The following is a 144179-nucleotide window of genomic DNA, read 5'->3' on the forward strand; positions in this document are numbered from 1 at the left end:
TTACTGGCAGGAGGCACAGACTATTCCTGGTCTTTAATAAAGGCGTATGCTGTTGGACTGCACAGTTAGCATGGCCCATTGTCACAAATGGTGAGAGTTGGAGCCCAACAACGTCTGGCAGCCCAATTGTTGAAAGCCTTGCTTTCATAGATGCGTTGCATCAACACACAGGTACAGCTTCTTTCATCACAATACAGCACTGTAAGTAGCTTATGAACTCCCTTCAAAAGCCACAAAGGGAAGATCAAGCTGCACTCATTTTCATATACAGAAATGGTCTGTTCCTTTAGCACTCTGAAACAACAAACCAATGACACTCACATAAGAGATTTTACAGTAATCTCTACCTCTTTGCAGTTATAAATCTTGCTCTTCCCCTCAGTACATGATAGATGAGCACAAGTAGATAATAATAGGTATGCCCTAGTTACATCTGCCCAAGGAGTAAGCCACCATAAAAAAGCCCCACTAGTACAGTCAGTCACCTTTGGCAGTCTTTGACTTTTAAATGTTGTGATGTTATTTTGTTTCATTACTTTAATCTCTTAGAGCATCTCAGTCAATTCAGGGATGCTTTTATCTTAATCACTCACCCGTCATATTTATAAAGGCATTAAACAGTCCCTGAATCAGTGCACATTATTTCCCCCTAAAATGTTTAGCTAAACATTTCCTACTAAAATTGTTACTAAAGAATAAAAAAACATAAGAATGTAGTCAGTTGTAACAAAATACCAGAGGGAGAGAAAGAGAAATATCATTACTGTATTATTACTTAAAAGCTTCATGTTGATCATCCCTGTCAATGACTTTTTCCCTATATCGCCCTGAAAAAAAGTTTCCCTGTGACACATATAACATTAACGTCTGTTAATGTTATGATTCCCACTTAGCAGGATGGAGCAGCTCACCATTTCCAGCAAGCATCTTGGGACTGGCAGGATGGAAGAGTTGTACTGGTTGAGGGCCATTATACCTTGGTCCTGTTATGCCACATTCTGCAGGCCTTGTTGCCCTATAGCAGGCATGGCCAAACTTGGCCCTCCAGCTGTCTTGGGACTACAACTCCCATCATCCCTAGCTAACAGAACCAGTGGTCAGGGATGATGGGAACTGTAGTCCCAAAACAGCTGGAGGGCCAGGTTTGGCCATGCCTGCCCTATAGGAACTAAACAAAGATGCACCAATGGATCTGAAAGTAAAGGGGAACAAAAATGTTTTTTGGGTTTTTTTGAAAACCTCATCCAGACAGTCAGGTGCACCCTGGGTGCAGAACTCGCCCAGGACAACACGAGAAATGATAAATTGGTGGGAATAATGAAACTGATCCTGGAAGCTGCGATTCAGATTGCAGGTGACAGTGGAAAAGGGAGGGAATACCAAAAACAAATATCTGCACATAGTATGTCATGCAGGCAAGGCTAAACACTTTCCCAGTATTTAATGTTTACTATATGTGAAGTTTCCTATAAGAGAAAGCATTCAGTCATGTGAACCACATTTGCACTCTGATGTGGTACAGTCCAGGAACAATTTCACCACCTCATCTGTTGTTTGTGTAGAGCAGGCCTCTCGCTTTAGCTGTACCAGCACAAATTCATTATTAAGTCAATCCATCACATTTGGGAGACTGTCTTGCCTTAGGCAACAGTGATATTAAGGCAGTTTTGAAACTCTAAATTTCTGCTTCCCTTTACTACTGATTCTTCTTCTGATTTGTCTTCCCTTCCCCTTCATTCCTACTGATGTTTGCGGAACATAATGGTGTTGGTGCTTTTAAAAAATCAGGTCCAGGTAGAATAAAACAACATTTTATAGTTACACAACATGAACTCTGCTTTAACTTATGTGCCGCTACGTTTAGCCTGTGGAACAGAATTTTGCGGCAGAGATCCAGGGTCCAATTGACAGAATAAACAGAAAGCCATCCACTTGCTAGCCATATTTTGAAGTAAGTCAGGTGGAGGAATAATCCCATGTAAAAAGCCATATTCCCTGTCAAGACTATTAAATCCAGAGTCTAAATTTACCTAACTACAATGTTGATGTGGCCATTTTTAGGGTTTTGTATGCATATTCATCATCAGTGTGGTTTGAGCCATGCATTCCAATAACCTTGTCAATCTGCTGCCGATTAAACAGTCTCAAATGCCAATTTTTTTGTCTCTCTTCTTTTTTCTAGCAAATTGTTTATACTACAGTACAGCCCGCGCGCGCAAACACACACACAGGTTTTGGATTTAGGGGAATGCAGGGTAACTACTAAGATAGGATGCTTAATCGTTAGGATAGCGTGTTGGAAAGCTTCTCAGGATATCATGTCCATGAGCAGAATATTATAACAGTTGGGAGACTAGCAGCTAAATGTGTGAATAGCCTTCACTGGAAAACATTATGTTTGAGGTGATGTCAGGTAATCTAGCACCTCAGTCTGTGATGCTTGAATTGTGATACCTGATTTACTCAAGTCATCACTTGATGTTGCCACCACTGAAGAATAAACATGTGAACTTGCCCTGATCTGGAGCCCAGCCAGTTATGGATTCGCAGCTTTGTTTTCTTGTAACTACCAATTTATAACGTCGTGAAATCTATGATCCTCTAAGCAGTGCCTGCTAAAACCTTTTCAGGTACATTTGTATCTAGTATGCTTTCATCCCCTGTCCTGCCCTGCTCCCCACAGCCAGTTCCCTGGAGAATTCACAGATCAGAAGGGCAGCAATGATGTTCTCCCTTGGAAGCTCTATTTGGAAGCAGGCAACATTATCTAGGAATACTGAGAATTTAAGAAAGGGTAATTATATGTGCCATGTGGATCTGAATCAAATATAAATATATTCATGGTATACATTAAAAGTAGTGCACGTCCTCTGTGTCCGCGTGTTTATGACTATACAGGCTCTCCATACCGAACCGCCAAAATGTGCCACAATAATTACTGTCGATTTAACGGAGAGAACATAGCCATTGAGGATTCTGTCAGCCTTGAGCTTCTGAGCAAGACATGTTTATTGCCTGATTAAATATTAATATGATGAGAGGTCATGCTCTTTTGCGAAATCCCATTAGTAAACTGCACACCAGTAGGAAAAAACATCTACGTTCAGCGCTATTTGTAATATGCCCTGTTTAGAACTGCATGACTAACCGCCAGCAAATAAAACAGTCTGAGTTCTCTCTAGTCTTGAAGGTACAATCTGTTGTCTGCCTCATACAAGATGTTTTAGGCATCAGCTAGGTGGATTTAAGAAGGCCTTGTGCAACCAACTTGGTGTCTTCCAGATCTCTTGAACTACAATTCCCATCAGCACCGTATGGTCATAAGACAGGATTGCAAACAATGCATTACTTTATTGTTACAACCATGATAAAAATGTTATAGTCTGGTAGCCAGTATCAGAGCTTGAAAAGCTAATTTGTTTCATAGTTAACCTAGCCATTATTATTTCCCCTTTGCTGCCTCTGTGAGGAGTATGGATCTGAATTTATAACTTGCTGCCCTACATTCACATTACATTTTATATTAAAGACTGGTGACCTTCTGACTTGGCATGCACTCTCACCTAAATACAGAAATTTCTAGTGGAAAAGCATATAGGATACTGAAAGTTGGAGCCCACATCATGTTATGTATAAGATGTGTCTGTATTTTTAATCGAAGTTTGTGGAAGAGATATTTTAATTTATTCTAGCTGCTCTTGTCAAGGCTATTGACCCATTATGGGAAACAGAAGACTAAAAAAGGGGGGATCTTTCTTGGAAAACCACTGAACCATATTGCCATCGATAGGATTAATCAACATCAAGAATAACCACATCAATAATATATTAGGCATGCACAGTCAATTTTATATGGACTGAATGTCCAAGTCTGTCTATCTCATAATTTCAATAGCCTTTCCTAAAATCTCCCATTGAGATCAATTCTTAGCACCACATAATCAACTCATGTGTCCCCTATGTTTCAGCCCTACAGCAGAAGTAGGCAATATTTTTTGAAGCCAAGGACTGCACTCCCTCAAGAGTTATCAGCCCTAGGTCACATACCGACCATGAGAGAAGCCAGAGTCAATAATGGGTGGAGCCAGAGGGGGAAATAGGTTCTGGGTTAATTAATCTGGAAAAAGACTGTCCCTGCTTCAATTTTCACCTTAGTGACTACTTCTATGGTAAAAGTGATGTCCAGGGGGAATTTCCGAAAAGGGGCAACATAAATGAAAAATTGTTGGGGAGGGGGTTGGGGTTTTTTTCTTTAAAAAAGCTCAACAAATGAGCTATTTACCCCAAAGAATTCAACAACTTTGGGAATTTTCTAAAGAAAGGTCAACAATTTGTTTGTCTTTGGATTTTCACTTCTTGAAATATGGCAACCCTAGGCTACCTCAGATGAGAATTCCCCGTTTTAACTGCTGCAACACACGCCCCACACTGTTAGAGGAATGTGCTTCTATTCATACAAGGTCTTAGGAGCTATTATAGAGGATGGAATGGTTCTTTCGGAAGAAATTGAGGAAGAGTTCAGAGATATTCTGAGCAGCATTCGTTGAAAAGATTCAGAAAGGGAAAGCTAATGAGAGAAATTCGGGGGGGGGGGGAGAGAAAGGAAACTGAGGAGACTGCTGTGATTGTGAATGAAAGGAACCATCCTGAGAACTGGGCGAGTAGGAAAAGGCTGCCTTCTTCCATCACCCAGCGGCAGCTCTAGCACCAGGGAATAACAGAGACTGCGGCTACAACTACATCCCAGCCCAGGGCTGTATAGTCAGACATAGACAGGTCTGAGAGACTCTAATTGCTCTCCTGCGGATAATTATTTTTATCAGCCTCAATTCTCTTCTATTTTTTTGTATAGAGATTTATCACAACAGTATTTTTAAAATCTGTGTTACTCAACTTGTTCTCCTCCCCTTGTTAAATCAATCCTAGTTGTTTACCTGTTCTGTTAAGTTGCCCACTGTTCCCAACCCCCTAAATCCCTGCAAGAAATGTGGGAATTGTTGCGTCAGAGGCACGACAGGCTATTTTGCCGTTCTTCCACTTAATCTGTCACACAACTCTTTGAACCCAGGTCCACAACAAAGTGTGAAAAGTGTGGGTTATAGGGAGGCCACTGTTCCTGTTGTAGTATTTAATCAATACTTAATGCTAAAGAGACAGTGGGCACTGTGTTATACAGTAAATGACAGAACATTAAATTTGTGGATTTAGAGTTCACAGCACTGAGGGGTTAATGTGTTGAATAGTGAATGCTTTGGGATGAAAATAGAAGTAGGTTTTCATTCTTCTTATTAAAACTAATTTATTTTCCCAAAGAACTGTTCTTCCCCTCTTCCTCCCCACAGTAAATTTCAGTGCAAGAAAGCAGAAGTCAAAGTAATTGTTACACTCATTTCTTTCTCCGTATTTCTCACTGTGGAATATTTCAGAATTGCAGGATGTACTAAAGCAGAAATAAAATCAGTTATTAAAAATCTGACTGCCTATGTGATTCTGCGAGTGGAATAAACAATCCTTACCAGCAACCCTAACAGAGCAGTAAGCTTTGAAATGCTTCATATCATTTTCCCCATTCTTTTCTAAGAAGAAGCATGGGAACTATTTCGGGTTGAAAGAGCCTTCAGAGAAGACAATCTTCATGATAAATAATTTCAGTGAAACATCTTCACCTGGTTTCTAGAAACCCTAGTACCTCCATCCAGCACAATATTCTTAATTCCCATGCAGAAGTGCCCATCAAGAGTTCTATTCCAGGCATGGTTTAACACCAGTTTGCCCTTACATCTTGGTCTTATCCTGTCTTCTTATGGCATCACATTGCCTGCCAATATGATTGAAATGGAAAGCAAGAAAAAGATGAGATAATGATGAAAGGAAACAGAAGGTGCCCCCTCCTCACTTAAGTCTTGGAGGTGTCTGTGTATATGTGTGTCTGAAGTCATACCCAATTCTATTTATTTGGTTACATTATTTCTTACCCCATAAGGTCACCAAGTGGTTTACAGAGTTATAATCATACGGGCAAAAGAAATAAAACAATTTATATACAATTATAAAAAACAACTTAAACAATTCCAAATAAATTGCAGCAGAGTATAGATTCAACAAAGCAGAAGGTCCCACAAAAATACATTACTGCCAAAGGCAAAATAAGAGTACGTCTTCAGCATACAATGGAAGCTGTTTAATGAAGATGCTAGGTGCACCTCTGTAAAGAGAACGTTCCAAAAATTAAAGGTAAAGGTACCCCTGGCCATTAGGTCCAGTCGCAGACGACTCTGGGGTTGCGGCGCTCATCTTGCTCTATAGGCTGAGGGAGCTGGCGTTTGTCTGCAGACAGCTTCCGGGTCATGTGCCCAGCATGAAAGGTATTTCCTAGTTAGCTTTTCCTCGCACTTCTGAGAGTGACAGAACTACCAAGAGAACACCCTCTCAACTACCAAGAGTCTGTAGGTTTGGAGGTGGTTTTGCAATGCTTGGGGCCTAAGTCATTAGAGCTTTAAACAGCAATATGGGTGCCTTGAATTGGCCTCCAAAGCAAAGTACAACCTGTAACCCCTTATGTGAAGTATTTCTTGAATATCCAGCTGATCATTCCATTTTCCAGTACCTCATATCTTTATATTTCTAGGCTTAATACCAGGACTTTTTTTTAAAAGGCCTTGTGAATTCTGTCACCTTCAAGTCAGTGGGAAAGTTTCAAAAATTGGGTGCAGTATGTTCTTTGGTAAATATATTCGAAAGATAATTCTGATTCCTAAAAAAGGATGTTGGTTTGAGAATAGCTTTCTTTGAAACATACGAGTGCCCAGCTATGACTCCTATTTTAGCAGTCATTGGTTTTAATCAAAGCTCTTAATCCTCAGCAATTCTGAAGCTTGGGTACAATTTATCTTAACCTGGACACTCAGAAATAATGAGCTCATCAGAAAATTGGACAGTATAGTCCCTTATCCAGTTCTTGCTAGCAATATTTCTCCATATACATTGCAACATATGCTACTTGTTAAGCACAAATGCTGGTCTAAGCTTTTCTACACTGTGAATTGTCTGAGAAATAATATTACTAGCACTGTATATTATCTTTCTTCATGAAGAAAGAGAAACCTGAAATCCCAGCTCAGAGAATTTTAAGCTTCTTCTTCGTAGCAAGATAGCTAATGATGTTGAGAAAGAGCACCCATGCCCCCTGGTGGTAATATGCATTCTTTGTTAAAGGGATTTTGAATTTCCTTTCCTTTATTATTTTTTAATGGCTATTGTTTATTTTTGCTTTTGTTTAGAGGCATGTAATTTAATAATTTAATATACAGTACAATCATCTGAAACTTTTCTTCTACATAGGTTCAAGATTTTGCCATACTAGTGGCATAAAAAATGACATTCTTTCTGACTATCCTAATGAAACAATGAGATGTATCCAACTAAATTCTAATCCATGGGTAGGCAAACTAAGGCCTGGGGCCCGGATCTGGCCCAATCACCTTCTAAATCTGGCCCATGGATGGTCTGGGAATCAGTGTGTTTTTACATTAGTAGAATGTGTCCTTTTATTTAAAATGCATCTCTGGCTTATTTGTGGGGCCTGCCTGGTGTTTTTACATGAGTAGAATGTGTGCTTTTATTTAAAATGCATCTCTGGGTTATTTGTGGGGCATAGGAATTCGTTCACCCCCCCAAAAAAAAAAACTAGTCCGGCCCCCCACAAGGTCTGAGGGACAGTGGACCGGCCCCCTGCTGAAAAAAATTGCTGACCCCTGTCTAAATAGAGTAGTCCCATTGGAATTGATGTACCTTTGCTAGTCATGTCCATTAATTTCAATAGGTCTACTCTGAATATCACTTAACTTTGGATACAACCATATCACTTTTATACCCTCCCAACATTTCTCCGATGAAAATAGGGACGTCCCATTCCATAATGATAATTTTACTATTTATACATCTTACTGGGTTGCCCCAGCCACCCTGGGCAGCTTCCAACATATATAAAAACACAATAAAACTTTAAAGATAAAAAAACCCTTCCCTATACAGGATTGCCTTCAGATGGCTCAGGGGTCAGAAAACAGTATCAAAATTGACAACAAGAACTCTTTTGACACATGCCAGTGCTTCTGCATCTTTATCCCAGTTGTTTTTGTGTTTCTTTGTCATCCCAACTAAGGCAAAGGTAGAGGGACCCCTGACCATTAGGTCCAGTCGTGACCGACTCTGGGGTTGCGGTGCTCATCTCGCTTTATTGGCCGAGGGAGCCGGCGTATAGCTTCCGGGTCATGTGGCCAGCATAACTAAGCCGCTTCTGGCGAACCAGAGCAGCGCACGAAAACGCTGTTTACCTTCCCGCCGGAGCGGTACCTATTTATCTACTTGCACTTTTACTTGCTTTCGAATTGCTAGGTTGGCAGGGGCAGGGACCGAACAACGGGAGCTCACCCCATCACGGGGATTTGAACCGCCGACCTTCTGACCAGCAAGTCCTAGGCTCTGTGGTTTAATCCACAGCGCCACCCGCATCCCGTCATCCCAACTACTTGCAGTTAATTGAAGGCCACTCCCAAAGTTCCCTAGACTGAGAGTTTCAGAGAATCATAGAATTTCCTCCTGTAACCATGTACCTGGGAGTAAACCCAATTAAATTTGATGCAGCCGTCTAAGTAGACACTCTTACAGTATGTTCCACGTCTGTGTGAACTTACTCAGAAGTAACTGCCACAGCATTCAGAGGGGCAGTGATTCTACATTTATGTACAATTATGAGGAATATTTTTCATTGTCAGCAAGTCTGCTGTTGGTTAAGGATGTGCAATGCACTCAGATGGATCTATTCTCCTATTTGCTATCCTAAATCATACTGGGCACTGTGAGAAATAGGGTATGTTTGCAATCCCTGCTGCTTGCCAATATAATCACAGATTACAGTGTAGTGAGATAGATAAGAACCATGGTTTCATATAGGAGGAAATCAATTCTGGACAAAGTCCACAAATATCTTCCTTAAAGAGCAAACAGAAAGGAGGAAACATAATTGCTTTTATCTAAGTTTAAGATATATGAATTTTATCTAATTAATATGTTAGTCTTCTGCAAACATACTATTTAAAATAAATGAGAAGTAACCATAACACCTGTAATTCAAAATAGAAAATATTATGTGCATTGGCCACAGTAAGTTGCAAAAAGAGATAGCTATCAACGTAGGCAGCACCAATTTCTTATCTAACTTCCCAGGACGTTTAAGGAGGTCTGTTATATAACGTGTACCTATTAGTTAATGCTGGCAAAGGAAGGTTTGTTTAAAGGGTTGTATCAGCATCAATCCACAGTCCCACATAATCTAAAATCAATCTGCAGTTTCCCCACATTTCAGTATTCTCAGTTATGGCTACTGTTGTATTAAAGTGGAGAAAAATGGACATAAAGGTGTTGAATATGACAAGTGGTGTGAGCCTATGTATGTTTTCTCAGACACAAGTCCCATTGAGTTCAGTGGCAATTTCTCCCAGACAAGTGTTGCAGCCTAATTTACTTAATTGATTGATTTATAAATCAAGAAGTCTGTCCAAAAAAGGTTGGAGTGGAGATCCCCCGTAATGTGGGAAAACGTTGGGCAGATATGTAGCCAGGCCGATAGAAAGGCAGAAGGACTGGTTAGTGTGCATGTAGGATTGCAAATTGTTCATTGCCTGTAAATGCCCCCCCCCCTTTCAGGCCAGCTGTAATCATCATCATCATCATCATCATCATCATCATCATCATATTTCTTATATCCCGCAGATCTGACTGGGATGCCTCAGCAACTCTGGGTGGATTCCAACAAAAATACAGGAAAAACAACAACAATCTTTGAAAGCTTCCCAATAGGGTGTCTTCAGACACCTACAAAAAAATTAATAGTTGTTTAACTCTTTGACATTTGCTGGGAGGGCATTCCACAGAGCCAGTGTGACTACTGAAAGGGCCTTCTGGATCCCTATAGTCTCAATCTCTTAGTGAGGGAACTGCCGCAATGTCCTCAGAGCTGGACATCAGCGTCTGGGCTAAACAATGAGAGTGCCAATGCAGTTTCCCCTCTTCACCTGTTTTTCTTTGGGGGTTGGTAGACATATACGTTGGTTAAACAGACAACTTGTGTTCCATGGCTCCACGTGGGAACCATCAAAGACTGCTAAGGTCTGCCCCCATGATAATCAAAACTGAGTAAAGTCCACCCCAGGCTCTTCCTTTGTAGCTTGTCTGTGTTCTGTCCCACTACCAGAGTATCTGTATCACAGAGATCTGCACCTTATGTGCAAAGAGATCAAGGGGCAGGCAAGCAGGCAGGCAAGTAGGAAGAAGAGTATAGACAAAAACTGTAGAGCCACACTAAGAAGACTAACTTGGACCAAGACCTGATCCAGAAATGTTTATAGCCAGGTCAAGTCAAGTCAGTCCAGAGCAGTGAGGTTCTGGGCTGGAGTTCAAGAGTGGAATCACACTGGAGCTCTGGGAAAGGGAACATTGTTTTTCTCTCATTCTTTCCGAATGCTGGAATGGCACCATTGGACGCTACATTTTATAATTAGAAATATTGGATTGGTCCATAGGGGTGACTGTGAATCCTCTATCTTCTTACTGGTGGTTTTGTTTGGGCATCTGATATCATAGTAAGCCAGTAACACAGTGGGCTAGTGCATCAACCTATTAACCAGAAGGTTGGTGGTTCGAGCCCACCCAGGGACAGCTGTGGGCAGGATTCCTGCTTTGCAGGGTGTTGGACTCAGGGTCCCTTCCAACTCCACAATTCTATGATTCTATGATTTAGAAGTAAAAAAGGATGTCATGTTAGACCCAAGCTGGGAATGCCTTCAATAGGGACCCAATAATAAGCATTTCATTTTAAGCTTCTGAACAGTTCCATCCCCTAGGAATCCATGTTCAATTTCTTGCAAATTGGAAAGTACGTAAAGTTCATAGATCATGTTTCATTTGAACCACATATTTTCTAATTTGGCTGCTCAAACTTTCTATTCATAATGCAATAAGTATTAGTACCCATAAGAACATAATACGCAGGCACACACATATATGGAATTTGTATTGCATCAGAAAATCCATGACAATTTTTTTTTTTTTTGGTTGTTGGAAGAAATTCCCTCAAAAACTGACCTTTTGCTAATGAGGTGGTTAGTTGAAACAATTCTAAAGAAACATCCACATTAGCTGTATGATAGAGATGCATGGAAATATTTGAATCATTATGTCTAGCTTCAGGAGTGCCATTTCAGATTTGATGGGGTGAGCAGCGTTCATTAATGTCCGACATAGCTTGTATATACTGTAGATTCAAGATAAAGGGTGAAATCTTCTACACAAAGGATGAAATCCTCTACATTACCTTGGAGTAAGTGCCATTAAATTCATTGAGATTTTCCTTCAGAGTAAACATGCATAATACTATGCTGCACATTAATTTTTTAAAAATGCCTCTCTGTTTTAGCAGTGTTTTGTGTCATTTTAAAATTGTTGGGCATATGATAGAAAGAATTCTGATGAAGCAGAATTGATTTGATAACAAAATTGAAAATTTGTGGCCGACATTTCAACATATCATACTCCACTATGGATGACTTCACATATCCCTACTGTAAGTGTCCTTTTGTGCATAATCATGAGATTTTTAGTAACCTTGTGAAGGACGCCCATGTGACCATTTAATGTTAATTATTCTGCATATGGGAAGGGTGGTGCTGTGGGTTAAATCACAGAGCCTAGGACTTGCCGATCTGAAGGTCGGCGGTTTGAATCCCCGCAACGGGGTGAGCTCCCATTGCTCGGTCCCTGCTCCTGCCAACCTAGCAGTTCAAAAGCACGTCAAAGTGCAAGTAGATAAATAGGTAGATAAATACCTCCAGCAGGAAGGTAAATGGTTCTGGTTCGCCAGAAGCGGCTTAGTCATGCTGGCCACATGACCCAGAAGCTGTACGCCTGCTCCCTCGGCCAATAAAGTGAGATGAGCGCCGCAACCCCAGAGTCGGTCACAACTGGACCTAATGGTCAGGGGTCCCTTTACCTTTACCTGTATTCTGCATATGGACCTAGAGGTGACCAATATGAATTGTTCAAGCCCAAGGGCCATTTCATTTATTTTTCTTTTGAGACTGTGGATTTTCTTTAGCAAGAAGATCAATTCTTTCACCCAGCTTGCTCTGAGCTGAGATAATTTTGTGAAAGTGAAAACCACCCACCATGAGTTAAGTGCTAATAAGTCTTTTGCATGCATATCATCATACCTGTAGCTTTGGAGTACATAGTAAAAGCACATTAACTGCTCAGCACATATCAGGTGGTAGCCGGTGACTTTTATTTGACCAGCTTACCATTCGGCAGCAAGGGTTAAAATCCAGCATAAACCAGACAAAACACTGTTGCTGCCAACTGCTCATATTGCCATGCGAATGAGCCTTAGGTTTTGCCTTTTGTTTGTGAGACTTTAGCTATGCGTGCTGCATCTTCAGGATGAGAGATGACTAGAAGAGTTAGCCTGGTGAAGCCACAGCTCATCATGCACAGAGGTGAGTCTAGAAAATATGGGTCACCAGCAGTGTGTATGAGTGGGTGTTGGGTTCAGGTAGGTTGCGGAGAGGTGTACTCTGCAGAAAATCTCACGATCAGGGCCATATTAGACAAACTCTCTGATTGTGAAATAAAGGCACATTCTTTAAAAGGTAGCATAATTAAAGGAGAAGATATACGAGATGGAAATTTGACCTTCCAACAAACCAGCTTTGCTGTTTACAGAGGCAGATCAAGATCTCAACAACTCCAGAAACATTAAAGGAAAATAGAGAAAAATGTGAGTTTTGTGCCATTCAAAACATCTGCACATTTCTTTTTCCTCTAAATAAATTGAAATGATTGCTCCCTGCTTCCCCCAAAGGACACTGAAGTGGAATAAAGTATATTCATTTGTATGCAATAGAGCTTCGCCACCCAGGAATTTCAGTAAAAAAGAGCAGGCCACAAGAGCAAAGACTTTCAAACAGCACAGCAGCAGCAATTGCTTTTATCTTTTGCTTTTTTTTATTAAATGAGCTTAGGGACATGATTCTTCCCTAGGTGCATGCGCATAATTCTCATTAGCACTAATGGGAATTATGCATTCAAAGGAGAATATAACCCTAAATTGAGAGTTTATAATGCAACTGCTCCCCCCCCCCATTATATTTGAAAATGAGCCATAAAAGTAGGGCAGCCACAATGAAACAATGCTGGAAATCAAAACTGAAAATGAAAACTTTCTCTCTAAAGGGAAACTTCATTGTTCTAGTATGATTGCTGTTGCCATGCTTATTTGTAGCCCACGGTGTGCTAAGAGCCATTCCATTTGCAGTCGTGTTTCAGTTTTATCTAGTCAAATTACCTATGGCAGTCATTTTCGCACTCTATTCTGTGGGACCTTAGGGTTTTTTGGAAGCTTATTACTGAATCCTATAGATTAATAATGGCAGACAAACATCCTTTAAAAAAAAAAAGATTGTTCAATGTTATTGGTCTTTTGGAATACACAGCCATGTGTTGGGAATGTTCTCAATCCCAAGCTCAAGCACGGCTAGGATATGACATCTCTCATGCCTGTCTTGTGTCTATGTTAAATATGAGTGTGCTTTCGAATGCAGAATAATCTGCAGCCCATGGGAGCTCTGTGTGGCAAATATGTAGTGCGCTGCTACAAACAAGTCGAAAGTGGAAGTAAGTAAAGTTTGAAAACCTGCTACATAAATAGATAGGGTAGATCCACTATCCAACTACATAATTGATGATAATCTAGCCACACATCAACAGCAACTCCACTTATGGATGGATTGAAGGGGTGTATATGTGTGTGTACAATCAGTGGCGTAGCGTGGGTTGTCAGCGCCCGGGGCAAGGCAAGTAATTTGCGCCCCCTAACCCGTGGATTTGCGCCCCCTAACCCTAACCCCCAGATGTTGCGCCCGGTGCGGCTGGCCCCCCCTGCACCCCCCACGCTACGCCACTGTGTACAATGCTGTTTAAGGTAATATTGTTTGCGATATTTGAAAGAGTTTTTAGACTGTTCACAATTCTGGAAATAGTATTAGTTATGTCAAATATATGTTGCATTGGTTCCAGCACGAATCTTCAGGCTTTACCAGGATTTTAAATGCAAAGCAAAAAGTCAAACTTTCCCAACTATCCAAACGGCAAGTACTTACCGACTGAAAAGGATTGTTTGATCTGAGACTTTGAAGGTGCCCAGGGGTATAGAAGTGAAATGGCCAGTAAAACATTTATAGAACTCTGTGGGTTGTAGGTTTTTCTTTTCTAGGATATTTCCCAGTGCAACAGCAGCAATTTTCTGTGTGCTAAAATGAAACAAGAGCACTTGACTTACATTTTCTGCTGAACAAATATTCAAGCATATAGTATAGTCAGAATTATTGACCATAATTTATTATAATGAAAACAAACAATATCTTTTTGGGGGGAAATATGTTACATACGTAAATACTACCTGACCTCTGTGTACCTGCTTTAAAAGATCCTCATTTTATCAAAGGAACCTGTAAGCGAGTAGTTAAGCTAATACCATATACTGTTTTATATTGACATCTTGTAGGCTTGTGATTAAGATGTGCAAATAATATTGTTGTATCTGTTCCAACAGTTCTGATGCAGAAACGTAGCAAACTAAATCTAAGCTTGCAAAAATGAGAGAAACTATAATTGACAGCATTATTTTAAATACATAAATAATAGCACCAGTCCTGTCTCTGCTGCCATCACATCCACCAGCCCTATGCTCTACAGCTGGGAGAAGGGGCTCTTATGAATGTACTAACTCCTAGTGGGGATCATGAGGGTCTCTGTGTACCTATTCTGGTACAGCGGGTGGCGCTGTGGTCTAAACCACTGAACCTCTTGGGCTTGCCGATCAGAGGGTCAGCAGTTCGAATCCCCTCAACCAAGTGAGCTCCTATTTCTTTGTCCCAGCTCCTGCCAACCTAGCAGTTCGAAAGTATGCCAGTGCAAGTAGATAAATAGGTACCGCTGCAGCGGGAAAGTAAATGGCATTTCCGTGCGCTCTGGTTTCCATCACGGGGTTCCATTGCGCAAGAAGTGTTTTAGTCATGCTGGCCACATGACCCGGAAAGCTGTCTGTGGACAAACGCCTGCTCCTTTGGCCTGAAAGTGAGATGAGTGCTGCAACCCCATAGTCGCCTTTGACTGGGCTTAGCCATCCATGGGTCCTTTACATTTTTTTTACATGCATATAATCCTTTTTCATTATCGCAGAACACACAACTAGTGGTGAGGGTATGGCTAGCAGGTAAGGCAGACGGGGGACCCAGCATGCTTGTAACACTTGAGGAATATCATCTGAAGCCCTCTATTTAGAGAGCATATACCAATATGCTTTGGACTCTGAACACAGGTTTTAATGAATATGTGTTGGTCTGGGGCGGAACCTGCCGTGGCGATGCCACTTCCCTGATCCCCACATATGTTTGTTCAGCCTTTTTGAATGCATAAGGGGGCTTTTATCGCACATGGAAATAGCTTTAGATTTTTTTTTATAGAGTTGACTTCCTTTTTCCCCCTTAGAGTTTTGTTTACAACGTATACAACAGATGGTCTGCAAAGTGAGATTGAAGACTTGAAATGCTACTATAACATCAGCACAACTTCTGGACACCATTCTTCCTGAATCTTGAATAGTCTGCTGTTGTCTTCCCATTTGGCCAGTCCCTTAGAGGCACTTGCTAAACTTTTTGGGGCTTCCAGATGCTTTTTAATAAAGCTATAAAACTTCCATTTTAATATATATATATTACAACCACCTCTTTTATCAGGCAGGGTCGTGATGCAGCCCCCCTTCCTCGCCAAATAAAAAACAAAGAAATGCAAGCACTATTTATTACATAGCAGAAGCTGCATATCAAACAGAGATTTTAGTATGTAAATATGAAAGCCGGTTTTTCATTCTGCTTCTCTTTGCACTGTATTCTTTTCTTTAAAAACCCTTAACCAACACTACTTTGAGAAACTAGTAAATATTAGATTCCAGAGAGACCCCATTGATATTAGGGAATATTGCATATCACAGCCAATGTTGTTTATTGAAGCACTGCAGCACAGTCAGTCGGTAGAAACACTTGTCAGAATTTTTACTAATGTGCCCACATACAATCTGGAAAATCTAAAATCATCCATCATGCTGGCAGTTCAGTCCCTTCAGTTTAGGATCTGTCCATCATGTGATACAGATGTGATTTGAGGGGGGGGATCCTTCCAAAATAAAGAGCTACTCAGTCCCTACTTCTTTTAATATCAGTCAGGCAGACATTGTAGGAGCAGTCTGCCAAATTTAGTAATCCTGAGAGGTTATTAAAATGAATAAATAATGTACCTTTTAAGAAAAATTTGCAGTAGACTCAGGAGGCTGCATTTTCAGTGATCATAGTATAACCTCATTTAAATGAAAAATGTAAACTAATTAGAACCTACCTTTCTCTACTAAGGTTTTAAGCAGTTCAATGCCTTTACAGAGGAATCAAGAACAGGAATTCCTCCCTTCCCTTGAACAACTGCTGAATTCAATTAGGTAAAAAGGTAAAGGACCCCTGGGTGGTTAAGTCCAGTCAAAGGCAACTATGGGGTTGCAGCGCTCATCTCGCTTTCAGGCCAAGGGAGCCAACGTCTGTCTGCAGACATCTTTCAAGGTCATGTGGCCAGCATGACTAAAACACTTCTGGCACAACAGAACCCCGTGACGGAAGCCAGAGCGCACGGAAACGCTGTTTACCTTCCTGTCGCAGCGGTACCTGTTTAGCTACTCACTGGCATGCTTTTGAACTGTTGGGTTGGCAGGAGCTGAGACAGAGCAACGGGAGCTCACTCCGTCACAGAGATTTAAAGCACCAACCTTATGATCGGCAAGCCCAAGAGGTTCAGTGGTTTAGACCACAGTGCTACCCACGCTGAGAAGTGCCCGAAGAATGCCTCTTTGTGGGTTATTCTAACTGGAACTTGGTTTTATACTATGCATCATTGGTATTCCTTTTAGATTTCCTTAGCCAGTACAACTAAGATTAATAATAAGAGCACCAAACAGATGCACCTACTCAGCGGATTCTGTGTATGTTGCTGTATAAGCACAGAACTGGGATGTACTAGGGAGCGACAGATTGCACATTCCGATTCTATATTGCTTGGAGCTTAATTTTGTGCTTAGTCTTAAATGTTGTATGTATTTTGTTATTTCTTCTAGAAATTGTTTCTCATGTTTGCATTCTTATTATTTAATCAAATAGTGGTGTGGTATGGTATGTTTCACTAGGTATTCCTAAGCAAGAACAGGAAGCCTGCTATAATCAGTGCCAGCTTTGTGTTTCCTGCAGGATTTTCGTTTCATCCCAAGGCATTCCATCTTTAAAAAAATGGATAAAAAACATTTTGCAAAACGGTAGGCAAATATATAATAAGCGACCCCTGTTTTAAGAATTCCTGTGCATTTTTCACATAATCTGACCAAAAGAAAACCAGAAAGCCCACCATATTAGTTCTGTCATCATTTTATTTCTCAATCATCTTGTCAAGTGTCCACTGTGAAGTGCTAATTAGGAGCAAGGAGTTAATTGGATTACCACAGAGGTCTAACCTGAATGTCTTTCCTCATGAGGTGCTTAAAAGTGCATAAATTATCTCTCGTTCAGCATTCAGCTCCCCTGTTGATTGTGGACCCTGCAAGGAAGAGAAAGTAAGTGTGATTGAGCAAGCCTGATGATCCAGAAATGTACCTCTGTAATCTTATTACCACAATTAACAGGGGGTGGCAGATAGATCCCTCAGGCATTCCTATCTTCATCAATCTTCCAGTGATAAAACGAAGATAGAGGAAGGTTACACACAAAAGGCACAAAATATTCAAGAACACTTTAAGATGGCTTGATTTGTGGGTTTTTCTTTCATGTTGGTTATGTCAAATCATAAAATTATTATGCTTCTTTGTTTACTCAAATGATAGCAGTGCTGTCTTATGACTTAGGAATTTATGAGACTCATTCTAACACAGTTAGTTAGCATACTGCCAATATTAAATTATGTGAGGATTATGTATCTCAGGAAGCACACAAACAAGGTTTGGTTTCAGTAATAACTGCTGATTTGCACCATAAAGTTTCATAATCAAAGGTTCATATGGTTATGCAAAACATGCACTAAAACTAAAAGTGAGGCAGATCCTTCTTCTGGACATATTGGGTTGGATCCAGATTAAGTAAATTGAACTTCAGTCTCACTGAAATCAATGGGACAAGTTAGTCATAGTTTGCCTTAGATCCCATTGATTTTGAATGCAAAGTAAGTGCAACCAACCCAGTCTAGATCCAATCCATTATCATTTATTACCAAGCACAAAGATCAACACCTTCCACGCACCCAGGTGGCTAACAATTAAACTTTATGGCAAGCTCCGATGGAAAAATCCTCTGCTAAGGACCTGGACCCCCTGATGATCAAAAACCCAGCTGAGCAAAGAGAGCCCCTTGACTGAAGACCCAAGTCTATTACCAAAGGGGACTCTAGAAGGACCCTTGGGGTGAGGGTTCCGATCCACCTCTGACACAAGAGGCTTTGGCCAAGTCAGAGGGGAAGTTTGAGTCACACACAAACACCGTATCCTTCAGAACATTTGTTCCAGAAGATCCAAACCACCCAACAATGGTGTGTGCATGAGAGCCCAATGTTCACTGCACAAGTAAAGAGCTCCTTGAGAGTAATGATAATGCTCAAGAGATGAGGTTTTTAGAACAGACTCGGGCACTTGCAGCTGGTGTTGGCTGTGGCCTGGGCTATATCAGCCTTCAGTTGGAGTCTGCCAGATGTGGGACCAATGAAAGTACCAAGAAAAGAGCTGATTGTAAATCTCAGGGGAGATAGCTCTACAGCTGAGAAGGCCCTGCTTCTCAAGCCTGGCAGCCTCATCTCCCTTCCTGACATGCATGCAAGCAGGGTCTCTGTAGCTGATCTCAAATTTCCAGCAGGTTCATAGGTCTTTTAAGTTCCTTGGCCCCAAACCATTAACCCCTAAGTATATTGCAAGTGGAGCAGAATTCCCTTCCAAAGCTCCAAACTTCTATTTGTTCAGATTCCTAGGTTTGGGGAATGGGCTTGCATCATCTGTGGTGAGAACTTAACCTTGGTTGCTGCCTCAGCTATGGATGCAAAATGTAATATACTGTATGTTAAAATCACCTGTTGAAAGCTGAGCTAGAACTTTGCCCATTACCAAGTTATTATTAACTCATTCCGCTTTTCACTGACAAAAAACATTTTGGCGCCAGTGCTGCTGTGGCTTCTTTTTGTTCTTCCTGCTGTGCCTGTCTCTTGTGCTATTAGCATTATCAGTGGAGATAAGAAACTGTTTCTTTCTTAGTTATAGCACAGTGACTGGTGCCCTTACCTTTGGCAGAGAGGACTTTGACTCATCTGAATGTTTATTTATATAGTCCATGATGCCTCTTATCTTATAAATGCAGTTCTTGTATACCTCTCCCCCTCATCATTTCAGTGCTTTCCTTTTTTAGAGTGGTGCTAAGTACTCTGTGACCTGGAATTCTGTGCCTAGTGCATGAACTGAGTCATATATTTTCCTAGCAATGAACTGTTTCACATCCTAGGTGAACCTGACACAGAAAAGCCCTAATGAGCCCACAGCTTCCTTCTGCTTTGTGTAATGCTTTTAAACAATTGATTGCCCACAACCCACATGAAAACATAATAAGCCTTTTACTGGCACATGGCACAGTGAGCCAAAATATGACTGCACAAGCCTTTGAACTTCCAGAGAGAAGGTTGCAGCAAGGGATGTGGAGAAATGCAATTAAGTTTGATTTTAAAGGCAAACCTACAAAATATCACGCTTTCTGAAAGAATATGCAGACTGAAAGGCAGACATAATTCAAAATGCATGCTTCTCTGACTTTTGAAATGCAGGTCTCTAGCCAAGTAATGTGGGGGGAAATGCACATATTACGGTAAACTACATGTTAAAAGGGACACAGGTGGCGCTGTGGGTAAAACCTCAGTGCCTAGGACTTGCTGATCGTATGGTCAGCGGTTCGAATCCCCGCGGCGGAGTGAGCTCCCGTCTTTCGGTCCCAGCTCCTGCCCACCTAGCAGTTCAAAAGCACCCCTAAGTGCAAGTAGATATATAGGTACCGCTTTATAGCGGGAAGGTAAATGGCGTTTCTGTGTGCTGCGCTGGTGCCGGCTCACCAGAGCAGCTTCGTCACGCTGGCCACGTGACCCGGAAGTGTCTCCGGACAGCGCTGGCCCCGGCCTCTTAAGTGAGATGGGCGCACAACCCTAGAGTCGGACATGACTGGCCCGTACGGGCAGGGGTACCTTTACCTTTACTTTACATGTTAAAATACTCTTATTGGTAAAAATAACAGACAAAAATATTTTAAATTGGGGGAAAATGCTTTGCAGGGAAGCTAGTTGTGAAGTAGCTCCTGTACTCAATGGGACTGATGCCTCCGCATGATGGCTATTGAGTGAAAGCATTGATCCCACAGGCCTCAGGCAGGAAGGAGAGTCACAGCAATGGGTCTACCATCTCCAGGGAAGCTTCCAGGGTAGCTTCCAGTCAGGTAGGTCTGCAATTTCCTGTCCTGTGTATCTCTTCTTTCTGCCTGGTGATAGTGCCCCACGCTCTGGATGGTTTACTCTGGGTCATCCACCCCAATTTGCACTGATCCATGACTGACCTCCAAATTTTATTGATTTGGGTCAGGACTCAGCTGAATTCAGTGCAGAGCCCTATATGTTACTATGTGAATGGACCCCCTTAGTCCATAGTTACATCTTCTGTGGCATCCTTCATTCTTATCGCTCATAACCTGCTTCTGATGGCACAACCACAAGATTCTTACAGTTCTGGGCTCAGTATACTGCAGTGTGTGATGAGCTGTTATGCACACAATTTCTCATGCAATGTCCGAAGTAATCTTTTGGCCTTTTCTCAGATATGCGTGCTTCCTGTTAATTTACATGTATGGTTAAGGCCACAGCTCTCATGTGTCTGACACTCTGAATTAGGATAAAGATTGGAAACACTTACTGAAGTAGTACAGCTTACTGAATCAGAAAAGTCATGGTTTATTGCAAATATGATCTCAATTGAATCGGTAGATAACCCCATATAAAAGAGAAGTGGAGAAATGGGTGTGTTTATCGGTAGAGCAACACATATTGTTGCACAAAGCGTGTTCTCCCTAGCAGAGAGCACGTGTTGCGGTTGGGAACAGGCCACCCTCCAGTGACTAGGCAAATTTAGTTGAATCCCGACCATTTAAATGGTTAAACTGGGTTGCTGGGGTGTTTTGATTTTTGCCAATTCGGAGGAGGGGTCAGAGTCTATATATACAGGGGCCAGACGTTGGCACGGCCTCTTGGCCGTTTTGCATCGGATCACCCTCCCTCCCTTGTTTAAGGGGGGTATTGAAGGATTGCTTGACCTTGCTATGCCTGTCATGGGGTCGTTCGCCTTGGTGCGAGGGCCTGGTAGGAATTTTGCCATCTGGCTGATTGGCTGGTGCCATTTGGTTTTTGCCTACTGTGTAGCAAATCGTCACAACTTGTAAGGTTGGCGGTTAGGCATTGGTTAAATTGGTGCTTGGAGGGGTAAGTGCCTACCCCTCCAAATGATGCGAATGGGAATTCCGTTAAAGGAAATCCAGGGGCTTGCCATTCTTTCGTCCTTGTCCGTGGAGCCGGACTTGGGCCGTGCAAGCCCCAACGGAACATGAGGGTGAGAAGTGAGGGTCTGTTTCCCGACCTCACTTTCTCATCCAATACTTGTTTCCCACGCTGGCTTCCGGTGGAGTCCGGAAGGGCCAGCTCTGTCCCTGAGGGCAAGGACAGATAGTCATAACCAATGCCTAAGCAACCACTCACATTTTTGTATTGAATAAAGTTGTGGCCAAAATTATGCCAAAAACCTTAAACAAAAATTGATGTGTGAAGTGTGAATTATTGGGGGGCTACTGTGACTCAACACGCAAATCATAAAATACAAGCTAAACATCCACAACAAACAATTCCAGCAAATTTAACAATACAAAGGGAGAATAAAGACTAAAAATGAGCTATGCATGGCGTTGCACTTCAATCTATACTTTATAAGCAGTCTTCTGACTTGCCCCACAAAATGTAAACAATTCCTGGGTGCACCTAAGTTCTTAAAAGAAATAAAGGAAATACTTCTATGCTTATTATTATTTCCCGAGAGAAACTTTTTTTTAAGTGTATCATAGTACTTCCCATTTTCTAATTCCTCTGTTGCAGTATTTTATGTTGCTTTTCTGTTGTGTGAGAGCTCAAATAAAATACAGAAATTAACCATTAGGGAAATGTCAAAGAAATGGAATAAAGAGCCATGTGAATGCAGCCTAAAGCATCCATTGCAATCTTCAATTAAGCAAGGGCAATACTGGCTTTATATAGAATTTGTAATGTCTTAAGATGAGGTCACCAAACTTTTCCATTCTCCTGACTGGTGGCTTCAAAGACTGGCCAGTGGCCAAGATCATGGCTAATAAGCAAAGCCCACCACCCTTGCGATTGTACTTTCTCATGCTGTAAAAAGGGTAAAGGTAAAGGTACCCCTGCCCGTACGGGCCAGTCGTGTCCGACTCTAGGGTTGTGCGCCCATCTCGCTTAAGAGGCCGGGGGCCAGCGCTGTCTGGAGACACTTCCAGGTCACGTGGCCAGCATGACGAAGCTGCTCTGGCGAGCCAGAGCAGCACACGGAAACGCCGTTTACCTTCCCGCTATAAAGCAGTACCTATTTATCTACTTGCACTTAGGGGTGCTTTCAAACTGCTAGGTGGGCAGGAGCTGGGACCGAAAGACGGGAGCTTACCCTGCCGCGGGGATTCGAACTGCCGACCATGCGATCGGCAAGCCCTAGGCGCTGAGGTTTTACCCACAGCGCCACCCGCGTCCCACTTCTCATGCTGTAGTTTTACCAAAAGACCACAGTCCTTTCTCATGACATTATACATTCCTGCACACCATTAACTCCTTTAAGTCAGCCCCAAAAGAGTCTATAATTAGCCAAATAGTTTTGGGTTAATATAGAGGCCTTATATAAGGTCTGAGAGATAATCTGATGAAATGCCACACTTTTCTTGTGGTTGCAAGATATCTTCTGTGTATTGTTGTTGTTGCTATGTTATTTATTAGATTTCATCATAGGATCTTGTCTTTCCCATACAGTGACTTTCCCATAAAGTTAACAAAGTAAGAAAGGCACCTTAAGAACCAGCTAATTTTAGTGGTTGTTGTCATAATCGTATTAACTTTAATAAGCAGGAGGCTGATTCAGAGGCACAAAATGCATTTTTTTTTGTAACATAGTCACAATGAGAGTTATGCAGGGAAAGCATATGCGCTTAAATGTTTAACAGAAGTGTGTGACATAAAAATAACATATTGCAGAATTGGTGTTTTGCTAATACTCTTTTAAATTTGACTTTTAACAAGACAGTGTGCTAATTTGGATGTGTGTCAAATGGCCAACCCTCTTATATTTCAAATTTCTTACATTCCCCCAGCAGGCAAGGCTATCCATCTAAGAGTTCTTTTCATAAGCATAGGCTCTAAGTGTCAGCAAAAATAAGCAACTGGACTTTTCCCCAGGTTTTCATTGCAGATCCGTCGATGCAGTTTATTCACCTTTTTTCACAGCAGCTAGCACTGCAGAATGGATCGAATCATTTAACACACCTGCCACAGGAAAGCTGAGTCTGACTTCATCTTGCTAATGGAGGGCAATCCTGTGCATGTAACCAAATTATTTCCCCACAGATGGATTAACAATATGTCAGGCACTAGCTTCTTTTCACATAGATCTGGAATTAAAGGGATTCTTCTTCTTAAAACACACACACACAAAAAACCACTATGCTTTCCCATTCTGTGTCAGCAACTTCTTTTGCTTGTGTAGTCATGATTAAAAGGAGAAAATAAAAACAGCACAATGAGACTGTAAATCTCAAAGAAACTGCAGATACTGCTGAGCCAACATAAACTTCATCGAAACATGAATCTGTGGGGATTCAGATATGTAAAACATTTCTCAGAAAAGAAACCAGCAAGACTTCTGGCCAGTTTGACACTGACAAGGTTTATGAAAAGCACTTAACAAAACAGTGCTCGATGGCAGCCCGTCTGCATGTAACAGACATTTAACGGTACTTGACACAGAGGCTGGTTGTCTCCTATGAAACGCTAAAAAGAAATTACAAAATAAAAACAATGTTTTTTGTGGTTTTCAATTAATTCCTGACGAAACAGTGTGAAAAAACAAGAACATAAACATGCACATAACCTGGAAGATAAATTAATATAACCATTTATTTTGTAGCTGGCAACATGGAAGAAGACAGATATCATTGGAGAGGAGTCCATTCCCATGAAAGGTAAGTTCAGGTATTTATTCTGTCCCTTCACCAGGTATAGTTGCTTAGATAGCTTTTCTATCAAGGATATGTCCCATACTTTATTGTACCAACGATCCAGAGTAAGAACTTTTGAGCTTTTCAGTGTTGGGCTGTTAATATCCTAGCTACCATGAGAAGAAAACCAATTGGTTTCTTGTTAGCAAGCAACACTCGGTTTGTTTCCATATACACATTTAATAATGCCAATTCTGGTATTGCAGTTATTGCTGTTCTTGTTATTATTATTCTTTATTTCTGCAAAAATAGAATCCCAAAAATGTTTAACTTTTTTGCAGTCCCACCACATGCAAGAAAATGAACCCACCTCACCACAGACTGCTCAGCATTGAGCTGTGGATGTTTTGAACATATACAAAAAACTTATTGGTGTCAGGTACCATGTTTTGCATTATTTATTAAGTTGAGGTTGCTCTAAACAGTTAACAATATCACAATATTTCAAATCAGAAACTGGAAGCTTCTTAGGAAGAGTAATGAGGGACAAACATCGCCGAAATAAAGTGCTGCGCATTCCTGAACTTCCTGTTTGTGATCTGCACAGCACAGGAGACTGCAGAATGTATTCAAAGTTGCATTCTAAAATTTATTCATTCCAAGGAAGGGAAAGATTTAATGTGTCTAACCTGTAACTTGCATGAACTGATGGACGTAACCTTTCCAAAGTTATAATGACTGGGTTTTTTGGGGGGTAGGCTATATTTCCTTTTTGAGCACTGAAATGTGCTCTATGTCAGCCTGTTGTGTGAACTACTGAATTTAAGAGGGTGGTGATGCTGGGAAATTTCCCATAGTTTTCTGGATTGCCTTAATCAAAGCCTGCTCCTGTTGTGCATACCTGATGGAAGATTTATATGAATTAGTTCAACACCGATAAAAGCTGAACATTACCACTATTTTTATTTCTTAACTCAGGCATAGGCAAACTCCTGCCCTCCCGATGTTTGGGTCTACAATTCCCTTCCTCCCTAGCGAACAGGACCATTATGCTTATCTTAACTGAATTAGGATGGATTCCCTGTAACATGTTTCTACCATAATTGTCATTATTTTTGAAGTTACTGTAGGATGGAGATTCCCTTGACTTAGAATGGAACATTGGAAATGATTTTCTTTCAAAGCTGGGAAGCAAAGGAAAAAATATATACTGTGTTGTGTAAATATCTATCATTTATTAGGCAGAGGGCCTTCTCAGTAGTTGCGCCCGCCCTGTGGAATGCCCTCCCATCAGATGTCAAGGAAATAAACAACTATCTGGCTTTTAGAAGGCAGCCTTGTTTAGGGAATTTTTTAATGACTGATGTTTTATCGCATTATTATTATTATTATTATTATTATTATCATCATCATCATCATCATCATCATCATCATCATTAATTCTGTTGGGAGCCACCTAGAGTGGCTGGGGAAACCCACCCAGATGGGTGGGGTATAAATAAATTATTATTAGTAGTGTAGTAGTAGTAGTATTGCTGAATGGAGCAATATCAAAGATCAATATGAAAATAAAGATCTACAGTAAAAGTATTTTTTTTCCAGTGTGAGGAACTTTCTGCTTTCCCATTTAAAATAATGTGGGTGATAGAAGCTTGTGGGGTGTATTTTCATTATGTATAAGACCTCAGATAAGGTTTTTTACTCACCTTTCCTCAAGGCCTAATTCACCCTCACATGTCTCACCCCCTCCTGCATATTCTTTGCAGCTCCCAACATTTCATTGTGTAATGGTTCTGACAGTCTTATTGAACTAGATCGTACTGCTGAATTTCTGTAATAAAAAATAACAGCAACCCCTGCTAATGTAATTCTACAGAGGGCAGCATTCTTTTGCATACAAAATCTTGCCATTTGGGCAGTTTTCTAAAGCAAGAAAATTTTTGCCTCCAATATCCCCTTAAAAGATTAATTTATGTACCTGGCACAATTCCCTCTGATTTCTAACATGGCTCTTTCTTTGATTGCAGGAGCTCAAGAGTTTTGGAAAAGAAAAAAAGATGCAGTAGGCCGCCACACTTTCTTTAGTGGAAGAAAGACCATGCATAGGGTTTGGATTAGGAATTATAGCATTATAAAATGTGAGCTTTCCCTTTAAAAGCTATTTCTCTCCAACCTGGTGTTGATGGGAGTTTTGGTCCAGATACAGTAGTGTTAATACTGCGGGTTAATAAACTGAGCTTGGATCCCAGAAAAATGGAGGTCTGGAGGGTGGGTGGTTCCTGTGTCCAAGAGATGGGTCAATTACTTGTTCTGGGGTTATTCCTTAACCAATCTCTATGACTAAAGGCCCAAGTGACCTCTGTGGCCAGGAGTGCTTTTTAGTAATTCTGACTGGTACTCCAGCTGCAACAGTTCCTGCACCACAGCAATCTGACCACAGTGGAAACCTCATGACTTGATTACCGTAACAAGCTTTATGTGGGTCTGCCCTTTTATCTGGTCCAGAAGCTGCAGCAAGTGCCATAGAACTTCCCACATGACCATGGAGGGATCTCCCTATTTGATGTGTGTCATGGGGGGATTCTAAACCCTGATGAAGTAAAAATCAACCCTGCTGTAGTAATCAGCCAGCAGTTGGGCTCATTGATTCGGGGTGCATGCCCAACACCTCTGCCAAAGCCTGCTTACATCTGTAAACAATAAAGATGTGGCCATTTCAATCCCAATACAGTCATACCTTGGGTTGCAAATGTGATCCGTGTTGGAGGCGCGTTCACAACCCGCAGTGTTCACAGCCTGAAGGACCACGTCTGAGCATGCCCGTGATGCGATTTGGCACTTCTATGCATGCACAGAAGTCATTTTGTGTTTCCGCGCATTCACAAGTGCCAAAACCCGGAAGTAACCTGTTCCAGTACTTCCGGGTTTGGCGCAGTCTGCAACCCGAAAACACGCAACCCGCAGCATTTGTAACTTGAGGTATGACTGTTGTCATTTTTTATGCTTCCCACACCCAAGCCCCAGTGGCCTCAGGCTCACTCTGATGAACTAAATGGAAAGGAAATTGTTGTAAAGCTCCCAAAATGAAGGAGAAGGGGGGGGGAAGCTGCCTGCATTCCCTCCCCATTCAGATTTCTCTGCCCATGTGAACTTCACATGTGGAAATGGGATGGGATAGACTAATGGATGAACTCATACAAAAATAGCATAATCAGGGGGGAAATGATGCTTTTACTTATCCCTATCTTTATCCAGGAATGGAGGATCATTTAAAAACCTCGTGTTAGGTGACGGTATCTCTTCAGCAAACCCTGGGCAACTGTGTGTGTGGTTTGAAGATAAGTGGTTTGAATGTGAATGGACCTTTCCAAGCTGACTGCCACTGTTTCTAGCAGTTTAGAACTTTGATTTCATATCTTGTTGGTGCAAAGGTAAATTGACACAAGGCTTCCAATACCTCTAGCCTAGAAGCAATATAGAATGTCACATTAATTTCACTGGTGACAGATAAATGGTGGAATAATAATAATGTAAAGTTGACAATTAACATTTATAACCTTGGGTGTTTTGTTTACATACGTTACGTTGAAAAATATTATCTTTCTAAACAGGAGTTACATTTTCATACTATGTATATGTTCTTGAGGACATATCATTACACTGGATGACAGAGAAACCTGGGCTGAAATGACTGAGTGTAAATGAAGATTAAAGTTGCAATTAGTTTCTAATCACCATCGGTATATAAATATCTGCTCAAGCAGATCATTGTTCTTGTTATTCTTACATGCATCGGGTGGCAATCCTTAATTTGTCACCATTTTCCATCCTGAAATGAACCTGATAAATAGATCAAAGAAAAACTGCATTCCTCTTACCAGCTATGAAATTTTGTTTGCTGCTCTGTTTACAGTATCATTATGCATTTGCATTGGATTATTAACACTTTTGTGGTTCGAAAGTAAACCAGCTGAACAAGGTAAGGATTCAACATTGAGTTCTGAAGTCAACTGCTCATGTTACTTTAATTATTTGTCATGTTTGATGCTAGGCAGATGTACTGCTGCTTTGAAAAAGAATCATTATACATAAAAGTAGTGAACCCTTAGACCATAATTTAAATACTAAAGCATATGTTCACTGAGTTAATGACAGAATAGAACAGGGTGACTTTAAAGTTGATATGGAAGTTGCTTTTGTACTTAGCCTTTTGTGTGAATTCCTTTAATTTACAAGTTTGAGAATTGATTGTATGAGCTATAGGGCACTTGCTTAAATCAATGGAATGTTACAGTGCATTGAACAAAAAGATAGATGAAGGAAAAATAAGTTCTTTTGTTGAAGCATGTTTGGCACCACATTCTGCAAAGTGCTAAGTGTTTCTAATATGACAGTACCCCTGTGGTACATTTTACTAATAAGTAATTCAACACTTGGTTGGGACACATTGGTTCGAATCCCACAACGGGGTGAGCTCCCGTTGCTCTGCCCCAGCTCATGCCTACCTAGCAGTTTGAAAGCACGTCAAAGTGCAAGTAGATAAATAGGTAGGGAAGGTAAACGGCATTTCCATGCACTGCTCTGGTGTCGGGTGTTCTATTGCACCAGAAGCGGCTTAGTCATTCTGGCCACATAACCTGGAAAAACTGTCTGTGGACAAACGCTGGCTCCCTTGGCATGTAAAGTGAGATGAGCACCGCAACCCCAGAGTCGTCTGTGACTGGACTTAATTGTCAGGGGTCCTTTACCTTTACCTTTTAATTCAACAGTTTGAGTCCCAGTCTCATGTTACATTTGGAGATCATGTTAAATTTGCCACAGAACTGTCACCAGAAGTTATATTTTCATGGGAGATTGATCACTGTCATCATCATCACCATCATTTACTTGTATGCAACCTTTGAAAATAAACCATGCTTAGGGCAACTCACAACATCAAAAAGATAACATAGTTCACTAATGGTGTCGTGCCCAACCACATGATGTCAGTCTCTTTGCATCTGCTAGTGACAACCAGGAACATGAAGCAGAGGCATTGCTCCATGAACAAATTAAGCTGCATTTAAAGGGACAACACGAGGAACATTGGATTTATTTAAGAGATTGCTTTTCAAACCTTGCTGTTTTTCAGAACTGGAAAAAAAAATCTTAGGCTGGATTAAATAATTTTAATATTTAAGGTGCTATTTTTAGATCTCAAATGACTGAAATGAACTTTATTTTATAAGATTACCAATCTGAAAAATCAAAATGACTGTAGGAAGGTATTCTCTACATTCACCAAAGCAATACATGAGTTCTGACAGAAAAGGTCAGACATATCTGTGTCAAATCAAAGCAGCCTCTTTCAAAGTGGTACATCAGAGAATTGTATCTATTTCATGCCCAGAGGAAATAGCATTAATCCTTAGTTCTTATAATACCCTGAAAGTATTCAATTTCCTCAGCATGATTTCCTGTATGGGATAAAATTGGCTGCCTAGCCATTGTCCCTTCCTTAGACAGAAGTGACACAACTTCCATAGCTGATGCCAACCAGTGTGTGTGTGTGTGTGTGTGTGTGTGTGTGTGTGTGTGTGTGTTGCTACAGGAAATTTCCGCCATTCCTCTGCAGTAGAAGTGTAACTATATAAAAGAAAGCATTATGTCCAGGCTGCGGTTGCAGAGGTGGATTTAAGGGAGTTTGACTGCAGTGGTAGCTGAACCTCAGCAGAGCCACAGGGGACACTGCAACTATTATTTCGAACAGAAATTGACATGTGAAGGGTGTAGAATTTTGGCATTGGCCAAAAGCTGCTGAAATTTGAGATCCCAAGGTCTGCCACTGCAAGGTTGGGTATTTACACCAAACCCATTGTCAGAGATATACTTCAAAATTGTGAGGAAACTTATAAGCATAACATAAGGTTTGTCACTCATTCCTCCTTGATGTTGTGGTTCCATTTTGGAATTCACAGAAAGTGGAAAGGACAGCTCTAAATAAAATGAGAGAAATGTATCCTTGCTGGTATATATCTCCTTTAATTATATCAGATGTGAGCAGAACTACAGCCCAGGGCAAATTCACCATACTGTCAGGAGCATCTTTCAGTCCGGCTTTGCAAGATAAATCATCAACAGCCTTTAAAGCTCTTGCCTTTGATGTTCAGCAAATGGTAAGTATCAACCAATACATTCTTTACCAAATTACAATCAATTAGCTTTCACAGGTTCCTCTATATTGTCTTTCAGTTTTAAATCTATCTAAATTCTCTGCCATTTACATGCAGATATCAGTAGTGAGAGAGATCCAGTTGTGGTAGCCATTTGTGGAAATGAAATTTACCCTTCATCCTCTCCCCCCTGCAGCCCGCCTCTAATCTGCTTCAGAGAGTTTGGGACCCCCCAGAGTAGATTCATGGTTGAGGCCTGCAGGAAGGGGAGAAAAAGAAACTTAATTGGAATCGACTGATGTGATGTTTATTATCTACTGATGTACATGAACATGGCACTATGTGGCTGTTTTCTATCATTAAAGTAGCCACCATGGGCTTGTAGGGAGGGAGTTGATGCTATGGTCTGGACAAAAGCACCCCTATATCCTGAAAGATGCTATTTAGCACAGAATGAAAACTGCCATTGGCATCAATATCTGAATGCCTTCCAATGCCAAATAGTGGTGATGTTTAGTAGTGTGTCCTAGTTTAAGGCAGGGATAGGAAATCTCATGTCCAGGAATCAAATGCAGCCCGCCAGGTCTCCCTATCTATCCCACAGAATTCTCCCCATGCCACACCTCTCCCTGGTGCTGCATCTTCCTTGAGTGTTTTTACACTTTTTCTTCATTTAATCCAGATTTACCCTTTCTGTGGAAAATTTGATTTAAATAAAACTCTGTTCTCAGTCTTTCTCTCTCTCTCTCTCTCCACCCACAGAACCTTCCAGAGCTTTTTTTTTTTTTAACAGAGCTATACCTTGCTCGAAAGTTCATAAATTTGCATATAGGCACTGACTGAAATATTTTGTCATAATTGCCTGTCATCCTTCCCCCTCTAGATAGCTGAAACATTTTATGTCATCCTTTTCTATCTAGGTGGATGATATATTTCAGTCAAGTGAACTTCAAAATGACTACAAGGACTGTAAAATATTGCAATTCAGGTGAGGTGTGTTTTTTTCCCCCAAAAAGAGAGGGGGGATTGCAGTTTTATGTACATTAAATACTGCTAAAATCATACAGATTGAAATATATGCAAATGTGCAGGAATGGAGGCTAAATTATTTTGATAATAATACAGCATATTATATTCCTCTTCATGCTTCTCTTTAGCCACTAAAGACAATGTGGTATTAAACGTTTGAGGTGGGGTAGCAGAAACAAGCATCCTAGCTCCACCCTGCCTCATTTTTGTAACTCTCAACTTGTGGAAGTTCTTGTGTGAAGCAAGCAGTCTCCTGTATAATAACACTTCCAGCAAGGCCTAGGGAACTGTGCTGCCATAGAACGTCTGTTGCTTATTTCATCTGAGAGTTTCTTTGATTTTTCCGAGATTTTTGTTACTTCGTGCATTTCCTCATAGCGTATCTGACTGCCATTCTAATCAGTTCTCCAGAAGATCTGTCAAGAAATAAGACACATTTTCCCTTTGCTAAATACAGCAGCTGGCTGGTGCCTTTGACAATGTTAATGAAGCACAGAATCACCATTCCCAAGTTTAATAACATTTGCTGTCAAGTTATATTCAAATTAAGTAAAACCAGAACCTTTTGGCTTACAATCTGAGAAATAAAATGAAACCAAATACAACATAAATGTTTTTAATAACCAAAGCACTATCAATTAAGATCTTTTGAACATCTAACCCCACTGTGATTCAGATTGTCGATGAAGCTTTAGGCTGCACGAACACCTCCACATATCGATTACATTTGATAAAGTGCCAACATGTATACTCAAGCATACACAGACAATGGTTGCTCAACTCAACACTGAAAAATGATCCCTAATCAGCACTTCCTGAATGTTGATGAATCACTCTCCCCTTGACCTATAAGCCTTGGCTTTCTCTGGGATGTGGGGTTCAGTTTACCCACCCACTGTTTTCTTTTTCTCTGCCCCTCTGCCAAGGGTACCAGGACATGCTGGATAAAATGTAAAAATATTGGCTTGAATCCTATGAAGCACCAAGTAACCTTCCCAATAGCGCAAGGGTTTCTGCTTATGCAATGGGACTTCCGCCCGCCCACCCCTTCCCCCTGCCCACACATCTCTAAATCTGTTCTGGGATTTCCTCCAACCCTCTAGAGTAGCTTTGGAGAAGGTGCAGGGTACCTGATGGAGGAGGAGAGTTGGGAAAGTCCTGTTGTTCAGGCAAAAATCCTTGCACTCACAGGATAGCTACTATGTGCTGCATTAGATACAAGCCATAAAGTATTGTGCCTTAGAATCACAGTAAATATACAGTACAAGCAGCAAGCACATCAACACCACAGAGAAGGTGGAATTGGTTAAAACACTGGTTCTCAAACTGTGTGGTGGAGAGGATGGCAATTGTGGTTGGAAGATTCAAGGACAATCAGTATTATATTTTGAGAATGATTCATGTTCTTATGTAGCTGCAGTGTTTTACACTTTCTAGATGTGCCACAATCATATTACCAAGCAGCTGTGTTCTGTGTTATAAATCAAGCACCATTAGCAGTTGTTACTTATCAATGCTGTGTGGCACAAGAAAAAAAAAATATTCTGAAAGTGTGGCCCTGAGAAAAAAGTCAGAGAATCACTGAACTAAAAACATCACTTCACCACCCTGCTCCAAAAGCCTGAGCAAAAATTGTGTATCTTCACCTGCTTATGAAAGCTGGTGCAAGGTGCAACTGGAGAAATCCATTTCACAACTTAGAGGCTACTGCCAAGAAGCCCTACCTATATGCTTCATTTAGTGATGGTTCTGTGAATAGGTCCTCCCCAACCCCACAACCTTACAACTGGGCAGGGCAATAAAGGAGGAAGCACAACTTCAGAATTTCAGGGCCTAAACTTACCAGCATTGCCCTAAATTTTCCTAGACAACATTGTTTGCATGCCAACGAACTTCAATTGTTACTTTGATTCAAAGAGTGTGTCCTTGTGCAGCTTTCCTAAGAAAAGTGTTTGCCCTATCCTTCCGGGCAATCCGATTTCTTATTTCATCCCTGGAAATCAGATGAGTCACAAAGATAGCATCAAAAGCTTTTGTTTACTCAGCATGGCCTAGAGGTTGTTAGAATCATTTAAGAAATTAAAGGGAAGAATCTTTCACTACATTGCCGCAGCCTCTGCTTTGCTCCATGATAGGATTAATCACCTCTTACCCCAAAGCACAGCTGTATCAGTGACAGTCTGCTGGCAGGAATTCTTTGAAATAAGAAAGGTCACTGCTGATTTTTAACCACGAGAAAACTTTCTTCACTTCAGTAAGCATTATTATAGAGTCACACATCATCGCCAGTCCAAATATTGCTACAAGTAGAGACATCTATATTGAGAGTAAAGAAAATGAAGGAAACCAAGCAGAAACTTCCACTGGGTAAACTAATGTTGTCAAAAATCCCAATACTCAGATTAAACGGCAAAGGATGCAAGCCTTTTAGGTCATGTTCACTCTCCCCGCTTATGAAGGGTATATTCTAAAATATGCCACTAGTTTCTTTTAAATTTGTTTAGCCTGATTGAATGCACACCCACTTATTCACCAGATTCATTTACAAGCCTCTTTTCATCTCCCCCCCCTTTTGCTTTCAGAGTCAACACCCATGTATTTTGCAGTTTCTTACAAAGATATTTTTTTCAAGATCTCCTCTCCCTTATTTCAGATCTTGCATTTTCATTATAGCACAATATAAACAAGGATTATATGTAGTTTTGGTGTGGTGACATTTTAAGGGGGAGAGATGACTTTTTTTTACTATCTCCTGATCTGGAGTTTGAAATCTGCACCATTTCTGGCCTGCTGCCTAAACTTCCATGATCCCACTGATCATCAAAGCAGTGAGAAGAACAGTAGACAATAAAATTACAGTAGTACCTCAGGTTAAGAACTTAATTTGTTCTGGAGGTCCATTCTTAACCTGAAACTGTTCTTAGCCTGAGGTACCATTTTAGCTAATGGGGCCTCCCGTTGCTGCCACACCGCTGCCACGCGATTTCTGTTCTCATCCTGAGGTAAATTTCTTAACCCAAGGTACTATTTCTGGATTAGCGGAGTCTGTAACCTGAAGCATCTGTAACCTGAAGTGTCTGTAACCTGAAGCGTCTGTAACCTGAAGCATCTGTAACCCGAGGTACCACTGTATCAAAGTATCAATGAAATAAACAGTTTTCATATATTAAAAAAATAAATGTATGTATTACAATTTAATTTATCTAAACAAATTTTTTTTTTGCAGACTTTAATTTTGTTTTGTTGTTGATCTTTGGCAGAAATGGCAGCGTTATTGTACTATTCAACCTTTCCTTTATACAATGGGTGCCTGGTATAACAATAAAGAATGAACTTGCATTGGGCATTGAAAGAAATAAAAGTGATCTTCTGCAGACTCTCAGCATTGATGTGAACAGCATAGAAATAACAGGTAATCATTATTTCCTTTTGAAACATTGCATTGTGCTATTATTTCAACTACCATCCATTGATTCTTGATTCAACAGTGGCATCTTCTCCAAAGTACCCCTGCTCCTGCCAAGAAGTCTTTATGTGTCGATAAGAGTCAGCAGCACTCCTCATCCTAAAGTATTTACCTACAACAGCCACAACAAGGCTGACTTAAAACAAAGAAATGACTGAATTTGTGAGGTGCAGTAAGATGAGTAAGAAGTGAAATTCAGGCACTGTGTACATTGAAGATGTGAGAGAGGATGGGAAAGTTTCCAAATGGGGGTGAATATCCACAATATAATGTAATAGGGAAATTTGGTGTCCCAATTTATTTGCTTTCCCACCCCAAATTAACAACCCCAAAATCCATCCCCATAGTGACTGGACTAGAAAACTGTTCAGTATTTGGCATTTGTTTTTTGGGACTCAACATCTGGTATTCTGCCTTCAGTAGTATTTAATAGTTTGAATCTAATAATGTTAAAAAAAAAATAGTACAGGATATTACATATACAATATCAATTGTGGACCCACTTGCAGAACCCCCAACTTCGAAGGGTGAAGCGAATATCAGTGGTGTGATGGAACAAGCTTGACAACAGTCTAGAATTAAAAATTGGCCACAACTTTATTGATTACAGATATAGGTTAGGTTTTGACTCAGGCATTGGGGGTATATCTATTATCAGCCACCTGATGGGAGGGATGAAGCTTAAGCACAGTCGTGCCTGGGATTTGGACCATGACAAGATTCAGGCCCACTGATGGGGCCCATCATTGACTGCTGCTGGAAGCTCTATGGCCCATTTGCCCCACACGTGGCTTCTGGGCAGAGACTTGCACTAAGTCCCCTCTAATGGGGTGCCCTGAAATTACACCTGCTTTGCATTGGGGTGACTGAGATGAGTGAAATGCATGCATCATGCCTTTAAGTCTTGGCAGGCTATCCCGCCATCCAAAACAGCTAACCAGGGGAGGACTCAGCGGCTAGCTGCACCAAAAGGAATTTCACCCCCCAGGCATGGGGAGAGCCTGCAACAGGCTGCAAGTGCTGCCCACCCCTCAGCAGCCATTCTAAGTTTGGCACATAGTAAAACTATCATTTGAAAATAGCTTGCACTTGAGAGGTTATATTCTGTGTAAATATTTCATATGTAGTGTGTTTTAGATTCAGAAATTGAAGTCTAAACTGGAATTCATTGTTATGGAAACCACTAATTGAAAATGCAGCTGTTCGTTGCACAGTCATCTAATTAGCATCAGCCTTACTGGCTAGACCTTCTGTTTTAGTTGGTAGGGGTGAATCAGGGTAAAATCAGGGCAAATTCTCACATTCCCAAGTTGGGCCGTGCAATTAACAAGGCATGTTAAATTGGAGCAGGGAGTCTCCAACCCAACTCTTTCTCCTTGTTCTTTTCCAAAAAAATAATGGCACTTTATTTTTTTTGTTGTTTTTCCTTTCCTTTTCTGAAATAATATTCAGTTTTGTTTTGGCTTTGCAGATTCAGGAATGTTTAGCACAAACAGTCCATTGACAACATCAGGTTAGTAAATACAAGTACAAATCATATAGCATTTTCCGAGAAATGAAACCAAGCTGATTGGACAAACAACCAGAGCTTGAGAGGAGGTAAGATGCAGAAAAAAAGGAATTGGGTAGAGAGGTGGGGGATCTCTCATTTTGAAATCACAGCAAAGCTCTAGTAACAGTACTTTAGGGTAGGGGTATTGAAATAAAGAAACATAGTCCTTTATGAGAGTGGTCATTCTCTTCCAGTTTTAGCTGTGAGACTAGTGTGTAAGTGGCTGAATTGGACTGTTGGAGTGATTTTCTTATTTCCTACTTGTTATTTTTTCCTAATGGATGGTTAGGGGGAAAAATTCTCTCTCTCTCATGTACTATATTTGCATTAGTCCATCATCACACTCTTTTCATTGGCTGTTTCCCAAGGCTCTAAAGACGGGACATAGAAAGGAGGAAGGGGCAGGAAGGAAAAGGCATGCTCATGTCTGTAATAAATGACTTTGAGTGGTTAAGGGAAGGTATTGCTGAGGCAAGGAAGGGGAGAAGAGTTTCTCTCTGTGTGCTGTGTGAAAGTTTCTCCACTGAGAGGGGGAAAATAGTAGTTTTAAACAATGAAAGAAATTTGAGTAAAGCAAAGGTAAAGAGACACTGAGGGAAATGGAGATTTTAAACAATGACTGAGGTTTGAATAAAGCAGGGATAGATAGACACTGAGGAAATAGTTTATAAAACAACATCATTCAGTTTTAACAAGAATAAATAGCAGAGATGGGTCCAACACAGAAGCTAACACCAAAAAGCAAGCCAATGAAAACATAAACATAATTTCAATTCATTTAGTTAATATGTTCTAAAGGTTATATCAGCCTAATTAAAAGGAAAATCTGTGAAAAATAAATGATGATCTCCAATGGCTAAACAATATACTCCCACACTTTCCAATATCATTCTGATATGTATTATTATTATTATTATTATTATTATTATTATTATTATTATTATTATTCTCCAGCCACTCTGGGCAACTCCCAACAAATTCTTAAATACACAACGAAGCATAAAACATAAAAACTTCCATATACAGGGCTGCATTCAGATGCCTTCTAAAAGTTAAATAGTTGTTTATTTCCTTGACATCTGATGAGAGGGCGTTCCACAGGGTAAATTCCACTACTGAGAAGGTCCTCTGCCTGGTTCAACATCAGGTTAGTAAATACAAAGCATATAATCTAATATTAAAAGAAATCTAGACAAAGTCATTGATGAAGTGCAACAACCAAAATAATATACTGCTCACATCATTTTCTACATTTTTGCATAAGGCTACAATACTGTGCTCATTTACTTAGGAGTAAGTCTCATTGAACTCAGTGGGGATTACCGCTGAGTAGACATGCATAGGATTGCACTATCAAGCTTATAATATGAATCGAAGGAACATTTGCTTTATAAATAATTTTCTGCCTCCCCCCCATTTTCTTTGTTTTTTGGTTTGAAGACTTCAGAACATTTGGTACAAGTCCTTTGACAACACCAGGTTAGTAGAGAGAAAATGGCAAGATATAGTGTTTTTTGTATCAAAGATTCCAGGTATTTTTGTAATCAAGTAAATCATGTCCTTTTCCACACACAAGATCCACACTGAGCCTGTGCAGATAAGGCTTTAAAAGGTTGTGTTCAAATTATGAGCAGCACTTTCTGCCACATTACACTAATATACATCTATTTCAGTAGCCGGTGTCTGTGCCAATTAGTGGATATTAGGAACAAGTAAGGAACATTTGTGCTTTAAAAGGTTGATGATTGGATATGCTTGTTATTCTGACTTGGAAAGAAAATCAGTAATGGAAGAAAGCACATTTTCTTTCCCCAGTAGATGGCGTTGTGGTTTAGTTTTCTGAAGTTTGATTCCAAAAGGACTTAAACTTGTCCTTTATAAGCACAGTTTCTAACGTCAATAAAACTCAAGCTCTTTGAGTTTTTGCAGACTACTACGGGTGGCGTTGTTTTGCAGACAATGCGGGTGGCGCTGTGGGTAAAACCTCAGCGCCTAGGACTTGCCGATCGCATGGTCGGCGGTTCGAATCCCTACGGCGGGGTGCGCCCCCGTCGTTCGGTTCGAAAGCAGCCCCGGGTGCAAGTAGATAAATAGGGACCGCTTACCAGCGGGAAGGTAAACGGCATTCCGTGTGCTGCGCTGGCTCGCCAGATGCAGCTTGTCACGCTGGCCACGTGACCCGGAAGTGTCTGCGGACAGCGCTGGCTCCCGGCCTATAGAGTGAGATAAGCGCACAACCCTAGAGTCTGGCAAGACTGGCCCGTACGGGCAGGGGTACCTTTACCTTTACCTTTTTACTGATTATTTTCACAGGATTTATTATGCCTTTACTTGAAGTATCTCAGAACTTATAATCAGTCTCTGTCACTGGTAATATTGGGCTCACAGAATAGTATGAAGGCACAAAGTTCTCTTAAGTGGATGGAGGGCTTGTAACTCAGGGGTAAAACTGATGCAGTCCTAGGTTCAATCCTTCACAGCTAAACATTTTAACCTCCTGATTACTGCAGAACCAAACTGTTGTTAAAGGGCCAGTTAGCAATCTTATTGGAAAGTCTAGAGTAGCACTTCTGGGAGAAGAATGCATGTCTGCCTTTTGCTCCAGGTTTGTACACTGTAAAGTTTGCACTGGAAGTATAGAGAGCACTGTCAATACTGTATTTTGGATTGGGCATCCCAGACCACCCTTGCTATATTTATTTACTTATTTTAAAGCTTGATATGCAACTTAATATTTCAAAAATCTCTAATTGGTGCACAATCTAAACAACAAACTGTGTATGATCAAAGCAACATTCTGAATAATGCCGTCTTCCTTTTAAAAACTTATTTTAGTGAAATGCTTACCTCTTAATGAGCTTTGTGCTGATGGTGTAAGCTGCATAAGAAGAGAATCATTTTGTGATGGAATACCAAACTGCCCAGATGGTTCTGATGAAAATGAAAAAACATGTGGTAAGATTTTGAGTTCCTTCAATTAACCTCTGACCCTTTACAGAATCTCTCAACATCATGCAGTGTTGTGTGGAAGGTAATACAATATGTGGAAGGTAATAGAATATTATTTCTTTAACCCATCAGGGGAAAGAAATTCTTGCAACTTGAGTTACCAGTTTTTAAAATAAAAGAATAACGGGAAAATTTGGAAAAGATGATATATAGGTGGTACATCACTCCGGCAAAACTAGGGAAAATGTATAAAACAGGAAATAAGGTTTGCTGGAAGTGTAAAATCAAAGAGGGCAATTTTTTCCATATGTGGTGGACATGCGAAGAAATGAAGAAATATTGGGAACTTATTTATAATGAGCTAAAAAAAATATTTAAATATACTTTTCCCAAAAGACCAGAGGCCTTCCTAATAGGAATAATTGGGGACGAAATCAAAAAAGAAGATAAGACATTATTCCAGTATGCTACAGTTGCCGCTAGAATATTAATTGCCCAAAATTGGAAAAGTCCAAATACCCCAGCGATGAGAGATTGGCAAACAAAATTATTTGAATTTGTTGAATTAGCAAAAATGACACAAAAAATCAGAAACCAAAAAAAAATACAAAGTTTATTAGCGACTGGAACAAATTTATGATATACATTGAAGGGAATTATAGAAACTTAAAAACTATAGCAGGTTTGACATAGATCTTACGATGTGTAAACCATTAACAATTATCGGCTGCAGGAGAAAGAAATTACTTATACTAAGAAGCCTGAAATCGGGAGGGATGGAGGTCAATAGGTGTGTAGAGGAATGATTTAAGCATGTAAAGACATAAAGATTTAAGTGTGAAGACAAAGAACTGTAATGGAAATTGATGTTATGTTTATATCTGGTTTGTAATTGTTGATTTACAGGAAGTGCCTTAAGGAAGTATTCTAGTTACATGCGATCAAATATTATTCCCCAGTTCCAATATCATGTTTCTCTGTGGGTGCTTATGTTCAATATTTATATTTGTTTTGTTCTTTCAAATTTTAGGTTTCTGCTGTTGACAATATAGCAAGAGCATTGGTGTTAATATTAAGATGTTAAGAAGCTAGCATGTACACAAGCTGCTCATTTGACCCATTTCTTTTCCTGACATTTAAAACAAAACTTCACAAACCATCAAGGGAGCAACTATGAATACAGTCTCTTTCCTAGTATGTCAACAATGTAGATGCAAGATTAATATATCACAGCCTCAAGTGTAGGAACATTGAAAGATGTTAAGCCAATACACAAGGATATTTTTTTTTTTGTATTTCCTACCTATAGAATTCAGCTTTCAGCTTAGTGGGACTCTGTGAAAAATCCATATGCATAGAATTGAAAAATTAAGCTTAGCTCTCTATCCCTGTGGTATGCTTAGCATGTATGCAGTTCAGTGATAAACCTCTGAGCTTTCTAGTTCAATAAACCCAATAGCTCTGAGCCAGAGTGAGCTACTGCCAGTCGGAGACATTATTGGACTATTGCTATTACTCAGTGTACAAAAGCTTTTGATGTCTTCTTTTTATTTGTTGAAATGATGCATCACAATACATATACAGTATGTCCTATCTTATGCGGGGATTTGGTTCAAAGGGTTCTGCTTATACATGAAAATTAAAGGTAAAGGTAAAGGTACCCCTGCCCGTACGGGCCAGTCTTGCCAGACTCTAGGGTTGTGCGCTCATCTCACTCTATAGGCCGGGAGCCAGCGCTGTCCGCAGACACTTCCGGGTCACGTGGCCAGCGTGACAAGCTGCATCTGGCGAGCCAGCACAGCACACGGAATGCCGTTTACCTTCCCGCTGGTAAGCGGTCCCTATTTATCTACTTGCACCCGAAAGTGCTTTCGAACTGCTAGGTTGGCAGGCGCTAGGACCGAACGACGGGAGCGCACCCCGCCGCGGGGATTCGAACCGCCGACCTTTCGATTGGCAAGTCCTAGACACTGAGGCTTTAACCCACAGCGCCACCCACATCCCTCATACATGAAAATTACCTATAATCAAACACTTGGAGCCACCCTGCAGCTAGAGGGTGAGGGGGGTGGGGAGAGAGAGAATCCTCAGTACTGCCAAATCCTGTGTGCTGAGTGGGCCCTGCCCTGCAAGCAAGACAGAAAGTTTAAAAGTTGGGGGGGGTTGGGGGGACATTTGGTCCACTTGGGGATACCTGGTGCATAAGGAGCATTTAAGCTCTCTGCCCATTCAACATGCTGGATCTGGAAGGCAAGAGATGCTTTCAGAAGATCTCATGGGAGCTCAAATGACCCAGCGAGAGTTTTCAAGGACATATTGCAAGCTGAATGGGCTTGGGTGCCTTGCAAACCAGGCAAATAGCTTAAAAGCTATTTTTGTGCCTGGCCTGCTTGGTTTAACTGGCATGAATAGAGCTTTTAAAGCCTTGTTGGCCAGGCAAGGCCATCTCAGCACACTGGCTCTGGAAGCCTAATAATGTTCACATACTGGAACTCAGATTGCCCCTCAAGATCTCACAAGAGCATCCTAGAAGTGGGAGTCAGAGCGGGCCTTGTCCCCTAAGCTGGGTTTCCCAATGTGAAAATAGCTTTTAAGGTCATTCTGCAGCAGGTAACCCCAAGAGAATTTCAACCAGCCTGCCTTCAGCCACAGATAGTTGAAATGGCACAAGTTAAATGTGCATAAGATGCTAACATACTACGTAGCCAAAGTGTTTGTTTCAGCTCGTTGTTTCCCTAAATGAACCAGCATGGTGCAACAATTAGAATATTCAATTAGGACCTGGGAGAGCAGGATTAAAAGTCACACTTACCTGTGAAGTCCAGTGGGTGACCTTGTGCCATGCACTATCTCTCAACCTAAACTACTTTGCAGGATTGTTGTGATGATAAAATGAATAGAGAGAAAAATGGGTATATTACCTTTGGCTACATGGAGCAAAGGTGGTATATAAATGTGGTGATGATAATAATAAAAGTAGATAAAACCTGCCCTCCACAAAATTTAGGAGAATAGGTTTCTGTTGGGATAACAGTGTGACATTTTGACCATTATTTTTATGGTCTTATAGTTGGAAGTGAGGAAGAGTTCTGCCAGGCTTTAGTTCTTCTAGCAGAGATAGCAGAAAGACCATCAAGAGGTGAACCAAGCCACTTACACTGTTAGAATGCAAGCCAAGTTTTCCAGGTCTGTGATTTTTTCACTTGGTTCCCATTACCAAAGGGACATTACCTCTTCCATAATAGCTGCCTGCGAAGTTTGGAAAATTTTACAACAGGATTTATAGTCATTTTATAACTACTCTTGTCCACAAAAGAACCTATGTCCAACACCATCCGGTCCCCATTAAAATTCCCTTTAGTGCTACGGAGTTCAGCATATGCTAGAGGTATAAAATCACAGCACAGGAAGGGTGTAATTCTAACAGTTTCTTCCTGATGCTGTCAGAGTTCAGTGAAATCAATTAGCTTCTCAGCTGAAATGCAGACAACAGGTGACATTGCAACCCTCTGTCCCCTAGTTTTAATGATAAAATCGCCGTGAAATGAAGTGACTCCACCATTGTCCCCATTCCTTAATTCAGCTTTAGAAAGTGAGAACCATGTCCTATACAGAAATTCAGGTAGTAATCATAGTAGAAGTAGTCATGGTACTAAAAGATTTTTTTGTTAAAAGAGGACAGAGGTATATGGGAAATCTAAAGTGTGTTTTTGTTTATTAAGTTGTTACTTTATTTAAAAGAAGTGGTGGATTGTATGACTGTAAGGCAGAGATGTCAGCTAAGTCTAAACACAACAAATTTGAACAGCTATATACTGTTTATAGTAATCACCCTCTGCAGGCATTGTTGAACAGTGAATGTAGACACAAAATCAGGGTGGTAAAATGTTGGGGGAGCCCCCATGGATACCAAAGAGTGTCAGCTTCAAATTGTCATCTTCCATGAAGGCTATGAAAACAGTGAGGGGCGAAATGAGTAATGCTAGCACACTCATCCCCAATGCCTTCCCTTGCATGTTTACTGTCACCATTTACTAATGCCTGAAGAGGGCTAATATTGTATCTGAAACTACCTGTCAACAAAATATCTTGGTTAGCATGGATTGGCTGTGAAGACATGGACACCCTTCCTCATTATCCTAAGGACAAATTCAAGAAAATGTGCTTGGATTGCTGTAATGAGTCAGCAAAGAAGCGAAAACAAAATAGGCTCTGAGCATTTGAACTCATTTGGCCAGAGATTGGTCTCCCTTGCGGGAGAAAAGTGACCAGATTTGTATTTCTTCACATTCACAACACAAGGATTTACCTCACGGGCACAAGACTAGCACAAGGATTTTTGCTGTCTGAGGCAAAAGACAAGATGGCACTCTCCCCCATTCTATTAGATTAGTTGAATCTAAGGTGCCATCTGCACTATACATTCAAAGCATTATCAAATGCTTTAAATAGTCATGGCTTTCCCCAAGGAAGCCTGGGAAGTGTAGTTTGTTAAGGGTACTGAGAGCTATTATTTAGGAGACCCCATGCCCCTCACTGAACTACAGAGCTCAGAGTGCTTTGCCAGTCAGTTACCCTTCCCAGGGAACTCTGGGCATTGTGGCACCTTGAACAATATACAGTTTCCAGGGTTCTTTGAGGAAAGCTATGACTGTGTAAAGTGGTATGATACAGCTTTAAATGTATAGTGCAGATGGGGTGATCAACAGTAGTGATGGAATAGCATCTCCTACTGAATTTGAGGATAGAAAGCGAGAGCAGAGCAAGTGGCACAAAAACAGCTCTCTCGAATACCACACCACTTCCCACCATCTGCTGCCTGACGTGACTCTGTGACTGTGGCTAATGGTATGGCTGGCCCTTCATACGAATGAGCTCCATGTCTCTAGTATACCAAGTTCTATCTAACCAGACCTTGCAATGGTGCCAGTGATAGTTAAGGCATATCCAGAAAGGAGACTCTAACTGCAGCAGTGGGTGAATTACTATTGCTGTCTTAGAATAATGGTTGCAGCTGACTTGTGAGGTAATTTTTCATGCTCCAGAAATCAATTCAATGTATGAGGGGGAGCCCTGGAAACAAGAAACCTAGCCCCTTCAAGACAGTAAAAATAAAATGAGGAATACCAAATCTATATTCTGTCTGCTAATATAACCAAATTTATCTCAAACTGTGAAGCTTTGCCTCTTCCCATAATGTGTTACTGAGACAATATAGTTGGAAAACAAAGTACAATTGTTCTTTATAATCAAGGACTGGAGCAATCTCTTTCTGAATTTCTTGAAAAGATAATTATTATTTATTTACAGCTACATCCTGTGATGGAAAATTTATTTTGACTGGCTCCACTGGATCTTTCCACTCTATTCATTATCCAGAGCCTTATATTTCAAACCTTGCTTGCCGATGGATTATACAGTAAGTCACTTGACAACATTCTATCAACTAGACTGTATTTGCAGATAAAATGCAAACACTTTTTTCTCAACCATGTTTTTTATACACTCCAGTTAATGTGGGGCATAATATGCACCAATAAGTTATTTACATACATACGGTATATAATTTTATTTGGATGCCACCTTTCCATAGTACAAACCATGCTCAAGGCGACTTGCAACATAAAAAAAATAACTACAACATAAAAGTAGTCATAAACAATAAATAAAACATTAGGAAATATTCCCTCTCTGCTTTCACCTGGGGGCCTTTCTTCCCTCTGCATCTCTCACCCTGGAATATCTTCACTTCCCTGTCTTTTATTATTTTTTATTATTTATTGAATTTTTATACCAACCTATACCCGGAGGACTCTTTCACTCGGGATCATTCCGCCACCTATCTGCAAACTTCATGGGGGTGCAATTCTTGGCCCCCAATGGCATCACAGCAGGGGAAACCCCAGAGGGGCCATTTTCTGTGTTGTCTCCTCAAGGTGATTCCCAGAATCCACAGTGGCAACATATCTGGCCTCCAAGCGACGGTTGCAGTGCACTCCTTGGAGGCCAGATTTGCTTCTTCCTCAGCAGCCCTGCACCTGTAGTGAATAGGTGGATAGGAGGTGCTGCTGGTCTCCTCCCAACCGTGTTCCCAATGTAGACCACAACACACATGTACGCACTCACTCTCCCTGGTTCCTGGTGTAAATCTTCACTCACACCTTCTTCTCTGGCAGGAAGGTATCTTGTGGTTCACCTCAGGCATAGGCGCCGACTCCATGGGGCTTGAGGGGGCCCGAGCCCCCTCAAAAATTCATTTTGGGGGGCATCGCCCCCCCAATAATCTCCGGCGCCCCTCCAGCAGAGCGCCATCGCCGCCCCTCCCCCAGCCCAAAATGCACAGGGTCGGGCTGCATGCCTCCTGCCCTCCCTCCCGAGCAAAAGCTCCACCCAATTTCCTTCGGAGCTGATTAATAGGCGCAGCACGCTCTCCCCTATTCGCTCACGAGGAGGCGGTGCCACTTTATTTGCATATTCATGAGCTTATTTATTATTCATGAGCTTTCCCGGGCCCCCCCAATATTTTTTATAAGTCCGCGTCCCTGACCTCAGGTGTCAAAATGTCTTGGGCTGGCCCTGGTCTTGATACATAACCTCAGGGTGGGTTTCATCCAGTTTTCCTGCTTCTATGCATCAGTCAGTTAACATTGTCACATGCAACAAATTACTTCCTTTCCTTTCCTTAATAACCTAACTATCAACTATTGTCACCATCAGAGACTACTGACACATCTCTAGGAGCACCTCATAGGTCAGGGGGTGGGGAGGCTTACTGATGAACATAGATCTCCAAAGTACAGCTATTGCTTGTCTTGTTTGCAGAGAAGGAATATGTCCCCCCCCCCAATATAGGGCCAATATTGGCTGATGGATGAGAGCCCTTTAGCTCTCAATCTCCCAGCTAAATACCTGAGCGGTGGGGAAAATAAGCACAAGCTCAGGATATAGGATGAAATATCCTAGGTGTTTTCTTCCCCTTCCACCCCAGTCCTCTTCTCCAGCCAAACTGGAGGGGTATACAGTATTTTGAAGGAGCTGAGTGGCATGTGGGATATTTGTGGAAGGATTCAACAAGTTACTCAGACACTTCCTGTCCTTGAATGATGGTATAAACATGTTGAACTCCTGCACGTGCTGTTGTCAGTGATTCAAAAGTAAATTAGTAGCAGGACAAAGATGATCTGTTAGGGTTTTGTTTTGCTTTTTTGCTTTCTTCTGACTTAAGCTTTTATGAAGATTTTCCATTTCCTCATCCAATTTTGTGCTTCTTTCCTGAACAGAAATATATAATATTGTTATTCTTTTTAATAAATGTAGAAAAATAACTTGCTTGTTGTCAAATTACCCTATCATATTAAATTAGCCAAATATGCCTTGCTGAGTTACTTTTCCCAGCATTTTCCTTGAGCTTTTTTATTGTCAGATATAATTTTCTATGCTTCTTCTACCTACACAAGTGCTAACAAAAGAATAAATAGAAAGGATTACAGATTGCATTAAAAATGTGCTCTACTACACTTTCCAAATTGATTCTGACAAGCATGTTGAAATGGTTGTGGTCAAATACTTCAATTCCTTTTGGGAACTGCAACCAGGGGAAAAAAGGTAATTTAGTAAATTCAAAACAGTTTGCCAGTTTGAAGTTTGTATTCACATCCTGAATATTCCAGATTTTCTAGTTTCTAAAAGGAATTAAAAGGAGGAGGACATGACAATGGAAATGAGGACTGTTTCTGAGATTATGCTACTGTTTATTTAAAAAAATTACTATGCATTGTTTCCAGCACTGTTGTTCTGTTCATGCTACAGAGTTCCACTTGCATAACTGAATTTTCCCCTACGGCCCTCATACACCCCCAAAATCTGCTCCAGAAGATTGGGATACAGGACATCCTGGAGCAGATTTGTATCATTTTCTGAACATGCATGTCTCTAAAATAAAGGGGTTTGTGTGTATAGTTCCATTTCATGTTACATAATTAATGGATGTAGTGCAAGTTCCTAGGTATAATGATAAAATGTATCCTGTTTTAAAAACTCTGCGTACATTGTATATATACTTTGTATAAATCAGCTCCACCCAGGATGCAATAAATTTGCAATCTTCTCCCATTTTACAGGATACATTGTCAGCATATGTAGCACACTTTCTAACGTGGTAATGTGTGAGGTGGCCATAGTATTACCAGATATCTTAAATTCATTGCCTTAAATTCCAAGTTGACAAAATATAATCTAAACAATACTCTCCAACAAATAATTTTAAAATTGTCATGAACTTTCAGAGCAGATAGTGCACAATTAATGCTTATATTTATTTGTTATACAAATCAGCAACTTATACTTAGATTTGCACAAACTTGGGGGGGGGGCAGAGAATGTTTAGTTAAACAGGATTCAGATTCAGACTGCAATCCTAAATTAGGTGGCTCACAGAATTCGTTAGGACTTGCTTCAAAATGAGTCTGTTTAGAATGGGATGTCAACCACTTGTCTGCCATGCTACAGAGGCCCAGCTGGCCTCAATGAGAAGTTGAGCATTCAGTCTCCAGCCCCATGTTTTGAAACACTCTTCCAACAGAGATTCAGCAGACACTGACTTTCAAACAAGTTGAATATTGTTTTATCCCACCAGGCCTATGTGGTTGTTTAACATTTTCTTGAGTAGCCACTAGCCAGTCATTTCAATCATCATTTTGCACTGTTTTAAATGGTTTTTTTAATGTGCTCATATTGCTGTACAACACTCTGGTATTTTATGATTGGGCAGTATATAAATACTTTCCTAAATATAAATAAATGAAGTGTGTAATTTTCAAAATATAACTATCCCTGAATTGCTTCTCTTGGATACAATTCAAGGAGCACCTTTATAGGCTCCTTTGGGAGGAAAGGTGGGGTGGAAAGCAATAAAGCAAGTAAATAAAATGTGCAAGCAACTATTTGAACATCTGGATGGAGCTCCAATGCTCTTTACATGAGCAGCATATTTCCAGCACTTAGCTTGCAAAGCAAAGCAAAATTGCTGCTGGCTGGGTGGAGGGGATTTGATTCAATATATGTCCTCACATTTCTGTGTATTCTGTCTACTGCATTCAGCAACCACGCAGCTATTAACAGAATATTTTGCCCCTTTTAGTGTAAATCAAGAACTGTCTATTAAGCTGAATTTCAGTGCTTTTGATACACAACAGTATGCAGACACTCTAAGTATTTATGAAGGTGTAGGCCCAGGGAAGATTTTAAGAGGTAAGACACCTTTTTAATACTGTTTTAAATCTGTGATACTTACAGCAACCAGGCATCCTTTTCTTTTTACAATGCAATGTTTTATAATCCCATGTGGTGAGAATGATGCTCTTCATCCAGAGTTTTGTGTTTCAAGATAAGCAGGGATTTTTTTTCATGAACAGGCTTCTCCATTCACCTGAATGGAGGAAATAGCACCTTGTGTACATTCCTTTCAACAATTTCATTGTGGCAATTGCAAATGTGCTAGTCAGTTCAATAGGCTTTTAGTTGATCACAGCTTTGTTATGTGTCCCATTTGCATTTTCCAAAAGTTCTAAGAGAAGTAAGAATTGCTATTATAATAAATGCAATGTCCAACTTATACTTTTCCTGCGGATGAAAGCACAACACTTATTGCAGGATCTCTGCTTAAAAGCATTCCAGATTGCACTTCTAACCACATGCAAAGCCTCGGTTAGTTGAGGTTCTGATTATGCAGAAGTCAACCACTTCTATTTGCCCAAAGCCATGGGGAACCAGTGGCCACAATAATGCTGAACTCTTCATGTGTCAATGTCATATAAATGATTTGTTTGTTTTCCAAGAAGTTACGAGTCAATGGTGTTTCTAATTCTAATTATAAATTGCTGTCTATTTTCATCATGAGATTCTAGAGGATAATCTGATATATTCTAGGATAACACTTCGAACTCTTATGAGGGCAGAAACAATTCCAATGGCAAATTGTAATCTTGCTCACAGCTTGATGCTTAAATGCCATTCATTTTTAGGTATACAAATGGATAATAGTAGAAAAAGCATACGTGTTTGGGCTCACTTTTCTGTAAACTGAAGATAACTGATTTGGATTATTTGCGTGTATGTGGCATTATGCCCTTTAGATATCTTTGCCATCTCTTTCTTTGTAGGTTTCCTCTCAGGTTCTGATCCTGGTACAATTTACATATTTTCTAATAAAGCCACTGTAGAATTTGTTACAGACTACGCTGAAAATTATAATGGCTTTAATTCAACCTACACTGCATTTAACACAAGTGAACTGACAGGTAAGTAGTCTTTCTAACTTCTGTTTAAATATCACATTGTTAGTATATGTGGTGGGAGGAGATCTAGCCACAGCTAGCAAAACTGTGACATTGCTCTGATATGGAGACAAATGCACCTGATTTCACAGGTGACTTGCAGTGGATGTATTAAATCAGCTCCCATAAATGTTAGTCTTACATTGTGCCTATAGCCTTATGCTACAGACACTGTATTCTTTTATTAAATCCATTTTGAAGTGCTAATGTAACAATGTGTTGTATGGTTGCAAGTGATCCCTAAGATAACTGGGTTACAACCTGTTTAGGGCTTTAAAAGTCAGAGCTGGTAACAACTATGCCCAGCATGTTGTACAAAACAAAAGCAAAAACACAACTTCTATATTCATTAAGAAGACATTAAGTGCTTTCAGTTGAGTCTTCTTTCTTCATATAAATAGATACCCTGTTGGAACACACATGGTTCAAACTAAATATAGGCATTCATGCATAAGAACCACTGCTGAGTTGTAATATCATGTGTTATTTTGAAGCAAATACCCTCTGGCCCTGAAAACAAAGACCTGTATCTTTTATATTCATTTCTTCTGTGGATATTAACAAACCTTACAGTCATAAAAGATACAAGTTGCTGCACTGATCTTGAAGAGAGGGAGAGTTGTCCAGTTGCCTAGGCATTTCTGTCTTCCTTTGCAGAGGGGCCTAGGGCTTAGCCACACTTACCTTTCCCCCCACTCTTTTCCAACCCAGCTCTGTGTCTGAGCATGAGGGTATTTTTGCCCCTGAGCTTTCCCCACAAAAACCTGCTTTTTGAGCGCTCCATCAGAGCAAATATCAATTTGGCTTTTTCACGGATTGCCATTTGTTCCAACTGAGCTTTAAGAGTGGGAGTTTTGTGGTAAAAGGCTCTGGAGCAAAAAAGGGTGGGGTGCTCAGACATAGAGCTTTAAAGCGTGGAGCATGCCTAGAACAAGCAGAGGAAATGAAAGTGTGGATAAGTCCATGGTTGAATATTAGAATGGAGATGGGAGGGAGATTTGCATCTGCACTACAGGCTTACTGTATATTGAGAATCCTAGAATTGCAGAGTGAGAATGGACTCCAAGGGTCATCCAGTCGAACACCAATCCCCTAATGCCGGTTGAGGGAAATAGTACTCATGTTTAGTGCTTTGACAATGGGGAGAGGCCATTAAACCTACCATGAAACTAGTACAAAAAATAAGTGTGTGTGGATTATCTACAGAAAACCATGCCAAGGCTCATAGAAGCTAACATTTGGGTGATGTATTTTCAGGTTGGATAGGAAGCACTTTCAACACAGTCGCTTTGCTTGTGATATGAAAAGGATTAGGGTATAATAAATCAGTACATGGTGGAATGTCATTGTTCACAGTCCATTGAGTTAATTTATTAAATTTCGTTTCATTAATTTATTCACATTTCGCTTCAAGACAGTCAGAAACTTAGCTGCACTTTTGAAGATGGCTTTTGTTACTGGATTCAAGATTTAGATGACGACGATGAATGGGCAAGAATTAGTGGTCCCACATTCCCTATTACATCTGGCCCTAACTTTGATCATACATTTGGCAATTTATCAGGTAAGAATTAAGATATGAGCAAAACATGAATTGATTTGAATTTTCTTTTTTACCAATGTATTTTTGCAAAATAAAATAGAAATGTCTTTCAAGGCAGGAGGGATAATTTCCTCTCTTGAAGATCTCACTACTCTTTGTACACTTGACAATATATCTTATAATCATCAATCTCATTTGGATACCTATTTGGACCAATGGAATGCATATATTAATATCAATGTTTAGGTCAGAACTGATGGATTATATTTACTGTTCATGTGAGTTAGCAATGTTCCCCCCCCTTTTTTTTGTTATATCTGCAAAATAAAGAATGTTTGTTTGTATTTAGCAAAGGAAACAATGTCTGCTCTAAGAACTGAGAGTTTTAGCTTGTCAGACCTGGGGCTACAAAACATGGGCTCCTTGGACCTTTCCCCTCAGCCCAGTGATCCATCATGCTGAGACATCTGTATGAGAGCCAGTGGACTATGTGTGTCTCTTTTTATAAAACTACAGCAACTAATAATCGCATAAATTATTTTTTTATTATTTATTCAATGTATATTCCATTGTTCAGGGCAGCAAATTAGCAAGTGTACTTCCTTAGGTAGTTGGTGGAACAGGGAGTTAATAATTAACTAATATGTATTATTATCTGTCTTGCAGGCTATTACATTTCAACACCAATGATGTCTGGAGGCAGACTTGTGAGAGTTCGACTTTTAAGCTTATCCTTAGTCCCCTCTTCAGATGTGTTCTGCCTAAGTTTCTGGTATTGTGAACATACCATATGTACTAATAGCAAAGTCAGTTCTCTCTCCTCCCTCCACACATCCTCAAAATCTGTTCCAGAGAATCCCCCAACCCTCTGGAACAGATTTTGAGGGGCTGCAGAGGGGCTGCAGAGGGGAGGAAAAGCTCACTGCACAAGCTGAAGTCTGCTTTGCTAGTGGATACCAGGTGGATTTCAATTTAATATGCCAGAATAAATAATTACGTCTCATTTTCCAATTCAGGTATCACATGTATGGTATTAATGTGTATCGTTTGAGCATTACCATCACGTATGACCAGAACACTGAAAGGACAGTTTTCCAGAAAGAAGGAAATTATGGAAATAACTGGAACTATGGTCAAATAACACTAAATGAAACATCTAATTTTAAAGTATGTCAAGCTATTTATCATCCGTAAAGAATGTAGTCAGGTCACTGAGTTCAGCGGGCTTTTTTGACCATTCCCAATCTTCTATCCCAATCTTCGTATCTGCAAAAAGAATACTTTTATCATTACAGTCTGCCAAAAAATGGTTAGAGCACACAAGACTAGTTAATATGAGCAGACTGCATGCTTTTGACAGAGGAAATTATTATGATTATGTTGGAACACTGAAACTTCTCTCTGTCTTGGGCTAGCCAGCTTTGTCACCAGTTAAGAACTCTTGGCTAGAGTGATGAAATATATCTACAACTGAAATTTACCTGCTCTACTTGAAGTACTTCATATAGGAATGCAATATGAAGTCTCTCTCCCCCTCCCCAATTTCTTTTGGGACTCACACCAGGGACCTTTCGATTCCAAAACAGCAATTCTAGGACTTGGTTATGCTTACATTGTCAAACTTGGCTTCTAAAGAGAACGTGCTTAGATCTAGTTTAAAAATTATTGGCCTAACATGTCCAATAAATCAACAGAACCTTTCTATTGAAGAATTGTTCCTTCAGCTTTCCTGTACTGAAAAATGGATTCGGTCCATAAGTTCTACTGTATTCATATGTCATCTTTCCATCCACTAACACTGTCGCTAGCAAAAATGGCTAGAGATGTTTTGAGAATCTGAATGTGTAGTGATTCCTTTTAGGGGAGGTAGAATTCCTTGTAAAGCCATTAAAAGGTTCACATAGATGACTGCTCACATTTCTACTTATTAAAATTAGAAATGTAGAAAGATTTCTTCTATAACAGTGGAATCCCATACATGTCTAGGAAGCAAGCCCCATCACTGAATCCCATGGTTTTTACTCCCATGTGTGTCTGATTTTAAAAATGTGTCTGTGTCGTATGGTTTTATATATGATAGCTCTTATATATTTTTATGAATAGCGATACATAAATTATATGTAAATAAGTAGAATAAGTAAAATAAATAAGTAAAGTCTAAAATGAAACTGCATGCATAACATTTTATGTGATTTTTTTTTTAAAAGGTTGCTTTTGATGCCTTTAAAAGACCAGGATGGGATGGCATTGCCCTTGATGATATTGGTCTGACAAATGGAGGCTGCAATGAAACTGTTTATCCAGAGCCTACGTTGGTCCCCACAGTCCATACGACCCCTCAGCTGCCCAGTAAGTATTATTGTTTTCTGTGATCACAGAAGCATTTCATTATAGGTTGGGTTACTATGTTGTATTCTTGGAGGGGGCTATCAGTAGTAAGTGGAACAGCTGATGACAGAAAAACAAAGCAAAGCTAGAGGCATAATATCTGAAGAAGGAATAACACCCCTTCACCTGCCATTCCTATGTTATCTCTTTCTTTCCTACTGGCTGTTCTGCTTGCTGCAGCCAGTCAAGGTGGGAATTAAGGATTTAGCACTGCCAGGGCTGGACTCTTATCAGCATTGCTGCACTATAGCTCTCCTCTGCACTGTACAATTATGCGGTGCAAGGGGTTATAATGCTCTGCTGTTCTACTATTTTAAATTTTGAATGGCATGCCTGCCCAGGACTTTCTTTGGGGACTGGCTGTGCTAATTTAGCACATTTGAGCCCTTGATTCCAAACAACTAGCTAGTGCCATGCTAGCCCTCAACCCTCTGGCATGGCAGATGATGGGGAAAATAGTAGGGCTATTTGATTTACGCCACACAGAAGCCAGTTTTTGAGCAAGGAGGGATATTTCACTATGTGGTGCCAATGTACTGAACTGGAAGTTATCTGTAGGCCTTAAGACGAAAGTGTAATATTTCTAATGCATCCCCAAATTAACTGTATCCTATTAAAATCCAGACTTCCTACTAACGTCACACACTGATGCAAATTCATCCATGGCATCACTTTGCAGATCATCACTAATGTAAAATCCCATTAATTGCATTATGTGACAACATGATGTTCACTGGAAATCTCAGCAAAAGCATTGATATGATATGACTTTCGTGGGCAGGGGGGAAATAAGGATGTCTTAATTAAATTCACATATTTTCCAATTTTGCTGCTGTTGCTGTGTTAGATGCTGAAAGACAGAGTTGATGATGCACATGAGTAATTTCTGTCCATTTCAGAGAGAAACAGTAACCTATATCTCATGAACATTCAGTGAACTGACAAATAATAACAAGGGTGGAAAGGATAAAGGGTCAGCCATACATGCTTATGAAACTGTTAATGAGGTTCTGAGGCAGGATCAGATTGCTTCACATAATGAAATAATAGCATATTCTATACTAACTCCGGCCAGGGAAAGATGGCTAATACGTCTAGTTTTATTATATTCCTTCTTCTGCTAAAGCATGCTGAAAATTGCTTTCCCTCTAGACCTATCAGAAATCTTGAATACCATCAAATTCAATCTTTCAACTTGTCACATTTTTATAATGCTACTGATATTATTAAATCTGTTCTGCCAAAAACAACAGACAAAAAGGACCTGAGCCTACCTCAGCCTACTCCAATAAACATTAGCTGTAATTCAGCACTCAATGGAGACAATAGCAAAGCATCAGTGATTTTAAAGGAATTGGATCAGCCATCTTTTACACATTGTTGTAATATTCCCATTTCCAGATGTGAAATATATGGTTTTTTTAAAAGAATGGATATTAGTGAAATTTTAAAACAGGGCATGGTGTTTAAAATCATTGGAAGGGGACACCCTTGCCATCTTTTAGTATATCACTAATATCTATCGCTCTTTTTTCAGATTCTGTTCTACATGGGGACATGATAGGGATGGAAGTTCCATTGCACACAAAATGTCCTTGCAGTAACAAAACTATATAGTTGGACACCACCCATAATTATTTGCTGCTCTTTGCAGAAAAGAGTCCACTGCAAACTAATTTCCACAGCTAGTCTGCTTCAAAATGTTTCCCACAATGTTACTCTTGAGTGTGTCACTGAACCAATCAGAATTCCTTCAAAATGCTTTCAACCATTTGCATTGCTGCTGCTGCAGTTTCTTTCTGAGAAAGATGGGTATGGTTTACTAGATGGACCAGAATGAAGACTTCATGTGCTGGTCTTCACTCTGGTCCACCTACTGAACATAAAGGCAGGTCGTGCTTGCACTCTTCACCACACCCTTCCCAGACTTTTGCCTTGCTCTTTCTTCTTTTCCCATTGCTTAAACTCTTCCCATTGTGTAGATTTGTGTGTGAGAGAGAGAAGGTGGGGTTGCTCTACCTACTGTGACCTCTGGCTCTTCCTACCCCTGCTCTTAAATGCCCCATCCTTTGTCCAACCAGCCCCACTAGGCAGCATCTGTCATCTTTCTCTTATTCATTTTCATTTTACATAGTTCTATAAACCTCTAACATGTTCCATCTTCAGGTTTTTCCCCAGACTAAACGTTTAAGTGCCTTAGCCTTTTCCTCGAAAGGAAGCTGTTCCATTTACACAGTGTTCCAAATTTGACTGTGTGGCCTTGTCATTCTTGAGATTCTGTTTTCGTAATAATTCTTAACACTGAAGTCAGATGACATTTCCAGTGAGCTTCCATCTATAGATCCAATATGGCTTTTCTGGGTGGCCACAGACACTGAAGATCCATTCAGCATGCATCCGGTTGGGAATTTATTTTTGTCCCGAAGTAATTTACTATGCACATACAATGATACCTGACATTTTCTTACTCCTTTATTTAGTTTTGGATCACCTCACAATTTCAAAATAAACATAGAAAAGTGATGTATCTTCCAGTCTTATGGCTTGGAAGGTACTATGAACAATCTTGAAAGTACATTTCAAGATAAAAGCAGAAGTATTTTTCTACATTATTTTTGCCCATAGAACTATGTTTCCTATTCATGAATAGGAAATCTTGTGTACAGGAATCATACACAATCAAATTTTGGCCAAGCTCAAGTTTTGACTTTGCTTCTATGATTCTGTTTAAATCATCAGATCACACACTGAGAGACACTATTTTCCTCATCTTGTTATCCTGCCTTAAAAACCTGCTCCAAAACAAAATGCCAGTGATTTATATCTGTTGAGAATGGACTTCACTTCAGGTTTTCCCCTGACTCTAGTTCTATCAATATCTTCATTAAATTTATGTCACTTGCTGTGTAGCTTCATTCTATTGCACATCTTTTGCTATCTCTGGACGTGACAATTCAGTCAACTAGAAAACCATATAGATTGGCCAACACTGAAAAATGAAAACAAGTCTATTCTTTATTGTAGCACCCAGCAGTTCATAGAACAAAAAAAATGACAGCCAATCAAGGCGCAGTCTTCACAGGACCATGAAATTTCTTTAAACTTTCAGTAGATGTGAGAGAGCATTCTATTGAGACACGTTTGGGGCTGTTTGTATGAGTACACTTCACTTAACGCCATATGTCTCAATATGGGGAGACCAATCCATGTGTAAACAGTTCAAATAACCTTGGTCTCTATAGCCCTAGCCATGGAGGACATTAACCAAGAGCTGCTTAAATTATGCGTGATGTCAGGTTTCTTGAGGGTTTCCTATGTGGCTTATATATCCAGTTGTTCCGCCAAATTGAAATATGTGATACATGCAAATAGTGTTTAAACTCAATGTAAAACAAAGATTGATTCCATAGTGCTGCCATCTTTCAGCCTCAATGTGCCACAAATGCATAGAAAAAATTGTGGGATTTGTATAATTTTATTTTTATTTTTTTAAAAAATAAGGGTGTGTTCTATTTGGGATGCCATATATTAGAATCAAATGCACATACCTAGAATATCCCTTATTACTGTGTTATCCTCAGCAGTGATTAAACAGCAGTAGCAACAGTAGCTGGTAACAGTGGTAACTACAATATCTTTAGAACTTTAGCTTACTGCCCTTCACAAACATTTGACAGCCATAGATAGATCTACATGTCAAGAGTATGACACAGGTAGGTGAATGATGAGTCTGCTGTGCAAATGGTTATTAATATGTCACTCGGGAGCTGCAGTTTTTCTGTTTGGTGCCACATACAAGGGTGTGATCTTGTGCATTTGGCATATGAGAACAAAAAAAGAATGTACTGACACATATATTACTCTGTCCTAGAAAATGGGGGAGGAGGAGTAATTCAGTTAATAAACTGTGAGAACAATCCTTTGCTCCAAGGGAAGGTGGCTGAGGTACAGCAAGATGCTGCTGATCTATCTCTCCAGTGCCCAGAGGTCCATCACCAGAGGTCCCCTGGTGCAGCAATAGAAAACTCCACCTTGTGGTCATGTCCCATTGGGGGGTGGAAACAGGGCACTCCAGGTAGGGATACAGTGAATCTGCTGGATCCTAAGCCCCTTCATTCCCCCACCATAGTCCCAAATGGGTCCCCTAATTATACCAACTCAGAGCAGACATAATTAATCCCCTCCTATTGCAATCAATTTAGGAGTAGAGAGACCCAGAGGGGGGGATACAATTGTGTCGTCTGCTATGTTCACCCACAACTTAACACTCCTCCCACCCTGGCTGCAGCTAACCAGCAGGACATAGGGAGTAGTGGCAGCTTTGCCACTCACAGATTGTCCCCCTCCTACCCATACATATCCATTGTGTTGCTCTCTCTATGTGGTGACAGTTTTCCTAAGAACCCAGGTGACTGGATGTTCTTTGATGTTAAAGTCCACTAATCAGTAACATGAAATAGTCAACCAAGTTTATTTCTCTCTTTTTCCATGCCAAAAAGTTTTCTTATTTGGACCCCTTGCAATTATGGAATATTTAAACACATTCATTCACTGGTACACTTCTCAACTTCTCTTAGAGAAAATAAATTATTTTGAAACAGATACACAAGCTGCCTGTTGTACAGCTAAGCATGCTGGTCTTCAGCAGCAACCCCTGAAGTACTAAAAGCTGAGCTTTGCCCCACCACCTTGTGACTTGACATTTGAAGGTTATTAGGGCAGACAGTCCAGAGTGAGGCTTCTTTCTTTAAATATGTAGCTCTCAACCTTTCTCCATTGAATGCGTATTCTGCCGCTGTATGATTAGTATATCTAATAGCATAGTATAAGAGGATGCATGAAGCAATATTATAGAGGAAGATCTGTTCCACACAGAGTAGTCAAATTATCATTAGATTTAATGGTATCATTATAATTATAATAGCTGATCCTGTAAGTGCTTCTTTCAAGCCATCTGTACCTAGACAGCGGTTAATATATCTTGTTAGACAAAGAATAAAAGATACATTGCCTGGTGAGGTGTTCAGCGTAAAATTATACTTTATTCTAAAACTTGGGTCTTCATTATTTAAGAATACATCTTCTACTTAGTATGTATTATAGATATTAGAGAGGCTTAGTAATTTTGCCAGGCTCATTAATGCCCATGACATTTCTTTCCTTCTCCATATTTTTTCTGCAGGACCATAAAAACCATCTTAAGATAAACAGACTACTTTTTGAACTTCCCAAGTTCTTTCTGTGTAATTAAACATCTCCAGGGCCCTCGGCTGAGTGAAGAGATTTAAACCTCTCTGTCCAACCAGCTCTGTGTCTCTTTTAATTTCCCTTTTGCTGCCGCTGCCCCCAAACTCTGTGGTGTCTAGCAAGGACAGAAAAATTAGTGTGGAGACCTAATCCATTTTCCAGGGCAGGGGTTAGCAATCCCCAATTTTGATTTTAAATCAGTAGACAGGATTGTGACATTGCTGATTTTATTATAAAAACAATGTTGTGTTTCTTAGCCCCTTGAGAAATGTTTGTTTATTTTTTATTAGAATGTCTTAGGCAAAACGACTTATTGAGCCCAAAATAATATTTTGCCCTGTTTACTTGGGGTACATAAATCCAAAAATGCTTTCCTGTGTTCAGGAATAAGCCCTTCTCAAACACAAGAGGGAGGTTAGGTCTGGTGCAGTCCTTTTTCTACTGCATGCCTGGCATTATTCAGCTGGAAGAGAGGTCACTATCCATCTGGTAGAGCTGGGTTTGGAGACATTTACAAAAATGCACAGGTCAGTGTGTGTCAATTAAGGAATTAGTCTAGATACTGGGATGCCCTTGTAAGGTACTTGGAAAATTATACATTGAAGGCTTTCTCAGAGAAAAGAAAGGTAGAGGGAGGATAAGAACTGAGATGACTGCAATATCCAGAAGGCTGTGATGCTTTAGAGTTCAAGGGAAAGGAGGGGCATTGAAGTGGTGCAGTGGAAAGCTAACAACAGCAAGGTTCCTGTGCATCAGGGAAAGTTCAAAAGGGAGGCAGTTCTCCTCAGTCAAGACTTTGCCAGTCAAAGATCAGTAGATGAGGAGGAGCACAGAAAACCAAAGTGGGAGTTTACAAGTCATAAGGCTAAGCTTATCCCAGCAAGATATGTCCTGGGATTCAGAAAGCAGCCAGGTCAGCAACGCCACTCTCCAAAAATCTCTTTGTATTCAGTGTTTAAGAAGTGCAAGAATGGACGCCAAGCCAAGAGTTCCAAAAGCCAGTGAGGCTGTGTCTCTGTTAGCAACACTGCTCTTGAAATTCCACCACTTTGGAATATCTTAATCCAGTTATAGTTTTAGAAACCAAAGGCTCGCGAAAGCATGGGGCTTTTGTCATTTGAATGAATGAATGCAAGCATGTATCCTGTGCCTATGTGAATGCACACATTTGGAGCAAGTGCGCAGCAATGTATGGTGCATATACTCTTTCTAAGGATGAGATAAGGATATGTCCAAACAGCATTACATGGAAGAGGGAGCAAGGTTGGAGCACAGCTTCTAAATTTTCAGCCAAGTAAACAACTGTATTGATATACACTAGTCAATAAATAAACGGATTGTCATTTCTTTAGCATTTTTCCCCTTTCAGCTGACTGCGGTGGACCATTTGATCTGTGGGAACCAAACACTACATTTAGTTCCATGAATTATCCAAATAATTACCCCAACCTAGCCTCTTGTAAGTACTGTAACTTCAGAACTTAATGAATGTTTGTTTGTTTGACAACATTTATATACCACTTAATCAACAAAATTCTGTTAAGCAATTTACATCATAAGCTGTTATTAGACTGGATGGAATGTGGTATGTGGTCATGAACAGTGCTTATACATGAGGAAAATCTTGTGAACCTACTAGGAGCCTAGGCAGGTACACTGTGCTTAAACGCTGCACAAAAATGGTTGCATTCCCTCTTTTATTTGGTGTGGAATAGGGGTGGACTGGACTGTTATTTTCAGTTCTCTCAGTTTCTCATTCTTTCAGTGTTAAATTCCTCCCCACATTTCTGCAGTAATTTGCTATTTTAAAACTAATAATAATTATGAGCATTTATTTTTCTAATAAACACATTTTTGTATGCAGTTTTGACTGATGTACATATTTTTGCAAGCAGTTTCCCTAATAAAGTGCATTTTGTTTGTTATTTTCACCAAAATATTCATTTTTATGTATACTTACACAGGATATATGCATTTTTGTAGACACTGCTTGACTGGAGAACTGTATTGCACAATTAAGAAAAGTATGAATTTCAAGGATTCCTGTGTTTTGGTTCTCATTGTATCAAAAAGTATGAATTAGGCATGATTGCCTCTGAATGCAAACTGAATCAAATTTCTTCACTGTCCCTAGTGTGAAATAACATGGTTCTTTATTTATGGTTCCCTTTGCCCACAGCCTGCAGTAAAAGGTGCAATTTCCAAAAAAATCAAAATGCAGTTTTGATTGTGTCTCTCTGTATTACATAGAACACAGTCAGATAATTCCAAGTAAATGATTGTAGGATGTATTGATGTTCAAAGATGTTCATACTGAAAGGTAGAGCATAAATGGAAGAAGTGACATGCCAGAGTGACTTCACATGAGGCAGGAATTGGTTTTATATTCATTCTCAGACTGGAAGAGAATGTTGTTATGTCTGTCTCTTTGCTTAAGCTGCTACTCATATCTCTCTATGTGGAGATGTTGATAAATCAAAGCTCTAGTATATCTATAAAACAAAGGGACTGTTTTTCTCTGTCTTTTATTTCCCAGGTGTATGGTATTTAAATGCAGAGAAAGGAAAAAATATCCAACTTCATTTCCAGTACCTTGATCTGGAAAATATTAATGACGTTGTAGAAATCAGAGATGGCACAGGAACTGGTTCTTTATTTTTAGGCAAGTATAACCCACAAATTTATGCAAAATTAGAATACTGTATGTGGTTGAGCAGTATTTCATCCTTTCTGGAAAACACAGGCAACCTTAGTTAGTTTTTTTAAAAAAATACACAATGAAAGTTGCTTATAGTACATTGTGACAATTTCACTGAGCTGAGCATGAGATAATATTTTGATGGTTTATCCTTGCTAGACTTAAAAATATAACATCAATAACACTAGCTGCAACAATCCAGGTGAAACTAGAAGTGGGCAGGTTCTACTCTGGAAACAATTTGGTGGGCTTTTCACACGGATTTCACTGAAACTTCCAAATTGGCTGGTATAGTTTAAAAGAATTACAGAGAGGTCATTCTGGACTCTGAAATGCCATTTATCCCATGATGCTCCATAGGTTTCTGTGTAGTAAGGCTTTCAGTGTGTCAGGCATTGTTGTAGCACCATTGTAGCATGTTGTACCACAATGTGGTAGAGAGACTTCCATGCATATGTGGCAGATTCTAGTAGTGAACCCACAACTTGCTTGAACCAGAACTGCTAATAGATTACAGATGTTGGTCCTGTTTTAGGTACATTTCCTCACAAATTCCAGTTTGGGCAGAATTCACCAATATATGTGGATGAAACATATTGAAAGAATTCAGGATAATTTTTCTAGACTAGTCTTGAAAAACTGTGTCCCCTAGATATAGATGAAGGACAATGGCATTTTTTTGACTCATAAAGTTATGGGGTTGGGTTTTTTCTTCTTATTTTTATGTATAACAACACTTCACACAATTTCTAAGCAGAAAGCATTTGACCTATATCTAAAATATACATCTTTCTGTTTTCTCTATGGGTAGCTGTATATACAGGAAAGTCCTCAGTGCCAGATATATTCTCTACGACTCATCAGATGACTGTATTCTTTATTACTGACGATTCTGTAACTAATAAAGGATTTGCAGCCAATTTCACTACAGGATACCGTTTAGGCATGCCAGGTGAGATTCACACATTTTTAATCAAACATTTAAAAAGGGCACATGAATCTGTGAACAAAGATTTGTTTCTGTGAAATCCTATGCATGTCTACTTAGAAGTTAGTTTCATTGGGTTTAATGGAGCTTCCTCTATTACAGTGTATAAGGCTAAAGCCTTCAAATGTAATTCACATTTATCAGGACCTCTGTTGGGCTAATCTACATCTTACACACTAACTTTCAGTTATTCTGCCTAGCATTAGCCAAATGGCTAATTCTGTACTCCAAAGAAGCTCAGCAGGGATGATTTGCTGCAGAGAACCAGTGGGAAAAATTGCCCTCTTCTCACTTTCCCCTGAGATTCCGTGTCAACCCCATACACTTCTGTTTCCTGTGGGATGCCAGGCTGTGTTTCCCTTAAAAACATGGGTCTAAGAAAGCATGGGCTTTCAGAGAGGAAATGGTATGAAGAAAAGGGTTAAGCATCTCCCTGCTCTTTCCCCACTGCAAATCACCTTCCTCTGATGACAGATGGAGGAACGAAGAAGTGGCTGTTGGGCTAATGTTGGTTAGCAGGGTAACCTAGTATCTCTTCACAAGAAGAGGTTAACTAAGACCCATTTTGAATTGTAAGTCCTTCTTGCAGGAGTTGCAAGAATACCCTTACACATGAGAGACCAGAAAATTGCCTCAAGTTTCTAAAGATAAAATGGATTCAGATTGTGTTTATTAACATTATGTAGAATTCGAGTTCAGTACAATAATTAAAATGCTACATTTTTATGGCCAATGATACATATTTTTATTTTACAGATCCCTGTGGTCCCAATTATTATCAGTGTGGAAGTGGAGAATGCATCCTGCTGGTTTACCTTTGTGATCAATCACAGCACTGTAAAGATAATTCTGATGAATCAGACTGTGGTAAATCTTTATTTCAAAAACAAAAAACAAGCTACCCACTTCTAATACATGTGACATTCTTGAATAAGTAAAAAAAATCCTCAATAAGAAATTGTGAGGAATTCAGGGAGGAAAGTAGATGTTAAAAACTTTGCTTTGCTATCCCAGCTTGTTCACAAACCTTTCTTACCTAAGTGTAATGAACAACTTTATCTTGTTTGACGGTGACATCACCATGCCTTTCCTGTGCTAATCTCTCTCAAAAAATGTGAAGAACTAAGAACAGAGATCACTAGTTAGAAAACTAAGTCATCCTAACACTTCTTCATGGAATTTTTGCTTTCACTGGAGAAGTGCTATAACTCCTGAGCTCTTATACCTGTAGAGTGGATTATAGGATCAAGCAAAGGAATTATAACAACAACCAAACTGGATGGCACAAGTAGGCAAGAGTACATTTGGAAAGATGTACTGTTTCATAGTAGATATGCCCTGCTTGCACATCTACTTTTTTGGTAGGTGAAGGGCTTTTTGTGTGTGTGTGTGTGTGTGTGTGTGTGTGTGTGTGTGTGTGTGTGTGGCAGTACAAGCTGCTTTATCTCCATGGGAACATCCTACCCACTGATTTATATTTAATAGGCTTCATTCCACTGACCCTACTGAAACTTTCACACAGGCCAAGATTCTCGACCAAAATGTAAACCATGTTACATGCTGCTGTATCCATACATACACAATATTTAAAGCAGACTGAGGCCACAGAGTGAAGAGCCAAATGTACTCTGAGCTCTGTATGCTCAGTATCTATGCACATACCCTCTCTGAATTAGTATGCCCTGGGCCAGAGAATACACATGATGTTTTGTGAGCTCTGTTCATTTTAGTGGAAAAGGGACTTCAGTACATGATATCCCTTAGACTCCTTGTGCAGCTCGGTTTCCACTGAACTGAAAGAAGAAACTATTGAGGGCTGAGACTTGCAGCCTCATATCTTGAACCAGAATGGATTCATTCTGAGACAGGGCCTTCCTATACACGTAGGAGCTGTGGATTTACTGCCTCTGCAACGTCCTATTTATTCACTTCAATGTTTGTTTAAAAAGCATGCTTAGGACTAAATTCTCAAGCTCACTTTCAAGCAAACGAGTTTAGGATCAAGTGTAAGCCTGATAAAAGTGTTTGACAGGAGCATAAAACAGCTGCAGGGGAGCACCATTTCAACTCTTTTGCAACACATATGCGGGTTACTTTGACAACTATGACAGCTGTTGTCACAGTACCATCTGTGGAGGTAGTTATTTCCAAAATTAAATGTTCCATACATAGCTCTGTTTCTCATAAAACAGAAATAATGGTCTCTGTGCACCAATTTATATGCAGAACTGATGTTAAAATGATGCTAGGGTCTGGTTTTTTAAAAAAACGAAATTGCTCTCACAGACAAAGAGCTGTCTGACACAATCGTTTCTGTGGGTGGATGTTTAGATTTGGAGACACGTATTTCCTTGGCTTATGTTAGATAAATCATAACTGTTAGTAGTGAAACTCTTAGACATCTGTTGGCAGGTATCTTGGGCTATATCATTAGTGGTATATGTGTCCAAAGGCAAAATACAGCTCCTAATACATCTTATCTTGCTATATTTAAAGAAGACGACATTTTTATCAGTAGTCTACTTTTTGTAGCAGAAGCTTATTTTTTTAAAAAAACGATACTTCATTATTTTTTTAACAAATATGAACCTGCAAATGTTGGCAGTAATTTCTATAGAAGGTTTAAAATCTGAATAATACAAGTATTTATTTGCTCAATTTTACTCCCATAAAATTGTGGCTGTGGTTATGGTTAATTGAACGCCTATCCCTAAAGTGCAATATGAAATACTTTATTTGCATGTACTTTGCTACTGCAGTGACCTTTCTTGTTCCTCTTTTATTGGTCAAGGCATTCGTAAAATCTTCTGTCCATATGTTTCCTCTAACAGTATACTTATCATACAATCCACAGATGCACCTAAGGGATGCTAAGCAACATACAGTTGCAAGAAACTGATAGATGAAAGCTTTTTACTGGCCATTCAGGAGTTAACCATGGTACAGTGTCAGCCACCCTGTTTGTGTTACAGGTAATGGCTTCATGATGGCAATGGTGTTTGCTTCAGGACCCAAACGTACACACAAACACTATGGCTGGCTTCAGAGTAGCTTTCTAAACACCTAAATTAGGGAGAAGTCTTAGCACAAGTCTTAGTTCCCTTTTCCCATTCTTGGCTAGGATGCCTTAAGTTGAGCCCCTCTTCATGAGTGGAAATATCCTACAATCTATAGTGCACTGTTAGAAGTTTACTTCTGAGTCTATTTACTTTGTCAACAGTGCGCTTGGTCAATGGTTCTCTCAGCTTCAATGAATTGGTCCAGTTCAAGGTTGAGAATGAATGGTACACAGCTTGTGCAAATGAGTGGGATGAACAATTGTCAAGCAGTGTCTGTCACTGGTTGGGACTTGGGTAAGTAAGGCTGTTTAATACATTTTGTTTCAGACTGTATATGCTTCATAATAGCTATATCTGGTAGAAGACTGGCCAACTTTGCAAAGGACAGTATACATACATGTGTGATTAAGAAAAAGGTAGATGAAGAATAGGGAACCTATGGCTCTCCAAATGTTGTTCGGCTCCAGTTCCCATCAGCTCTAGCGGAATCATCAGGGATGACAATAGCTGAAGTCCAGTTATATCTGGAGGGCCATAGGTTTCCCATCCTTAATATAGAGCATCATTTTTAGTGGATCAATACTATGAGGTTATATATTTATATTTTTGTTCTTCCACTAAGGCACTTCTTGGAAAGGGCAGTGGGCAGCTTATGACACTGCTTTGAGAAAGAGCAGGGATGCAGGAAGGGCCCTAAGACTGGTACCCTCTCGAATGTGTTGTGGAGTATAGCTGATTTAGTTCCGCAAAGTCTATTACAAATAAATGAAACTTTCATAACAAATGCTGAATCGTTCAGAAAACCTGCATTGGCCAATGCACTCTGCCTTCTTTCTTTAGTTTTAGAAGACATCTTCTTAGAGGGAGTGTTACCAGCATCTATTAGTAGCACTATTTTAAAGAAAAGTACAGAATGCTATAACATACAATTGATAATATCATCACCATCATCATCTTTAATCTTAAGGATGCTATCAGCATGAAGGAGGCTGCCCGTCCATCCTGTAGCTGCCAGGCACTCAGAGGCCCAGCTCCCCCTCTATACACCTTCTCCTCTGCAGGGACATGCACCTGTTAGGAAATCCACCCCACAGATGGTTTTCATTTACAGAATTGGACTGAGGATCACCTCATTCTGAGACAGGCTTTGCACCATGGCCACCTGGGTGGGCAGCCTCAAATGTTCTTGTAGGTATCATTCCAGTCCTTGCCATTAAGCCAAGTAGGGTAGGCTGCTAAGGACAATGATTTTCACAGCAGCAGTAGCAGCAAGACACTTGCAACACCATTGCTTGGCAGGAGCACCTGCCAGGCACACAGCATTATCTTGGCATCAGCTGTGACCTGCTGGGAGAGGAGGGACCTCTTCTTAGGATACCAGTGGGGCTGCTGTGGCCAGAGAGGCTTTCCCTAAGAGGAGCAATGGCAACCATGAGTTGTTTGGTGAGATACACTAGCAGGCAACCCACCTCACTGGGAATGGGGGTGTTGCCTGGTCTTCTGTTGAAGATCCCCCTACCTGAACTGACTTTGCTTTCTGTGGCTGCTGCTCCTTGTGGGCAGTTGCTGCTGTTACTGGATCTCCAAATTACAGCTGCTACTGCTGGTGTATTCCTGTGGGGGAGAAAAAGCTTGGGAAAGAGATGTTAGCATGCCAATATTGTTTCTTCCCCATTTGCACTTCGTTGGAAATGTGTTCAGAGTGCCCAGTGTTTGTGAAGTATGTTCCCTGGAGTGTTCACATGGCCCCTGCTGCACCCCTACCCAAGTGCTCTTTCAGAGTGGTGTGGGACATTAGGGCGAGCTAGGACCAGATTTCTGAGGTTTGGGCCCTCTCTATTGACTTGTGTCCTCTCTATTGATTGTGTGGTTTGAATTACTCCATCCTTTTTGCTGGCCTCACTTCTGCCAGGGTGTCAGGCAATGTGATTGAGTAGAGTTAAGATGGATCCTAAGTCACATTGTGGCAGATCTTGGATCTGGCTTGCTCCCTAAGCCATTCTCATTCATTTCAATGGTTCTACTCTGAATAAAATATAGCTGAATACCACCCTAATATTTGAAAAACTGCATGGGCATGAGCAAAGGGAGTTGCCATTTGATGCCAGTGATGTCCTCCTGAGCATTGTCCAGTAGCTAATGAGACTTGCAAGCAATGCACTTTAGCTTTTTTCTCTCTTGCACTGAACTGGAGATAGCACTGAACTGAGCAGCTAAAACAGCTTGTGGAGCAGGCAGATCTTTTAAAGGAGTTCATTTTTTTCAGTTGAGATTTATGAGGAAATTCACTTTTTACTTAGCCTTTTCCTGAGGAAAAAGACTAACCGCTGATCAAATTGGAAATGTCTGGTCTTCCCATGGTGACAAGGAGAAGTAAATCAGAGGGGCTGGGCATGTGCTCAGCATCATCCTTCTTGATAATGACTTGAGGAACAGTGTGTAAAACTGACCAGCTTAACAGAAAGAGTGGTTTAGGGCTGTCTTTAGCACAGTGTGTGCGCTTCAGCTAACTGCCAACAGCATCCCCGTTGCTGGAAATTTTGGGGGAAGATGACTATGTTGTATTCTTTTTATAATGGATGTATTGTATTCCGTCAGACCCTCAAACCTCTGCACATATCCTGCTGCTTCCAAGCACTTTGGTAAAGTGGCAAGAGCAAAGTCAATCATAAAATCAAAGAAACTGCAGATAGAAAAGACCTGCTAGGTCACTTAGTCCATCTTCCTGCCAAGTGTGGGATTGTTCTCCAGCTGTATTTCCACACTAGTGTTAGCTAGCCTAGTTTTCAGCTTCCAGGATATTCTGCCAATCGCCCAATGACTTCTGCATGTTTAGCCTTGCATTCTAGAGCTCTGCTGATATTTGGCCTATATTTTCATTTCCTCAATATTTTATCGCAATGGGCATGAAGAGTCCTACAATACACAAGAGCAAATCATGTTTGAACCGTCATACAGATCTTCTAAAATTAAATGTTATTTTAGTCAATGGTAAGTAAAATGAAAGTCCTAAGGGTTAGACATTAACCTTCTCTCCTGCTCACCTAAATTAAAACATGCTAGGATTTATAAAATGGAATGGAGTTCAGGAAAAAATATTCTAGCTTTCATGGAGAAAATTTGCACTATACTTTCTTGTTCTAGTCCCCAAAGCCTGCTTTAGGTATAGAAGCTCAGGATTTCATGTGCAATGCTTACATCCACAGATTATGTAGCTGTTTACTACAATCAAGTACAGTAAAATAATAATAATAATACGTCATTTGATATGGTTGGAGTGAAACCAGGGAGTGCATTGGTCCATGTAGAGCATCCTTCCTAACTAACCATTTTCAGAATACGTAATGAATTTTACCATCATCACTGGTTGATGATGAAAACTGTACAATTTGGCACTGTGAGTATTTATGCCACTAATCTCTCATTTTGGGAAGGGAAAGGAAGAAGGTAAGTGGATTGATTCCCTTTACTCAAATGGGTTGTGTCTGGCAAGTTCATGTGTAGTCTCATTCCAGAAACAGTACAACACTGTGATAGGTACAGCACTTTTTGCCCTTGGCTGGCCAAAGTACCATTGTGATCACAGGAATTGTTGGCTGTCTTATTCTTACTGCTCAATTTACTGGCCACATTTCTCCATACATCACAGATGTTGTGTGACATGTATCTATAAAGGGAAGATTCCTTGAGGAAGAGGAAGAAAGAAATCCATCAGACCATTTCTTAAAGCCACTGCTATATTAATAAGACATTTGGCATAATTGTTTCTAGAAGGCTTATTATTATTATTTTAAAGAATATATTCCAAGCATTGTTTTCCTTTGTAGAAGTGTGAATAGATCGTATCCTGTCTTATTTGATCGGGCAGGACTTTTTGTGGAAGTTACAAAAGCAGTCAACAACAGTTTAATACTAACACCCAAGTAAGTATTCTAAACTTATTATGATGAACAATTGAAGTTGTGCTTAGGGCACATTGTTATTTACAATATATATTTTTTCTTTAAATTCAGCTTGTCATCTGATCCTTTCATCTTTTATAAAAAGGGATCATGCTAGTGGCATTAGGAGAGGGCAGAATCTGCAGGTCAGTCCCAATGGTATAGTGGGGGCTGGGTTTGCATCCATTTTTATTTTTATTTTTGCTTGCATCTCTTCTGTCAAAGTTAGTCTTCCTTTTTCTTCCCATGTGGTCAAGACTTCCATTTCCTGAAGGAAGCCTTCTTGCCTGTAACAGCTACCTTTGCTCTGCTTGTTAACTATGCTGGTATCTTCTTGGCTCTAATGGTACCTCTTGAATTGCAGTATACATTCTACCTGAGCTTATTGCGATTTTGAACAACCTCCAAGTCCTCTGGAGATTTGACCCTGTTGACTTTGCCTTTCATCTTCCTTTTCTACCACTCTCCTCACAAGCAGTGTGTGAAGCAAGGCCAGTGAGGGGTATGGCCTGGGTTGAAGGCATATGGTTGGGGATAGGGTGAGAGGGGAGTTCCCAGGGCCAATAGTACTAGTTACATCAGGTGGGAAGTTCTAGGGGATTACTATGGGTAAGCAGGGGGTTGGCAATAGAGTGAGGGGTTGGATGGAGGAGGCAGCCTTGGCAAGCAATGCAAGCAGGGGCAGAAGCCCCTAGTCCAGGGGTCAGCAACCTTTTTCAGCCATGGGCCGGTCCACCATACCTCGGACCATGCGGTGGGCCGGACTATATTTTTTTGGGGGAAATGAACAAATTCCTATGCCCCACAAATAACCCAGAGATGCATTTTAAATAAAAGCACACATTCTACTCATGTAAAAACATGCTGATTCCCGGACCATCCGCGGGTCGGCTTGAGAAGGTGATTGGGCCGCATCCGGCCCCTGGGCCTTAGGTTGCCTACCCCTGCCCTAGTCTCTCACTGTGTGTATTCTTGTGCAGTTGTCTTCTATTTGTCTGCAAATTTTTATCCATGATGCTTGTTGATATTTACTGGTTTGTGATGTGTTAACTAATGGCACAGTCACAGCCTCTGGGGCTCAGATGAATTGCAGGCTAATGAAATATTCTTCAAGCCCCTGGATCACAGAAATACTAGAGTCGGTTTGATCTGTGGTCTTTTACTGTTCTGGAATCTATCTTCTTTTTTTCTTGACCAAATATTTCTCAGTCTTCTGAGCAAAGCTAAGATAGTCCTGACAGAGCAGAGTTATATCTATGTAAGTATTACAACATTTTTAAATCTTTGGTCACACTGATCTCTAGTGGCAAATGACTGTGTAAACATATAAGAAAGCAATACTGTTTTCTTTCTAGAGTACTGAGAGTCTATAGACTATTTTAAAATGTGCATACATACTCCCTAATACTAATGATTAAGGAAGTACAGGGTTTGGGGTGGCTTTTTTTGTAGATTATCCAGCAGTGGAGAGTTTACATAATCCTTAAAGATACTTGCATATTTCAAACAAAAAATATTAAATGTATCTGGTGAGAAGCACCATGTCACAAACCTTATGGTGTTCCAACAGGTAATGAAAATCTGTTTTCGCTAAACAGCTTAAATACAATTACTGTGTTCTCATTCTAGGGCAAGTTGTCTCAATAATTTAGTGATTCACCTGCAATGCAACAATAAACGTGAGTGTATGAACATTCAAAAGTTTAATACATAGTGCCTGCACCATGTACATTTTCTCTTACCATATTATATGTAACAATATGGTTTTTTTATATTTAACATGTATAAAATAGATTTCACAGGAGCAAAATGTATTGTAAATCCTAGCTTAAGTTAGGACACCAAAAGGCAGCACAAATAAAATAATCTTTAAGTGTTTCCAGAAAATATCCATCTTCATGCTACGTGAAGGCTGTAAGAGAAAGCATTTTTACTATGGGCAGTTGCTCCAAGTATCTGTCTCTGACCTCTGTATGTATAGTAAACTCAAATAATGTAGCTCTGGGTAATCCTAGAGATCATGAACTGATCATAAAGAAGGCAATCTCAAATGAAATTCCAACACTTTGGAAAGACATTATACTTCATTCTAGATTTTGAGCCCCACAAATGACATGGATTTAACTTTAACCTTTTCTTTTACTGGTAGCATGTGGGGAAAGGCTGATTACTCAGGAACATGGAATGAAAATTATAGGTGGTTCTGATGCTCCAGAAGGTGCTTGGCCTTGGATGGTCTCGTTACGTTTCAATTCCAGGCCAGTTTGTGGAGCATCTCTTGTCAGCAATGAATGGCTGGTCTCTGCTGCACACTGTGTTTATGGGTAAGCTTGATTCTATCCTTAATTTGTAATAGGTACCTGGTTCTTTGTTGTCATAATATTTTTACTTCTGATAGCTTAAGCAGGAATTGGGAATTTAGGAAGTTGTTTTATACCAAGTCAGTCCATTGGTGCATCTTGCTTAGTATTCCTTGGCTTCTGTGTGACGCTGTTTCTTAATTTAGATTCTGTTTATGTTGTTGTTTTATTGTAATTTTAGCATGTTGTTTTATGTTGCTTTGTGATTTCAAATAAAAGGCGGTATAAAAATACTTTAAATAGATAAACACATTGTCAATGCTGACTGGCTGTGGTTCTCTAGGTTTCAAACAGGGGTCTTTCCCAACCCTATGGGGACATAGCAGGGCGTGAGCATGGGACCTTTTGCACATAGAGGTCAGTGCTCTACAACTGAGCTATGGTGCTTGATTTGCCATTTCAGGGAGAGCCATAAGCTAACATAAAATGAGGGTTGAGTGGATACATGAATCTGACCCATCTTTCAGGGGCCACTTTTGTCAGGTACATGCCTGATTCTTCATTCTTTGCAACCCCAGCTTTAATTTCATAGAAACATAGAATTATAGAGCTGAAAGGAATCACAAGGGACATCTAGTCCTACCCCCTGCAATGCATGAATCTTTTGCCCGATGTGGGGCTCAAACCCAGGACCCTGAGATTAAGAGTCTCCTGCTCTACCAGCTGAACTAAACTGGGCTTGCAAAGGATGGATCTTTGCAGCCATGGCTTGAATTCAAGCTGGGGCTGCAAATATTCCTGTCAAAACTCAGCACCACTTTATGCAGAAATCAACTGCAGAAGCTCAAATTGGGAGCTCCTGCATAAATCCAGCTGGGCTAGGTTTTTGGCACCAAAAACAGCCCTTCTTGCTGGGTAATATCAAGAATGCACTTTAAGGCTCCCCAAGATTTCTTTGCAGCCTTTGCTTTACTTGCCCCACACTTGATGTCATATGGCATCAGCTACAGAGCAGGTAGATGTGGCTTGGGGAAAATGGCCATGACGCAATGTATGACCCCATTACCTGTTTTAGCCCATGTCACTCTCATCTTAGATCATTGGGGGTGGGGTGGGGGTACCCTAGACCTTGAAACTGACAAATCTTCAAACTCAGCAACATGAATGATCAGGGTTAGGGATCATATCCAATTTCATGTTGTATCATTTCATTATATCAACATTTAATCCTAGTGCTGCAAAGGGCTCATTATCCTTGTTGCATGCTGTGTTTCCTGGGATTAATCTTAGCTCTAGTCAGAGCTGGCCCACTCATGCTGCTCCATCAACAATAGCTAAAGCACACTCCTTGGAGGCTGGATTCTCCACCTTGCTACCAGTGGCCTCTTGGTGTATAGGAGACACTACTGATTTCCTCCCTTCCCTAGGGAAGAAATGGTGGGGATCAGGAATCTTCACCTGCCTGGTGTGATTCAGTGGGCCCTTTCCCCACACCACAACAGCCTTGGGGTAAGGTTGATTGGATTCCCCACCTTGTTCCCAATGTAGATCTTTATTCTTCCCTTTTTCCTAATGCAGAAATTCATTCACCTCTTCATCCCTTGTGGGAAGGTGCCATTTTGTAGTTCGCCTCAGGTGCCAAAATGTCTTTCTAGTGAAAATGAATCATATACATTCAGCCCCCCTCTTTCAATCAGGTTTTATCAGGCATCTTGGTGTAATGCTCATTTAAGAACTACAAAAGCACTGTTGCACATAGAGACAATGAAGATTGTTCTGCTATATAGACAAAAGAAGTGTGTAAATTCTTCTGGCAGATTTCCCAAAGGTTAATTGAAAATAGCCATAATCAGTTATAATTCTTCATTTTTTCCATCTAGATTTATTAATGTTATGAAGATCTTCTGGGCAATTCAATGCCTTAGCAATTAAGGATATGCTGGCATATTGAATGATTTTTTTAAAAAAAACAAAAACTAGGCAAACTTACACAGCATACTTCCACAGCATCATGTGGGTCTGTCAATCTTTTAGATATTTTAGCTGCCTCTATCAAGGTTTTTGTTGCCTTTTATTTTCTTTAACAAAATGCTGCCTTTAATAGAGCTGACACAAAGCAATAGCTCTGTTTTACTGACAGTTACACTCTGGGGCCAAAATCACTATGAGCTGATGTGTTAATGAGGTGTTAATGGTTTTGGAGGAGATCAGACTGCTATGGTAGTATTAGAAGCAACTGCATTGTCATCTTGGTGTAAAGGAAAAGTGTGTGTGGAGTCAAAATTAGGTTCTTTGGATTGACTTCACCCAGTTTTTGGCATGACAAGCAGAAACTCAACACTATTCATTTAAAAATCACAATATTTCTTGGTTTCCAAAAATACTTGAGCAGTGCCAGGCATTTCCTTCTAGTATTTATATATTTGTGTGTGTGCATATGTAAATATATATAAATTATTAACATATATTTAACATTTTGCTGATTATTTTTCATTTCAGTTCATTTTTTATCAGTGTTGATCAGATTACATATTACTAAAACCTTCTACAGTATATCAGAATGTGAACATATTTATTGTAATGTATCTAATACAGTCAAAACTCTTCACTTCTAAAAATGGAATCCAGTTTGATTCTTCAATTTACTTGCAACCTTATATCTCATCAGTTACAATAGGGGATATAAGCAAGTAACGAGTGATTAATGTAAAGTTATCTACATGAAATATGCTATACCAGGCTAAGTGTTCCTACGTTATTTAGAATCACTTGAGTATCTGCATTACTCATCCAACATGTTGCCAGTGGTGTCATTAAGAAATGACCTCATATCTTCTAAAGGTAGATTCAGCTTCACAACCCATCCATGTAAGGCAAAATAAGCCAAGGTATTCATGTTTGACCACTCGAGCAATGAATTACACTCTGCAGTGTAAGTGGTATTAGCAAGCACCCCATTTGTCACTGACCAAGCTGTCATTTAGCCTTTGTCATAAAAGCACAATAATATACTCCTGAGCCCCCTTCCTTTGGCTGCTATAAAAAGACCCCTCTTTTCTCAAAGCTGCATAATAGATAGTACTGGGCTAGACGGTGATCATGTCTCTGCAGTGGAATAAGTACATCAGTTATCCTTACCTCTTTGATTACACCCCACTTCCCAGTGCTATGAGACACAAAATACAGGCAGTGGTAAGTCAGGTTAAATTAAAGTCTGTAACTATCAAAAATATTTTTCTTTATTCACAAATAACCTAAAAGCTGCTTAAATATGAAAGCAATGTACAAACATTTTGATGTATTCCATAATGGTGTCCCCAGGCACCATAGTTCCTTGGCAGAAGCTGAAGCCTTCCTGTTGGATCATCCCTCCCTATGTGGTAAAACCAGACATGGTGTCCTGTGCACACCCAGCCAAGGAAGACAAGCAGCCAATAGTAAATTCTTTATTGACAAAAGCACACAATTACAGCGCACCAGATAGAAATGCACACATGCTTCTAGCGTCTACGTAGCTAGCATTAACTTTCCCAGGTTTGTGCTGGGTAAAGCAATTGAAGCAACTGTGGGACCAAGCCACTCTGACCTCCACCACACAGTTTGTGTAGCCTTGTCTGACAGAGTGCGCAGACACAACCTGAGACATGAAAGTTGTCCCTGTGCTTTTTTTATACAAGCTTCCATTGGGGGCAGTGTGGCAGAAGAGACCCAAACTACTTCTACCTCCATTTCTGACATGCCCTGTCCCCCTCCTCCAATTCTGGCTGCTTCCACCCTGGCATCCCACAAAGTTTTGGGTGGTATGCAGGACACAATATTAGATTACCTTTCTCACAGTAGCAAACAGATTGCTTATTCAGTTTTCAGGCTGTGTGTTATTTTTGTGTTAAAATAATATGTCTCTCCAATTTTAATATGTGGGAATCTTGTAAAAATTTGGCATGCTCTGGTTTATATCAACAATACTGTCAGACCTCCATACCCATTTCAAATGATACAGTAAGAGCCCATTGCATGGTCCAGCTGCATTCAAATGATTGAGACATTGTGCAAAGTGGTGTAAAAGTAGAAAGTAACAGAAATTACATGTCACAAATTGCTCAGATTTGTTATTTGATCACAGTTGATTCTGACTCAGAATATTTCTTCTAATTCCTCAGGAGGAATTTAAAGCCATCTCAGTGGAAAGCCGTACTTGGTGCGCATAACAATCTGAATTTGTCATATCCTCAAATAGTCATTCAAGAGATCGATCAAATCATCATAAATCCCCATTACAATAAGCGAACGAAAGATAGTGACATTGCTTTGATGCATCTTCAAATCCAAGTGAATTACACAGGTGGGATCATTTTCTTTTCCTGGTTTCTTTCATATGGTGAAGTGATTTAGAGTCAAATCTGGAAGAACTTTGGAAAGTTAAGATACTACATGTTTCCAATAAAATAATAAAATAGACCTGAGTAATGGATGCATCCTGGACTCATTGCTGTGGAGGAGCTGCTTGTATAATGACATCACAAAATGGACATAATGGACACTGGAGTTGAAACTGATTGATCATTTATTTTTCACAGATTACATTCAGCCCATTTGCTTCCCAGAAAATACAAAACAATTTTTGCCAGGAACTAATTGCTCCATTGCTGGCTGGGGAAGAACTACAAATCAAGGTACGTCATCACACTGTTAAAAGGCCCTATTAAAATCCGGAGCAGAACTTTTTCTCTGTGTTTTTTTGTCTATGTGTTTTGGTATTTTCATGATGCAATCAATACAAGGTACTTGAAGTAAATATATGTTGCTATGCAGAAAATTTTTTTCCTTATAACTGTCATAGCACTAGCTGCAATAGAACAAATTATACCCCCCACCCAGGAGAGCTGTTGGACCAAAGTATGGGCCATAAGAAGAAAATATAAGCCCTTTTATTCCTCTGTGGGGCAAACAACAGATTGGGTGTAGAGATTTTTATCTGGAAAATGTTGTGCAAGGAATTAGTAATTTAGCCACCTGCTCCAATCAAATTAGCAGATCAAGGTGGCTGCTTTTCAATAATACATGGCATGTAGTTTAGCCCTGAATAAATAATGCACATTGCAACCAATATGCATAGATCTGCACCTGTTAAAAAGGACAGAATGCAGTCAAGGCCAGGGTTAAGGAAATCAGGAAACATCAATACATGATGCAAATACATAATGCCTCATTTCTCACAAATGCCTACCAATCCCATCAAGTTGCTCCATGGAGAAGAAAGTTATTTTTTCCATTCTGATATGTTAGTTTGCATGTTGGCCTCTGCTTCTAGACCATGGTTCACCGGCAGATGCACATGGGCCTACAAAGACCCTCCCTGTCATTCACAAGGTATCTCTCTCCACTGAGGTTCATCCTGAAAGAAGCATTTTATTGTAGACAATGGAAGAGGTTGTGCTGTGTGCTTGGTTGCAGGAGGGGTGCCCACAACACTTTCTCTGGTTTGCAAATGTGCCCACAGGCCTTCTGTTCTAGACTATGCTCTCAATTATATGTATAAACAAGGGGCTATATTTAAAGATACCAATAAATCAGAAACAGCAAAGAGTTTTCTCGCACTTAAAAAATACTAGCTGAGTTGTTGTCACATTAGCTTTTATGGACATGAGCCTATTTCATTTGATGTATCAAGTATCCTCTTCATTTGGCAAACACATAGATGTTTACAAACAATAAAAACCGTAAATCGAGGGCAGCTCTAGTCTACAAAAGCTCGTGCCACAATAAATCTGTTTTGAATGTGTCACACGTTTTCAAACAGATATTCAATTATCCTTTAGGAATTATTTGTGACTTGCAAGAAGTTAAAGATGATTTTCATTGTTCTATAGAGAAATATTTTGGCTAAATTTTTGTGCAGTATTAAATGGAATGCTTTTGGTAGTGCAACCAACATAAATCTTCCAGTTTTAAAATAGTTTAGTTTCAGTTAACAGCCTACAAATTTAAATGTGATTTCTCGCCCACCCCCCTTTCAATTTTCATAGATTCTTGTGGAAAACTAATCTTAGGATTCAGCTAGATTTAGTCTTAGCATTTCATTCTTACAATTTTATGGCTTTAAATATCTTGCTTATTTGTAGTTTAATAGAACATTAGTATTTCATCTAATACATTTGTATTCGATCATGGAACTCAAAGAGACATAGGTTCTCAGGCACTCTCCCATCTAGGTACTGACTACACCAAAACCTGCTTAGGTTGAGCAATCATGTAAGGACCCAAACATTTGGGGGGGGGTACCCTTTACCAAGGCTCAGAGATGCAGCTGGGACCAGCCAGCAACCTCATTTCCATGGAAGGTAAAATGGAAGCTAAAATGTAAACCAACAATGAATGCATTTCTTTTGACACCCCATTCAGTCCTAACATGTTAATTAATTTCAATGGGTCTAAGATTCTATGTGAATCAGAGAATCAGAGAACTGAAGAGTTGGGACGGATCTCGAGGGTCATTTAGTAGGATCCCCTGCAAGACAGGAATCACAGCATAGCTGAACACCACCCAAGTTGTGTGAACGTCAATAGTTGTGACAATCTTTGTTTTTAACAACTAAAAGGAGATGACTGAATAAGAAGACCACCTGGCTATGTTAGTCCAAACTTTAAGCCAGTCTGTGCATTATCACGGCTATGCTCATGTACACATCTGCTACAAGCTCATCTTGTTGACTTTCTAAGAGTCTTGCTGCAATCCCAAATGTACAGACATAAGTAATTATAAATGAATAATTCAGGTTTCCCAAATGTAGGTATTTAAAATAGGTGTGTGTGTGTGTGTGTGTGTGTGTGTGTGTGTGTGTGTGTGTGTATATATGCATGGATATTTTTCTTTCACTCTTCATGTGTTTGCAGCAGAAAATACCTGATATATGTTGTTTCCTGCAGCAGTTATGAAGCTTTCTACTCATTATGGAAAGCTAGCTGCTCATAGACTTCACTGGATTTATTAGCACGGTAACACAGGAAGTATAAGGCATCTATAAACTGTCCGTTGGAAATGAGCAATGTTAGAATGAATGAAAATATTGCTTGAAGAACTTGTTTTACATTATGCATCAGGCTCATTCAATGAATATGTTTAAACAGGTTCTGTGGCAAGCATATTGCAGGAAGCAGAAGTCCCTCTTATAACACATGAGAAATGCCAGCAATTGATGCCAGAGTACAATATTACTGAAAATATGATATGTGCAGGATATGATGAAGGAGGAACTGATTCCTGTCAGGTAAAATTGATAACATATGTCTTTTCTGCTACAATACAGCTGGGGAAACCCAGCCAGATGGGTGGGGTATAAATAATAAATTATTGTTATTATTATTATTATTATTATTATTATTATTATTATTAGGCACATTTTTTGATTCTGTGACCATTACTTATGGTGCTAAATGTTCTATATCATAATTTGATAACTGATAAATGGAAAAAGCATTACTTAAGTTGGGAGCTTTCTTTAAGGACAGCATCATTATCAACATCATCATTATCTTACTGCTTTCAATTCTTCTCATTTATGACCTTAGCATACTTGAATTTATTTAGAGAAACAACAACCTCTAGGCTCTGTCACCTCCAAGGGAATACAAAGCAACTACTGATAGCATTGCAGGCCATGGGCTGCTGTCATCCTCAGATTGTTTCTAAAGATATTCTGCCGTCTGAGAAAGGCAATGTCTATTTCTCCAATGCTTACAAAAACCCTTCTGACACAACTTTCATGCTGGCTCAAAGAATTTAGCTTAAAGTAGAAGCTCATGCAGAGGGTTCTGTTAATACTGCGTATAACTGACAGGCATCTCAGTGAATGCTGAAGGCCATAGCAAATCCCATTTTAGCTTTACATAGCGTTTTGTCTCCAATTAAAAACAAATGTATGTAACAATATTTGTCATTCCAGGGAGATTCTGGTGGGCCACTCATGTGTCAGGAGAATGAAAGGTGGTTACTGGCTGGCGTGATATCCTTTGGCCGTCAGTGTGCTCTGCCAAATCGTCCCGGCGTTTATGTGAAAGTTTCAAAATTTGTTGACTGGATAAAAAAGACTATCCATTAGACCATTTAATATATATACATATATATATATGGAAAACTAGAGGGTTATGTTCAACAAAGCCACTCCATTACTACAAGGATTTCCACTTGTTCAGAAGAACTTCCACTGCCTCTTCTCCCCCTGTGTTTCCACCCCCCACAATAAGTATGTTCTGGGGACAACAGTGTCCTGTTAGGACTACAAGATCAGCAGAGAAGGGCACCACATTCAGAAGTGCAGAGAACGGTACCCCAGGAGATAGCATTCTCCATGGCAGCCCCTAAATGGTAGAACTCTCTCCCGAGAGAGAAGTGTCTTGCATCTTCATCGATCACTGTATGCTATAAATGCACCTCTTTACCTTGAAACATCAACTGTGACATGTATACCATAGCATCATAGAATTGTAGAGTTGGAAGGTACCCCAAGGGACATCTAAGCTAACCCCCTGCAATGAAGGAATCATAGTCTTTAAAATGTATTTTTGTAGTACTGAATATTGTTCATGCCTGCTCTCTCTGCTTAACTTTCGTTGTGCCTTTCTCATCACAAATAAAGTACTGAAGACGCTGCAAGTAAGCCTTCCTTCTGTTGATTTTGGTTACTGGGAATCTCAATCCTGAAGTATTATTTAAGATGCTGAGGTAGAAGCAGAGATTTCTGCTGTCAAAAAAATGTTCCTGGAACAGGCAACTTTGGCAGAGCCGTCCATTTCTGAAGGTCAAAACGCAACACAGCTTCACTTCCTTACTGCAAGGATATACCTACACAACCTCCATTGGTGTTGGATCATTAGAATGACTGTACAGTAGTTGTGCTTTTCTGATAATGCACTGTAAGAAGCTGTTCATATAAGCTTCTTCTCAATTGCCACATACATCCCTCCCTCAACTGCCACCGCCTTTGAATATCAGTTGTGCTTCCCAGGGTCTTGAAAGGATCAGTGACCTAGAAACTGTGATGCACTGGGACAGTGTCTTCTCTCTCCCTCCCAGTACAGGAAAGAGGAAAAACACCAAAACAAGGAGACAAAATGTCCCCCCTGTACCAGTGACTGGCTTCTTTATACTGGACCGGGGGGGGCAGTTTATTTATTTAGATCATCAACAATTGTTCTTAAAATCTAGTTACTTGGCACAGCAATAACTAGCAATCTTTGCCTGGCCATCCCCCCTTTTTTTTTGTTTCCATGAATTGAATGAATAACTTATCACAGGCAGAATGACTCAAGTTGCCCCTGGACAAGCATAATATAAAAATACCCTTTTTGCTACCAAAGTGTACTCATTACAGTTCATCAGTTTGTTTCCCCGTGGTTTTGAAGTTTATCCTTGCAGAATAGCACAGTGTTGCCATTGTCTTTAGTAATGTAAGTCAAAGAACAACAGTAAAATCACCTCCTATTTCAAATAAATAATCCTACAGTCAATATTTTTATCAAATTTTTATGCAAAGATAAATTATTTTGTTACACTGTAAATTTATATTAACTGAATTTACAGTACACCCATTAATAAGAGACAATACAACGTATGAGAAACTAACAAGGAGGGAGTTAAAATTTAAACTAGAAATGACTGTTTAGAAGTGACATATACAGAAGACATTTTCCCATATATATTCCAAATGCTCTTTCCATCTCATTACTATCTGTAGCAGAGTCAGTTTCCATAGCAAAATAAATGCATTCTTTTTTTCTTTTGGAGTGCCATGTTTTGCTACTGAATTCAAAATCAAACATTGCATATAAAAATGATCTGAACAATTGCCTCAAGGGGGAGCTTCCAGTTCATTTTGCTGATCCATTGCAATTCCAAGCCATTCCAAGCTAATATCTGACATGACATTATAATAGATCCTGAATGGAAAAGTGTTATTCCTGCTTTCTTTTCAGTCATATCTCTATACCTCCATGCTGCTGTCTTTCCGTGCATTCTTAGAAATCCATAGCGTAGACTGGTCCGGACTGGTTTTTGTTCTTCCTTTACTGGAAAATTAGAAACACAATTGTATATACATGCATTTATTATGCATCTATTCCTTTCATATGTTCATGTAAGTATGCAATGAAAGATGGGTGACGGTGTACAAAAAACAATTGATAAGGCTTTCCAAATGGTCTCTGCTACTAATGTTGCTTGGTTGGCCTCCTGTAAAAAGATTATGCACTTAGCCGCTGGAAAGTGACCTCACACTTGACAGGATGTTTTTCTTGGTAAGGAAGTATACAAGATGAGCCTATCAGTGCTGTGCTTTCTCACAGATCTATCATCTATATGGTCCTCAAAATCTATGCCCACCCTCAGGCAAACCTTAAAGTCTAAAGCTTAGATCCAGTAAGCTTCGTGTGGTACTTTACATATTTATCTTACAGTACATTAATTCATTACCTGATCTATAGCTTCTTTGTATTGAGTCAAAAATTCCTAATGGTAATTAATAGCCATAGCTGTTGAATCAGCCCAGTGGCTTTCCTTCTTCAATCCACCATTAGCAGTGTTATACTTTGAAACCAGTTTTGCAGTATGCATTTATTTCTCAGCTAACCTAAGGGCACTACATCCATAATGTGGAAGCTTCTTTTCTATGGCTCCATTCAAAGGCACAGCAGCTAAAAGCCTAGCAATACATTTGAGTCCTTCCCATACAACTGTTAGTCGTCTGAGATGCATGGGTTGGGCTAGGAACAATCTGATAATAAAAGCACAATTGATCCCAACCACATTGTGCTAAACCTTTAGAATTTGCCACAGTGCCATGGAATGAAGCAAGGAAAAGTTACTCCCAATCCAGTACTGCTGCTTTTAAAGGACACCTTGAGTGGGATGTCATCTGAACAAAGGTAGCAAAAATATGTTCTGAGCCAAGTGCATAGACTGAACTATATCCATAGATATAGAGCAACACAATTTCAAGGTCACCAAACTAAATGAAGCCAACCCAGCTCCTCCTGGTGAGGAGATTCTGTCCCTGTGCAAAGTTTCTTGGAAGAGCGTTCTGTAGATCACAGGAGTTGCCAGGAATCCTAGCTCTACCTTAAAAATACAATCATAGAAACTGAGAAATATACCAAGTTAGAATCTAAACTTTCTGCAAGGCATTCAGATGATAATGGAGATGAGTCACTGAAGCAGTTTCTCCTTGCTTCCCTAGAAGAAAGGAAAGGGAAAGCCACTAAGCATGAATGAGTTGCTGGTTTGCCATAAAGCACAGGAGAAATCCTCAGTGTGGATGCTTCTCGTGCCTTACTTTGGTTTTAGCACTACCAGTGGGACCATCACAACTTTTTCTTCCTTTGAGAGCAAGAGCAATATAGCATCCTGTTGGAGCAGAACTTGGTGTGTTCTTGACATAAGTTTGCTGCTGAAATGGCATTTGTGCGTCAACTCCTACCTCTCCTTGCAACTTTCAGTCAGATATGCCTGTGTTGTTTTCCCAACCCACTTCAGCTCCACATCTTTGACTGCAGCCGATTGGTTAAGGAAATGTGGATGATGTAAGTCTGACTAAACTTTATGGGGATGAGGACAAAGCTCAGCATGGGATCAAATCCTTGTATTCCTGCCATTGCTCTTTCTTCTGCATAGGTAGCAGTAGCAGCAGTGGCTACGCCCTTGCTTGCAGTGCAGAGAGAACAGTGCCCACAATATTCCAAGACTACATACTGTGGTGGCTGTGTGCACATCATACATTTAAAGCACATTACTTCCCCCATAGAACCCTGGGGACTTTGGTTTGCTGAGGGTACTGGAATTGTACCTCTGTGATGGGTTAAACTACAGTTCCCAGGATTCTTCAGGTGGTGTCATGTACTTTAAATGTTTGGTGGGTACACAGCCTGTGCCAGAGAAAGTGTTTCAGCTGATTCAGCCCTAAAAAACAGCCTGTTCCTGCGATCCCTTTGATAACAGAAACTAACCAAATCTTCAAAGCTGGGAAACTCACTGAGTATGATTGACCTTGATTTCTTCTTAAACAGACTTTTGAAAGGAAAAGCTAGGCAGGTATCAGAGCAGGGTAGAAAAAGTAGTAAGTTCAGTTTTGCATTGTAATCAAGTACACAACAAGGACCTTTTCTTCTATGTAAGGGCTGTTTGCTTAGGCATTGGGTTTAAATGTTAGTTTTCTAGTTTCTATACTATAGGTGTGTGGAAGCAGCAGCCATCCAGATGTTGTTAGACTCTTATCAGCCCCAGGCAGCATGGCCAAAGAGCAACAAAAATGCAAAATGTAGTCCAATAACATTTGGAAGGCCAAGGCTCCCCATGACTAATCTACAAAAGCAACGAGTTCTTTACACTAGCATGAGAGCAGCATTAACTTACTTAGAACAAAAGGTTTTGCAAACTCAATATACCTGCTATTAATGTTGAACACATTATCTATTTGACTATGTGGCTACATTATTAAATGTGGACTTCTTGCCATTTTAGTCAAGGCATAACACTGGAATAATGTTCATTTTCAAGTGCAAATGATAATGGCCTTGCTTTGTGTGTGGAATGGCCTTGAATATGAGTCAGTTGGAAGGATTAATTTTATAATACATGAGCTTAAGTTCCAAGACACTCTTTCTGCCCAGCCATAATAGTTACCTTTTATGCAGCATCTGGAAACAGCAAGTCCCGAAAGCCACTAATATCAACAACAGCAGTGGTATAGTAGGTATAACAACATAAATTAAATTGGGAATTAAACCTACAAGAAAAAGGGTTTCATTATTGTATTTTGCTTGAAATCATAGACTCTGCTTGCACAGGGTCAATCTTGTACTGCACCAGTCAATCACAACAATCAGAGATCTCTTAAGCCAATGGCTCACATGTATGAACTAGCGTGATCTAGTCCATGAAATCTTACAACCCAAGAGGTATCCAATCTTAAGAACTCTACTCTTCCAATTTTCAAACTGTAGACTGCAGAACACTACCCTGAGGCTCTTTCAAGGCATCAGTGAAAAAAATGGTTGTGGCAAAGACATGAAAGACAACTTGCCCGCCTCTAAAGACTTTTCCACTTAAAGTACAACTGTAAAAGTTTTGAGAGTGTCCCAGGGTTTATCTTCAGTCCTGGCCAGGGCTTTTGGTTCTCACCATTTCCTTTCTGTGTTGAGCGGTGGCAGAGGAAGCAGGGAGTGCTGAACCCAGTCCCATGTATGATTGGTAACCGGATGGTCAACCCAGCACGGGTGCAGGTTGCTTCAATAGTACCCCACCTCCAGCACTACCTAACAAAGTAGAGGGAAATGCATGCCCCATACTTCAGCATCATAGCTGTAGGCAGTTGTACTCAGCAAACAACCTCACAAGCCACCATTTATAAAAGCCAAACAAACAAAACAAGAACCTGATTGGGAAGGTGCAGAACTTTAGCAAAAAGTTGACTTTCCAAAACTTGTTCATTAACCAAATGTTTTGTTAGATCATTTTTTTTTAATTAGTTATTCTGCGGTCCATTAAGCTTAATGGACTAGATTAAGACTTGAACATGCAGAACCCCCTGCAATTCATTCACTGTGTGTGGCTCTGGAGTAAGAATGAGAGGAAACTGTGGGAGAAAATACTTGGCATATTGACTCTGGCTGTTTTCGATGTGATGTCTATCCTTGACAAAAAGCATTTCCCCTTAAAAACCCAAGTAGAGCTATTTGCCCTGCAGCAACGACATCTTGAATTCTTCTTCTTTTTAAAATCCCAGAGCTCAGGTTCATTTTAGTTTCTGGGAGTACAGCCAGTTTATTCATATGATGAATAAGTGGGGTTTGCATGTCTGCAGTCTATGCTTTATATTTAAATATTACTCAGATATCAGAATCATATGCATCAATTACCAGTTTCAGTAACAACCACTGGAAAATGATCTTCTGGCTTGCTTGAATCGTGAGGCTTCCCTGCTGGCACCGTTGGCTGGGCTTCTGTGAAAGTAATTACATATTTTAACAAAACAAAATCGAATTCCTGTGTTGGGACATCTGCACATATTACTGCACTTTGCAAAAGCTCCAAAGGCAACAGGATTAATCAGTTTTGAACATGAATACGTGTAGGTGATAAACTCGTCTAAGGACTTTACTGTAACATAGGGATAACATCTGGAATAAGAGTTACGAACTGAAATATTCCAAAATGTATCCATACACTTATAAAAACATATATGGTAACTATTATTCTCTACAGGATTCATTGTTCAGCTGTTCCATGGCTACTCTGCTTTTCCAATCTATGGATTGTTTTGCTTTTGGAAATGATGGATGAGATTCTATTGCTTTACCATTGCAACTCAATCCAAACGTTTCTTACCATAATCTGGATCTGCTCTGTCTCCTAATTCTTTTTCTAGGATGTCATCTGTTAAAATAATATATAAACAAGGCAGGGAGGAATAGGTTGTTTACATTTTTCAGGCAATCCTAAATTTAAATAAACAGCTTTTCAGATACTTAAAACCATATGTTGACAATTGTGTTCAGTAGGATAGATTTTTGTACTTAAGGACACAATACATCCTGTAGCATCTTAAGAAGTACTTAATTAGAGTTGCAATTCTATACCTACTTCCCTTGGAATAAGTCCCATTGAACTCAATGGAATTTATTTATAAGGAGATATATATACTACTGTATGGATAGTTAATGCAAGATCCTATGCTTGAGGCAGAAAATAAAATAGTGTGTAATGATTAGTTTAACTTCTGCTAAAATTTAGGCCCTCTGTTAAAATTTGAACGGGGTGATGTTGCCTCTTAGTAACAGAATAACATAGTACCCCCCTTGTTTACATTTTATCTTGCTTCTATACACTAATCCAACTAAACAGTGAATTTCACCTGTCTTAATGAGATACATGGCCTGCACTAGGGTAAAGTCACCAGGATTTTAAGGGTTTGAAAAATCAACCAGAAATCACACACAACATATGAAGCTCATCTTCAGCATTTCCTACCTGGACCATATTTGCAGATAAAATTGTGCTTCATGTTGCATCTGTCATCATTCCATTGGTAAAGGTAAGGCCCTCCCAAGCCAGGATTTGCAGTTGGTTGATGATACATCACAACACAAGCTTCGCTCCCACAGGAAGGCTCATCTGTATACCAATTTCTATAACAATACACAAATTACAGTAAAAATTAGTTTGAAAACTATTATTGCTTGTGAGTCCGTTTTTGCTTTGCTGGATCTAAAAATGGGAGCAGGAGTAGCTCAGTGGTAAAGCACATTCTCTGCAGGCAAAACATCCAAGGTTCAATTCCCAGCAAGGACTGAGAAATACTTCATTCTGAAGCTTTGGAAAACCACTGTATGCCTATGAAGACCAGAGGTAGCCAACATGGTGCCTTCAAATGTTGTTGGACTACAATTCCCATCATCTTCAGCCTACATAGCCAATGGCTAAGGAAGCTGCGAGCTGCAGTTTAACATCATCTGAAGGACAGCATGTTGACTACCCTGGATATAAATAATACTATGCTAGATTCCGTGATGGAGCAGAGAAATGGGAAAAGTGAGACAAAAACAGAGAAAATTGAGATTAGCATTTATCTACCCACTTAGTCACATTTCTATACATGCTGCCAGCATTTGGTGGGTATTTCACTAGTAAACATTTCTTTCTTTATAAATTACTAATACATAATTCATTATTCTTATTTCACAGGATCCATTTTCTCTTCAGGGATTATGGGGCCCCAGGGCAATATCAAGTCTGCCTAGCAGCCCCAAATCCCCTTTTGGTCTCTGTTTGCAGCAGCAGCAGCAGCAGCAGCAAATGACACAAAATATTTACCTGAAGAGTGAATTGCTTCCATCTGTCCACTTGTAAAGATCAGGGCAGGCACTTGATGTGGTTTGTCCCTCTCCACTTCTCCACAGCCCGATCCAAAAGTCCCCGTCAGAAATGCCGAGGCCTGATTTTGTGAGGTTCTGCAGCATGTTTTCTATTAACTTTTGCTCTGTTTCACTTTCAAGGCTGAGGAGTACTCCGCCATCTATTTCACAGGCCAGGCGAGCCTCCTGGAATCCCAGACGTCTGGACAAGTCTTGAAAATAGGCTATCTTGTAGCAGGGGTGTGTTGAATCACCATAACATATCTTTTGCCCTAAAAAAACAACCATACACCAATATAGAGACATGCAGTTATAGGTTAATGGAGCCTTCTTTCATAGCAAAACAGTATATGAATGACATCAGGCATACATTCCCCTACTCTCGCACCATCTTTTATTTAACTTTTCCCAGAATTCCATGCTAATGATTGAAAAATTAATAAACAACTCAAAAATGTTATGTGCCTTAAAAATGTAAGAATCTGATAGGATAACTTTTGAGACAAAATAGGTACAATATTCGTGAAGGTTACAACCCACAAGTGCAGACTAAAGGGGGGGGGAATCAATGAATCATGTGTACATTTTCATTATTATTATTTTTTGTGGGAGCCATGAACAATTTTTTGTGAAAAATGAAAGAAATGGAATGACATGAAAATGACATCTTTCCTCCATTGATCCTCTCTACCCTAACTGCTCTGCTCCTATCCAACTACAGAGATTGATGAGCAAAAGCTGTCTCCTGAGCAAATGTCACATGATAGGTCCTGAGACAAGTGTAATTTGAACACTCATCAAAATGCTGATACTGGTCCTGTTAAAATGGAACTGGAAATGACCTCATCAGAAGCTTAAATGGAGTGAGCTTCAATGGAAGCATCCTTTCAGCTTTTAAACAAACTACAGTCCTCCATTATGAATTCAGAGAGTTGTGATTTGCACAAACTAGGTTTAATTAGAACAAACCAGTTTCCCCAGTATTCATGTTTTAAATGCTTTTCTAATACACCCTTCAGGATCTAAAGCATGGTTTGTTCTTGCAAAACCTTTTAAGTTACAAAAAACAGAAATGGGGAGAGGGCTCAAGGGTATGGGGACACCACTGAGAATGCCCTGTGTAAGGTGCCTGCCCAAGGTCTGATCTGAAGAATCACGAGGCCACCACATTGCTGAAGCTAAGCAGTTCTGGCTCTGGTCAGTGAATAGATGAAAGCCTGTCTTTGGGAAGCACATGAATGCTGTCTTGGATTACATAATGGAAGGAACGTAGGCTACAAATGTAAGAATATAAACATATAAATATTTGGTTTATTGATTGGCCAGACAGCAGGACCTCGGATGTTGAACTGAGCATCTGGTGAGGCTCATATGGATGAAAGTGGTCTTTCAGGTATCCTTGGCCCAAACCGTTTAGGGCTTTAAAGGCTAAAACCAGCACCAGTAATCAGAAACTGTGATTTGATCAAAAGCAGAAATGAATGTTTCTAATCCTCTCCTTGTGACTGTGAAAAATTATGAGAGGGCGAAGCGCATGAACCCAATGCTCACACAGGTTCATAGCAGACATAGCATGAAACTATGGTTTCCAAACGACCAGTGCTATTTTTCTAGAAAAAGAAGTGCCGGAACTCACCATGAACATCTCTCTTGTTCTCTTATAATGGCAATGGCACCCACCTGAGAGGTGCTGGAACTGAACTGACAAACTGGAACGTGTCCAGAGGAGGGCAACCAAAATGGTCAAAGGCCTGGAAACGATGCCTTATGAGGAACGGCTAAGGGAGCTGGGCATGTTTAGCCTGGAGAAGAGGAGGTTAAGGGGTGATATGATAGCCATGTTCAAATATATAAAAGGATGTCACATAGAGGAGGGAGAAAGGTTGTTTTCTGCTGCTCCAGAGAAGCGGACACGGAGCAATGGATTCAAACTACAAGAAAGAAGATTCCACCTAAACATTAGGAAGAACTTCCTGACAGTAAGCGCTGTTCGACAGTGGAATTTGCTGCCAAGGAGTGTGGTGGAGTCTCCTACTTTGGAGGTCTTTAAGCAGAGGCTTGACAACCATATGTCAGGAGTGCTCTGATGGTGTTTCCTGCTTGGCAGGGGGTTGGACTCGATGGCCCTTGTCGTCTCTTCCAACTCTATGATTCTATGATTCTATGAACTCTGGCGAGTTCCAGATAGAAAAAAATAAAGCCCTGCTAAGGACTCTGAAAAGAATATCTATCTACACTACATTGCTCCATAGTTACTTCAAGAATGGCCTGCTACTGCAATGTGCTCTATGTGAGGCTGCTATAGAGAAGCTTTCAGAAACTTCAGCTAGCTGCAAGAGTACTAAGTGGGCTGGTCCTTGGGACATAATAATAACACTTTTGCTGTACTAACTGCACTGGATACCAATAAGTTTTTGAACTCCAATCAAAGTGCTTGCTGGCACTACTGAAGTCTACCAGGCTTGAGACCAGAATATGTAAAGGTCCTCCTTCTCCCATTTTAGGCTACTCTATCACTGAGCACATCTGATAAGGTTATGCTGTATATCTTCCCTTTGTCTGCAGTACATCCAGTAGGAATGTGGAAGGGGATCTGCTCTGTAATGGCTCCCAGCGTATGTAACTCCTTGCCTAGGTAGATATGTCATCCCCCACCTTACAATATTTTCAGTGCCTTTCTCAAAACTTCTTTGCTAGGCTAATACACATGGTTATGGGCTGGAAGCAAGGCTGCATTCAAATATGAGGTTTGCTGCGTTAGTTTTACTGGTTATAAGGCTAGAGCTTCTATCCCAATTTCTAATGTTCCTTTTACACTGCAGTACCAGCTGCATTATGGAACTGTGGCTTTTAGATTGACATACTGCCATGTCAAGCTGAATTTTGAACAGTGGGGAAGAACTCTTGCTGGAATATTGCCCCACTTTTCATCACATGGAACTACAATACAAAACTCAGCTTTCCAAGTTATCAGGCTTGCGATTTAATGGGATTGCAAACAGATTAAAAAACAACAACAATTAGTATGGAAATAAGTGCTAAACCTCCACCAGATTTCCAAAAGTGGCTTATATGTCATGTGAAATACCACATAAAAGATAAGAAATTATCAGGTATGGAAATGTCCGGGAAACAATAAAGTACTGTCTGAATGCAGCCCAAGTCCTGCTGAACTTAATGGGGTTTATTTCCAAGAATACATGCATAGAATTGCACTATAACTTAATCACTTAACCATTATTTTTTGTTTTGTTTTGGGGTCAGTTATCTGCCACCTCTTGCTGCCTTTTAATTGCCAGGTTTGGGTTTTGATTATGTCACATAGTTCTAAATTGTTGGATCATTTTAATCTGACTTTACTGGATTAAGTGGACAGTGTGATAGAAATCTAATTCATGGTTGCATATTCTGATTCAGAGATATGTGCACATCACTGCTTCTCCCTCATGCCCAAGCACGTTAGCCCTACCATATATGGCAGAACTGGGCAACTTTTCAGTGCCATATGTGTGGTCCCAATTCTGCAACAGAAAATCATATGCAACCCTAGGCTGTGGTCATGAGTTATGGTATCCAGACAAAGGAACCAGATGTACATTTGTTAGTAACCAAATTCATATTTATCTAACACACACACACACATATATGTCATGTTTAATATGATAAACATATATATAATAAAATATCTATATTAATAGAGTAAACACCCTCTTTAACAATATAGTATAAAGTTAAGACACAGAAACAAGGTGATCCGAATAGTTTAAGGAAAACAAGAAACAAATTGCAAACTCAGATGTGGACTCAGCCTACTGAAAGAATCACAGCATCATCCTTGTTTTATTTATTTTTGTATTTCCCCATGAAAATATAATTTAGACCAGAAAGCTTTATACCTACCACATCGTCTGTGAAATATCCAACAAATACCATATCAAAAGCATGCAATATTGAATGAAGGTAGGCATGCATTTATTCCTTGCTGGCTTTCATGAATGAATTGAATAAAAATACTTTCCAACTCCAGAAAGAGAAAGCATATCTGGTACCAGATAAGGCCAACAGGAATGGGATAAGAGGAGAGGTCCTCTTATGGATCAGAAACTAGTTAAATAACAGAAATACTGCATCAAGGAGAGATGTGAACTGTGGGGTCCCCCAAGGATCTATAAAGGACCAGTGCTCTTTAAACATTCATAAATTATCAGTAGTTCTGGGGGAACAGAATGATATCCATATTTGTTCATGATCCCCAATTGTTCAATGTTCTTAAAAGAAAAGGGGATTGCAAGGAACTCTTAAAAGAAACGCACAAAACTGCATGATGAGCATAGCAAATATAATTCAGTATACATATAAAGTATGCACATAAATTCTAAGTACAGCGGTACCTCGGTTTAAGAATAGCCCTGTTTACAAACTATTCAGTTTACGAACTCCATAAAAGCGGAAGTAATATCCCAGTTTGCGAACTTTACCTTGGTCTAAGAATGGAATCCAAACAGTGGAAGGGCACTGGCAGTGGGAGGCCTCATTAGGGAAAGCACGCCTCAGTTTAAGAATGGTTTCGGTTTCAGAACAGACTTCCAGAATGGATTATGTTCGTAAATCGAGGTACCACTGTGTAAGTCCAAGTAGAAAGTGATTTGCATTAGAGCAAAAAGAATTCTAACCACATAAATGACAATGGGATCTGAGGTTATGGTGGACAACTTGATGAAAACATCAAACCATTGTCTGACTGTTGTGTAAAGGTCAAATTGTTATGGCCTTATAAAAGAAACTAAAAATACCGTTATCAAAATGCCTTTATACAAATCTAGTGTGACCACGTTTGAAAGACTGCCTATAAGTCTGGTTATTTATAAAAAAAATGCTACAGAGCTGGAATAGAGCAGTAAAAATGATCAAGCAGCTGCAGCAACTTCTCAATGAGAAAAGGCTACAATCACAGAGACTTTTAAACTTATTTTTAAAATGTAAGTAAACTGTGGGAACATGACAGAATTATGCATGGTGTATAAAAGTACAGTAGTACCTTGGGTTACAGACACTTCTGGTTACAGACTCGGCTAACTCAGAAACAGTACCTCAGGTTAAGAACTTTGCTTCAGGATGAGAACAGAAATCGTGTGGCGGCGTGGCGGCAGCAGGAGGCCCCATTAGCTAAAGTGGTGCCTCAGGTTAAGAACAGTTTCAGGTTAAGAACGGACCTCCAGAATGAATTAAGTTTTTAACCCGAGGTAACACTGTAGATAGAAGTCTTTCTCTCTTTCTCATATAATACTTAGAACCCATTTTTCCAATGAAGATGCATGGTAGAAGAATGAGGACAAATAAGAGGAGGGACTACTTCACACAGCACTTAGTTAAACCAAGGAATTCTCTACCAGAGAGTGTGTGATTTTTGCCACCAATCTGGACAGCTTCAAAAGGGAATTAAAGAGAACCATGGAGGATAAGAAACTGGAGAGTTTTGCTGGAGAGGCAAAGAGTGATGTTGACAAATGCCCGTGAGTTTTAAAGAAGAGGGATGTATGAGAATCCCTGGAAGATCAGGAAATGAAGAGACCAATAGAGAAAAAACCTGAAGGGAATAATAGGAGTAAAGACCAACTTGACATTTTTAAAAATTAACAGCCATACCCTCAAATGTTACATAATAGGCAACGGATTGTCACAGCTGCTGAAAATGATGATAACAAATTCATTGATATCTCTGTTAATGTACCAAAGTTATTTTATTCATCCTACAAGTGGTCCTGACTACCTAAACGTCACATACAATTTCAGCTTGAGAGCTAACATGCCACAGAAAATGCAAGATGTGAGCTGATAAATAGAAAGAACAGATCTCTAGGGTAGCATTTTGACCCATCCATGATGTATCATATGATTAGCAATCATCCTTTCCTATTAGGTTGTCAGAACTTTGATCCGATTCAGAAACCAATCTAGTGATGAATTGAATTAAGTACTATTGATGTTTCACTGCACCATACCCCTTTCTTTTCTTTTTCTTTTTTGTTCCATCGATGGGATCTAATCTGCATTTTAGGATAAATCACATTACATTATGTCTCTTCAAAAACTACTGCCGCAGCATAATTTCATAATTGTACTCTGTATTCATTAGTAAGATAAATATATGGAAACTAACAGCTTCTTTTCCGCTAAGAAACATTTTTCTGCTTCAACATTTATGCTGGTCTTTCATCCCTCTAGCTGGTTATCTTTTGCCAAGCCTGAACAAAATGTGACCCATAAAGCTGATTTCTGATGACCAACCAGGTATAGTAACCTGCCTGGTGCCTGAGAACAGACACTTTTGGTGGTCTCAGGTAGGAAGCAAAACAAGGAGGTTGATCAAATTCTTGTAAGCTACCATACATGACTTGGTGAGTCAGGGAGTGACTATTTAAAACAGTGCAAGATCCCCTGGGGAGATATATTGCCAATATATTTTTTCTAAGTACACAAATGCCCTACCTAACTACATCCAGAGAATCAGAACTTAAGAACATCTTGCCCGAGCATTCAGAATTTAAGATTCCCTTAAGCGCATGAGGCACAAGTCTTATGGTAGGAGATCTCCCACTGGCCATCTTTTCCAGCAAATGTAGCAAGTGAATCTGGGTTCAAAACTATTCCCCATGGGTACAGCTGAGTCACTCAAAATGGTAACTCATGTGAACTAAACTTAAAACACGAGGGGTAGTAGAGAAATAATAGAATAGAATAGAATAGAATAGAATAGATTCTTTATTGTCATTACACAAGTGCAACATTGTACAAAGTGCAACGAAATTGGATGCCATCCCTTAAAACATCAAAAGCAAAACAACAACAACAACCAAACAAACCACATTCCAGCCACACCCACACCACACCCATCAAACTCCCAGGTCACACTATCGAGTTACAGCATTCAAAAAGGCCACAGCTCTTGGATAGAAACTGTTTTTCAGTCTATTTGTCTTTGACTTGATGTTTCTATATCTCCTGCCAGAAGGCAGTAGTGCAAACAGACCGTGTCCCGGGTGAGATGAATCATGCAGGATGTTATTTGCTTTCCTAAGACAACGGGAACCGTACAGTTCTTCCAAAGATGGGAGAGGATGACCAATAATCCTTTGGGCTGTGGTTATGACCTTCTGGAGCACCTTCCTCTCCCTAGCTGTACAACCGGAGAACCAAGCACAAATACAGTATGTAAGAATGCTCTCTATGGAGCCTCGGTAGAAGCACACCAGCAGTCTCTCACTCAGATTGTTCTTCTTTAAAAGTCTGAGGAAATAAATTCTCTGCTGGGCCTTCTTCACCAGAGCGGTGGTATGTGCGCTCCAAGTCATGCCCTGATCGATAGCTACTCCCAAAAACCTGAATTCCGCCACCCTCTCCACCCGTTCCCCGTTGATATACAAGGGCTGAATGTCCGCCTTTTTTTTCCTGTAATCCACCACCAATTCCTTGGTCTTAGCCGTATTAAGAGCCAGATTGTTCTCTCCACACCAAACACAGAGCCGCTCCACCTCGTCCCGATAGGCGGACTCATCCCCTCCTGAAATGAGCCCCACCACCGTAGTGTCATCAGCAAACTTGATGATTTTGTTGCTGGAATAGATGGCTGTACAGTCATACGTATAGAGAGTGTAGAGCAGGGGACTCAACACACAACCCTGTGGTGAGCCGGTGTTAAGGCTAAGGGCTGTGGACATGTGTGACCCTACTTTAACCCTCTGAGAACGTTCTGACAAAAAATCCAAAACCCAGAGACAGGTGGAGTTGGAGAGTCCAATCGCCTCTAGCTTGGACACCAGTCTATGGGGGAGGATAGTGTTAAAAGCAGAGCTAAAATCCACAAACAGCAGCCTCACATAACTCCCCGGCTGCTCCAGATGGGACAGAGCAGCATGGAGAGTGGTATTGATGGCGTCTTCTGTGGATCTATTTGCTCTGTATGCAAACTGGTAGTTGTCAAAAGTTGATGGAAGACAGGAAATAATGTGACGGCGCACCAGTTTCTCAAAACACTTCATGATGATTGGAGTCAGTGCAACTGGTCTATAGTCATTCAAACTACTGATTGTGGATTTTTTAGGCAGAGGGACAATAGTTGACGACTTCAGGCAGGGTGGGACAATAGACTGGTGTAAGGACTTATTGAATATCTTAGTAAAGACCCTCGCCAGCTGATCCGCACAGCCCTTCAACACCTTTCCAGTGATACCATCAGGTCCAGCCGCCTTCCTCGGATTCGCCATCCTCAAAACCTGTCTCACCTCATGTTCCTCTACCGTGAATGAGGGGCCCCTATGGGCTGGTGGCTGTAATACCGGCGTCTCAGGTGGCTCCTTCTCGAAGCGAGCAAAGAAGAGGTTAAGCTCCTCCGCCAGCAAGGGGTCACCGTTGACAGCACCAAGGTTAGGTTTGTAGTTGGTAATATGCTGAATCCCCTGCCACATCTGTCTTGTGTTGTTGCTCCTTAAATTATCCTCAATCCTCAGCCTATAATCCAATTTTGCCCGTCGAATACCCCTCCTCAAGTTTGCTCTTGCTACACTGTAAAGCTGCACCTCGCCTGACCTGAAAGCCCTGTTCCTTTCCCGCAACAGGCACTGGACCTCTCTATTCATCCAGGGTTTCTGATTGGGGTAAAACCGGATGGATTTATTTACAGTGACAGTGTCTGTGCAGTGATTGATATAGCACAGAACTGCCGCCGTGTGCTCCTCCAGGTCTGAACTATCGAAAATATCCCAATTGGTTCTCTCAAAACAGTCCTGCAGCTGGTGAATAGCACCTTCAGGCCAGATTTTAACAGATTTTAATATTGTGGGAGCCCGTTTCCTGACTGGGATATATGCTGGTACCAGGAACAGAGACATATGGTCGGACTGGCCCAAGTGTGGCAGCTGTAAAGCCCTATAGCCGTGATTTACATTCGAATAAACTTTATCCAGTGTCTTGTCCCCTCTTGTGGGACATTTCACATGCTGATAGAGCGTTGGGAGCACTGTTTTAAGTTCAACATGGTTGAAGTCTCCCGCAATGATGTGCACAGCTTCAGGATACTTGTCTTGCTGGCTGCTGATAAGGTCCTGCAGGCATCCCAAAGCCAAGTTGGCATTGGCATCTGGTGGCACGTACACACCAGTTAACATAACAGCTGTGAACTCCCTAGGGAGATAGGCTGGTCTACATTTAACAGCCACATATTCCAAATCCGGTGAACAGTGACTGCCCACAGTCTTCGAATTATTGGACCAGCATTTGTTCACATATACACACAGCCCCCCTCCTTTGGTTTTTCCGAAGTCCATGCCTCGGTCATGACGATGTACCGCACAGCCTTCCAACTGAATAGCTGTGTCTGGTATGGACGGTTGAAGCCATGTCTCAATGACAAATAAAACGCAGCAATCTTTTACAAGGCTGTTCTTTGCTGCCTGCAGCCTCAATTCATCCATCTTGTTGGTAAGAGATCTCACATTAGCAAGAAATATGCTAGGGAGCGGTGGTTTAGATGGACTCCTCTGCAATCTTACCAGGACGCCAGCCCGACAACCTCGCTTTTGCCTCCTGTCTCTACGCCGCCTTCGCCTCCTCCCTGGAGGCATAGTAATCCATGGAGAGCCCGGTGGCCTGGCTACTCCCACAGGCACGTTGTCTTGGCGAAAATAATCAGCTCTTACAGCTTGTTCACACTGTAACCCGACCTTCAGAAGTTCCTGCCTGCTGTAAATCTTTCTTGCCCGGCCAGACATACTCAGACCAAGTAAAAATAATAAAAACAAAACAAAACGCTGAGGGAGAGCACTAAGCCACAGCGTCTATGCGCGCTGCCATCTTGTATATCTTGTATCTGGTTACTGGCTATTAGATTCCCATTAAACCACTCCTTTCCTTATTCGCTTGTTCAAGGCTGAATTAATTTACGGTCCTCTTCACAATCAGGAAGGTGCAAATCCCGTGTAGACAAATGGCATCCCAAAGCCAGCGCCCTACAGCAGCTGAACTGTCAGTTGGACTTTAACTGCCAGTTGGACTTTACTGGCTACTCCCACAGGAACGTAGTAGAGAAATAATTATATATCTGCTTAATAAAATAGGAGAAATACTATAAATGCAAAGAAGAATGGGTGATAAAGAAATGATAAAACAATAAGGGTAATAAAGAACTTTGTAGAAATAAAGAAACAGTACAGCCATGTAGAATTAAAAAGATAAGAAACAAATGAAGCCAAGCTTTCCTCTTATCCAAAGCTCCCTTCTAGTCCACCTACTTAAAAGTTAAATCAGTCTAGCTCCTTCTGAGTTTCAAAGTACCAGTACTTCATATCAACCACTACAAAGGGCCTGGTGAACTTTTTCTACCCATCACTCCCCTGAGAAGAGAGGCAGAGAGTGTATACTCCAACTCACTAATCCTGAACTTCTTATATTGAATTCTCTTGATCTCTTGATTCAAGTACCCTGTTCTAGTTACTCTGTTGCAAGATTATTGTTTTGCTGCATGTTTTAAGCTATGGATGTTCAGAGTTGAATGTTTTAAGGATTTTACACATGGTTTTTGTAAATGGATGGAAGCCTATCTTGGCATTAAGTGGTATATAATTAATCAATATTAATCAATCAGAGGTGAGGCCAGACCTTTCTGTGTTGCTAAGAGGTGGGGACTATTCCACTCTCCTTGTTTGCAAAATAAAAAATAAAAATCAGAGGGAAAGTCTAAGCACTGTCATTGTGATTTGTCCCACTATCTCGTAAACAAATTTTGACTCAGAATATTCTCAGTTATCTCTACCAAACGTCTTATGGCTTCACCTCGTGATCATCTTCTCAGCCTATTATTAAATATTGTAACAATCCCTTCCCTTTCCTTGTCAATGTGCAGGTCCCACAGTCTCATATACACAGTGCCTTTCCTCAGCAAAATTCACATTAACCCAGGGCAAAAGCAAGGTGTGGGTCACATAACTCACCCAGGAGCACATCCCAGAAGACACACATCCTAGTTAGGGGTTGATAAAGTTGGGTGGTATATAAATACAGATAAATCAAATAATGTACATGGATGTGTAAACCCGTTCTGAGAAGTATGCATCTATCACCTACAACCTAAAGTGCCACACTTCCAATTTAATGCAATCACAGAAAAAGTGAGCTCTGAAAGAATCCACAAAGAACAGAGCTCTTCAGACCTGAGAGCATACATTAGTACTGTATCAAAGTTTATTTGCACATCTGACTAAAACAGACTCAGCATTTTAGTTTTCACAGATTTCCAGAAGAAACGCAGAAGTCTAATTACCTGGATCAATACATGATAAATGGTTTTTCAACCAGCAAATTGGTATTATGCTGAAGGAGCAAATGAAACACTGTTTTACTTGTTGGTTTAAGTGGTATGCCTTTATCAAGGAAAAAGCCCTACATATTACAGTATTTCCTGAAGGCAATTGTGCGCCAAACTATTAAAATTCTGACAGCTTTACCGTTCTAAGTAGAAAATGTCTAATTTTTGGCATTAGTTCCACTCCATATATTTAATATGCTATAAAATGTGAGGCTGAGACCAATTTAGTTGTTTCTGTAATAGATGCTTCCCCCCACCCCCATTTGATCTCATGGACCCTGCAGCTGTAAATTATAGGATCAGTATTGGCAGACAGCCAGAGTTCTGTCTAAGAAGTCTCTTAAGAATGTTCCAGCAGTCTCAAACTGGTGGTATCCGTGGCTTCACAGAGATCTTGAAGCATAACTTGAAACCTAGGATGGGACACGCTCTCTCTAAACATGAAGCTAAAGGTTAACCAATGGCTTTCCTGTGCAGGCTTCTGTTGGTCTAGTCAAAAGTGGCACACAAGCTCTTCTCAGCCTTGGGGTTTTCTATTTAACACACCCTAGCTGTGCCCTGGTTCAAAAGAACAGAGAATAACTTAAAGGCATAATATGTATGTGTACACTCATTTATTTATTTTCTCTACAGTCACTCAGATGAAACTTGTGATAATTGTACTATTAAAATGTTTGTATTTGAATAATATGGTATTACCGGTACTAAATTCACATGAAGTTGCTTCTCATTCTGCTGTGATGTTTTTAACTCCCCCCCCCTTTTTTTTTAGTAGAAGATGTTCTGATCAGTGGGAGACCTTGTTTTCGAAGCTGGACTCTGAAGCTGGCTCTGGACCCAATTCACCTGTTCTGCTCACCTGCCTTTCTCAGCATAACCTGCCTCTTTTCTCTTTACCTTCCTGCTGCAGATTTGCTTGTACCAGGGGCAATCTAAAGATGCCTGGCAAGTTGGATCCTCCTAACAGAGGGTCCATGTTGTGCTTGGCCCCTGAAACTCTTCCCCAACCGGCTTGTGGGTGGGGCTTGCCCCACCCCAAGCCGGTGATGCCACAGTTATGCTACCGGCCTTTAGCCAATCAGCAGCGTGGCAAGGTTGGGGGTTGGGGGTACCTTATTTGGCAGAGCGACATAGGGACCTCCTTTTGCTTCACGCTGCCGAACACCCGCTCACCCACCCGTTAATTAGGTCATGTTTGGTCGCCTCTTTTTGAATGGGGGCCGGGTAGGAATTTTTCCCACTGTGGCAGATTGTCTGTGGCCACTTGGTTTTTGCCCACCTCTTAGCAATTGTCACAACTTTGTAAGGTTTGGCAGTTAGGCATTGGTTTAGGGAAATGTGGGGAGGGGAGGTGCGGCCATCACCTTCCCCTCCAATGAATAGGGTATTCCATTAAAAGAATCTGGGGGTCTGGATCTCGTCTGAAGCCCGGAGAGGGGCTAGGGCCATGCCAGGACCCCCGGGGATCCCCAGGGGTGAGCACCAGTCAATATACACTGACGGAGATCCCCCTGCTGGTTGTTTACCCTTCCAGGCTTCCTACAGGGTGGGGCAGGAGCCAGATACAGTTTTGATACCAATGCCTAAGCCAATGCCATTCACATTTGTGTATTCAATAAAGTTGCGGCCAAAATTTGCCCATTAGCATTTAAACTAAATTCTGTCTCCACTGTGTCTTTATTTCCACGAGGGATGAGTTTTGGGGCTCAGAGCACAAGTGCTGTGGGAATGTTCAAGGAGGCAGAAGAGGTTATATTGTTTATTAATATCCTTCCTAACTTGCACTAGCAAGTTCCTTTACTTAGCAGAGTTTTACATTCCCCTTTGAAACGCCCAGGGGATAGCTGGCTGCAGGCTTGTTTAAGCCTCTCAATATGAGGTTCCTGGTGAGTTCCTTATATCCCTCTTAAAAGAATAAAAATGTCACAATCTTGTTTAAAGTGTATAAAATAAGTTTACTCACATCATCAGTTTACAATTGGATCCCTGAAGGCAGACTTAGTTACAAAGTATATGCATGTGGATCTATCCCAAATGGGAATAATCCCAGTGTCCTCTGTTGGCTAAAAGCCAACAGAGCATTTCTAGCTAAAAAGCTGCTCCAATGACGGAGGAAGTCAAAGAGAGAGAGAGGCAGCATGCCTTGTCCTTTTGTTACCTGGACAGGTAAGGTCACGCCTACCTCTAGTCACATGCAAAAGAAGTTTGTCCCAGCCAGGAGTAAACAGTAAGTTTTCAACTGGCTGGACCAAACATTCCCCTGCATGTCTACTCTAGGAAAACAAGGAATGTTGTACTTGACTGCTACTTATGTATCACCTCCCAAAAGTGCAACCCACATTTACCTAGTGGAACATGCTCATTTCACTTCAAGTAACAGAAGCAGCAGATCCTCTACAGCAGCTGTACTTATTTTCTGTGGCCACAGTGATCAAGGGTCATTTTTCTAAACTGAAAACATTGTGAAGCATCACACTTCCATGTTTCTTTTCTTGCTTGCGGAGGAGATAACATCTTAGGAGGACTCCTGCTTTCATCAAGGAACTTTGGTTTATCAAAGCTCTTGATGAATATTCATAAAAGCTCCAGTCTTGAAACAAGGTTTGTTTTGTTTTTCCAACTATGTTTTGCAACATGATTTGATAAATCGTGCTAAGCTTATTCCAAGAATGTTATTAACAATCTGAAAACATATATTCATGCATTAGTTTGCTCTATCTTCTGAAGTAAGTGAATAGATCAAAAGCATATTTGAAAATGGCCAATCACACCCAAAGTGAGTCAGCGTGGCCTCATGATTATTGTATTGAACTGGGGAGACAGAGGGTCACTTCCAAGCCACCAATTGAGCATTCATCCTAATTTGTTTGTAGGGTGACTAAACATTATTATTTACTGAGCACTCATTTTGATTTGTTTGTAGGGAAGTCCGATGCAGCAGTCTGGAAATACTCCTGGATTCAAGGCCTTGGGCAAATGCCTGTCTTTCTGCCTAATGCTCCTCATAGCTCCGTTGTGAGATAGCCTGGGATGGAAGTGGCGCTGTGATCTAAACCACTGAGCCTCTTGGGCTTGCCAATCAGAAGGTTGATGGTTCGAATCCGCACAACAGTGTAAGCTCCTGTTGCTCTGTCCCAGCTCCTGCCTGCCTAGCAGTTCAAAAGCACACCAGCGCAAGCAGATAAATAGGTACCACTGTGGCAGCAGGGTAAACAGCGTTTCTATGCACTCTGGTTTCCATCACGGTGTTTCATTGCGCCAGAAGTGGTTTAGTCATGCTGGCCATGTGACCCGGAAAGCTGTCGGTGGACAAACACCTGCTCCCTCAGCCTGAAAGCAAGATGAGCACCGCAACCCCATAGTCACCTTTGACTGGACTTAACTGTCCAGGGGTCCTTTACCTTTACCTTTACTTTAGTCCCATCTATTTTGCTGCCAACATCTTGAACATAAGGGTGATACAAGCTTGACAATGGGAAACCAACCTTAAAATTAGCTAGTCTAATTTTGACGTAGTGCTGCCCTAATCAGAGGTATTGCTTATTGCAAAGTTGTAAATGCTTTCATGCTTCAGCCAGTTGTAATTCTTTGTAGAGAAGCATAAGTCACAACCTCCTATTCAGCGTGAAGTGGTGATGTGAATTCAAATGTCTTGGATCAATATTGGAAAGCCTTTAACTAGCTCTAATGTGAGCCCGGGGCTGGCCCAGAAGCTGTGTAACTTCCAGAACTCTCTTCTGGAATGTGTGAAGTAAAATTAAAAGCAAGAGTGTGCCTGAGCATGTGCAAACATAAAGGCATTTTTGAATGTTACTGTAGTAGTTTGAGAGCTATGATTCTATGAAATGCCTGTTTCTAGAGCAAGAACTCATGTGATCAGCTACAGAGTAACTGCTCATAGAAAAGCAAAAAGTGTCCACACAGACCAGATGCTCATGCCAGTGTCCAGAGGAATCTACCATTCCATAAGGACTGTGAAACAGATTGACATATGCATCTCCATCTATTCTTTGGGCTACCGTAGTTATTGTCTGCCCATTATTAACACAACAACTATCTCTGGAATTGTGCCACACTTCTGTTGCTGATATTTCCATTTTAGTAAATGGCAACTTTACACACACACACCCCTATGAATTACTTTTGATCTTCAGAGATCTTATTTTGAGTACTGTCACATAAATATTGGAATGCGCACTTGACAAAATCAAGAAAATATCACAAATAAAAGGGCAAAAATAAACTGACAGCAAACAGCAGTCATTAAGGCATAATGGCTTTGATTAATACATTGGTTGTTAAGTGGCTAGTAAAAAGATTAGCTCGCGTATTTCCTGCCCAACAGATACTTAAAGTAATTGCATTTTTGCAAACTGCATTATCATCACTTTATGTGCTTTATGATGTCATAGGTACAGCAATGCGGGTTATGTAACACTCAGCAGATTTTCCTAACCCTGTCTTCTCACTTTTCTTTTCTTTTTTAAGGACTGGTCTTCAGCCAACTCCAGGCATTCTGAACTACTGCATTGCAAACAGCTATTGTTGCCAATAATTCAATATGAACACAAAAGCATAATGTGTTTCCCTATCACTTCTTATAGCACTACCACCATGAGAAAAATTGCTACAGGGTCAATTACGAGGATATGAGATAAGACATGGTAGAATGTAAAAATGCTGCAAGCTACCATGAAGTATCATGAGTTAGCAGAGATAAGAGAACAGAATAGAATAATTTTGCTCTGCTGAGGGATAAGGAGCATGCAGTTCTCAGGAGCTCATTTATGAAGCCCACAGATCAAATCCTTTTCATCTCCACCATTCTATGATTTTGACATTATTACCAGTGTCTTTTTTGTTGTTGTTGTTGTTGTGGTTTTTTTTGAGAAATACTTATAGCCCTTGCAGTTGCAGAGAATTTTGAATAAATAGTGGGAAAAATGTCCATCATATTTGCTGATAACAACCAAGCTGCCCGTCGCTTTTCAATCTTATTGACAAAAGGTGAATTTGGGGAGCTAATTCATGGTGAGAAGAGAAAATAATGACACTATAACACATCAGAAGTGCACTGAAAATATTTGGCGCCAATGTGCCTATTATGTGATCTTGGCCTAACTTGCAGAGATGGCATTTGATTGCAGTTACCTTGTTAGTCCTGGAGTCACACCTGTTGAACACAATTAGACACCTTTCCAGTGATTTTATGGAGCATTCATTTAGACCCAACAAAGATTATGTTCGCTGTGACCAGGGATGGGAAAATATATCCATTTCATTATTATTGATTATTGAGTGTTATTAGTGTAATTATTGAGTGTTTTAGTGTGAATTTCTCCTAATATGCAATTTTGCCTGTTATAAACATTTTTTGCAATCCAATTTCCCTTAATATAATGTATTATTCTGTGTTACTTTCACAAATATATACCGGTACATGCAGTTTATGCACCCTAGTACAGTGGTACCTTGGGTTACATACGCCTCAGGTTACAGACTCCGCTAACCCAGAAATAGTACCTTGGGTTAAGAACTTTGCTTCAGGATGAGAACAGAAATCGTGTTCCGGGAGTGCGGCGGCAGCAGCAGGCCCCATTAGCTAAAGTGGTGCTTCAGGTTAAGAACAGTTTCAGGTTAAAAACAGACCTCTGGAACGAATTAAGTACTTAACCCGAGGTACCACTGTATATGCATCTGTGTACATGTTACTTGGTTTGGAGAACTGCCCTCCACAGTTTGGGGAAGAGCAAATTCTAAAGGATGGCTCTATTTTGGTTCACATACTTCTTCAGCAAATACAGAAGAGGTGGGTTTGCCCTTAAATGGCAACTGAGTCAAAATTCTCCCCCACCCCTACTGTGGCCTACAGTTCAACCCTGACTAGTATTCGTAAGTCCATGGAACTAGTTCCCTGAACACAAGGGGGCTTTACACACATACCGCAACAGCTGTCACCTCGCCCATTATGTTTCATAATACACTGTTGTTGTTTTTTGAGAGGCATCTCAAAATTAGTCTGTGATGCAACAATGAGGAGGGAGTCAACTGTTCAAAATAAAAATAAAAATCATTTGACTGCACATAAACCCTCAGACAAAACTTCAAGTAGCTCTGCTTTCAATATGGCTTGGAAATCCCCAGTCTTCCACAGCAAAGAGCCAGTCTCATTCAACATAGAGATGGTTACGTCTGAGTAAACAGGCTTAAGACTACACCATTAGGAATACTGGTGTATATGTGGAACAAGCTACAACAGTGGTTTATAGACAGGTTGACAGCAATAATTCAAGAGTCTTCCAAAGGATGATTTATTCCAAAACAAATTGGGCCTAATCAACCTTTTCCTGTGCACCTGGAAGTCTTCTTCTGTGATTGGCACCTCCTCATTTGGTCTTCCTGCACACATACAGCAAATAAGTCCATTAAATAGGCAGGTCTAATCCCATTAAAATTAACAGGCTTAAGGTGCTTAACTTTGTTTGGAATTTGGTTGCATGGTGTAGTTTTGAGAACACAACTTCTTTCTATTGTGCACATTCTTGTTATAGACTATGATTTTGTACATTGTGCTGCTGTTAAGTTTATCCCAGAGAGAGACCCCAGAAGCAGAAATCAATTTTATCTTAATGTTTAAAAAGATCTGGAAAACGTTATTGTATATGTATGTATGTGTGTGTATGTATATATATATGCAAGTTTTGGTGTCTTCGGGTGTCTTCCCGTGTAAGAGTTGGGGTGTCTAGGCGACGTTTCGATGAGGTCTCACTCGTCATCTTCAGGCTGGTGCTTTCGGCTTCTTGTTACTGGAACAGAGCAGGATCTCAGTGTTTGAGTTCCTATAAATACTGTTGAGGGGGTGTGGTGTATAGCCTCCAACGTTCTGGGCAGAGAGGAAGTTCCCAGGTTAGTGTGCCTTTTCTTCTTTTGTTCATTAATTACTTGAGGGATATCTTGAGAGATTTCTTGAGTGATATTCTGAGTACCATTTAGGAGGGTCATTAGGTGTGAATTAGTTGCTAAAGCTTTCGTGTCTTGACCTCTTGAGCTTGTGAAGAGTTTTTCTGAGAAGATGGCTGTACTGCACTTAGTTGTGCTCTGGCTTGGCTTCGTGTATAGGGGCGAGCTGTGGTTTTGTGCCCTGTGCCAGCCAGATCTGTGTAGGGATTGCAGGGGGGTGCAGCATCCGGAGGTGCCACTATGGTTTGGCTATTGGATGGTGTCTGTAATTTATCTGTGGAGAGGGTCTGGGTTTGGGTCTGGTGTGGTTGATTGGAGATGGCGTTCTGTGTGCCTCTGGTTCTGGTGTCGGTTTTTGTGGGGAGGGCTAATTTCCAGATGTCTGGCAGGCGGGACGTGTCGTCACGCTTGTTCATGTTGTGAGGGTGTTTCTCTATCTCGATGGCTTCCATGATTATTCTCTTGTGGTGATGTTCCATGTTAAAGAGCAATTTGGAATCTGCAAAATTAATTTCGTGTCCTGTTTCTTTCATGTGTTGGTAAAGAGAGGAAGTTTTTTCTTCTTTTTTGACGGCATTCTTGTGTTCTGCGATACGTGCATTTATTCGTCTGTTTGTTTGTCCAATGTACGTGGCTGGGCAGACTTTGCAGGGTATTTCATAGACCCCTTGGTTTTCTAACTGGATTTTATCTTTGGGGTTTCTGAGGATATTAGCTATTTTTTGGTTGGTGCAAAAGGCTGTTTTGATATTGTGTTTATGGAGGATTTTGCTAATTTTATCTGTAGTGCCCTTGATATAAGGAAGGAGGGCCATGCCATTGTTTTCTTCTGTGTCTTGGTTTCTACTCCAAGACCCTACCTACCAACCTATAAAAACAGATCCCACCACCTATCTGGAAAAAACCACCAAATCCAAAATAAAAGCCTCTCCTATCAGTGAAGAAATCCAGCTAAGAATCATCCCCAGAGAAAAATCATCCAGATGCCCCAAACTCTACGGTCTCCCCAAGATACACAAAGAAGGAACACCACTCAGACCAATAGTCAGCTCCATAGGCTCACCTCTACAAAATCTCGCTAAATTTCTCGCTAAGCAACTTCAGCCCTATGCAGAATCTATCGCTTCACACGTTACAAACTCCTTCCAGTTCATAGAAACAATAAAGAAGCAAAACCTACATCCCGATGACCTACTTGTGAGCTTCGATGTTGTATCTCTCTTCACACAAGTGCCCATTAATGAAGCCTTGACAGCCATTCAAAACAAATACAATCCCCCCGAATACATCCTGGACCTGACCAACCACTGCCTAACCAACACGTACTTCATCCACAATGGACAAAGATACAAACAGATAGAAGGAGCACCTATGGGATCACCCCTCTCACCGGTCATCGCAAATCTGTACATGGAACACTTTGAAACCAATGCTTTAGACAAGTCAGAACACAAACCCAAACTTTGGCTCAGATATGTTGACGACACCTTTGTAATTTGGCCACACGGGAAAGAAAAACTAGATAGCTTCCTCACACATCTCAACAGCCTACACCCCAAAATACAATTCACTATGGAAATAGAAGCCAACAACCAACTTCCCTTCCTTAACGTCCTAATCTACAAAAAACCTGATGGCTCCCTAGGACACACTATCTACCGGAAAAAAACACACACCAACCGCTACTTACATGCACAATCACACCACCACCCTGCACAAATAAACTCCGTAGCCAAGACTCTCATCTCCAGAACCAAACGCCTGGCTGACAAAGACCACTTGACAACTGAGTTACAGAATCTCTCAAATGTGTTAATCGCCAACGGATACCAGCAAAACAGGGTTACGAAACTAATCCAAAAAGAAACACCCCCCAAAAACCAAGACACAGAAGAAAACAATGGCATGGCCCTCCTTCCTTATATCAAGGGCACTACAGATAAAATTAGCAAAATCCTCCATAAACACAATATCAAAACAGCCTTTTGCACCAACCAAAAAATAGCTAATATCCTCAGAAACCCCAAAGATAAAATCCAGTTAGAAAACCAAGGGGTCTATGAAATACCCTGCAAAGTCTGCCCAGCCACGTACATTGGACAAACAAACAGACGAATAAATGCACGTATCGCAGAACACAAGAATGCCGTCAAAAAAGAAGAAAAAACTTCCTCTCTTTACCAACACATGAAAGAAACAGGACACGAAATTAATTTTGCAGATTCCAAATTGCTCTTTAACATGGAACATCACCACAAGAGAATAATCATGGAAGCCATCGAGATAGAGAAACACCCTCACAACATGAACGAGCGTGACGACACGTCCCGCCTGCCAGACATCTGGAAATTAGCCCTCCCCACAAAAACCGACACCAGAACCAGAGGCACACAGAACGCCATCTCCAATCAACCACACCAGACCCAAACCCAGACCCTCTCCACAGATAAATTACAGACACCATCCAATAGCCAAACCATAGTGGCACCTCCGGATGCTGCACCCCCCTGCAATCCCTACACAGATCTGGCTGGCACAGGGCACAAAACCACAGCTCGCCCCTATACACGAAGCCAAGCCAGAGCACAACTAAGTGCAGTACAGCCATCTTCTCAGAAAAACTCTTCACAAGCTCAAGAGGTCAAGACACGAAAGCTTTAGCAACTAATTCACACCTAATGACCCTCCTAAATGGTACTCAGAATATCACTCAAGAAATCTCTCAAGATATCCCTCAAGTAATTAATGAACAAAAGAAGAAAAGGCACACTAACCTGGGAACTTCCTCTCTGCCCAGAACGTTGGAGGCTATACACCACACCCCCTCAACAGTATTTATAGGAACTCAAACACTGAGATCCTGCTCTGTTCCAGTAACAAGAAGCCGAAAGCACCAGCCTGAAGATGACGAGTGAGACCTCGTCGAAACGTCGCCTAGACACCCCAACTCTTACACGGGAAGACACCCGAAGACACCAAAACCTGCATTCCTGTACCCGTGAAAATCTACGAAAGCAAATATATATATATATATATATATATATATATATATATATATATATATATATATACACACACAGAGAAAGAGTCTGCTGCCAAAAAGGCATAAGAATTGGTACCAGGTAACCTTTGCAGAGGAGAGTGATCCATAAGTGAGGCATCACAGCTGAAAAGGTTTTTTCCCCTGAGAAACACCTATCTAACCTCTAATAGCAGCAGCATCCCGAAAAGGTTGATTTACTTCAATGTTAACACAGGAAATATGAGAGGAAGAGGACCCTGAGGTCCCAAGGCTTATCAGTGTTAGAAACTTGAAGGAGCGTCTCCACCTCCATCGTTCTGCCCAGACACTGAAGTCCAGCGCCGAGGGCCTTCTGGCGGTTCCCTCGCTACGAGAAGCCAAGTTACAGGGAACCAGGCAGAGGGCCTTCTTGGTAGTGGCACCCTCCCTGTGGAACGCCCTCCCACCAGATGTCAAAGAGAACAATAACTATCAAACTTTTAGAAGACATCTGAAGGCAGCCCTGTTTAGGGAAGCTTTTAATGTTTAATAGGTTATTGCATTTTAGTGTTCTGTTGGAAGCCAGCCAGAGTGGCTGGGGTATAAATAATAAATTTATTATTATTATTATTATTATTATTAGTAGTAGTAGTAGTAGTATTAACTCAAATATATCAGCTAATCACCAAATGGCACCTTAAACCTGGGTCACGGTCACTACAATGCCATATCTAGGCATCTTTTCTTTTTTGCAGTGAAATTTATTTGTTGTTTAGTCATTTAGTCGTGTCCGACTCTTCATGACCCCATGGACCAGAGCACGCCAGGCTCTCCTGTCTTCCACTTTCTCCCGCAGTTTGGTCAGACTCATGTTTGTAGCATTGAGAACACTGTCCAACCATCTCATCCTCTGTCGTCCCCTTCTCCTTGTGCCCTCCATCTTTCCCAACATCAGGGTCTTTTCCAGGGAGTCTTCTCTTCTCATGAGGTGGCCAAAGTATTGGAGCCTCAGCTTCAGGATCTGTTCTTCCAGTGAGCACTCAGGGCTGATTTCCTTCAGAATGGATGCGTTTGATCTTCTTGCAGTCCATGGGACTCTCAAGAGTCTCCTCCAGCGCCATAATTCAAAAGCATCAATTCTTCAGCGATCAGCCTTCTTTATGGTCCAGCTCTCACTTCCATATATCACTACTGGGAAAACCATAGCTATTGTTTCCCAGTGAAATTTATTATTATTATTATTCATTTCATTACTATAGCACTTTATATTTTAAAGAAAAAAGCTCATAGTGGTTTGCAACACATTAAAACATCAAATTAAACAATCCAGAATAAAACAAATTCAAGCTTCAAGCAAAATATTTCAGATCCTTTTCTGGGTGACATATTTGCTTTTCCCATACTTATTTACCTACTTAATTTAGGTTGCTGCCCCATAGCAGAAATACTATAGGAAGCCAGTGTGGTGTAGTGGTTAGAGTGTCGGACTAGGACCTGGGAGATCAGGGTTCAAATCCCCACTCAGTCATGAAGCTCACTGGGTGACCTTGGGCCAGTCACAGCCTCTTAACCTATGCCACAGGGTTGTTCTCAGGATTAACTGAGGAGGGTGGTGAACCATGTACCGTACTCCTTGGAGAAAAAGGTGGGATATAAATGCAGTAAATAAGCTCTTCTGCTTACCGGCTTAAGAAAGTTGGAGGGGCCAGCCAGATGGATATGTCAGTCACCAACTTGGCATCCACATATTCACAGTTGGACCCATGCCAGTCTCAAAACGCGCCTGGCGCCTGGGGGATTTCAAACACTGCTTATCAGGCTTTAAATTTCTCTTAGAATTTGGGGCTGATCGACAACAAAGCTGTTTCAGAACCAGCAAAATGTGTTACCTATAGCTCATCTCAGTTAGTCTAACAACAGCATTCATAAATTTTCAAAAAGTTTCAAAGGCAGCTCTGCATACAACATATCGCCATAATCTATTCAGGTAATCACCAAAGTAAGGATGACTGTGGCTTATCTCTGCTTAAAAGGGACCACAGCTGGTATACCAGCCTTAGCTAATGGGAAATGTTTTGGGCTTCTTAAGCAACGTAGGCCTCTGGTGACAAAGCTGGGCCAATCAACACCCACCAAACTGCAAATATGATCCTCTTATAGGTTGCGATCCTCCCAGAATGAGTTGAACCCAAGCCAGACAAACTACCCAGCAACATCAGCTCCATCATATGTAAATTGAGCTTATTTCCCTCACCCTCATCCATGCCATCCCAAATCCCAGACATCAATATTTTGCACTTCTAAAGCTTCACTTGAATAAGATAGGAACACGAAGTAGAGCTCCATGTTACCAATGTATTGAATGCCCCTCTCTCCAAATCCCATGATCATTTCTCTCCATCAGATACTCTCACTCTTGCATTTGTCCTGGGTTGTTACAGGCAATGGACACCTCCTGACTGTCAGTATTTTGTGGAATGGAGTCAAACCACACCAGAAATTTAGGTTTGTGCAATTAAAGTGGACCAAAGCATTCTGTTACCCTGGCACAACAAATCTACACTGAAAAGTGTAGGATGAACAAACAGCTGATGGGAAGATGTATAAACATCATGCAAACAAATCAGGATGAATTTTGAAAGAATGCTCATGGTCATATAACATCACCACAAACAAATCTGAACAAATGCTCGACAAAGACAAGACATAGTCTAACTGCAGCACAAGCTTTCTGCAAGCAAATCAGGTTAGATACTTCATAAACAGGTTATCTGAAGACACCAGAGGATTCAGCACCCAAAAGTATCTCAAGGTCTTCATCCATAGGTTGCACTTCACTCCTGAAATGCTCTACACCAAGACTACAGTTGTTGCACCTCCTGTACAGTTAATTCACTAAAGTCCACTCTGCTTTTCTTCCCCTTGTGTTCTGGTAGAAAAGAGGTGGGTGGACAAAGAGACTAGTGCAGTACTTTGAAGAAGTCGCCTAATACTTTAGAACTTTTAAAGGGGTGGCCACTCTCTTCAGGTAAAGACTTTGCAACCTGGAGATGGTACAGATCTCTTTTAACAGTTCTGCCTGGCATCTGAATGGACAGTGTTATCTCCTATGATTTGATTAATGTTCCATTCGTATAGTGGCTTCCAGGCAGAAAGCTCAGAAGGAACGGCATGAATTAATCTCCTGTTTGCTACATAATAATAATAATAATAAATTTTATTTATATCCCGCCCTCCCCAGCTGAGCCGGGCTCAGGGCGGCTAACAACAATCAAATAAACAATCAAATAATGACACATTCTAAAAAAATTTCATTATAAAAATTAGTTAAAATCACATTGGTGGCAACCGATTAAACAAAATTCTGTGCAGGTTGCCAGAGGAGGGGGTCAGGCTGCGCCCTGACTAAAGGCCTGGCGGAACAACTCTGTCTTGCAGGCCCTGCGGAAAGATGTCAAGTCCCGCAGGGCCCTGGTCTCTTGTGTCAGAGCATTCCACCAGGTTGGAGCTGCAGCCGAGAAGGCCCTGGCTCTAGTTGAGGCCAGCCTAACCTCTCTGAGGCCTGGGACCTTGAGGGTGTTATTATTTGTAGACCGTAGGTTTCTCTGTGGGGCATACCAGGAGAGGCGGTCCCGTAGGTACGAGGGTCCTAGGCCGTATAGGGCTTTAAAGGTTAAAACCAGCACCTTAAACCTGATCCTGTACTCCACCGGGAGCCAGTGCAGCTGGTATAGCACCGGATGAATGTGATCCCGCAGCGAAGACCCCGTAAGGAGTCTCGCTGCGGCATTCTGCACCCGCTGGAGTTTCTGGGTCAGTCTCAAGGGCAGCCCCACGTAGAGCGAGTTACAATAATCCAGTCTGGAGGTGACCGTCGCATGGATCACAGTGGCTAGGTCAGGGCGAGAGAGATAAGGGGCCAACTGCTTAGCTTGGCGGAGATGGAAAAATGCCGCCTTTGTTATAGCTGTAATCTGCGCCTCCATAGAGAGGGAGGTATCGAAGATTACACCCAAACTCTTAACAGACGGTGCTGGCACTAATTGCACCCCCGCAAGAGATGGGAGTTGCCCCCTCGATCCCATATCGTCCCGCCCCAGCCAGAGGACCTCTGTCTTCGAAGGATTTAACTTCAACCGGCTCCCACGTAACCATCCAGCCACAGCTTCCAGACATCTGGTCAGTGTGTCTGGGGCCGAGTTAGGATGGCCATCCATCAAGAGATAGAGTTGGGTGTCATCAGCATACTGATGGCAACCCAGCCCAAAACTCCGGACAAGCTGGGCGAGGGGGCGCATAAAGATGTTAAAAAGCATCGGGGAGAGAATCGCACCCTGAGGCACTCCACACACCAAGGAGTGACGCGATGACAATTCCCCCCCAAGCGCCACCCTCTGTCCCCGATCAGAGAGAAACGAGCGCAGCCATTGAAGGACTGTGCCCTGGATCCCCACGTCGGCAAGGCGGTGGTCCAGGAGTTCGTGATCGACCATGTCAAAGGCTGCTGACAGATCTAGAAGAATCAGCAGCCCCGACCCGCCTCGATCCAGCTGCCTGCGGAGATCATCTGTTAGGGCGACCAGAGCCGTCTCGGTCCCATGACCAGCACGGAAGCCGGACTGGAATGGATCCAAAGCAGATGTTTCATCCAGAAACCTACCAAGCTGTTCAGCAACCGCTCTCTCAATCACCTTACCCAGGAATGGAAGATTCGAGACCGGGCGGTAATTGGATAGATCTAAGGGATCTAACGATGTTTTCTTTAAGAGCGGACGCACCACCGCCTCCTTCAGGTCCCCTGGGAATATCCCGGTGCCAAGGGACAAATTGATGATATCCCCCAGGGGGGCCCGCACCTCGTCTGGACACGCTCTAATCAGCCATGACGGGCACGGGTCAAGAGGACAGGTGGTGGGCTTTCCAGCTTGGAGGAATCTGTCCACATCGGCTGGAGATATCCGGTCAAAGTGGTCCAATACTGGACCCGAGGACAGTCGAGGGGCCTCCAGTTCCTTTATTGTATCCAAATTGGCAGGGAGGTCATGGCGGAGCAACAGGACCTTCTCCGCAAAAAAGCTCGCAAATGCCTCACAGCTGTGTGTCAGATTGTTATTTAAATTTGGCTGTCCTTCAACGGACGTTAGAGACCGAATTATGCTAAATAATTGCGCCGGGCGAGAGCTAGCGGATGCAATGGAGGCCGAGAAGTAAGACTTCTTAGCGGCCTTCACTGCCATCTCATAGGTTTTCATAAAAACCCTATAAGATGTTCTTGAGGCTCCGTCACGGGCACCCCGCCATACTCGCTCTAGCCGTCTGAGGTCCCGCTTCATTTTCCGAAGCTCCTCGGTAAACCAGGGGGCCCGGTTTCTGCGGGGTCGCAGAGGGCGCTTAGGTGCGATCTCATCGATGGCTGCCAGGAGCTGGGTATTCCAGCCCTCAACAAGCTCAGTCAATGAGTCGCCAGGGGGAGCAAGGTCCCGCAAGGCCTGACGGAATCTATCAGGGTCCATCAGCCTCCGCGGGCGAGCCCAAATTGGCTCGCCACCTAAGCGGGGTGGGGGTGGAAAATCAATCCTGGCTTTCAGTGCGTAGTGATCAGACCATGGCACCTTCATCGAGGGAGACATGATCACATCTATACCGGCGCCAAAGATCAAATCCAGCGTGTGGCCTGCTTGATGTGTGGGGCCCGAAACAAACTGGGAGAGCCCTAGTGTCGCCATGGAAGACACCAGGTCCAGAGCCTGTGAGGAGGGAGTGGCATCAGCATGGATGTTGAAGTCCCCCAGTACCAATAGGTTGGGGAACTCCAAGGCCCAGCCGGCCACCGCCTCCAACAGGCCTGACAGGGTGGCTGCTGGTGCGCTAGGTGGCCGGTACACCAGCCAGACAGCCAAGCTCACCTCGGAGCCCCACACTAGGCCAACACATTCAATGCCGGGTATCGATGGCGATGGCAGAGCCCTGAAAGAACAATCTTCTCGGATTAATAATGCCACCCCTCCCCCCCGGCCCACAGTCCGCGACTGGTGGAGGACGGAGAAACCTGGGGGCGCCATCTCTCGTAAGGTAACAGTTTCCCCTTCGCGCACCCAGGTCTCCGTCACACAAGCCAGGTCAACCCCCTGCGAGGTGAAGAAGTCTCGCAGGGTGGCGGTTTTTTTGCCTATAGACCTGGCATTGCACAACACCAGTGACGGAGGTGAGTAATCCTTGCTCACCCTACCTTCGTCCCTCGGGATGGGGCGCAGATTGGAAGGGGTACGAGCATATCCATATCTCGATCCCCTTCGCCTATGACATCTGCCCCCACCGCCATACCTCCCTCGCCCCACTACGGTAGCAATCCCAAGCCTCAAACCAACCTCCATTTACAGAATAGAAACAAGTCAAATCAAAACAATTGTACCAACACAACAAATCCCCACCCCACTCAATAGCCAACCCCAAACCAAACTAAAACAGAACAAAATAGAAATACATCAATAAAAACCACCGTTCACGGTGGGACAACAAAGTAAAAAATAAAAACCCCTATAAAACATTTTAAAATATATAAAAACATATTAAGCATTTGCCGCGGCAACATCAGTGTCCTTAAAACAGTAGCGGTGGCGAGTGTGGGCCCCGCCCCCTAGGCCTGGAGGAGTGTGCCTACAGGAGGGAGCGGCCTTCCTCAACCCCCACGGTGGAGCCGCAGCAACTCCCTCCCCTCAGCTATTATCACAATCCAGATTTTGAGGGGCCCCTGGATAAGATGCCTTCAACACTTCCCCATTCCTGCATGGACTTGCTTCCTTGTGACTGCTGTCACTGATTTCCTCTCCCTGAGACCATCTCCACCATTGCACAAAAGGGCAATATTTCTACTTGTTGTTGCCACTGAATGAACAAGAAACAACAGCCAGATAAGCAGAGACAGGGGATGGGGGGGATCTGCAGTGGTCCCCATAACTGTGGTGGCAGCCTTGACAAGTTCTTGACACTGACACCCCCTGGTGTCTACATAGCACCTTAAGGTTGGTGCTGCATGTGATCAGTAGCTGAAAAGGATCAGAACTGGTTCTAGGTTACGTGAACTATTTAAGCCATTCCTAAGAGATTCCCTGGAATGTTTTTCTTTTCATTTCATTTTAAAAGTGGTGTGTCCAATGACGAGGGGTCTAAAGGTTCCTGCTTCTTGTGTTCATGTTTCATGAATCTATTCTAATTATGGAAAACTGGAGCATAACTATCACCTTATCCAATTTCTAGTCCCTTGCTTCCTGCCTGACCTTTCAGGAAACCATTGGAATTGGGCTGAAATGTACCCTATAGAACACACTCAGGTAATAATATGTACAGGTCCATCTAGAAAATAGGCACACACTGAATCTGCACCGGGGAAAGTTAGCTCTAATCTATCAAAGCTCCTTGCATAGTAAGTTTGTTGACCTTAAAGATACAACTGGATTCTTTATTGCTTATGTACACTGTATCTTTATGTGCAGGACACACAGGGCAGGTTCCAGCTCCTCCACCACTTGCATGCAATGAATGGATAGGCATGGTATATTTCTCATATTTATGACATATTTCACATATTTATGGCAAATATATAAGGAAGGAAGGAACTTTGCGCCGCAGTTGAAAAACTTTGTATGTTAATCAATATTTTCTTTAAAAATTCCTTAAGGAGCTTTTCAATATATGAAGATGGCTTCCTAATTATAAAGAATTGAGCAGTTCAGCAAATTCCCTGTGAAGTTCTTTCCTTGGAAAGAAATACTCAAGGCAAGACAATCGTAACATAGAATGGGAACCCAATGGTCATCTAGTCCAACCCTCTGCAGAATGGGATCATCTGAGGAAGCTGTAGGATTTTCCAGTACTGATTCAAGTCAAATTTCAGTAGAAGTATGAGCTCAGAAGTTTAGGACACCACCTATATACCCCTTCCACCCACTACTCAGGGTGGAAGTCTACATCTGGTAGCACACATGGTTCTTCAGAGGTATTCTTGCACTGATATCTTTCCTGCCACACAAATCCTTATCCACAAACATGAATGTGGATTTCGGTGGTTACTGCAGACAAGCAGGAACTGAGAAAGTTGTCAGGTGTGATGGGCATCTCTTTCACATCACTCTTTATCTGGCATTTGAGCCCCCATCCTGCTTCTCCGTATTTGATCCTCTATCCTGCTTCTCAGTCTCTGAACTTTTTAAAAATGAGGGACAAATAGACTATAAATGGAGGATAGATCAGAGCAAAACCTTTTGACTTAGGAGACACAATGTAAGGGACATCAAACTTTCCACCCCCATATTTAAAGATATGAATTGGGGATCTCATCTTTGAAGTTTCCAGGATTGAGGCTGTGATCTTTCCGCAAAGTCAAATCATCAACTTGGGACAAAAATCGAGCCTTTTTTTACTCGCCAGGAAACTGCTCGTCCCTAGTGCCAGTGACACAATGCCAAGGCTGCGTTCCATGAGTCCCCTTTGCCTCACTGAATCAATAGAGCGCCACCCGCTTGAAAGTAAGAGGATCCCCGCCAGAAAGAGCCACCTTTCTGTTTGGGAATCTCTAACCACTGTTCAATGATCAAGTTGAAAAGCAATGAAAGGGGGAAGTGGAAAGATTGCACCCGAATACCCGGTGCACTTCGGGGGTCTTTATACAGCAGGGAAAGGGCCCTGCAGAGGTTGTTGCGCTCCAATTCCCAACAGTCCCAGGCAGCATGGTCAATGGTCAGGACTGATGGGAGTGTGGAGTCCAGAAACATCTGGAGGGGGTCCCAGTTCTCTCGCTGCTCTCCCCCAAATAAGAAACCAGGTTCCTCATCCCTCCCTTCAACTCACCACTCAGGACTCGCAGCGAGAGGCAACTCTGAGCCCACAGCCAACAGTAGCCCAGCAGCAGCAGCTGGGGACGCCTTCCGCACGGAAAAGGGAGCATCGCAGCGGCCGAGGGAAGAGGCGCTGGGCGTTTGAACAAAGTCCCCGAAGTGACAGCAGCAGCAGGTCAGGCAGGCAGGCACCCTCAGCGCCTGCGCAACGGCCGGTCCTCCGCGGGTAAGGTGCTCCAAAGCGGGTCCCTTCAAAGCGCCAAGCAACTGCAGGAGCAGCAGCCGCCTTGAGGAGATCCCTGAGAGCCAGCTGTTGCCCTGCCCGCTGCCGCTGCGCGCATCTCCGTGCGCCAAGGAAGCGCGCGCGTTTTTGCAGGACCCCTTTGGGCGAGAAGGAGAAGCGTCTTGTCCAAGGGAGGAGGAGGAGAAGCAGCAGGAGCAGGAAGCACTGCAAGGTCTCCCTTCTCCTCGCCTTGGCCTGCCTGCGCCTGGAGACGCTGGACGCGCAGGGAGAAAGAAGGCGCAAGCTGCTGGCTCCTGGTTATATAGCGGCTCCGGCCAGCCTCCCGGAGCCTCCGCGTTGGGCAGGGCCAGCCCCGCGACTATCGATTTCTGGTGCAAAATGCAGCGCTGCAGCTTGGGAGGGGGCCGAGCGCGAGGCGGGGGGCTGGGCTGGGGGCGGGGGTCCTGAAAGCCGCGGATTCAGCAGCCCCCTCCTCAAGGCAGAGGGCTTTCCAGAGCCGCAGAGGCGATTAAAAGAGGGCGACGGTGCCAAATGGCGAAAGGAGCGGGTGGCCTCCCTGTCTTTCTGCCACCGCGCAAAAAGATGGTAACGGGTGGCTGCCTCCACCCCCCCACCCCACCCCCGCGCCCCAACAACCCCTCTCTAGGAAATCAGCGTGACTTTCTGGCTTTATTCTGCCGGCTCTTTGGGCTTCCTTGTCGCTTTAGCGCACGCTCGAGGCGCCGCTTCTGCAATTCGCGCTGCAGCCGGGCAAGATTGGGTGGTGGTGGTGAGGGAGAATATTTCTGGGCATATACAGAGCGCCTTCCCCATATTACTGGAGGTAGCAGCACCGATCTCTATAAGATCAGAGGGGAGACGGAGCTTTGGCATCGCCTTGCCTTTAGGCTGCGGTTTTGCCATTTGTGGATTACATGAATCCAAGAAGGCTCTTTGCTGGGCCAGCTGAAAGGCGTCTTTAAATGAACCCTAAGCAGTCTAAAGGCTCAAGACCAGGATCGACCCTACCCGTCGTTTTGCTGCCTAAGGCAAAATGGGGAAATGCTGCTTCACCCGCACCCTGCTCCAAAGTCGGGGTCACTCAGCTTTTGGGTTCTGGCGAGGTCGCTTTTCCTAACTTATCTGGTGACAGGGGGTGGGAAGTGCCCGCGGTGGCAGCAGAGAAGCACAGGAATGTCCTCCACCCGCCCACGCCAGAGAAGTGAGGAAAAGGGGCGGCAGCAGTGACTTCCAGGTTCCAGATGCACCAAGTTCTGCCCCAGGTTGGGGGCGGGGGCGGGGGCGGGGCAGCAATGCTGGGTTATGCAACTATTTTCTTCAGTGGTGAAGAATCCTTGTGGCTCTAACAAGATCAGCTTTGTAGGCCAAATTCAACAGGTGGATGGGCATGTTTGCCTGTCAATCACATGGTGCCATTATGACTTCACATGACTAACGGATAGGTTGAACCACCCACCCACCCATGAGCATAGCCCAAAGGGGCAGCAGGGGGGAAGCTGCCCCCTAAATCATTGAATAAAAATACAGAACTAACTGAGGTTCTGCCTCCCCCAACATAAAGCCTATCTACGCCCATGCACCCACCTGTCAAAATCCATGGCACAGTTCTCAAGCACGCACTGCTGCTGTGGGAGACCCAAGAAAGTGAGACATTGGAGGGTTGGCATGGGGCACCTCCCCCCCCCAAAAAAAACCTTCCTTGAGCTAGACATGCTCTTATCACCCCAGGTGTTCCTCCTTTCATTCACCCATGAGTTGATGGGCAGTTGGAAGTATGCCTAGTTCCAGCAAATGAGCCACTGGAATCCCATTTCAAGCTCCAGATTGTTCCTTTTAAGCCCCACCCTTAATCCCCCACACCTGGCATCATGGATGACATTAGCTTTGTTTGCCAATTGGGGAGGACTGGTGGACCAAGTCTGGCCCACAAGGTGGAGGTTCCTCACCCCTGATTTTCTCCAACAGCACAGTGCCACTCCCCCATTCCCAGCACCTGTCACCTGAAGCGCCTGCCTCAGTCAGCCTAATGGTAGGGCAAGGAAGGGCCAAAGCTAAGGGCCACTTCTCATGCTGTGCTTTGCACTGAGACCAGCACAAATACTCAAAGCACACTTCAAAATATATGTAGACCAAAGTCATCTGCAAAGAACACACAAGGAGAAACCCAAGCTTTCCCTTTCAAACTATTATTGCCCAGTCACCACTTGTGTGTATTTGAAGGGAAAATGCATCTGTTTAAATATTTTATTTATTTATTTCATTTCATAAAGTTTATACATCGCTTAATCATATTTTTTATTTTTAAAAAACCCTCAAAGCAGTTTACAAAAAGATGAAACAAAATCAAGGGGGGATACAATAATGATTTTAAACATACAAAAAGTTAAAATACTAAAAGAGGTTATGATTCACATCAACTTTCTGAGCATCTGGGTGTATGCCCTTCATCCTGAGGCAATGCATTTGGGAGCTTTTTGTATTCAGGGATCTCTGCACAAAAGCACAAAATGTCTCACAAGAGGTGTCTCTGTAATGCAGTTCTAAGTGCTTATTTCTGGGATTTACTTCCAAGCAATGCTATAATAATTTAGAAATGGAATCAAGTCACTTGTGTGCAGAGTCACTTTTGTACTTGCGGGCAGAGGGTGATCACTGGGTTTCGACCCATATAGTGGAAAGATATTGGTAAGTGGAACTTACCTACTGCCAACCAGAAGAAAAACTGGAGCTCAGCGTTATCATGGTGCTCCCTCAGCTGTAGAAGAAATACACAGAAAAAACCCTCATTTGTTAATGGGACTGTGGATAATGACTGCCCCCCCTGAATTTCCCACAATCCTGGGAATCTGCAGTTCTGACTCATTTAAACTTCAGATGCTTTTCCATCTCAAATGCATATTAACATAGCCTCCTACTACAAGACTTTTTTAAAAAATGGATTAAATGCTAGCTTGCTCTTTATGGTTCCATGGGTAGATTGAGATAATGAAACAGCTGCCTTTTTTATGAACAGCCACAGAGAACCAACAGGACTAATCTAATAGTTTGGGGACCAAAATCTTTATTAAGCTCATTGCCATATCTGAAGTTCTCACTGATGCACAGGATGGTGCTTTCAAGACAAACCAAGAAGCCAACCAAGTAATTAAAAAGAAGCTACTAAAGGTCCCTGGATGGCACTCATTGCATGATTAACAATCAAGAAACAATGCACTAGTTTAGACTTTATTTTCCCCAGTGCAGGCCCCACAAAAGACCTTTTCTTGATGGCAACTGGGATGAGCAGTGTAAGCAGCCTGTATCTTATGCCTGCTTACCTACAAGTAATAGTTACTGTGTTCGGTGGGCATTATTGACTCTCTAGTGCAGGCAGAGGCAAACTCGGCCCTCCAGATGTTTTGGGACTACAAATCCCATCATCCCTAGCTAACAGGACCTGTGGTCAGGGATGATGGGAGTTGTAGTCCCAAAACATCTGGAGAGCCAGGTTTGCCTATGCCTGCTCCTTAGGAATGTAACCATAAGCCATCCGTAGGCTTCCTGCAGAAGGTAAGAGTACTGCTGGATTAGACTAAAGTCCATCTCTGGTCCAAAATCCCCTACAGAAGACCACAAGCAGGAGAGAAAGGCAACAGCCCTCTACCATGAAGGAACTGGCACTACTGCAAGTGCCTCATAATACCTGCTCCACATTTAGTGTGGCAGTGCCTAAACTTTGGAACTCCCCGCCTCTTGACACAAGCAAGTGCCTTCCATTTAGTCTTTTCAGCACCTGCTAAAAACATCCCTGTTTAGACAAACCTGCTCAGATGCTTAGCATGTTGAGGTAATTTTAATCTGTTTCGGCATTATAACATTATTCAAAAAATGTCACACAAGGAAAATTATGTGGCTGAGCCAATCCCAGTGCCTTTTGACACACAATAATAAAAATTGTATCTCGGTTCGCCTTGCTTGTGAATTAAATGAAGTGGTACATTGAATGGAATGTCCATTTTCAATCTTAAAATGGCTGTCCTCCCTTCTGCATTAATAAGTTATGCACCATATATGAAAACAGTACTCACAAAAGCCTGGCATCTTTGCTAATGCTTCAAAATACTGCACTTCTATTGGGACTACTCTAATTTATAATAGATCTCATGAGTTATGGAATTTGATTCTTAAATAATCTATATAATAGCATATCTATATGTCTAGACCTAGCTTTAATATCAAATGCAAATTGTGGTTTTCAAGATCCAGCACAGAGATTTTAATCCTTAATAGTTTAATATTTAATAGCTGAACAGATGGATTCTCAAAGTCACTGAACAGCCTCCTTCATTTATCCACAGGGCATACAACATTTTGAAAAGTCCCCATTGCTTGCTTGTATTTATTGCACATCACTTCACACATTTGTAGATGGAGAGGCATTAACTCTATACATGCTGGTGTCAGATAAGTTCTGTTCATTCAAATTCTATTTCTGGCTGTTGTGACATCTAAGGATATTTTATATTTCATGTCAATGTTTTATACCTAATAATCATCTATACTTGGTAGTTAACATTTTAAATAGCTCACTTGAGGTTTATTCAGTATCTGATACCTGACATCAATAGCCTTTTGTGAATGCGGTCTTTAGTGCTAATTTTGCAACACAATCCTAACCATGTCTACTCAGAGGTAAGCCCTATTCAATTCAGTGGGGCTTACTCTCAGGCAAGCAGGGTTATGACTGCAGACTTACAGCACAAACTTAACCTTGTCTACTCAGACATAAATTCTATTGAATTCAATAGAGAGTACTTCCAAGTACTTAGAGTTGGGATTGCAGCCTTAGCGATTCATTTAGCTATTTGGGAAACATTCCTTTACAGAGCAACCCTATGCATGTCAAATCAGAAATAAGTCTCCTCCTTAAGTGTAAGTTATGTCTACAGGACTGCAACCTTAAAGAGATAACAAAAATAGTAATATTTTGAGATAAAAAAATTGATTTGGGTAAAGTCAAACTGGAAATTTTAAGGATATTTAATTTCAGCTCTAGCTTGCAGTCCTGTGAATCTTAACCTTATCTGATGTTTCCTTTTAATAGTATTGAAAGTCAAGACTAGAAGAGAATCTCTGGAACAATGTTTCCCTTTTTTAAAGGGAAATTCCCTTATTCCGAATAGGATTCCTCACAAGAAAAGGGAAAAGTTGACAGCTATGAGTGGAAATAGTCCTGTAACCTCGCAACATCTCCTTCTCATTGCACGTCATGTGGTTTACAGTCAATATGGAGGTGCAAGGAATCAGTGATGTTCCATTTTACTTTATGCAGGCAAAGAAAAGGCTGAAAACTTGGGATGAAGTAAATGTCTCTCCATGGAAGCTAATTGTTTGAGGAGGAGGATTAAGATGAACCCCATAATGCATTGAAATATCATGTGAACCCTGCCCCTTGTTGCCGACATGTCCACCAGATGTGAAACACTCTGGCTGTATAGCCAGCACGCATGAGCAGGGACCTATGTGTGTACCTTTACATAAGGGAGGGGAAAATCTGAATAGCTGCAGGATCCTCTCCAATATGGAGACTCACCCATGTCCATCAGCCCCCCCATGTTTGGCCTTTTCACACATGTGTGACTGGTAGGGGGTGTGGTAGCCCAGGGTTGGTGGCTGCAACCTCTTCCTGCCTTGATGTCTTGAGGTGTACTTGCTAATTTGAACATGCCTGATTCCTTGGTACAGAGAACTCTGTGGGATGTTTGGAATGTGAAAGTCATTAGAGCTGGGAGCACATAACAGGTGGAAGCATTTAACTTAAATGGTGCTTCAGTGTATAAGTATTTGTAAGATCTGTGGGCAGAAGGTTCCTCTTGCGAAAGGAAACGATCAGTTATTACTTCACACAACTGAAATAATTAACCTTGTGGAACAGCTACAAGCCAATAGGAAGCGGCAGCAACTCTCAGTAAAGGTATTAGCCTCCCTGTGGCATTTATACCTAGTTGTTTGTATGGGTGAAATTATTATTCTATTTACACTAAAAAGCAACAGTCTAGGTTAAAAGTGGGGTGTTCCGCAGGCACTGTTACTCACATTTCTGTGATGGCTTTTTATGCTACCTGTTATCCTTGTTATTTCAGTCCTGCTTTTCTCTCCTGCCCCACCCTCCATTGTGTTGTAATAAGGCTTTCTTATGGAGCTTTAGATCCTATTAGGACTTTTATATTAAATAGTTGAGGACTGAATTTGAAAGTTAGGCTTTAAGAGTTTGAGTTTAAATATTTCTGTTCTAGGCAGTGCTATTTTTCTAGAAACCATGAACGCCTCCCTTGTTCTCTTATAATGGCAATGGTACCCACCTGAGAGGCGCCAAAACTGAGTTCCGGTGAGTTCCAGCTGAAACCAAGCCCTGGTTCTAGTCCTCCTAATTATCCTCATTCTTCTTTCTCAGAATTTGCTTCCACTTGGACAGAAATGGAGGATTCAGACTATATTTCATCAGATGAGGAAGTAAGGATCCTTTCTCCCTTTTCTCCCTCCCTCTTGAACCAAGGGTTAATGGGTCTCTTTAAGGACTAGGATAGAAGGGGTATCTGGCTAGTGGACTGGGACAGAGGATTTGCTATTAGTATATCCTCATAAGGCAAAAACAGACATTCAGCTATTAAAATTTGCAGCAGTAGCAAAAGCTTTAACTTCTGCCTGCCATATGCAGGATCCTATCCAGGAAAAAAATTATCCAACATTAGCAGCTGTAAAAGGAAGTGAAATCATTCATTTTTTACCATCCGTAGGACAAGACAAAAAATGGCACACATTTTCCAGAAAACGTATAATATGATACCAGCTCCTCTTTGCCTCATCTGTTGCACAGTAGTAGCCATTCCATGGAACTGAAGCAGAGGGAGAGAAGGGAAGCAGGGCCACTCCACCAGGTTGCTTCTGTTTTGAGTGATAATTTGATGGTTGGTATTAAAAGTTAATAAGGACAAATTAGAGGCATTGCAGGGTTCTTGTGATGTGGGAGAAGACTTACAACGTGTTTTGGATAGGGTTATGTTCCCCTGAAGAAGAGGCACCTGGGCCTGGCAGCAACTGTGACCAGGAGCACTTTTCTTCTGCTTCTGCTGGCTAATTTCTCAAATCAGTTCAAAGCAGTATCCTTTTCATTTAAAGCTATGAGTGCTCATGCAGCAGGTTACCTCAAGGACCACCTTCTCCCATTCAAAGCTTCCCAAACATTGAGATCAGTGTGTGATGCCCCGCTCTTTGTGTTGTCTTGACATGAGATAAGATGTGCAGGTACAAGAGACAGAGACTTCTTGGTGGTAGCACCAAATCTCTTAAATGCCCTTCCTGTGGAGATCAACTGGACTCCAATCCTATTTTATTTAAGATTCATTAAAATTAATCTACTTCTTTAAAGAAAGCTAGGATAATGTGCAAATACAGCACTTTGTAGTCAAGGCTTATCATGAAGTTTTTCTATTCCCATGTTATGCCATCTACTGCCCTGCAGGGCTGACCTTACCACTCCTGAGAACTGATATTGGGTGTCATGAAAGAGCAGCTGATTTTTGGCACCATGACAGCAAATTGTTTAGTTCGTTATGGTGTTTTTACTCCCATGGAGGTTCTTCTGGATGTTTCACTTTGGATGCCAAACTTTCCCACCTTTGGGTACTATGCACTTTGACCTGCAGGAGGTGGGCAACAGCTCCTTTTTATTTTGGGTCCTAAAATGTCTCCCCTGGTGCTTGGGAGGAGAGGAATGACTATGCTGGTCTCCACTTCTCATGGAGTGTGTGCTGGTATCTATGCTCTAGCTCTTGGAACTGGGGTAAATGGAACTTACCTAACTTCTTATTTGTTTTCAGATTTCTACAAAGAAAGAGAGACATTATCGTCTTGGGGAGGATAACCTGGATGATACAATAGAATGCGATTATTCTGGCCCTGCCCTGAGATTCGAAAAGCCTAAGCCACTGCAAACAAAGGACAGTTGTTCACTGGCCAATGAGGATACTGGCCATGATGTTGAAGCAAAAGCTGTGGAGGCCCCGGACTCAGTGCTAACCACACAGCCTGTCCCTCTGACTCCTGTCCCAGTAACTGAGGGGTGTGTCCTACATTGCAGCCCTCCTAGCCCCTCAGTTATTAAGCTGAATAGTGCCATGATTCCAACAATGAAGAACAGCACTGAAGGTTCAGAGTATAAATTGTAGATATAACAGCCATGTTATATGAGGGGGAGCTTTTGGATACAGCAAATCTTCTGTCTACACATCTTAAGTTTGTTCTTTCTGTTTGCGTTCACCCATTTCCTATTTTTCTCTTGCCTCTGAGGGAATTGCAGAATTGGGGTTTAAAGGCACTGTTTGAAAGTACGAGTCAACTACAAAAGTCTTCCGGATGTGAGAATTGGAACTCAGTATGCTTATGGAAACTTATAAGAATATTATTAAGTAAAGCAAAGAAAGCAATTATTGCTTGTTTTATTATTTATTAAATTTATATCCCTCACTTCTTCCCAAAGAAGCCCAGGGCAGCAAACAAGTCCAAAACAATACAGCCACCTTAACAGGCAGAGGGACCAGGTTGCCCCCAAGATCGGGGGGCCCCAGTGTGCGTTGCACATGAGAAGTCACACACCTCTCCCGATGCTGAGCAGGCCAGTGCAGCCTTCTGTGATGTCAAACTGGGCCCCATCAACACTGAGGGGGGCAGGCCCCCTTAAAACAAATATTGAGGGGGCTGAAGGTGCCTCGGCTCCCTAGGGTTGGTGCACCTGTTAACAGACAACCATTCCAACACAGTTGCAGAGAGGGAAAGATCTCAAAAGGCTTTCTGGAAGAGGAAGATATTCAGTAGGTGCTGAAAAGACAACAGAGATGGTCCTGTCTAATAGTCAAGGGGAAGGACATCCAGTGGGGAAGGTGTCACAGCCCTAAAGGCTCAAGTCCTGCTTTATGGACCACTCTCCAATTGGGTTATGGACATCTGTCCAGTAGGGATAGATACTGCGTGGAACATACTATGTTGACTATGGAATTAACTTCCCTAATCTCCACTCTTCTCTTCTAAAAGTTGTTCTATCTAGAAGATGAATTCTTAACTCTAACAATACACGTAGTCTTGGACTGAACCTGAGACTGCACTGCACTGCACTGAGACTACACTGCACTGCACTGAACACTTCAACTGAGAAGCTGAAGTGAAGGAAACCATCCACTGCACCTGAAAGGGCATTTTAGGTAGCATACACATACCTTTTTTTCTCCCCTCAGGTGTTTAGATAAAGCACTCATCCATTAAGGTAAAGGTAAAGGTACCCCTGCCCGTATGGGCCAGTCTTGACAGACTCTAGGGTTGTGCGCCCATCTCACTTAAGAGGCCGGGGGCCAGTGCTGTCCGGAGACACTTCCGGGTCACGTGGCCAGCGTGACAAAGCTGCATCTGGCGAGCCAGCGCAGCACACGGGAACGCCGTTTACCTTCCCGCCAGTAAGCGGTCCCTATTTATCTACTTGCACCCGGGGGTGCTTTCGAACTGCTAGGTTGGCAGGCGCTGGGACTGAGCAATGGGAGCGCATCCCGCCGCGGGGATTCGAACCGCTGACCTTTCGATCAGCAAGCCCTAGGCGCTGAGACTTTTACCCACAGCACCACCCGCGTCCCTGACTCATCCATTACCCTCTTTCAAATTCAGCATTCTTCAATCTTCAAGCAGCACTCAGCCTTAAGTGATTCTTAAGACAGCCTGGAACATGTGTGATTTTTGCTTTGCTCTTTTCAGTAAGATATTGTGGCTGTTGAAACAGATACTAACATTTGTAACTAACCCCAATAAATGTTAGTTAAAACAGGCGCCATTTTCCTGTGCCATTATTGGTGTGAAGTCAACAGTCAGAGTGAGGAGCAGATTGTGATAATAGCTCCCACTCATTGTTCATTCTGAACAGTTTTATTTATCTTACATATATTAGGGTTGTCATATCTTGAAGAGCAAAAAAAGGAGGCAGCTCAAGCCACTGCCAGCCTGAGCTGGGGAATTATTATTATTATAAGCCCAAGCCACCCAAACCTCAGTCTGTACCCGAGCCATCCACCTCTCCACAGGGTCAGGGGAGCTCCCTGAGCAATGTGGGAAAGAAAAGGGGAGAGAATATTAGGATTCAAGCTACGGAACCAAAGAACTAAGGTGCCCGTTACAGCACTGCCTTCATACACACTAAAGAAGGATCTATGGGACTGTTGTTCAGTGGCCTTGACAAAATGTCTATTTTTATACCCATAGCCTTCAACTTAGCGTTCAACTTTGGTTAGTTGTAGGCATCCATCTAGATCCCCTGAAATGTGGGAGATGAGACAAATTTGTATTTGAAAGTTCTTTGATGAAATCTTTTTAATGAGCAGACATCTAAAATTCGATATATTTAATATCTTAAGGACATGTTGAATCCAGCTTTGGTCATATTTGTTTCTGGCTGCATTTCCTTGGATTCCTGATGTGACAGCTCACGTATTTGCTGCTCCTAAATCTGACATACTGAAGTTCCATATTGCCTTGCACACTGACTAGTCTAATGGAAGAGATCATGGCAGGTTGCTCTATTGCAGTAAATACTTTGCCTCTACTAGCAAAAGGAAGGAACTACTTGATCATGTAAAGTCTTTCTAATGTCCCTTTTGAAATGGGGCCCTTAGAACTGCACACAGTATACCATCTTTTGGCTACATTTTTAAATTAATCTAAATAATCCTTGTATTAATTTCAGTCTTTTCTCTAATAATTCCATTAAGGTGGTGGTCATGTCTACACTTACCGTATTTTTTGCACTATAACACTCACTTTTTTCCTCCTAGAAAGTAAGGGGAAATGTCTGTGCGTGTTATGGAGCGAATGCCTATGGATGGCGGCGGGATCTGCTGCAGTCGTGAGCAGAGGATCCATGGTTCCCCTTCCTTCCCTCCTCCATGGCTCACTTTGAAACAGCAAAGCAGGAGAAGAGCTGCTGAGTGGGGAGGAGAGAGGGACAGAGAGCTTGCTTGCTTTAAAGGAGCAAAGTGGGAGAGGAGAGGGGCCGCTTACACGAGTCCGGAGCTGTTTTTTTCAGCGAGCCGGGGAGGAGGGAGAGAAGCAGAGCCTTTAAAGGAGCAAAGCGGGAGAGGAGAGGAGCCTTCTCCTCTTATACCCCTCTTCTGCATTATTAATAGCATCCTTCTCCACCCACCCCATGCGTGTTCCTTGCCCCTTGAGTGCTTTCCCCTCCCTCCCCACTTAAAATGTGGTTACAAAGCACGGATCCACATGGATCCTCAGGATTTTTGAATTGGGCTACCCCAAACTCACCGTCAGATCACATGTCTGGTGCCACAGCATGAACCACAAAAATCATACATCCACTGTTTCGTGTAGAATATTTTTTCCCTTGTTTTCCTCCTCTAAAAACTATGTGCGTGTTATGGTCAGGTACGTGTTATAGAGCGAAAAATACGATTGGGTGTAAGTCCCACTGAGTGTTGCTGCAATTACTTTCATAAGCGCATAGGTTTTACTCCACGTTTACATTTTTTCACTACCACTGAACACTGTATGCTTTCAGTGACCTATCATGACTCAGATATCTCTTTCCTCAGCAGTCAAAGCAAATTCAGATCTGATCAGCTCTTGAGGGTTTTAGCTTGTTTCCCCTTAGCATGATTTACTTTGTACTTTGTCTGCATTGATCTTTTCTGGTCCCTTTTTGCTATTCCACCCAGTTTGCATGACTGGGGGGTTATACCTCAAGTGGAAGCCCTGGTCACATGGTTAAAAGCAATATGAATGGGAAGTGGAGACTTACTGAACAGGCCCTTCCATGGAAGCATTTGAACCATGAGCAATTGATTAGGCTTCCAGATCAAGTAGAGCCTGTAGACACCAAGAGTCATTTTCAGATGTTTGTATTATACATTGAAGAACAGTCATTCAGCATGGCCTTGCTTGCTACACACATGTTGGCATTAAATGTGAGTAAAAATGTTTGAATATGCATGCCTCAAATCATTTTCTAGAGTACCTATTGTCCAAATCTTATTAATAGCTCCAGTGAAATATAAGGAATCATGCGTTCATATGGAAAATCACACTTAGAGCTGCCTGTACGAGCAGTTAGTAACAGGGGCTTTAAAATAGGCCTCAGTTAATTACTGCTATAAGACACAGAGGATTGTACAATCCCTGCTATTACTACAATAAAGTGGTTAACGGATTGTAAAATACCAATAACTCTTGCACTATTTTATAAATCAGCAACGTAAGGAGACATGCTGTCCACTCTCAATGGTTCTGAAAGCTTCCATTCTATTAAATACGCTTTTATGGACTTTAAGTAATAGGCTTTAAAAAAAAATCTTTATTTTCTTGACATTTCCTCTGAAGAATTGTTCAGTTTCAAGCCACTAGAATTCAAAAAGCTTTCCAAACCAAATGCACCCTTTGTAAAATATTGTGGATTTGACAATATGGATGGTTCAAATTCAGGTTTTACTCAGAGTAGACACATTGGTATGAATGGACCTGACTTAATCACATCCATTAATTTCAATGAGCCTACTCTGAGTAAAACTTAGTTGAACACCACCCAGGCAATTTTTCAAGATGCCTAGCTAGCATGGCAGCCCACGGGCTTAGATGCCTGTAATTTGGCAGGCTTTGCCCATTCTTGGGTCCAGGCTTTGTCCAATTGAAAACCAATTGTCTGAAAGTCCTATTCCTTCCTAGCCAGCCACTTTATAATCCATCTACCCTGCCAGACATATTCAAGAAGGGAAATGGTGACAAGGTCTTCTCCATGAAGGATAATATAATAGTTACCATGTCAGTTTCTACAGCTAGAATGCTCAAAACCCCTATCTTATTACAGCCGAAATGACAGAGCCTTACAATAACATCTGGTCTCTGAACATCTTGTCACATGTAATGGGGTACTATTAATGTTGTGCCACACTCTTGTTAAGCAAATCAATATGGTAAAGCGGTTTCCATTTCATTGACATTCTTCAACATTTAAGCAGCCACCAATTATATGTTCCTACCATGTCACTAAGGAACTGAAAGCCTCTAGAGTAAGTCAGAAGCAGCTGACATTGAATCAAGCACTTATGAGCAATAAAGTTGGTATGTAGTGGTGAAATCACTATAATCTAGTTTTCATAGTCTGGGAATATTTTAACAAACTGACAGATTGTCAAAGGGTTTCACTCAGGGTCAGGCCACTTGGCCATCTCCCACACAAGGTCCACTGAAATAAATATAGGTTTCTCAAGAGCACTTTTTTTGCTGGAATCAGACAAGCAGTTCAAACTTGCTTCAGGTAAACTCAGCGATTATCGAAGATTAGAGAGAGGGGTGGGGGGTGGGGAGAGGAAGTTATCAGATAACTTTTCCACTCCTCAGGGTTTTGGACAAACTCTGCCTCTCTCCACAACCCTCATTATTCCTTACTCCTCCAAAACACTCCAAACCTATATTTCCTTTCCTTGAATCAATAGTAGCAGGTGTAACAGTGAATGCATACATAGAGAAGAGACATTTCCCTCATCTACTTTCTATCACCCTAGCATACTGTAGAACATGCTGTATGATATAGTATTCCCAGGGATTCTGCAATTTTAATCAGAGCTGGAATAAGAGTTTGGAATAAGCCTCCCAAGTTAATTTCTGATCCCAAACTTGGAGAGCTTCACTGGTACCTAATTTTTATCTGCATGGGTCATTCTGAGTTTTTTTTTATCTCTGTCTGCTAAACTTGCTACCTATGATGTATCATGTTACTAGGCTGCTTTCTGGAAGAACTAATCAGACTTTTCTCAGATAAGAGGCTCAAAGTGGGAATCAGAGGCAGAAATTTTGTTTCCTGAGAGAAGGGATTGAATGTTAAACTGCTCTGAGAATTGTAGTTTGTGAGGGGAATTGGCTAACCTAACATCTCTCAGCACCCTTCTTTAAGAAAAGCTATGACTCCGCTTTAAATGTATGGTGTAGCTGAGGCCTTAGTTGAATCCACGCCAAAGACAAGATATTTGAGTTCTCAGTTCTGCAGTAGGTTACTGGGACAGGAGATTAAGACCATATGGGGATTCCTTATTGCTTATTTCTTATGATTCCCCCATTCCTTATATATTCCTTAGCAATTATCAGATCCATTTTATGGTAAATCCCTTTGGTAAAAATGCTTCAATTCATTGCCTTTTGTTCTTTATTTTCAGTCTCTACAGCTATGCAGTTAACACCTAGATTTTATTTAAAATAAATAAATAAATCAGAGCATAAAAAGAAGAAACGTGCAAGAGATGTTTTAGGAAGATCGCCAAGACGTGTTCAGAGCTGTCACACATTTGGCAAGCTGCATGTTTAATTCAGTCTCTTTGGTGTAGGAAAACGATAGCAGCTAAAGTGCTTTGCTTTCCTCTAGCTGGAGTGTAGCTGTTCTGAAGTTCGTCATTTGAGGACTGAACCATGACTCTTTGACCATTACAGCTCATCCCTGCACATCATTGCCTGGACGTGAACATGGCTTTGGTGTAGTCTCTACCCACAAAGAAGTTCCACTGCACTAATCTTTTCAGTGCCTGCTAAAAACATTATTCTTTAGACAAGCCTACCCAGATGCTTAGAAATTTGAGGTAATTTTAATATGTTTTAGTATGTTTTAGAGTATGGTTGTGATTTTTTCTTGATTTTATAAACCACTTTGAGGTTTTTTACGATCAAGCGGTGTACTGTATTTTTATAGTTGTTGGATTTTAAGAAAACAACAACACTATATTCTGCCCCTCTCACTCCCAAAACAAAATGAATCACTCACTTTTACATAGTGGTCTATTTTCTACATCTTCTTTCTTACTTTTTTAAAGCAGTTAACAGCTACTTGGAGGAACTAGCAAGCACTGCTCTTGCCATATCCTGAAAATGGGGGCTCAACATGTCCCTGGTCCATGATGGGAAGATATGATGAACTGTAGCATCACATAGAGGGAAAGGCAGCTGCCACCCAAGACCCCAATGCTCACTGCTCCATGCAGTTATTAAGGTAAAGGACCCCTGGCAGTTAAGTCCAGTCGCGAATGACTCTAAGGTTGCAGTGCTCATCTCGCTTTACTGGCTGAGGGAGCTGACATTTGTCCATGGACAGTTTTTCTGGGTTATGTGGCAAGCATGACTAAGCTGCTTCTGACAAAACCAAAGCAGCGCACGGAAATGCCATTTACCTTCCTGCCAGGGCGGTACCTATTTATCTACTTGCACTTTGACTGCTAAGTGGGCAGGAGCTGGGACCGAACAACGGGAGCTCACCCTGTCACGGGGATTCGAACCCCTGAGCTTCCGATCAGCAAGCCCAAGACTCAGTGGTTTACACCACAGTGCCACCCACGTCCCTGATTGGGAAAAAATATGGAAAGGTTTGAAAGGCAGCCTTAGATCACCTCAAACTATTTGTTCTGGTACAGATTCCTCAAGTGAACTCCATCCAAATTAGCACACTAGTGTGGAAGGAGAGTTCCCCTGTGAATTCAGACCCCATGAATGCTTCACCCATCCCTGTTTGCCAGTCAACACCACCCTGATTCTTTGGCAGCAGGTTGATCTGAAGTTTGAAGAAAACTCTCTGAGCCGTGTCCTCTGATAGGCCTCTTTTATTTCAGTGCCCTCCTTGAGCCTTGGCAGGTTTCCCTGGGAATGGGTGGAGCAATGGGGGCAGTCCGGGGCACTGTGGGATGTTTACATTGTGGCTCTGAGGCATCCCAGCACTCTTCAGAGCACTGGAAAGGGGAAGCCCAGGGCATCCATCAATGATGGGGCATGAGAGTGTAGAAGCCTCAACCTCTGCCTGAGGATACCAGGTGCTGATGCTGGCCTGGCTAAACATAGGAATAGTTCGCATTTCACTATTTGTAGCACTGTGTTGTTAAGCTGATCCATAGGATTGCAATGACAGGCAGCAGTTAATTTATGTCAAGATCGCTTACCTTTTGTCTGACAGAAGCATATTCATGGAGCCCCAAATTTTGTAGTGAAGGGAAATCAAATCCCCAAAGGAAATTTTAAATCTAACAAATAGCTTATGAAGAGTCGATTGTATTGATTGGGCGGTTCCATATGTTGCTGCAATAGCAAATCTACTCGCATCATGATGTTCCAACTCCAAACACAACAAGGACAAATCATTGTGGATTGCCGGGTGGGAGGGCTGTTCTCAGTCATTCATCCACTCCTCATGCATCACTCTGCCTTCCTTATGTGTTTGCTCATGGGCTTTATTATACAAACATTTGAGGGCTAGTCTGTACATTTTAGCAGATGTACAAGTCATTCCCTGATGTGCACTGATGGCTTAAAAAAAATTAGAAAGGAAAAGACCATAAGAGGTGCTTTAAAAAAAAGTTTGTTGAATGAGTTGCTGGAGCCTAAACATGTTAGGTGTAAATTCTTTAGGGCAGCTGTTGTAGTGTTAGAAGGAACCCCAAGGGTCATCTCGTCCAAACCCCTGGGATGCAGGAATCTCAGGGACTATATCAGCAAGATACAAAACCTAATCTTCAATCCACACCCCTGGCCTATTTCTGCAGCTTTGGCTTTTTATTCTAGTGGAAGGAAAGAGAACATTCAAGTAGCAACTGTGCATTATTTCTACTGTCATACAACACATACTTTGATTATAAGATTACCTTCAGCTAAGGAGCGTTACTATCTGCCACTACAGCTGAAGGAGAATATGGCAAAATAAACATGAGTGCAAGTGAGAGAAGACATGAATGATCCTGAAAAATCACTGTAATTATGAGCATCAGACATGCTTATCAAGACTGCTTCTCTTTATGGAAATTTTTTTCTCAACAGATTACTCCAAAAACGGATGAAGTGTACAAATGTAATAAAAGAAAGGAAAGATGTACTTCCCTTGCTATGATAACAAGTCATTCATATTTAGATGTTCTACATTCATTGATCTACAGGTGCCTCAAACATTGCTACGGAGTCTCGTTGCTGACAAGCAAAGAAGTGATCTTTGTTGCCCTCTTAGGGGGGAAAATGAACCAGATTTGATGGCTTAATCTGACATCAGCTATTTTAAAAGAAAGAAGTATAAGATGGGAGAAATGGATGCTTTTGTGAAGAGTGTGCAAAGAAACAGATCTGACAGTCTTATGGATGATATACAGTAACTGTGGGCAAGCTTACTTTTACAGCAGTGGTCACATAAAACTGTATTCAGCAGAAATTCAATGTCTATGGCTGCCAGCCAGTTTCTGTAGGCTTCCAGAAATCTGGCACTTGTGCAGCTTAATCCTGATTTCAATAAATATAAATTTCTGTCTTTTCCATTTAGTGATTTATGCCAGGCTTTGGGGAAGTAAATTGCACATTCCATTTGCAGTTGCCTAAATGGCAGCAAAGAAGATGATACTCCTGCAGTGCATAATATTTGCAATGGGACATGTGGAATCGGAAAGTGTTTCTCAGCACATGGGATGTTTGCATACACTACGGGAGACCTTTTGATATACTTGGAGAAAATGGGATGAATACTATATACAGATGTTTTCAGATTTATCTTGCCTCCCAGAAGCTTGTTCTCCACAAGGGTCAGTACTTGATTTCACAAACAAAGTGCACAAGTCAGTATTTCTTTCCATCCTTCAAGACAGGGTGACTGAGAGTTTGGTTCTGCTGAAATGCCAAGGCTGATGATGGCTGTGGGGCTGCGTTCACAAGAGAGGTCTGTTCATATAAACAATGTGACATGTGATGCACAAACTCAATGCAAAATCCTGCCTTCCCTGCCACGAAAAGAAAGATGATAATTTATGCATTTTCTGTTTACAAAAAATGGGAGCATGATCTCACATGTTTTCATGGTCACTTTTTCCCACTGCTCATGTGACTAAATGGCTCATTTGAATAGCTTTATTCTAGTGCTATCACCCAATTAATGACATATCATTTGATCATTCATATATGTTTTAGCTGATGAAAGTTGCAATCCTATGCAAACTTACCTAGGAGTAAACCTGAACACAGTGGGGCTTACTTCTTAATGTGCATGGGATTGCAATAGAACTGTTTAATCTATCAATCATGTGTGTAAAAATATTAGTTCTGATACCAGATACGTATTTATTTTTAAGTGAGAAAAGTGGAAATGCATTGGTTAAAATGGTATTTGCTACCTGAAGTTTTTATAACTACTTGTCTATCATCATTAAAAAAAGGAGTTGCTGCCTGATTAGTTGAGATACAGTCTTAGTCAATCAAAATATTTAATTAATTAAATAGGCACTCCTCTTTTTCTCCCTACCATCCCTTAGCATCTTCTATAGTAAGTTATTGTTATTATTATTTATTGAATTTATATACAGTGGTACCTTGGGTTACAGACACCGCGGGTTACAGACTTTGCTAAACCAGAAATAGTACCTCGGGTTAAGAACTTTACCTCAGGATGAGAACAGAAATTGTGTGGCGGTGGCAGGAGGCCCCATTAACTAAAGTGGTACTTCAGGTTAAGAACAGTTTCAGGTTAAGAACGGACCTCCGGAATGAATTAAGTTCTTAACCCGAGGTACCACTGTACCTCCCTATATTAGAGGTCTCAGGGTGGGTCACAGAACGTTTCATTATGGAGAGGCATCATGGCCAAAGATTGCTAACCTCAACAGAACAGTTTGTCCCATCAGATTTTGAATACCTGAACCAGGGAAGGAGTGCTTATTTGGGGAAGCTGTTCCTCATTATTACCATATCAGGGTTAGGTGGAGAGCTGGGTCAAGAGGAAGAATAGCTCCTAGCTAGACAGCTGCCACCCCATTTGACAATACCTTCTCACTTTAAGATGACTTCTAGGGGGCAGGCAGGCATCTGGCTGGCCTGTTGCTGTTGCACCACAGAGAAGCAGCATCCACCACTGTGCAACAGAGGCCAAGCCAGAGAATATGGGGAGAGGATATTAAGGACAGGAGGGAAATTCTGCTGAATAAATGTTTCATTTAAAATTTGTACATATTTTGTCTATGTATATTTTTCTGCACCTATCTTTCGGCAAAAGAAAAAAGTCCACCAGGACTGTGCCTCAGTAATACAAGTAAGTGGGGAGGGGGACTGCTGCATTTGGATGATTACCAGCTGGTGGTAAAATGCTGAGTGATCATCTTGACCAAAATGTATATATAGACAAGCCCTATGACTTTAAAAAAAATAAAAAATCTGCTAGTATTTATGCCAGAGAAACCTCATTTACATATTCTATAAAAAGCTGCAAGCTTTCTTTTTCCAATACTATCAATAATCAAAGCACTGCTGGTTAACAACTTGCATACTAGCTGGTGCCAGAAAGTACCTATAAATGAATCAAGCTATGGCTTTTCATAAATATCCCCTTTCCCCTATTTTTGGAATTACCATTCCAGTTTAAAAATCAATGTCGATTTACTTCAGCACTTAAAGCATTTAATTAATTAAGATCTCAATAAATAGTGTGGAAACATGGATAAGAGAAGATGATCGGAACTTTAAAATGTGGTCAGTTAGCAAATTATTATCATCATCTGCAAAGAGCTGCTGAGATAGTGATGGAAGTCTTTCATGTCTTTCAGATCCATCATCTGTTTTGAAGCCTGTCCATTAAGGTTTGCAGGAAACTGCATGGTTTAATTTGAATGTAATGATCTTTTCAAGCATCCTTTAAAAACCATGCTCCTATATCAGATAGGTTAAACATTTTAAGGTCTATTTTTTTTATTAAAAAAAATCATTTAGCTTGGTGATGATGCCCACTCACTTATGTTAAATCTCTTCTCCCCACATCATGTTGTGAGTCCTCCTTCCTTTTCAAGAAGATTAGAGGGTGGCCATCTGTAAAGGATAGTCCCCAGTTTGAAGGGATGTGTGGTCCAAGCCCAGTTTCCAGATCAAGATCCATAAGAAGGGAGAACATAGGCCTGGAAATTGCCCATCAACAGTTAGCACCTAAACAACACACCAAGCAATCACTCAGCATTCCCCATTTAAATTATGTGTATTATTTCTAAATTTGTATGGATACATATAAGTTAGCTTGCATCAATTTCGTTTTGACATCAAAAGAGCCCTGCTTGAAAAGACTAGAGACCTACTTAGTCCAGAATCTTGTTCTCACAGTGAGGAACCAAATGCTAATGAGAAGTTCACCAGTAGGAAATGAGGGCAATAACACTCTTCTTGCTTATGTTCCCCAACTGCTAGTCTTCAGAGGCATAACACTTCCAGTACACAGCTTTCATGGCTATTAAGCATGGGTATTAACCATCAATGAATCTTCTAAGCTGCTCAAGTTGGTAGCCATCACTAAATCTTGTGGTATAGAAGTCCAGTTTGTGCTATGTGAAGAAGTACTTCCTTTTTTCATCCAAAATTTTCCAATATTCAGCTTCACTGCATGACCCCAGGACCAGCTTCTAGTGTTGTGAGAGGAGGGGGTGACATATCTCTTATCAATTTTCTCTATATCATGCATACACACCTCCATCGTGTTCCCTGTTGCCTTTTTCTAATCTAAGAAGTCCAAAATGTTGCAAGGTATCTTCGCTAGAGAGTTGTTTCAGTACCTTTTCTGCACCATTCCAGCTCTTCCAGAACTGTACACAATTTTTCAGGTGTGGTCACACAATAGATTTCTTTAATGGTATAATGATATTAGTAGTTTTATGGAACACATAATTCACCATTTTCACTCACTAGGTGAACATTTTCATTGGGCTATTCACCCAACCCCAAGATCTCATTCCTGGTTAGTTATCATCATTTCATACCTTCTTAATGTATATGAGAAGTTAGGAATTTTTGTTTAGATGAACAGGCAGAGTTGACAGACAGAAAGCCCTTTCTTGACACTTAAGTATCTCTGTGTTTTCTTCAGCTGCCATGAGTCCAAAAGGAAAGAGGGAAAGTAGGCAAAACCTGAATGAGAACAAATTGTGTCAATTCAGACCTTAGATCCCAAGAAGTATCAATTTTAGTTTATTTTTTGTTGTACAGCACTTATATACCACTTAATATTTCAAAAATATTAAAATATTTCAAGAATCTCTAAGTGGTTGTACAGTCTAAAACAAACAGTATATTATTAAAACAACAATGGTTTTTTTAATAGATGGGGCAACCAAGTATGCCTGGATTTCAGTGTATTTCAGGACTTCCAACCTAGCAGACTCTTCTGCACTGCCACTGGCTTTCATGCATCAATGTTGTAGCAATTTACACAAACACACACACACACACACACACACGGCCCAATAAATCCATCTTATTTTTTTTTCTAAATTCCATGTTACCTGAATAAACAACCCTTTCTAAATGCAAAATGTTTTTTTCAGCTGTTCTGTCTGCGTCAGAAATGGAGTCCATCGATTTCTGAGGGAGCCAATTATTGTGGTAGCAAGACATTATGATTGCTATTAACTATGATATTGTATGGGCAGGGGCATCATTGGTGCTATTAGTTAATGTGCAGGCTAATATCGACCATCTGTTTTCAGGCAATAAATATAACAATGTTAGACACAGGTGTTTGTTCAGCATTTTCTTTTGACAATTGCATGGCATGAGTTCATCCTGAGAGTTGAGGTCTGCTTAACCATAGGTATTATTGATTTATAGTCATGACTTTAATCCAACTCTAGTTTAAACTTGTATTGAGACTGCATTTTTATAACTTCAGTTTAGAGAAACAAAATATCAATCTCATGTAAATAATTAGAGGCAGGAGAGAAGCTGATTTCTAATATTAAACTGAATCATGTTTCTCAGTAACTAAATATTACCAACAAAGGAATAGCTGTGGCTCAAATGAAAGTGATTTAATGCTCATTCCTCTGAACACACTTTAATGTGTGACCAGTAAGCATTTACATTTTGGCTAAATCTCACTGCCGGCTTGAAAAGAAATATTTGACCTAAAGATAGTATGTCTGTCTGTCTGTCTGTCTGTGTCAGTTCTTGAAATTACTTGATAAGTGTAGAAGATAGAGAGCTGAGCTTGGGTAGCCTCCAGACAACCTTTTTATTGTGCATTCGTAATGATTTGTTCTCACAATGATATTGGGGCAATTATATGCAATCCAGTTATAAATAATGTTTGCACCTGCAATAGTTTTGGGTGGTCATACTGTTCATTTCCTATTGGTGTATGTCCTATAGCCTCCTGTTGAAATCTCGAATCTTTCCTGGAGTGCCCCTCCAGATGGCAAGAATGCAGTAACACTGGACTGGAGAAACATCACAAAACAATTAATAAAGTGGAATAGGGTGTTGACAGTCCAGTAGCCATGTAGCGTTCTTGTGTCAATGACATGGTACAGAATACACCCACAAAAAGGTGTGGTGGGGACTGTCAGCTAGGAAAATCTGGCTTTAATTCCATGCTCATATATAGATCTTCCTGGTGGCTTAAGGAATGTATCTTAAGCAACCTCAAAAGGCTGTAATGAGATAAGATAAATGGAGAAAGAGCAAGATGAAAATGTGACAGATCAGAGACTAAAAGAAGTTCAGATATTGTGTGTCATGACAAGTCCCTTAAAGACAACCCTAATGTGTGTTAAACTTATTGAGAATAGGGTAGACAGATGTCCCCACAGGCCATGCTCTCTTCCCTCAAAACAAATATTTCCTTCCTCTGCCATAATCAATCAGCAATTTGTTGTAGCCTCTGAGGTGTCACAAAGGGGGATGAGAAGGAAGAGAGCTGCATAGTTTGCCTTATAAACGTATTATATATGTATTCCCTACTCCAGCCATAAACTCCCACTTGGAATTTGCAGAGATCTGAGCAGACGTCAAGACAAATTGCTTAGGAGCCAAGTGGCTCAGGATTCTTCCATGCCATATTTCAAGGCCTGCTGCAGGCTGGAGATGTTTGGGAACCATTGTAATAAGTAAACCACATATATAATTCTGTGCATAGGAGACTGATTTTATTTCCTTGAAACACGAACGAGAAGCATTGTCCGTATATTTGAGGAGAAAAGACCAATTAATTCCTCTACATATTTGCAGTAACATTCTAATTAATGGTTTTTTGCAACATTTAAATACACCCAAATGCATTCTTGATTAATAGGGTGCTGATTCCATTTTGAGAGAAATACTTCTTATGAGTCACAACTTGGTCATTCCTGCATTAATATAATTACCGAACGACTTCCACCACCCCTTCATTTAACTGGGATGCTAGAAGTGTCAGGCAGTGGCTTGCTAGGTCTCTCGGCTAAGATATGATCCATATGAAAAGAGTGGATGTCAGATCCAAAGAGGTCCTGCATTAAACTGGTGAACCTACCCGTGTTCTGCCTGTGCCAGCAAAAGCATTTTTTTTTTTAATCTAACCTCTTCAATTGGTAAGCAGACATTTCATAGAATCACAGAGTTGGAGGGCACCCTGAGGATCATCTAATCCAATTCCCTGAAATGCAAGAATATGCAGCTGCCCCTTAGGGGGATCGAACTTGCAACCTTTGCATTATCAGCACCATGCTCTAACCAGCTGAGCTATTTGGGACCCTAACTGATGGGAAGCAACTAGAAGAGTTTCCTTACAATGTGCTCTTGTTCCCTGAAAGCCAGTATACGCTGGGCAAATCAGGGTGTCAAATATTGTAAGCGTGGGGCTATTTCTAGTGATCACTCGTTGCCAGCTAGAAGATTTTGAGACTATTTGTTGGTGTAACACTTATAAAAATGGAAAGCTCCCTTCACATATTACTCGTGTGAAGGAGGTCCATGCCTAGAATGGGGCACACAGGCCGCACCTCAACACAACCCTCTTATTAGGCCCCAGATATAGCCCTATTTGGGTATGTTACTTGTGGGTAAAGGCTGTCTGCACACAAATAGACCAAGTGGGGACAAGTGCTCTAAGCTCTGCACCCTGCTATGTTGCTGTACTTGGTGCTCTCCACAAGTAGCTGAGTGAAGTCTGAAGTGAGGAACTGCCTGAAAAAATGGGGTTCTATATCACATAGGGATCCTTTACAAGTGGTTGAGCTTCAGATTTGGCTCTTCAAGTCATGCAGAACAACAGGCATAGTATGCAGGACCTTAGCACATTCAGCCCCACTCATTTGTAATCTTTACAAATGAGTGATATGCCCAAATATCACTTACATGCTTTCTAATCTCTTGTGATTTGGTATAGTTTCCTAAACATGGGCCTGTGTCCACAGTACAAGATATTCTATACTAAAAACAAATAGCTAGATTTTAACATTGTTTAACTCAGAAAATTCTTGGTTCTGAATAAGCTGGAAGGAAATGAATGAATATTTATTTAAAATATGTATAGCCTGTTTTGCAGCCCATAGAGACTTTCAAAGCAGCTTACAGAAGATTCTTAACATAAAATTGCACTCAGATCTAGCACAGGAACAAAAATTGCATGGTGCCCATATGGAACTTGCAGCGTTTCCAGACCTCCTCCTTGCTGTTCCCTAATGTCATACAAGGCAGCAACTTCCACCAAAATTTTCTGAGGCAAGGGAGCAAGGCTGAGCAGATGGAAATCACTCAGCCCATGATGGGCACAGTCTTCCTTTCCTGGCAGTTGAATAATGTATCATTCAAGATTGGTGTTCAAAGTCCGCATGTTGACACTGAGTGATTGGTCTGCTAAAGCTTTATAGACAAAGAAGAATATTTACTACCTTCTTTGTATTGGTCAGGATATACCTCCAAGAGCAGAAGAAATAACCTCTCCTTATTGAAAACTAAATGATTTTTCCATTGATATTAGCTTGTACCACTTAAAAGCCAGGAGATTTATTATCAAATTACGAGGAAACAGAAACCATTCAATTAATACTTGACACTGATGGTCACGTGTTTTCAGTGCTTCTTCACATACAGTTCACTTAACTTTTAATTTATGGAATATATTATGAGAAAAATGCTTGACACGAAGATTTCTCCAGAAAGGAATTTGAAGGGAGTCAATTATTTGCACAGATTTTATACGACTTAAAAATGATTTCCCATCAGAAGTTGATAAACTTCCTGCCATAAAATTAAAGGGAAGAAAATTATATGAAACATGTTCCACTTCTTTACACAATATATCTAACTGAGTGTTGTTCTCTTACTTCACATCACTGTGTGAGTGAGATTATATGATAAGTGTTTTTGAAGAAATGTGAGCTGTAATGGAAACACACCAGTCCTTCCATTTTCAGCACACATAACTTGAATATTCTTTGACTTCCTAAACAATGCCAAGATGTGTATTTAACAGTGTATGAGTGGGGCTCAGCTTCAAAATCCAGATCTGGATTTTGAGCTCTCAACTTGTAAGTTCCAACATAAAGTTTTAAATTTCAACCTATTGCATAGGTGAGGACTATATACAAATGGTGAATGTAAGTTTTGAATCTAATCTTATCCTCCAACTCATGCTTCAGGGTTTTCAAACCACAACAATTCACTTCACAGCACTTTCAAAAATCTGTTCCATATGTACTATGATCAACGCATACAATAATTTAATTAAAAAAGTAAAATGATATACCCAATAACTCAAAAGCTGTCACGGTGTCAATAAATTGGGAAACAATAGCCAAAATATTTCACACTTTGCTTTAATTCTAGTCATTGTCATAGTAAAGGATGCCATGCATCTTGTGCTTTCAGAATCTTTGTCATTCAGTAGACCAGTCAATCAATCAATCAACCAATCAATCATTGTATTTATACACCATGTTTCCAAAGTTGAAGCCAT

General features: G+C 41.1%; 2 protein-coding genes across 4 annotated transcripts; one reads left to right on the top strand and one right to left on the bottom strand.

The window, feature by feature from the left end:
* The first annotated feature begins 28114 nt into the window (after positions 1–28114).
* TMPRSS15 (transmembrane serine protease 15) lies at positions 28115–81204 on the top strand. Of its 2 annotated transcripts, XM_081199622.1 has the most exons (26): positions 28115–28443; positions 30498–30619; positions 31537–31604; positions 34906–35057; positions 36583–36624; positions 38104–38142; positions 39499–39618; positions 44923–45031; positions 48752–48861; positions 49773–49910; positions 51361–51510; positions 52156–52261; positions 52506–52656; positions 53697–53838; positions 60494–60583; positions 61661–61786; positions 62634–62774; positions 63567–63677; positions 66031–66163; positions 69697–69792; positions 71440–71489; positions 71960–72134; positions 76271–76452; positions 76688–76783; positions 79239–79378; positions 80054–81193. In XM_081199622.1, the coding sequence occupies exons 1-26, from the start codon at positions 28299–28301 to the stop codon at positions 80207–80209; spliced, it is 3090 nt and encodes a 1029-aa protein (XP_081055748.1). In that variant the 5' UTR covers positions 28115–28298; the 3' UTR covers positions 80210–81193. The 2 variants fall into 2 exon arrangements, with proteins under 2 accessions (XP_081055748.1, XP_081055749.1); XM_081199623.1 differs by lacking the exons at positions 69697–69792; positions 71440–71489; positions 71960–72134 and having other exon boundaries at positions 80054–81204.
* Positions 81205–81362: 158 nt separating this feature from the next.
* Positions 81363–118779, bottom strand: CHODL (chondrolectin). Of its 2 annotated transcripts, XM_081199712.1 has the most exons (8): positions 118181–118779; positions 87973–88285; positions 87130–87287; positions 86488–86535; positions 86019–86102; positions 84784–84886; positions 83259–83337; positions 81363–82175 (listed from the first exon to the last, which is right to left on the bottom strand). In XM_081199712.1, the coding sequence occupies exons 1-8, from the start codon at positions 118275–118277 to the stop codon at positions 82173–82175; spliced, it is 885 nt and encodes a 294-aa protein (XP_081055838.1). In that variant the 5' UTR covers positions 118278–118779; the 3' UTR covers positions 81363–82172. The 2 variants fall into 2 exon arrangements, with proteins under 2 accessions (XP_081055838.1, XP_081055837.1); XM_081199711.1 differs by lacking the exon at positions 83259–83337 and having other exon boundaries at positions 118181–118778.
* Positions 118780–144179: the final 25400 nt, after the last annotated feature.

The sequence above is a fragment of the Podarcis bocagei genome (assembly GCF_964188305.1).
Source record: "Podarcis bocagei genome assembly, chromosome: 6".
Lineage (NCBI taxonomy): Eukaryota > Metazoa > Chordata > Lepidosauria > Squamata > Lacertidae > Podarcis > Podarcis bocagei.

Bases quoted from the DNA above. Each gene is read 5' to 3' on its own strand.
- CHODL (XM_081199711.1), bottom strand. From the start codon at position 118,277: ATGCTCCCTTTTCCGTGCGGAAGGCGTCCCCAGCTGCTGCTGCTGGGC. The intron at 87,288-87,972 runs GTAAATATTTTG...GTATTGTTATAG, and splicing joins GGAAGCAATTCACTCTTCAG to AAATTGGTATACAGATGAGC. The intron at 84,887-86,018 runs GTAATTGATGCA...TTTTTCTTGTAG, and splicing joins AGTGGTTGTTACTGAAACTG to GTTTAATTCCCAATTTAATT.
- TMPRSS15 (XM_081199622.1), top strand. From the start codon at position 28,299: ATGAACCTGATAAATAGATCAAAGAAAAACTGCATTCCTCTTACCAGC. The intron at 52,262-52,505 runs GTATTGTGAACA...TTTCCAATTCAG, and splicing joins GTGTTCTGCCTAAGTTTCTG to GTATCACATGTATGGTATTA. The intron at 61,787-62,633 runs GCAAGTATAACC...CTCTATGGGTAG, and splicing joins AACTGGTTCTTTATTTTTAG to CTGTATATACAGGAAAGTCC.